This window comes from Acomys russatus, chromosome 15, assembly GCF_903995435.1.
Source record: "Acomys russatus chromosome 15, mAcoRus1.1, whole genome shotgun sequence".
In the NCBI taxonomy this organism is placed as follows: Eukaryota; Metazoa; Chordata; class Mammalia; order Rodentia; family Muridae; genus Acomys; species Acomys russatus.
In genome coordinates, this window is record NC_067151.1 from 4,744,279 (window position 1) to 4,888,457 (window position 144,179).

The window sequence follows — 144,179 nt, forward strand, 5'->3', positions numbered from 1 at the left end:
AGAAGAGTCACAAATCAAATCTTTGTTTATTGTATTTGAAATTATTAAACAGTTTCTCAAGAAACCATTATGACTAACTCACATTGTCAAATTAATTTGAAGGTTACACTTAGAATCAATAACTCACATAAACTAGTTAATAATGAATTTCCACCTAAAGGTAAGACTGGAACAAACATTCATCACTACCTGTAATAAGTAGTGTTTATCCTGAAACAGTCTATGCCTGTGAATGGAGAGAATTGTAAAACAACCTCACGTAGAATGTAGAGTATTGGTCCCAGATTTGTGCATTGCAAGAAGTAAATATATAGACTACAAAGGATACCTAGTTTGGTAAATTGTTTTCAATTTTTGGATAAGAAAGGCTGACATGGAGGAAGACCATTGACTAAATCATGATTTCAATCCAGAAAATGTCGTACATTGGAAGCTCATTTATTAGATCAAAAAAAGAAAGAAGGAAAGAAACTGGACAGAAAAACATCAGATTTAGGAATACCCCTACAATTTCTGGAGATGAGAAAACCAAGCATTGTCATTACTGAATATTCCATATTTAGAGATACAAGATGGAATTTGTTTTGGAATGAAAATTCAAGTTCTACCAGCTATTACCTGGATGAACATGGAACGAAGAGAATTTTTATGTAAAATTTGATATCATTTTTCTCTAATGGCCTTTTCAAAATGTAGCTTTTGCTAATCTGTTGTCAGGTATTTTATTGACTATATCAATCAGGGTGGAAGTGAAAAGGCATATGTTGTACATGTGAGGGGGTTATGATGACATCTCTGGAAGAAGACTTTCACCCATAGCTGCTGTATCCAGAGTCCTAGCTGGAGGAAATTCAAGAAACAGAGCTCTGAGTATGGCAAAGGAACACATCTCATGAATTAAGGTCACTCTATGCTGAGATTTTCCAGTGATCTTTCTGGTTAACGTTTTTACCATTGCTGGTGCCTTAGTTTGAGCCAACAGTCAGAACATTCTCCACAGTTGAGTGGAGAGTGGGATATGACTTTCTCATGTACTCTGGTGCCTTACATTTGACCATGTCCACTGGAGGGGGAGACCTGGTGGCACTCAGAGGAAGGTTACCAAGAAGAGACTTGATACCCTATGAGCATATACAGGGGGAGGTAATCCCCCTCAGGAACAGTCATAGGGGAGGGAAATAATGGGAAAATGGGAGGGAGGGAAGAATGGGAGGATACAAGGGATGGGATAAACATTGAGATGTAACAAGAATAAATTAATAAAAAAAATTAAAAAAACCATTTCTACCATTGCCTAAAATCCTGCCACAAATATTTCTTGTAAATATCACATGTTCATTATCTCTGTTCTATGATTAAAAAAATAAAGGCTTCAGATGCAGGTTACAATGAACTTGAAATTAAAGGGGGATGAGTTATTTCCTCGTGGAGAAGGCACTAGTGATAAATCTCATTTCCTCAATGCAAAACTGACACTTATTGAAATTCTTTGTGCCTCAAAGTTTTAAATTTCTCATACACAAACAGCCAAGGGCATATCTTTATGGTCACTGTTCAATATGACCAATTCAGGACCAAGCAAATAATCTTCCAACCTTAAGGTCAACTGACTTGAGATTTCAGTTAACTCTGCAGAATACCTTTTCAACAGTTCTGTGGTGTATTTTATCAGTTCACTGAGAGAAGGTATGTGGCATGGACTCCAAGTTATAAATCAATTATCTAAGTATTCTGCCTACTAGCTAAGTCAGTAAATGTACTTTAATATTTAGTCATTTATAAGTGAATATTTTATGAAAATTTTTACTCTGAATAAAGGAGATGCTTTTTAAAGGGGAAACATACTCAGATAGACTATCAGTGCAGTATATTATGGAACAGATATAATGTTAGAGCCTTTATCCTAGTAACTCTAAATTTTCATGTCCCTTTGGAGATGGCTACAGAAAATTTCCAAGAGACAAATACCATTGTCAATACCTAAATTTCTTATCAAACAATAACACTAAGTTTTCCACAATGTCCACACATCAAGGCATTGGGAGCATATCTGGTACAAAAAGATAAACCTAATATTATGAACAATGACTTACAACCTAAACTACAGTTACACTGGTTTATATTTTATCTCTTAACCTTGTACCATGGCACAGTACCACGAAATTAAACATGGATTATATTGCCTTTAGAGACCCCCGGTGATCTTTTGAGGATGTGTTACAATGTCAGTCCTTTTCAAATAGAAGAAACATATTGCAGAAATTTCTCATCATAACCTTTGCCAGTGTCTCTATAATATTCCTTATGTAAAGTGTTCTTAAAGGATTATAACCAGAAAGTTTATAAATTGTAACAATGAATTTTAATGGCATGAGCAGACACCTATCACATTTTGACTGCAAGAAAATTTAGAGTCAAATTGGTGTAAATTATATGAGAAGAGTAAATTTGTATGGTCATTTTAATCTCTGGATCAATTATTATTGCACTTTATTTTTCCTCATACCAGAAGGAAAACATTTCATGTATTGTGACATATTAAGTTATATTTAAAGAATGAAGAAATAGATTTTGTACATAAAATAGCAGAGTCTTATAGTGGGAATTCCTATTGCTTAGAAAATACAATTCATTAAATTATATTGAGAAGTAGTCATGAAAATTGTTCTTACCACTTATACTGATATCCTACTAAAAGGAAATGCTTCACTAAAAGTATAAAATTATTCTTACGCAAAAAGAAAACATAATATTACTGAAAGTTCGAACTCAAAAATTAGTTTTCTACTTGAGTTATTTCTTGTTTTTTTTATTTATTTACATTGTTATTACTGTTTTCCATGCACATGTTTCTGCTTGTTAATATAAGTATGCCATGATGCATGTGTGGAGACAGAGATTAATTTGGTGTGTATTGGCTCTTTCATCAGGTGGGACCCTGGAATTGAACTCAGGGGTCCTCAGACTTGCGAGCATGAGCTCAGCTCCCTGAGCCACCTTGTACATGAGCTTTCTATCATGTCTCCCCTAAAGTTTTCATGATAAATCCTTTAAATCTATCAGTCCCTCAGGAACAGTCATAGGGGAGGGGAATAATGGGAAAATGGGGGGGGGAGGGAGGAATGGGAGGATACAAGGGATGGGATAAACATTGAGATGTAACAAGAATAAATTAATAAAAAGAAAAAAATCATTAATGAAAAAAAATCTATCAGTCCCTGCTCATAAAAATGATACAAACTGCTATGAATTTTAACAAATTTAAGAAAGCCATTTAAGAAAATTATTCTTATATAAGGTAAGCCAAACAAATTCATTAAGCAAGATAGAGATATTTGAAAAGCAAATCTGAAAACAAAGTATTTTCAGCATATGACCCCCACTATTTAGAGATTTGAGTTCCATGATTTACAGTTTAAAATTCACTTATAATTATGTGCCAACCTCTAAGGGACTGTGGCTTAGATCAGGAAATAAGGCACTTAGGACAAAAGAATTTTCTCAGGTCAGATTTACCAACTGAACCTTTGCTTATGTGAATTATCTGGATTTCAAGATGGAAGAAATGATGTGTTATCCACTATCTAATTCTCAATTTTAATGATCACATTAGAAGATAATAAAGTGTGGGGGAAGTTTTATCTTCTATACTATAATTCTATAATTATATCCTGCTTGGTTTGTGGGCAGTTTCCTGGGAGAATGTGGATTTATTTAGTGGAAATGAGCTATTTTTACTTATATATATATATATATATATATATATATATATATATATATATATATATATATATATTATATCTATAATGTTTCATAGTCAAACAAAAGGAGGTAAAAGGAGGATCAAAAGACTCTATTAAACTGTTGAAAACCTCTGCCTTAATGGTAATTTCCCAAAAGACGCCTGAAATTGAGGTCCTGTGGGAACACAGAGGGAGAGGATGCAGGCTATCCAGATGAGAACTAATTGAATGTGGTCAGAAGGTGGGGGAGGAGGACCCAACAGGTCAGAGGCCTAGGGGAGGGAAACAGGATAGAGGAAGGAAGGAGGGTGGGAACAGGAAGATAAGAGCAAGGCGATTACAATCAAGATGTAATGTAAATATTTTATAATAAAATTCTTAAAAGAAGAGAAAAATATGTGTAGTTGGTCATACTATGGAAAAAAATTTTAAAATAATGCGTTAAGCTAGAGAAGTTTTGTAATAAAAGAAAAATAATAAAATGGAATACAGATAATGCTCCATAGTGAGTATGAACTTTACAAGTTTACTTTTAAACACTTCACAATCCCTTCTCAACACATTTTTCATAAAAACTTTCCCCTACTAAGTGGGCTGGCTGCATTTTCACTTTTATGATTGTGTCCTGCACAGAATTTTAAAATTCTAATCTACTGTATTTTATGTGTTCTTTTTGTTATGATTTCTCTTTTTCATTACTTATTTATGTATACTATTGTTTCTCTGTGTAGCCTTGGCTCTCTTGGACTCACTTTATATGCCAGGCTGGCCTGGAACTCAAAGAGATCTTCCTAACTCTGCTGTGGAGTTACAGGCTGTGTGCCATTGCACCCAGCTCTACTTTGTCATTTTCATGACATATCATGCCCACTGAAATCAAAATCTCTTTTTTTCTCTAGTTTTAGACCTTCCATAGGATTTTAGTCCAATTGAGTTCATGTTAACAAACCATATTTTTTAATCCTCAGTTATTTAATACAAAATTAAAAGAATATAAATGTGAGGTCTCTACAATATTTTATAGATTTTTAACATTTGTTCACATTAACTGGCTTTGTATTAGGACACATTATACTGACACAAAAGGAACCTATTTTTTCTAAATTATTCACATACAGTAAATATATTTGTTGAGCCAACAGAAGTTACAAAAATATAAGTGACAGCTGGATAGAAGTCAGTACAATGAGAATTGTTAAGTGAACAACATAAAATAATGAATGAGCTGCTGATGACCCACTCCTTACATGCACATATCAACTCACTACCCTATATACAGTACAGAAAGAACGGACTTCAAAGTTCTTTTACAGGTACTTGGGCAATATAATCAATACAGAAGTGGGTTTTTAAAGAAACCTTTCTTTCATAGTAAGTAGGCTATGAAATACGGTAGAATGTTGTACTAATCAGCTATATGGAAAGACATGATATGAACCAAGAGATACTGTGCTCTTCAGAATAATAATTATGAAGTAATGGAATGTGGTACTGTAAGTCAGTCTACAATTATGAGTTGAAAGTTGGACCCTTATATCATTACCTTTATTTGATCTTCCTATATAGTTATTTTGATTTTATAAATATAATTAATTTTAATTCATAATTAAAATTGAAGTACACAAATATGAATTTAAATTTCTGAATATATAACAAACAAATCACACTTAAAAATATCCTTCCTTTGTTTTTCATGAATATTCTCTGTTCCACTATAACAAACACCCTAATGTGAGTACGCACTAGCAGAATATAGTTTAATTATAACATTTTCTAAATTAATATTTGAAACTACAAGAACAGAATGATGAAAGCAATTATTTCTTTCAATAGTTTGTTCTTGCAAGGTGATATTTTTATAGTAATATATTCATGTTGGAAACTTTTTTCACCACACTTGAAGAAAAAGTGGAAAAGTTAAAAAATAACTCTGTTTCAACAGGATAAACTTGAACAAGAAACACTCTTGACTCATAGTCTATTCCATTCCATTAGAATGTATAGCTCCAGCATCTCAAAGTTCTCATTCCTTCCTTTTCGGAAGAGCTATGTAAGCAATCTCTTTTTTTAGTGAGCTTCTGACTCAAAGTCCATGGTGGTCACTTCAGCACACTGAAGTTCAGATGTGAATTCTTATTGGAACAGGCCAGAGGTCACTCTCCCAGGTTTAGCATGTTGTTTTAGCTGCCTCAGGATGAAGTGGATGTGACAGAAGACTATAGCAGAGCATAGTGTGTGTTAAAAATAACTAAACTCTCCAAAAGGGTGCTCAGCCCTTTGTCCTCTGGCTATACTGAGTGCTGGGGCAGAATTGGGTAAGTCTATGTAACTAGAAATCGCATTAAACTTCTAAAAAATTTCAAAACTATTCATGATGATGGTTTTTAAAACTACAATTTCTAAATTCTAACTTCTTTTATTTCAAAATGAACATGTATAAGAAGAGTAAGTTCCTTCGATAATATGCTTTATCTACAATCATGCACAGGCATGTAAAACCTGAAGTGACACAAAGATTTCCTGTGACATTTGTACGGAATGCTCACAGTTTCTCAAAATTATTCAGGCCCTTGTCATGGTTAATCTTGATTAACAACTCAGTGGGAATTACAGTAACCTGGGAGACAAATCCTTGGATGGATCTATGTACCTATGCAGGCATTTCCAGAGATGATTACCTGCTGGGTCCTTGCTTCGCAGAACAATCCTCTCAGAAGCCCAGATCAAAGAGGTCAGAGAGAACAGTTATCTTTCGGAGTTTGAAGTCCCCTTCTCCAGTTGTTCTGATATCAGACTTCAGCTTCTTAGACCTTTAATATGAACTCAATACGAGTTACTCTCATGAGAACCTAGACCAGACTGAAATCTGTAGGTTATCCAGATTTTCAGATTAAGCAGTTACTAGGTTCTTAGCCTCTCCTCCATATATAGACAACCATTGTGGAATTACATATATCACACATAACCTAATATTTCTATTCTGCCAGAGAACCTGCCTAATACAGTGCTTCTTTCCAGTATTAGAGAAGTGTCCCTCACTTCATAAGCACCATCTCCCTATAGTATATGCTTACTGAAGCCTTATCAAGTAATATCAGTTTGTTGAGAGGATCCCCCTTTCTGACACAGGTTGGACTTCACTTCACTATGTAGCCCATGCTGGGCCAGTACCTACACATGGACCAGTACCTACACTTCTGCTTCAACCTCCCAGACTCTAGATCCTAAGAATGTATCTATGGAAACGCTAAATTCTGGAATCTGAATGTCACATTCCCTTCAGTTAAACCTGACTATTGCCATGGATGTATATGACCCATTTTTTATTAGAAAGTTCTTCAAGCTGTCTACTCTGCCAGGAGTAATGCAGGAAATGTCAAAGGAGGGCAGAGCTTAATGCAATAATGTTACATAATCATTAAGAACACATCACACAAGGGATCCAACATGGTGGCAAGCGGGCTGGACCTTGTTTAGAAACCAGAGTAATCAAGACAGAGATTTGGACTATTTTCTCATCCAGGAACACCACGCTTCCCACTCCACCACAGCAGGAGTATTCCACTGTTCAAGAGAAATAAACTACAGAAATCCTGCACATCCCAAATGCACGGAGAACATGGACCAACAGGAGAGCAGCCACTGCAGCGATGGAAGTTGTTCAAGCAGGTAGCCGGGAATATAGGCAAGATCCTGCCTGCTGAGGTGTTTGGCACAGTGTCTGGAAGATCTGGACAGGTATAGGGGGATCAGAGAGTGTGCTTCTGGGAGTTCACAGTGAGACCCAGAACCCGCCCCCTGGAGAGCAGCTGCTGTGGCTGTAGACACTCAAACAGGTAGCCAGGAACACTGACAAGGCCCCACCTACTAAAGAGATTGCCTCGTAGTCTGGAAGATCTGGACAGTAATAGATCCAGATGGAACAGAGAGCATGCTTCTGGGGATCCACAGAGAGATCCAGAACCCGAGCACAGAGCATAGACCCTCTGGAGAGCAGTTTCTGTACTGCAGACCCTCAAATGGGTAGCTGAATGCAGACAAGGCCCTGTATACTGAGGTGATTGGCATAGTACCCAGAAGATCTTGACAATATCAGGTCCAAGAGGAACAGAGAGTGTATCTCTGAGGGTCTGCAGAGAGACCCAGAGCCCACACAGAGAGCAAGGTCCCCCCTGGAGAGAAACTGCCCCAGCTGCAGACTCTCAAAGGGGTAGTCCAGAATTCAGACAAGGTCACGCGTGCAGAGGTGACTGGTATGGTGCCCGGAAAATCTGGACAATACTAGGTCCAGTGGGAACAGAGAGTGTATTTCTAGGAGCCCACAGAGAGTCTCATAGGCCATGCAGGGGCATGGACTGACTTGGAGAGCAGCCCCCAGGGCTGCAGCCACTCAAGTGGGTAACCAGGAACAGAGGGAAGGCCCTGCCTACTGAGGTAATTAGTGTGGTGACCTGTCGGCAGGTGTGATTGGCATGGTGTCCAGAAGATATGGACCATACTAAGTCCAGGGGGAACAGAGAGCTTGTTTCTGAGCTCACCGGTCTGCAAAGGGTCCCAGAACTCAGCAGGAGACTAGGCAGTTGGGGATACACCAACCAGCTGCAGTGCCTAAGCTGCACTCACAGCTTGTCTGGTCTGTTCTAAGAATTTAGAGGAGGAGTGCACTCTTCCCAGCAGTAGGACAGCTGCCCGCCATTGTTAACCTGGAACTTTGTATCTGAGACTGAACTGTGGGCGAGTATCTCCAGGCTGCACCTACTTGCCCAGGAAAAACACAGGACAATGGGTGGCTTTGATGCCAGACCAGCCCGCTAGTCCCAGGAAAGCCCCAGGGGCCAGAGGCCAGGTGAGCGTGAGGGCAAAACCTAAAACCAGAGCTGAGGGTGTTGGCCTCACCTGTACCCCCTGTCTTCCTCCCAGACCATTCATGGGCCCTTTGCCCCAGGAGGAACAGAGAATGTGGATCTGAGCCTACCAGTCAACAGAGAGATCCAGGGCACTCACAGGGGACCAAGCAGCTGCAGACATATCCCCCAGACACAGCGCTAAAGTGGCACACCCAGGTGGTCTAATCTAAGACCCTGGAGGAAGGGTGCACGCAGTACAACAGCTGGACAGGTTCCTGCCTTGATAACCAGGAACTTGGTATCTGAGACTGAGGCAGTGTAACTTCAGACTGGGGAAAACACAGGAAAACAAGTGGTTCTGATCTCAAAACAATATGCAAGTCCTGAGAAAGCCTCAGGGTATGGAGACCACTGCAACATGAGCATGAAACCAGAACTCTGAGCCAAGGGTGTTTGCATCAACTGTGCCCCCTGTCTTCCTCTCTGACCACGTGTGCGCATCTGGCCCAGGGGGAACAGGGAGTGTAGATCAGGCCCACCAGCCCTTGGAGAGACCCAGGGCCCACACAAGGTCTCAGGCAGCTGCAGTCACACTTCCAGCCACAGCTTTAAGGCTTCCCACTGCTTAGCAGGCATGCCTGTGGGTGTGTCACACCTGCGCACCCTCTGTCTCCCACTCTGGATGCTCTGTGGGCCTGTTAGCCCAAGCAAAACAGAAAGCATGAATCAGGGCCACAAATTCAGAGACAGCAAGATGACTATAGGTCAATGCAAAACCATAAACAACAACAACAACAAAAAAATGGCATCTCCAGATCCCAATTATCCCAATGAAATCAACCCTAAGAACTTAAACACTATTGAAATACAAGAAAATGACCTCCAATCCATAGTAATGAAGATGATAATGGAGGAAACTAATAAGATCCGAAAGCAAATGCAGGAAGATGCAGCCAAACAAATTGAAGACATTAAAGAAGCCTATACAGAGGCACTGGAAAAAATCCAGGAAAAAAAAAAAAAAACAAACAAACAGATGAAGGAAATTAATAAAACAATTCAAGATCTGAAGGCTCATAGAAAGTCACTGGAAAAAACTAAAGAAAGCACAAACAGCCAGATGAAGGAACTCAATAAAACGGTTCAAGATCTGAAGAAGAAAATGGAAAAAATGATAAAAACACAGACAGAAGAATGACAGGAACAAGCGAACTCAGAGAAGCATGCAAGTAATACAGACCTAAGCTTCTCTAAAAGAATTCAAGAGATGGAAGAAGGAATCTCAGCAGTAGAAGATTCTGTGGTAGAAGTTGAAACAAACATTAAAGAAAATGCTAAATCTGAAAATGCCTGACACAAAGCATCCAAGAAATAAAGGACACCATGAAAAGATGAAATCTGAGGATAGTAGGTGTTCATTCCAGGCATGCAGAGATGGTTTAATGTGCAGAAATCTATCAATGTAATCCACCATATAAACAAACTGAAAGAAAAAAACCACATCATCATCTCCTTAGACGTAGAAAAAGCATTTGACAAAATCCAACAGCCTTTCATATTTAAAGTTTTGGAGAGATGGGGAATACAGGATACACACCTAAACATAATAAAGTCTATATACAGCAAGCCAATAGCCAACATCAAATTAAATGGAGAGATACTCAAGGAAATTCCTCTAAAATCGGGGACCAGACAAGGCTGTTTACTTTATCCATATCTCTTCAATATAGTTCTTCAAGTTCTAACCAGATTAATAAGAAAACAAAAGGAGATCAAGGGGATCAAAATGGGAAAGGAGGAAGTCAAATTATCCCTATTTGCTAATGATATGAAAGTGTACATAATTGACCCCTAAAATTCCACCAGAGAATTCCTACAGTTGATAAACACCTTCAGCAAAGTGGCTGGATACAAAATTAACTTTAAAAAGTCAGAAGTCTTCCTATATACAAATGACAAACATGCAGAGGAAGAAATTAAGAAAGCTACACCCTTCACGATAGCCACAAGCAATATAAAATATCTAGGAGTAACTCTAACCAAGCAAGTGAAGGACTTGTTTAAAAAAATCTTTAAATCTCTGAATAAAGAGATTGAAAATGACACCAGAAGATGGAAGAACGTCCCTTGTTCATGTATCGGGAAAATTAACATAGTAAAAATGGCCATCTTACCAAAAGCAATTTACAGATTCAATGCAATCCCTATCAAAATACCTACACAATATTTTAAAGACATTGAAAGATCAATTCTCAACTTCTTATGGAAAAAAAACCCAGAATACCAAAAACAATCCTATATAATAAAAGATTCTCTGGAGGAATCTCCATTCCTGATCTCAAGCTGTATGACACAGCAACAGTTGTCAAAACGGCATGGTACTGGCATAGCAATAGGCTGGTGGATCAATGGAATTGAATCGGCGACCTAGAAATGGATCCACACACATATGGTCACTTGATTTTTGACAAAGAAGCCAAATCTATTCAATGGAAAAACGATAGCATTTTCAACAAATGGTGCTGGTCTAACTGGATGTCTACATATAGAAAAGTACAATTGAACCCATATTTGTCACTATGAACAAAACTCAAGTCCAAGTGCATTAAAGTCCTCAACATAAAACCAGAGACATTAAATCGGTTAGAAGAAAAAGTGGGGAAGAACTTGGAACACATTGACACAGGAAACAACTTCCTGAACAGAACACCAACAGCCCAGGCCTTAAGGTCAACAGTTAATAAATAGGACCTCATGAGGCTGAGAAGCTTCTGTAAGGCAGGAGACACTGTCAATAGAACAAAGGGACAGCCTACAGACTGGGAAAAGATCTTCACTAATCCTGCATCTGACAAAGGTCTAATTTCCAAAATATATAAAGAACTCAAGAAATTAAACACCACTAAACTAAATAATTCAATTGAGAAATGGTGCTCAGAAGAGGGAATTTTTAACAGAGGAATATCGAATGACTGAGAAACACTTAAAGAAATGTCCAACGTCTTTAGTCATCAGAGAAATGCAAATGAAAACAACTCTGAGATTCCATGTTACACCCATCAGAATGGTTAAGATCAAGAATTCAAGCAATATCACATGCTGGCAAGGATGTGGAGAGAGAGGAACACTCCTTCATTGCTGGTGGGAATGCAGACTAGTGCAGCCATTTTGGAAATCTATCTGGCACTATCTTAGAAAACAGGGAATAGAGCTTCCTCAAGACCCAGATCTTCCACCCTTGGAATATACCCAGAAGATCCTCTAAAATACAACAGGGACATAAGCTCAACAATGTTCATAGTGGCCTTATTCATAATAGTCAGAACATGGAAATAGCCTACATGTCCCTCAGTAGAAGAATGGATAAAGACACTGTGGTACAATTACACTATGGAATACTACTCAGCTATTAAAAACAAGGAATTTCTGAAATGGATGGACAAACGGATTGAACTAGAAATGATCATAATGAGTGAGCTAACCCAGAAACAGAGAGATTCAAATAGAATATACTCACTTATAAATGAGCACTAGCCCAAGGGGCATGTCTCATGAAAGTCTTCACTTACCAGGAAAGTGGAATAGAGGTGAAGACATCCTAAGGTGAGAGAAATATAGGAGATAGGGAAATAAATGGATCCAGAGGGTCCTAGAGACCTACAAGAAGAACACTATGATGGGCAGATCTGGGCCCAGGGGTTCTGCCTGATCTATGGCACCAACCAAGGACAATACATGCAGTCATCATCAAACCCCTACCTAGATCTGGCCAAGGGACAGGACATTCTCCACAGTTAAGTGGAGACTGGGGACTGACTTTCACATAAACTGTGGTGCCCCATGTTTGGCCATGTCCCCTTGATGGGGAGGCCCGATGGCACTAGGAGGAAGGATAGCTGACTACCAAAAAAAAAAAAAAAAAAAAAAAAACTTGAAACTCTAGCATTATATTTAAGGTGAGGAGGTCCCCTTAGTCACAGTCATAGGGAAGGGGAATGAAGTGAAAGTGGTAGGGAGGAAGCAATGGGAGGATACACAGGATGAGACGGCAATTGAGATGTAATATGAATGATTTTATTTCTCAATAAAAAAAGAATGCCTGACATACACACACAAAAAGAACAGACCACACTGTGAAATATAATATATTCTACTTGAGTTGAATTTTAGTCAACAGTTGTTGTATATGTTTATTGAAATCAGTAATAGATCTCACCCTTCACTGAACACCTCCACACCACACTATGGAATTTAATAGATTCTCATTCAACTCCAGTAGAAGAAACAGAAAAAGAACAATAGGATGAGAAATATGCAAATGAATTTATATAAATACAATGAACTGGAACAATTGCATCCAGGACACATATAGACACCATGGAAATTATTTGAGTAAATAGTAAAGCAGAAAAATGCTGGAAACAAATCAGAGCATGGAAGCAAGACTAAAGTCGAAGGGGACTTAAAGAGACACAAGATTGATACCTCACCCCTCAAATTGAACAGAACTAAAGTACTGCCTATATGGTGGGTACAGAGTAATTAGTATACAACATATGGCTTATGGGAAGGAAAATAGTGTGGGTACTTTGTAAACAGTCTGAGAGTTTCTTAAAACATGGCCTAATTCCTTTATTCCCAAGGATTTACCTAACAGAAGTGTGGTCACAAACGCATCTATAAAATGGTAGATTGACTAATAAATGTAGTTTTATTTATAGTAACAAAAAACTCAATGTCATCCAAACCTACATCAAGTGAGTGCATAAACATATGCACAATCATACAGTAGGTACTACCTAGTAACAAAAAGTCATGGCATAGTGATAGTCTTTGCTACAAAGATGAATCTGAAATAATTCCAGGGAATGTCACAAACCAAATACCTACAGTACGCAGTAAGAGGTTCTGTTTATGGAGATTCTATTTCTAAGTAACAATAAGAACATGATTGTTTTTCTTGAGTTGGAAGGGATATAAGAAACTGGGTTGAATAGAACTTGAACTCTTTAGAAAGGCATACCTTATTGTGTTAATTGTAAAACAGACTCACAGGTGTGGATCTTATGTTAACAGTTCTCAAAGAAAATATAGCAAATATATCATTCATGGCATATGTTTTCCTCTAGTAAGCTATTCTAAGGGAGTGGTTGATAAATTCCTGGAAACAATACATCTTTACATTATAGGTGATAAAGAAAACCATAAAGAGATTCAATTTTGGGTTTCAAACCAGCTCAAAAAAAACAAAAACAAAAACAAAAAACCCTTTGTTTCCTTTTCTAATATCTGCTAAGCAATTCACATGAGCAGGTATATGCAAGTGTGAAACATTTTACTATAGCATTCATATTAGATTATTAATGTGATGCTTATTTTTTACAATTTAAAAATTTTAAAATAACAATGTATTAAATTTTACTACAACAAAATTATCAATTATAACATAAATATACTAATACAAATACATAAAAATCAGTAATATTGTTGTCTTTTTTATACCCTTATAATTTCACAAATCACCTTTTCTATGTTCTGATATCATAAACTCCACTAGCAAATCACTCTATAGTAGTCACTCTGACATTCTTTTTCTTCTGACACCCAAACAAAAATAGTTTATTACTAGTATTGTTTTAAATGAAATAAAGGAACTGACTCAAGACTATACATTTAAATTAAATTTGATGTTAGCAATACATTGTCAGGAATATAACATTATACTGTACATAATTAACTCAAATTGTATTGATATTTTTTTATTGGCATTTCTGTTTGTTCTGTGGTTACACAATACTCATTTTTGTAAGTAGATTGGATGTGAGATTTACTACTGAACATGATTTGATAGGTTACAGGAGACCTATAAAATGAGAAAATATATCTGTAGTTTCAAGGTTAAAATATTATAGCAAGTCTTATCAAACAATACAAATAAAACTTAAGGTATATTAATTTTATTCAAATGACCCGCTGAAACTATGTTGGCACATGTGGCAAACAATGAGAGGCATAATTCCCAATGTCTCCTTTAGCTCCAAAACGGCCTGATTTCCTGTATTAGAAATATTGAATATCAGTGCCTACTCAACTCAGTGTTCACCTTTACTTCTTTTTTTTTTTAATCTATTCACCAGATGTGGAGTCAAACAAGCCTCACTTGGCTTTGTAGAATCTAAGCTACTATTACCTAGAGAAGCTTTCAAATTTATCTCTTAAATATTCTGATGGTTTTATAGCTACATGAAAATAAATTTAACTTATAGACAAATTTTAGGCACAGGAAACATGAAAAATTAAGTAAATTATAATTGGAATTTTAAACAAATTTACTAATGTTTTCTCATTAAGGATCCCCTATATGCAAAAACACCTTTTCTCTGATGACATAAGTTGTAAGAAAAAAGACAGCACATTCCATATAATTGGATGTTGTTTTATACTTTTTGTGACAGGTATGGTATCTATAATGCCAGCACTTTAGTGGCAGAAGGAGTCTCTGAGTTTTAGGCTAAAATACATTATGAGTACTAGTCTAGGCTGGGCTACAGGATTAAGACCCTGTATAAAACAAAAGGCAAAGCAAAATATATAATTTAGATGTCAGTGTTAGTAACTCAAATTTAACAATAAAGACAGATGATATTTGTTCTAGATACAACACAAAAGATCAGTCACTCTGCTGTGACTGATAGCCCAGTTAGGAGGTAATACAAAATTTAAATGTAAAAAAATTCATTAGACAAAATAATCCAATGTTCTTTGTAGCCAAACCCTAAACGCAATATATCTACTCTTGATAATGAGGGAAAAAATGATACTAAAGAATAGTGATGGAAAGTCAAAGTCAGTTATCCATCCTAAGGCGAGTGATGAGAATTTTCAGATTCCCAGAACTCTCAGATAATAATTAGCAATTGTTTCTTGTGGCTTTCATAAACCATTTGTGTGGGCATATGCATGCACACTCCCACACTCATGTGCACGCATGCACACACAAACACACACACACACACACACACACACACACACACACACACACACACACACACCCTAATGTAGAAAATCTTCTGTTGCCTAAATGTGTAATTTTTAAAAATTCTGTTAAGTAAAATTTAAGACTTGCATTAAAACTTTTACTTCAAAAATTTATCCATGCTTAAAATTATAGATGATATTTTTACCCCCTTCTTTTATTAGCAAGTTTGAGATAAAATTAAAAAAAAATATTCAATAAAAGGCTCACAAGAATCTTTCAAATTCTTCTCTCTTGCATTTCATAATTGTTATTTCCACAAGAAAGACATCACATAATATAGGGATATTGCTGGGTGTTTTTTTTTTTTTTTTCAGCAGATTAGCTGTCCTAATTACATTTTGCTAGGCTAATGTTAAAATTAGTTTCAATTCCCTAAGCACTCATCAGTTGATAGCTGAGAGCAATCTTGCAACTTTCTAGGTACTAGAAAGAATCCACACATACAATTACAGATATGGATACTTTAATCCGTAAAACAGTGTATACAGACACGGTGAATTAGGTACTCATCAATCTTTTATATTTTTAAAGATTATGTATACAAAATTATCATAAAGTATAGAAGGAAAACATCAGAACAGATTTTAAATCACATATGTTGAAAGAGAAAGTATTTGGTAATCTGTGATCATCTTATTTTAGTTATAAATTAGAAACAATGACTTGTGCCTTTTGCTTATCACTTTCAAGAAAATCAAGACAAATTTTTTCAACTCGTTGAAATGATTTAATGAAATCACATATTGATATTTTCCAGTCAATTTTGGTGCACAATGCTTCAAACTTCTGTATGACTTCTAAGAGCGTATATTAAATATTTACAAGAATTATAAAAGTACCACATTTTGATCCAGTTTTGGAAAAGAGTTATTTAAAGGTGAAGGTTAGACTCAAAATCTACTTTTTAACAAGATCAATGATTTTGACTAATAATTTATGCATGAAAAAGTACAGGAGTAGTCAATGACTAAAAAATATTGATTAGTCAATGTGAGCAATATCAAAAGTGGATAACTTGCTTCTCATTCTGAATATAAAACATTTTCTCCCAACAGTATAGTTGTCATGAGCCACAATTTACTGGCTTCTACCTATTATATTAGAAGCTAAAGCCAATTCAATACATTATGACTAACTGAACATCGGTGATATGCAAAACATTTTAAGAGTCAGAGTTCATTAAATATGCTAAGATTGAATGGAACATCTATCCCTTCAGTACATCACTACCAGCATGGAGCTGGTGACTTACCGGATTAGAGTTCCATTCTGCATAATGGCTGAAAGTCACTTGGATATTTGAAGAACAACTGAGATGTTGAACATTCATCAATACTTTTGGTATTGAGCTTACTGCTGAGTCAAACAGCTGGAGAGGCAAGGGATTCATTTTGTAAGTGGGATACTAAAAGAAAGAAAGAAAGAAAGAAAGAAAGAAAGAAAGAAAGAAAGAAAGAAAGAAAGAAAGAGAAGGATGAAATCATTGAAAATGGAAATGACTAACAAAGTGGAAATGAAACTCAACAGCTCCAGATAGAATAACAAAAGAAACAAGACCATGCATAACCAGCAAATCTTGACAGATACAAGAAAATCAAAATAATTCCTTGCATCTTATCAGACCACCATGGATTAAAGATAGAATTCAACAAAAAAAGAAACAACTGAAAGCTTACAAAATCATGGAAACTGAACAACCCTCTATTCAATGACATCTGGGTAAGGGACAAAATAAAAAGAGAAAATAAAAACTTCTTGACATCAATGAAACTGAATGCACAACATATCCATACTTATGGGACACAATGAAAGCAGTGCTAAGAGGACAGCTCATAGCACTAAGTGCCTTTATTTAAAAACAAAAAAATCAAAATAAAACAAAACAAAACTGGAGAGATCCCATAGTAGCAACTTAACAGAACATTTGAAAGTTCTAGAACAAAAGGAAGCAGACACACACAAAAGGAGTAGACAACTGGAAATCATCAATCTCAATGCTGAAATCAATCAATTGAATACAAAGAAAACAATTCAAAGAATCAATGAAACCAAGAGCTGGTTCTTTGAGAAAATCAACAAGATTGACAAATCTTTAGGCAAACTAACTAAATGGCAGAGGGAGAGTATTCAAATCAAGAAAATAAGAAATTAAAAGGGAGACATAATGACAGACACTAGGGAAATCCAAAGAATCATCAGATCTTACTTCAAAATGCCACAAAATTTAAAAACATAACTGAAATGGACAATTTTCTGGATAGCTACTAATAACCAAAATTGAATCAAGATCAGGCAAACAAATTGAATACGCCTATTACACCTAAGGAAATAGAGACAGTCATCAAAAGTGTCGGGGGGAAAAAAAACAGCACCAGATGGATTCAGCACAGATTTCTACCAAACTTTCCAAGAAGAGCTAATACCAATTCTCTTAAAACTATTCCATAAAATAGAGACAGAAGAAACATTAGCAAATGCATTCTATGAGGCCACAGTCACCTTGATACCAAAACCACAAAAATACTCAACAAAGAAAGAGAATTTCAGACCAATTTCTCTTACAGACATTGATGCAAACATACTCAATAAAACACCTGTAAACCAAGTTCAAGAACACATCAAAATATCATTAACCATGACCAAGTCTCCATTGCAGACATGCAGGCATGGGTCAACATATGGAAATCCATCAATATAATTCATCATATCAACAAACTGAAAGAAAAAAACCCACATGATCATCTTCTTAGATGCTGAAAAAGCATTTGACAAAAATCCAACACCTATTCATGTTAAAAGTCCTTGCAAGAGCAGGGATACAAGCCACATGCCTAAACATAGTAAAGGTAACATACAGCAAGCCTATAGACAACATCAAATGAAGAGAAACTTAAATCATTTCCACTGAAACCAGGGACAAGACAAGACTATCCACTCTCTCCATATCTCTTCAATATAGTACTCAACATCTCAGTTAGAGCAATAAGACAATTAAAGGAAATCAAGGCCATACAAATCAGAAAAGAAGAAATAAAACTATCACTATTCACAGATGGTATATTAGTATACATAAGTGACCCCAGAAATTCTATCAAGGAACTCCTACAGCAAATAAACACCTTCAGCAATGTGGCTGGATACAAAATCAACTCAAAACAATGAGTAGCCCTCCTGTGTACAAGTGACAAACAGGCAGAGAAAGAAATTAAGGAAACTATACCCTTCATTATAGCCACAAATAATATAAAGTATCTTGGTGTAACTCTAAAAAAGAAAGTGAAAGATTCGTATGAAGAAAAATTTCAAATCTCTGAAGAAAGAATTTGAAGAAGATTTCAGAAGATGGAAAGATCTCCCATGCTCATGGATTGGGAGAAACAACATAGTAAAAATGGTCACCTTACCAAAACCAATCAACAGATTCAATGAAATTCCCATCAAAATTTCTACACAATTCTTTACTGACCTTGAAAGATCAATTTTCAACTTTATAAAGAGAAATAAAAATAACCAGAATAGTTAAAATAATCCTATATAGTAAAAGGTCTTTTGGAGGAATCACCATCCTGGATCTCAAGCTATACTATAGAACAACAGTAATAAAACCAGCATGGTATTAGCATACATATAGTCTAATTGATCAATGTAATCTAATTGAAGATCCAGAAATAAACACACACACCTATGGACACTTGAGTTTTGATGAAGAAGCTAAATCAACACAATGGAAAAAAAAATAGCATCTTCAACTAATGGTGCTCGTCTAAACGGATGGCTACATGTAGAAAAATGAAAATAGATGCATATCTATCACCCTGAACGAAACTGAAGTCCAAATGGATTAAAGACCTCAACATAAACCTAGCCAGACAAAATCAGTTAAAAGAAAAAGTGGGGAAGAGGCTTGAGATCATTGGCACAGGAGACAACTTCCTGAACAGCTCAGACCCTGAGATCATTCATTAATAAATGGGACTATATGAAACTGAAAAGATTCTGTAAAGCAAAGGACACTGTCAATCGAACAAACCAATAGCCTACAGACTGGGGAAAAAATCTTTATCAACCCTACATTTGACAAAGGGCTAATATCCAAAATATATAAAGAACTAGAGAAATCAAACACCACTAAACCAGAACTAAACAGAATTCTCAACAGAGGAATATCAAATGGCTGAGAAACACTTAAAGAAATGCTCAGTATCCCTTGTTATAAGGGAAATACAAATCAAAACTGCTCTGAGATTCCATCTTACACCTATCTGCTTGGGTAAGATCAAAAACTCAGGTGACAGCACATGATGGTGAGGATATAGAGAAAGAGGAAAACGCCTCTGTTGCTGGTGGGAGTGCAAACTTGTACAACCACTTTTGAAATCAATCTGATACTTTCCCAGGAAATTTGAAATAACTCTACCTCAGGACTCTGCCATACCACTCCTGGGAATATACCCAAAAGGTGCTCCACCATACAACAAGGACACTTGCTCAACTATGTTCATATAAACTTTATTTGTAATAACCAGAAACTAGAAACAACCTAGATGTCATTCAACCAAAGAATGGATAAAAAAAACTGTGGTACATTTACACAATGGAATACTATTAAGCTATTAAAACTAGGAAATCTGAAATTTGCAGGCAAATGAATGGAACATGAAGTATCATCCTGATTGAGGTAACCCAGATCCAGAAAGATGTGCATGGTATATACTCATTTATAAGTGGATATTGAACACATAATACAGGATAACTACAGTACAACACAGAGACTGAAACATCAACCAATGGCCATGTGTTATTTGGATCTAGACCTTCTGCCCAGATGTAGCAGCACAATCTCCTTGTGGATCTCAAAATGTGGAGAATAGAGACTACTTTGGACATGCACTCTGGCCACCAAACTGAGATCATTTCTCCCTGACAGGCCTGCATTGCCAGGCTACAGAGGAAGAGGTTACAGATGAGAGGTTATAGGCTGAGGTCAGATGTTGGGCGAGGAAGGCTCTCCTTTCTGAGTAAATTAGACACTACTGATGTTTTTATTTCTTGTATTAAGAAAGTGGACCTATGGCTCTTTGTCTGTTAAAGACTTTTGACATATTTTGTCAGGGAGTACTTATAAGAATTCTGTGACACAGATCTTTGATATATTGGATGCTGTAATCTGATCCCAAATTAAGGATTCTGAGGATAACATGCTAAATGTCTAATTAAGGTCAAACATGTAGTCAGTAGCAGACTTAAAAAAATTCTGTCTGTAAAACACACTCTTTTCCCTGGTCACTTACCAAGTAAAAAGATTCTCTGGTCTACAGATTAAGTGAAGAATACTATATTCATAGCAATGTTATTCTAGTTTCTATGAGAAAACAATGCAATTACTACTATAACTCCATTAGATTCATATTTTAAACCCTTATGTCCCCATCATAACAATACACGGCCCTTGCACAAACATAATGTGTATTTTTCTCTATTCAAATATGTGATGCAATTCCTCAATGAAGTCAGCACTACATGGTGGTGATGATATAATAGTGAAAGTCAGTAGAAAGATGCTTTGGTTTGTTTTGTGGTTGGGGGAGTTCAGAATCCTGTATTCTGCACAAGTACTTTATACTTGAACTATACCCTCTACCCTAAGATAATGATATCTGTGTGAAGGTATTTCATATAAGATGATATATAATAATTCAATTAATGTATTAAGAGGTAGTTCAAATCACTTTCTTTTTCTTTTTTAAAATTTTATTGATTTATTCAGATTACAACTCAATTGCCATCCCATCACTTGTATCCTCCCATTCCTCCCTCCCTCCTACTTCTACCCTATTCTCCTCCCTAGGTCTATGACCGAGGGAGACCTCCTCCCCAACTATATGTTCATAGGCTATCAAGTCTCATCTTAGCAGCCTGCTTATTCTTTCTTTGAGTGCCACCATGCCTCCCCTAGAATCACTTTCTTATTGTGTTTTATATCTGCTTTGGCTCCCTTGAAAGATAATATATTTTTTATGTTCTAAGTATGTAATAATATATATAAGTCATAATAACTAGAATTTCTTGTTGTAGTAAAGCCTTAAAACACTTCCCAGTCAATTGTCCACATTTAACAGGACATGACTGCTTTAATACTATATAACATATTGTACATATATTTAGTAGATCCGCTGGTATTTAAAAGTGTATCACCTGAAAATACAATGGAATAAAACATACTACAAAAACTAAGTAGACATCAGATATGTGAACTTGTTAATTATATGGGGAGAAAACTGACTGAGGTAAGGGGTGGAAGGTGTGCTGACTAAGCTTGTAAGCTTGCTTTCCTTCAACAGAAGGAGCGAAAGGTAGACGAGATTCTTAGGCTTAGAACACTGTCCATTAAACTATAAAGGACCATGCTTTGCAGACAGAGCCAGCATTTCAAAAAAAAAAACAAAAACAAAAACCTGGCAAAGATAGTCTAGAATAACTGACAATACACAAGCAAGATGCCAGAAATTGAGAGAGGGTGTTGCCAAAAATGGAAAGGGAAGGTCAGAAGACAGAGATGCCCTGTCACCCAGAGGCATCATGCAGGAAACTGTTGGAAATTTGCCTTTACTGTGAAAGATCAGCAACAAATGAATAGATTTAAGAATAATTATTTTCTAAAAATAATTCATTTTTCTGGTAAGCATAAATAAAATGAGAATGGGCATGGGCAGAAAACAAAATAGTCTTTTGTAATATGTTGTGGATTAGAAGCAAAACATTGTGACATAAGTAGAGACATTTTTGGGCTGGAGAGATGGCTCAGAGGTTGGGAGCACTGACTGTTCATCCAGAGGTCCAGCGTTTAAATCCCAGCAACCACATGGTGATTCACAACCATCTATAATGAGATCTGATGCCCTCCTCTGGCATGCAGGTGTACATGCAGGCAGAGCACTGTATTCATAATAAGAAACAAATAAAATATTTTTTAAAAAATAGGGTGAAAGTGGGAGGAAGGGAAGAAGGGGAGGATATAAGGGATGGGATAACAATTCAGTTGTTATCTGATTAAATTAATTAAATAAAAATGTAAAATAATAAACAAACATTTTTTATTTAAAAAAATAAAGAAAAACATAAAAAAAAAGAGAGACAATTCCCTGCAGTATTCATTTAGTACTATTTGGAATAATGTGTCTGAAAAGTGTGACCCTTAGTGAGGAGACAAAATAAAGGTCTGTAAATTAAACCTTGAGTCACTTGAGGGTAGAGGAGACTGAGGGGATGAGCAAAGAAAAACAACATCTACCCAGGAACTAACAGTGTAAGGGAAGCAGAGGGAAAATTTAGTAACAAGGACCCTTGTTCCTTTGAGGTACAGTATCCATTGGCAACTGGCAAAAAAACCTTGTACCTATTCACTGGTTATAATGAGAGTTTTCTCAAAGCCTCATCGTTTACTTGAGTGAAGCTTCTTACTGTGAAAATCTTCTATTCATGCTTTCCTGAATGTTTGGAAGAGAAATGTGCATTGAATTGTAAAGGTCATGCATTTAACCAAGTGCTTGTCACATGACAGCTACCATTTTAGGTGATAGATCACAACCATGAGAGGCAGTTTATCTTCAATAGGAAATCATATTAGTACCTCAAACAAAGTTAAGAAGGAAACACAGCTCAAAATACAGTGTGTTAAATCAGGCACAAATAGTCCTCACTTATCAAAGTGCTTTATTTAGAATAACCAAAAAGAGTGAATATATTTTAGACATTCAATTGAGTTCATTATGACTGCATACAACCATTCAAAGAAGCCTATAAAATAAAGTTCATGGAAGTTCCAAAATGGGGGTGACCTGTATGCACTGTATCTGATCTACTGCATGGAGACCAGGCACTTGAATGGAGGCAAAGACTGCTAGGCCTAGAGAACTGTAGGTGAGTGGGGTCCCACACACCTCAGGCCACTGGTGGGCCTGGCCCTGGGTCAAGCAACAGCCCGGAGGTCCTGAACCCACTCTACAGATGCTCAAACAGAACCCACCTGTGGGCTGCAGCTGCCTTATAAAGCACAAATTCACTGTGTGGGGCGGTCTTACTCCAGAGCCCCTGGCCTGAGGAGCCTCAGGGAAATGGGTGAAACTGCCCTTGGATCCCTCCACCCACCCCAGGACAAATTGCGGAGATCTCCAGGGCTGAGTAGAAACACAGGTGGCGGGGTCCACCAAAAACAGCTAGAGCATGCATGCAGCCCAAGGGCCAACCTGGGCCCAAACTAGAGCCAGACACAATAGACTGAGCCTGGAGATATGGGTAATTAGAACCCAGCCTCGACTGTTCTCACAAGCCTGGCAGTATTTCCCACTTTCTTGAGAGAGGCTGGATGGTGTCCAGATGCTGAGCTAAAAGGTGACTACAGCTCCTAGCATCTCTCTGAAGCGGGGTCCTGACTACTGTGGGGCAGGAAGTGCAGGCAGCTTGGAATTTGCTGCGGTCTGAAATGTTCCTGTCTCTGGGCTGGCTCATACTGATCCAGTACTCTGCAACAGACAGAACCTAACTGGATCAGCTCCCACAGGCCCAGCAGGATCTCCCACACTCTCAGGAGAGGCTGGACACCTCTGCAGTGTTTAGACACTGAGCTAAAAGTCAGCTACCGCTCAGAGGATCTGACCCTGCTGGGGTGTTGGCTACAAGGTGGCAGGCAGGACAGGCATCTGGGACTAACCTACCCAAGCAGAGCACTGGCATGTGGACCTTGTTCTAGGTCCCAAAACAGCTGATCTGAGTTACAGCAGTAAAGTGAAAGGTTCTAGACAGAAATCTACTTCTGCTGACTCGGTCTGGAGCCTAAGGTGTAGAGCAAAATCTCTAGGAGTGGAAACCAGATCACCTTCCTGTTCCAGGGAAAAACTCCCTGATCCCCACAGGCAAGGGCATTTTACCTATAATCATTCACCAACTATCCACTCTCAATGATCAGTGAAGGACACCAGAAGCTACCTCCCAACATCAGAGACACCAAATTGACAAAATGACAGCATAAGAATGCAAACAGAAACCAAAACAATTAGGCATCTCCAGATCCCAGCTATCCCAATGAAACCAAACACAATCAAAATACAAGAAAACGACCTCAAGTCCTTAGTAAGGAATATGATAATGGACAAAATGAATAAAACCTCTAAACAACTGCAGGAGGATGCCACTTAGTGGGTTGAAGACATAAAAGAGTCATATATAGAGGCACTGGAAGAATTTCAGAAAAATACAAACAACCAGATGAGGGAAATCAATAAAACAGTTCAAGATCTGAAGATAAAAATGGAATCTATGATAAAGGAACACACATAAGAAAAATGTGATTGATAGGCCTCAGAGAAGAAAGCAAGCATCACAGAGGTGATGTTCTCTAACAGAATCCAAGAAATGAAGGAACAAATATTGGGACTTGAAGATACAATCATAGAACTCGAAACACCATCAAAGAAAATGCTAAATCTGAAAAGTTCCTGACACAGAACACCCAAGAAATCAAGGACAGGATGAAAAGATGAAACTTTAGAATAATAGGTATCGAGGAAAGAGAGGAAGCCTGAGTTCACAGCCCCAAAAATATCTTCAACAAAATCATAGAAGAAAATTTCCCCAATCTGAAGAAGGAGAGGCATATGAGCACACAAGAGGCCTACAGAACCCCAAATAGAATAGACCAGAAAAGAAAATTTTCCTGCTACATAATAATAAAAACACAAAATATACAGAACAAGGAAAAAATATTAAAAGTGGCAAGAGAAAAAGGCCGAGTAACATACAATGACAAATCTATCAGAATTACACCAGACTTCACAGCAGAGACCATGAAAGCCAGAAGGGCCTGGACAGAGGTCCTGCAAACCCAAAGAGCACACAAATGCCAAGCCAGACTACTATACCCAGCAAAACTATTAATAACCATTGATGGAGAAAACAAAATATACCATGACAGAAACAAATTCAAACAGTACCTATCTACAAATCCAACTTTACAGAAGTTACTAGAAGGAAAACTCCACCCAAATGGTCAAGTTGCAACCAAAACTACATATGAAATAGATAACTACATCATCGCAAAATCTAGCCTGCTTTATCTTGAGGTGATCCTGAGGACCAGCAGGTCTCTTTACAAACCCTAGAGCCCTCCTCTCCTGAGGGAATACCTGGAGTCAGCAGTCTGGCACTTGTTCACTTGCTCCATGATCTCTGAGCTCAAGTTGCTCAGACACCCTTTGGCTTGGTGCTGCAATTTTAGAGTGAGACTCTATATGTTCCTGAGATAAAGCCATAGAACCTAGCCTACAACAGTTTTCCTAAATCCTAGGAGACAGGTAGCCAGAGGCTAGAACTGTGTAGCCCTGGAACATAAGCTCCTACCTCAGGATGGTTGGAATACCCAGGTAGCTAGAGGCTGGACCATTCATTCCCAGTACCTGTGGACTCTTCCCTCACCTGGGAGACACAGACCCTCATATTTTGGAGTCCAAAGGACAGCCTCTTGCTTTCTCTTTAGTCACTGAGGTGCTGCTGCTCAGAAAACCTGCATAATGGACACTGCTATCTTGGGTTTCTCAGTCAATATTTTGAATGCAAAAGTTACTACTTCTAATTCTTTGAGTTTACTATCATGAAATTGCTCAGGGTGTCTTAAGTTGTTTAAAATAAATACATATAATTGTGATCATGTATATCAGGATATTTACTCTTCTATTTCTCAGTGATTTTAAATGTAATTATATTATCATACAGAAGTAAACATTTATGTACTTGTTACAATTCTTCAATTAGTTTTATTACCTTCCTATATCCTGATACTGTCATAATTATGTGTAGTTTCAAATTAAAGCACAACAAAACAAGAGAAAGCAATGTAGTAACAACAGTTTGCATTTGGACATTTTTACTTCTGATATAATTTTCATTTCTTTTAGATTTCAGATAACATTTTTCATATATTTAACTCTAAGAAGTTGTATAATAAACAATCAAGTGAATAATTTAAACTTAATGTTTTAGCATTAAAAGTTATACATGTGCAGTGATAATGGCTTTCATGATCTTTAATTTGTTAAATTACTAAATGACAATGTGAACTACACTAATATCTAATTTGTACAATATTTTCTGGTCATGGGGGGAAAAGCAGGACATAAAAGCATAGCATAATATTGATTGTGCTACCTGTGTTTTCTTATAAATAAAAATTTTCACAGGTAAATAAAATGTACTTATTTTGAGACCCGGTGAAAACCTGTCATTTGTTGTTATTTCCTATTGTTATTCTGCTCATTTCAACACAAGTGTTTTATCACAATACCTATCTATCTATCTATCTATCTATCTATCTATCTATCTATCTATCATCTTCCTGTCTGTCTACCTACCTATCATCATTTATGTCATTAATGAATATAAGATTATGAATACATTTTCACATTTATTTTATGAACATATTTATTTGCAATATTTGGCTGTGTCTGCTTATTTTAAAAATAGATGATAAAATAAACAATTTTTTGTATCTTCTTTGACTGACAAGGGGTACAATAAAAACATTCATTTCTTTAATTATGTTTATAACTCCTATTTTTGACTGGGTTTGATTTTATGGGATATTATATTACTAATTCATGCACAAATATGCAATCATTTTGCTTCTAAACTTCTGCTATTAAAACATTGCCACAGATAGATATGATTCTATAGAAGGATAAGGCAAAATAGGTATTCAAAATCCTCAGAGACATACAGAATATGACATATAAATTTTTTTATTATTTTTAAGATTCACTGACAATGAGACAGGTTTACTCCTGGAAAAGCCCAGCCTACCTCAAAGAAGATGATGAGCATCAAAGAACCTCCTTAAGGGGATGGCTTCAAATGTGGCAAACAAGTCACTGGGAAAAATATCTTTATTTCTACCACAGACAGAATTCTGCCTTAAAAGGGGCAAGTTTGGGTGCAGGCAGAGTCGATGGCCAAACTCTGCCAAGACAGGGTAAGCACATCTCCAATAGTTCTTGCCTCACAGATATGTCTGTCAGATATATTGGGTCAGAAGGCTGAAGAGGGTGCTCCAATGTTATAGAGACTTTTGGGTTATGGTTCAGAAAGCAAACTGTATCTGTAATCTTCTCATTTGGAAAGCTACTAACCTGTAATACCAGCATAGTCAGGTAATCAAGTTTATTCCTTATCAAGTCTCAGATGGGGTTCAAGACCAGGTAGTTTAATTTTACAATTAACCTTAGCTGTTTAGGGGTTAAGATATTTTTAGGTTTCAATAGATGTTTTAAGTTGATGATGAGATACGGCAGATATTGATTTACATTCAGAATTTCAGACACACCAAGATAGGAAAGATGTTTTCTTCAAGGCTGTAAAATATAAATAGCCGAAACACTAAGAATGTAACATTTATATAATTTCTGATTGTGTCATGGTTCTTGCTATAGGTAGTTTATTTTATATATGTCATAATATAAATGTATATTTAAAAATAATAAAATATTTAATAAAAGACTTTAAAAAGCATTGCCACATTGCTTTTATTGGTGATGTAAACTTTTACTCATGTATTAGTATACATGGTCTGTTTTTCCCATGTAATAAAGCCCTTGATGTGAGATTTTGGGGGCAATAGTTTACCTATTTTAATTGTTGCTGCCAAAATGCTTTATGACGCTGTTGTTATTCCTGATTGTACCAATGTTTATGCATACCTTTTTGACTATCTCTTCACAGAACACCCTCCTCCACATAGTTAATTTATTTATATTTGAAGTAAAATTGTTCATCACCAGGGAAACCTACTTTGCAATTTACCACACACAGCATTCATTCCTTGTACTATTCGCTGTCAGCTTGCTTTATAATTTTTCTCATCCCTGGCCAATGAGTCCATAGAACATTAACTATTAGATGTGTCCAGTTTATATTCTTTTGGCATCTATTTCAAAGAAATTCTGTTGCAAATAAAAGAAATCCCAGGTAGCCCAATCAAATAGTCTTCCTGGTCACAAGTTTTCAGAATCCTTCAACACTGAACTTTACTTCCTGGTGTAAGAAATTTCTTGTACAAACACAAAGTAAACCACAAATGTCCAGCCCATGGTAATACAATAAAACATCAGAATATCCAAAACCAGAATTAACGTATATTTAATATATGTATAGACATTATATATGTAATAATTAATTTCTATTATGAATCAAATTATTTTATAAAGGATTTATGTCTCATACATTTCAGAAGCTGTTTAGAAGAAGTTGAAGGGAAAACTACTTAACTGACAACATTATAGCGAAGTAGCACAAAGTCACAAGGAGATGCAAGCTGCATCTGAGAAGTCACTGCACTGAAGATTAATATGGAAAGTGAAAGTTCAAAGGGAGGGAGACAAATAACATGGTAGAACAATAATGTCAGAGCACACAGAGGAGGAGATATGCTCGCTCTGAGCTTAATAAGTGCTAAAAGGTTTCAAAGCTAGGTGTATTTTAATCTAGACACTGACTACCAAGCACATAATGGAAAGAAAGGCATAGCTAAAAATGTCTGGGAGCAAAAGTACTTCGGATTCCACTCACAGCCAAATTTTGGCATATGTGTATATTTAAATGTGGTTTCTTTCAAGAAGATAGGACCAAACTCTGAACATGACGTTCATTTATGTTTTTCACATTTGGTGTATATAGAGTATTTCTATGTATTATACTTTAGGATTCTATGTATGACATAAGGCCAAGTGTGGATTGTATATTTTGATGTCTTGGTACCATTTTTTTAAAGGGTCAGTATTAAACATTTTGTATTTTGGGTTGCTAGACATGGGAGACCCTCTCTGTATCATACAGACAGATAACTTGATGAAAGATTAATAGAAGCATAGGAATGTCTGTGATGTTTTAATGGAAAGTAACCATCAAGTAACAGTATACTGACTGAACAAGCTATTTTCAGGAATATATTATATGTGTATATAGAAATATATACATATATATGTATATATATACACATATGCATGCAAGAACATTTAGTGGAAACAGAGACCATAAGTTTGAAGAAGAGTTGGGAGGAGTGTATGGAAGGCCTAAGGGAGGATTAGGAAGGAAACATTCTATAATTATAGTATAATCTTAAAAAAAGATGGTATGCAAAAATTACTAAAGATTGTCAATATTAAAAGAAAGAGCCCTCAATAAGATACAACAGTGTGTGTTCTTATAACATAAATTATCATGTTAATAATGACCTACCAAGAAACAGGTAAAGGTTTGTTTGCACTGACATACTGCACAAATTGAAAGTGGAAGGGCAACAAACATCTTGAACAACAACTACAAAAAAGAACTAAACCTTTTCATAAATTTACATCAAATACTTGTAGTAAACTAGAGCAGTTACTATACTGAAGTGGAATACAAATACTTTGAAAAAGCATGTGACATCTAATGTACAGTGAAAGAAAGAACAAACTGCACACTATGAGCTGAAAAAGGAGCACAAACTTGGACTTATGATTTCAAGAACTACACATGCCTGAAGAATTGATACAGCTCTTTAAGAATGAATAATTCAACAATGTGTGTACATAAACTGTCATTGCCAGAACTCTGGTACCACTAATACCTGTTCTAAATAAGTTTCTTAAGGCTAGGACTCAACTGTAATTTAAAACAAGGTTTCTATGTCACTCTAAATAAGTTAATCTTAGAAAAACACTAAGAGACAGGAAAATTGTTCTTCATTATTCATTACTGATTTAGGAATTCCCAAATTCACCATATATTATAAGACATAGGCATGTGTTGCACACATGGCATTGTTTACAGATTTGAAACATACAGACTGACAATTATACAATACTGCATCTAAGGACACAGTTGAAGAGGCTGTTTTTGACTTGATGGTAAAAACAGTCACCCCTGTTTACCCATCTAACTTCAAATAAATGTCTTTTTGTAGTTTGATGAGTGTGTGTGTGTGTGTGTATGTATGTATGTACGTATGTATGTATGTATATATGAGGGTATATGCGTGAGTATGTGTGTTCTATTCTATGCAATTCACAAGCTACCAAATTGCTGTCTATTTCTAATTCCTATCAGTGAAAGACTATAATATGGCAGGTACAGAAAACATGCATATAGATAAACCAAAATCAAGGAAGAGTTGAAAATGTAATTGGTCATGAACTAAGTACCAATGAATCAACATTGTAGAGTACATAAGATGCTTTTGAACAGAAATACACATAAAACATTGTTCATGAAAACTCATGACTACAGGTTTAGATTAATGTAAACCCATATTTATCTAGGGATCTTGTCTTAATATTGACAAGTTTAATAGTCTCATTTGACTTTTTACAATATAGTAATAATGTAAAAGCTGTGTTTACATGAGAAAAACAATATAAGGCAAAACAAATATCAATGAAAAGGAATAAAAATCCATAGGAAATATTCACAGGAAGAAATAAATGCAATTGTGAAAATTTACCTTATGAATATGCAGTGACTTTAAAAACATGATGAGTATTGAGTGAGTAATCAGTTTTATATCATTATATATTCCAAGATCATATAAAAGTAAGCATAGTAGTGTTTAAAGACAAGTACTTGTAACACTAAGATGTTTATAAGCAAAGATATGATGAAAGTAGAATTCAGAACTAGTCACTTATAGTACTAGAGTAAGACTGAAAGAAGACAGAGATGCACATGCAGAAGAATATGCTAATGAGATGTTACAAAAATATAAGAACAAAAGAAAGAGTGGCTATGGTGCTTTCATGAAAGGAGCTACTCATCATAAACATGGATAGCATTAGAAATTAAGAACTTTGAGTAGTAAGTATTTATTTCTGAGGATATATATATGTGTGTGTGTAAAATTATATTATTCCCTTCCCTTTCATTCTTCCAGTTCTACCTATGCTGCATGTACATATATGTGTGTATATAAATATAAAAATACTACATGGTGAGCTTATTCAGTGTTTACTTGCATGCACATCATTTCAGAATTGAACAGTTATTGGATCATCCTTAGGAGAAAAAATTTTTGCCACTCTGTACTCAGAATCCTTTAGTTGAAGTCCATGATATTTCCCTTCCATATTAATTAGTATATTATTGGTGTTGTCTTTCTTCAGTTTTTTTAAGCAACCATATTACTGAGATAGCACAGGTGAGGTTTTCCTTTAATTTCTAGGAGACACAATCTCATTGGATATTTCTTATCCTCTGTCTCGTAGAATCTTTATTCTCATAGACCCCTCTTGTTATGTTTTTCTTGAGCCTTAGGTATAGGAGCTATGTTGTGGCTATATCCATTGGGACAAGAGACCACATTTTCCCTTGAATTTTGATATTATGATTTTAGGTAATTGGTCTCCTATCTGTTACAGGATTGGAAGCTATGCTTTATCTGTGAATATAAGGGAAACTGTTTAGAATAAAGTTGGGAAATATGTGGCTTAGTAAACTGGCAGAAATTGTTCTCATCTATGATATACTTCTTCGTTAACCATAGAGTATGTGGCTAGATTTCTAGACCCAGCATGATTTTCTTCCTGTTGACCATGCCTTACATCCAAGTATACATCTGTTGTTGACTGCCAAGACATGCGTGACATGATTATGATTCCTAGGCTTTACAACTGGGCTGGACTATTGGTTGTCCACTTTCATTGGCACTTAGATAGCCATTTCCAACTATAAATTTAGACCATGGAAAGGAATCTTTCATGTCAGATTCAGGTTGGATCTTTCCAGTCCCGTGTCTGAAGTGCATGGTGTCTCTAGCAATGGGAATTTACTTCATCTTCTAGAAGGCAATTAAGGCTTCAGCAATAGTCTGTATTATTTGGGAGTATCTTGGACTCTCCTGATCAACAATTCAAAATAGGGTAACTCCTACCTGGTAATGGGGTTTTTTAACATACTTTATGAAATGGCCAATATTAAAACTACTGATATGTTACTTAAATTAAGTTAATTTGATCTTTTATAAATATTTCTCACATTAGTTTTTGAAAAAATAAAAATTTGGACTTAGAAACAAACTTTCTTTTTTTCCTCAGATTTTTAAAATTAATTTATTCATATTACATCTCAATTATTAGCCCTTCCCCTGTTTCCTCCCATTCTTCCCTCCCTCCCATTTCTTCCCTTCTCCTCTCCCCTGTGTCTGTGACTGAGGGAGACCTCCTCCCCCTATATATGCTCTCAGAATATCAAGTCTCTTCTTGGTAATTAGCTATCCTTCCTCTGAGTGCCATCAGATCTCCCCATCTGGGGGACATGGTCAGAAAAGGGGCACCAGAGTTCGTGTGAGAGTCAGATCTCAGTCTCCACTCAACGATGGAGAATATCATGTTTGTCAGCTAGGTCCTGGTAGGGGTTCGAAGCTTACTGCCTATATTCTCCTTGGCTGGTGCCTTAGTTTGAGGAGGACCCCAGGATCCAGATCTGCCTGTCATAAAGTTCTTCTTGTAGGCTTCCAGGACCCTGTGGGTACTACTATTTCCTCTTTCTTCCATGCTACTCTTGCCTAAAGTCTCAATCGGATATCCTGTCCTCTGACCCACTTTCTTGGTAAGTAAAGATTTTCACCATGCACAATACTCAAGTCCAAGTGGATTAAAGACCTCAACTTAAAACCAGAGACATTAATTCAGTTAGAGGAAAAAGTGGGGAAGAGCCTGGGACACATAGGCAGAGGAAACAACTTCCTGAACAGTACACCAACAGCCCAAGCCTTAATGTCAACAATTAATAAATGGGACCTCATGAGGCTGAGAAGCTTTTGTAAGGCAGGAGACACTGTCAAGAGAACAAAACGACAGCCTACAGAATGGGAAAAGATCTTCACCAACCCTTCATCTGACAAAGGTTTAATATCCAAAATATATAAAGAACTCAAGAAATTAAACACCACAAAACCAAACAACCCAATGGGGCTTGGAACTTAACAGAGAATTCTCAACAGAGGAATACCAAATGGCCAAGAAACACTTAAAGAAATGCTCGTCCTCGTTAGTCATCAGAGAAATGCAAATCAAAATGACACTGAGATTCCATCTTACACCCATCAGAATGGCTAAGATCAAAAGCTCAAATGACACCACATGTTGGCGAGGATGTGGAGAGAGAGGAACACTCCTTCATTGATGGTGGGAATGCAAACTAGTACAACCACTTTGGAAAGCTATCTGGCGCTTTCTCAGAAAAATGGGAATAGGGCTTCCTCAAGACCCAGCCATCCCACTCCTTGGAATATACCCAGAAAATGCCCTACCACATAACAGGGACATATGCTCAACCATATTCATAGCTGCTCTATACATAATAGCCAGAACATGGAAACAGCCTAAATGTCCCTCAGTAGAAGAATGGACTAAGAAACTGTGGTATATTTACACGATGGAATACTACTCAGCTATTAAAAACGAGGAATTCCCGAAATTTGTGGACAAATGGATTGATCTAGATATTATCATAATGAGTGAGTTCACGCAGAAGCAAAAAGAGACAAACGGTATAAACTCACTTATATCAAAACACTAGTCCAAGGGATACGTACCATGAAACAAACTTTCATAACATGTGTGTTGGATCCATTATTAGCATTCAAAACTTGACTCAGAAGTCAGCTTACAAATATTTGATAAAAGACAAGAAACATAAAACTGGATGAATCTCACTAAATAATACTTTTAATTTTCAAATACTTCTATATATATTATCACTCAAGCCAATTTCATAAGTTTATTCTTGAGTATTGTTCTTTAAAGATGAGAGAAAGATTATTACTGAAATTAAAGTACAAAAGAACTGTAGATTCAAATTTTGGTGTGTTTTCAACTAAGCAGTTATAGATGTTGTGTTTGTGAGTAATGTGTGTATATGATAAATTTAAGACACATTTGAATGTCCCTCCACACATAGTAATGAATATATGACCAAATTATAAAACTTTAACAGTCATAAGATAATGCTTTAAGGCTGTTCATAGAAAGAGTCTGAATTAATTTTCATTCTCTATTTAATTAAAGCTATACCATAGTGAAGCTATTGTTGTCCTTACCCCTAAATGTTTTATTTAAATTGTTTAAAATTCATTGAAGATTTTATTAGAATGTAGTTTCAATCTACTGAAAAGCACTTGGAATTATACTCACAAATTGTCAATTACTAAGAATGAACCTTCAATTGTAAGTATTTTATCTGCTTCAAAAACAAAACAACAACAACAACAACAACAACAAAAAAAAAATCCAAAGTGACGATCAAGTTGATCAAATAATTAGACCATAAGTCTTTAGACTATTGCCAATCAAAATGCAAATACTTTGCTTTGAACACATTCAACATAATCAAACCACACTATTTGCGTAAAATGTAAGGGCTATCTTATTTCTTTATGAAATAAAACAAACATAATATGAACTAGTCACCCAGCATTTCCAATCTCTTCCTTCTCAGAGACAATGAAGTTCACTAAGCTAAATAGTATTTTTCTAGATAAAAGCCCCAATAAATTTCTGAAAACGCTGTAACATACAATGAAAATCAGAAGATTGACTGAAAATATTTTTCTTCTTTTTTAAATATGGTTATACAATGTGTCAATTATCTAGTCACTTAGAAATCTCAGGAAGAAAAAATCAACTTTTTCTGTAGAGAATTGGTTGGCTTTCATAATCCTCAGGATATTTGCATAATAACACCATTGCAGCTGCAAGGTTAAATCCATTAATTTATTGGGAACAGAGCAGGCTGTTCTAGTTGGCTGTTGCAAAAAATTGCTTTTTGCACTTGTCTTTTCCACTATCAACCATTTGCACCAAGCACAGAATTACTGCAGCAGACCCTATGTTACCAAGCAAAAAGCTTCGTTTAACATGGAAAGTAGTGAACACTTCACTTTCTCAAAATGAAACAAAATAACCTTGAAAACCTTCATAATTAACATTTTGTCCTTTACCATTTAAGTTTCCTAGGTTAAAGTCGAAGACAGCAATTTGGAAAATATTGAAAGAAGGTTAACTGCGTGAACCCATTTGTACATCATCTCTTGAGCACAAATAACATGTCTAAACAGTCTCTTTAAACTTAAAATAAGCTCATAGTTTCCATAGATTGAGTGTCCATACGTTGCTTAAGGAGCTATTCTTTCTAAAAGATGTTAACTAAATAATCCGTCTCTTGACTTTCAAACCATGTGTATTTAAACATATATATTCATGGAAGAACTGCCTCATAATAAAAAATCAGGCAAATGTATAGATTTTTATGAGTCCATACCAGAAAGCATTAAAAAAGGAAAAATTAAACTAAAAATGAAATTTTGATAACCAAGTGTATTCATCTGAGAATTAGCAATGTACATGATCTATAAAACAACCAAAGTGAGAAACATCATGGCTTAGGATCACAGGAAGCAAAATTAATGATGAGACTCCCAATTTCTTCTCTGTGTGTGTTGCATATACAAGAGTTTGTAAGGGTATACGTGCGCTTCAGTGAGGGTAGAGAGGTTAGAGGAAGACAGTGGCTGCTTTCCTCTATTACTTTTTTACACTAAGTTTAGGACAGTTCTGGTTGTTGTTTTTTTGTTTTGTTTTGATTTGATTTTTTCTGAAACCAAAACTCGGTTTCACATAGGCTGGCTGGCCAGTGCTGGGCCTGAATAAATGGCTGTGCCTAGGTATTTCTTATGTATGTCCTAGAGATTTTAACTCAGGTACTCCTGGTTTCAAAGCAAACATTCATAATCACTAAACAACTTCCTTAGGGAATAATTTTTTAAATTAGAAAAATATATATTTATTTTGTTAAAAAAGGATACAGATAAAGTCAGTTATTTCTTCAGGTCATGTAGTATGTTCTGGAATGAACACAGCCATAATCATAATCATACAAAATGACAGAACAAAAATTGAAAGGGGCAAAAATTATAAAGTGGGAGACGAAAAATGAGCATCTGTGGTTTCCTACATCTGCTCAACTGATAAAAGACAATACTGAAAGGGAACTGATCGAATTTTAGGCAAGCAAACTAATTTTCAACTCATGTTTCAGCATTATGTGAGTGTTTCTAAACACACAAAGTGTACAAAACTGTGGATGAACAAAAGATGTTAATAAAAATGAGAAAAGAATAATTTTTGATTGTGTAGTATTTTTGTGTTTTTCATATCTATAATAATAAGACATAATATTGAATAGATACTGTTGAATGCCGATCTCTGATTTTTTGACCTAAACTTTTCTGGTACTCAAGCAAGTCTAATAGCAGCCATGTTCCCATTCAAAAAGGCACATGCTGTGCTGGTTGGTTTTTTTCAACTTGACACAAGGTTTTACATATCTGAAAAGAGGAATATCATGGCTTAGAAAATGCCTTAATAAACTTGGTTTTATGCAAGTCTGTAGGCATTTTCTTAAGTAACAATTGATATGGGAGGGCTCATCTCACCTTTGGTGGTGCCATACCTGGGACAGTGGTTCTGATTGTTTAGGAAAGCTGGCTGAGCAAGCCTTGGGAATCAAAGCACTGAGCAGTTCTTCTCTATTGTTTTACGTCATTTCCTACACTGACATCTCCTAGTGAGGGAGTGCACCCTGAAAGCTGAAATAAACTCTCTTTACACATTGCTTTTGGTCATCATATTTTATTATGACAATAGAAACCCAACTGAGAAACACAAACTAAAATGACTTTATTATTCTGATATCCCTAAGATGATTTAATTCTGAAATAAAATATGTTTCATTGCTCAATGACAAGCTCTTTGAGGAATTATAGTGTACTAATTACTCATTTTTCTCTTCCTCCCTCAGGGCTGGGATTGGAGGACAACCGAATCTACACAGAGGAACCCCATCTTGAAAAATCAACCCATCTAAAAAATCTAGAACAGAACACCGATATAAGTGGGAGCAAACGTGTATTCATTTACAAGCATGCACTTTGCCAAAATAAATGAGAAAAATTTTAATAATCAGCATTTGTTCCATTGTATAATTCATGTCAACTGACAGTAAGCATACCAGACAAAAATACTATCTTTTTGAAGTTTATGTTATGATGACATGAAGAAGTGCTTTGTAGACCAGGCTGGTCTAGAAATCATAGAATTCCTCCTGCCTTTTCATCTATGAGTGCTGGGATTAAAGGTGTGTGCCACCATTCATTGCCTGCTCTATTTCTTTTACAGACATTGCTATGTCCCAAGTGTGGGACTCTGCTGGATCAGACTGAAGTCTGACTTCTCTGGATAGCCATTTCATGCATGGTCTATAAAGAAGAACTCTTTCTTAACAGGGTTCACGCTTCACCTGATCTGGTAACCCCAGATTTTGTAAGAGGTGTCATATAGTCCTAGATGTCATCCCCTAACACATAGGATAATTGAGTACTGTTTTCTCCTTCATGTGATAAAGCCTATATTACTGCAAATAAATGACACACTGTACCACTGTATGTAAATTAAGTGTCCTGGCACCCTTAGCCTTAGGAAATCAGACACATCCACCCTGCAAACCCCTGCCCACTGCCCAAGGCTTATAGATAGTCTGGCTGGTGTACTTGAGGGGTCTCTCTTGATTGCTATGCCTCCATAGTAACTAAGATTCCATTTATTCTGTGGATTGGGGGGAGAAGTGCCCCAGAACACGTGATGGTCAGGCAGCAATAGTGAAACTGCTTTTACAGGCACTGGGGCCTGCTCAACCACTGCCAATAGCAAGTGCTGAGCCCCATTAAAGCAATGTCAGGCCTATGTCCTCTCCCTGTCTATCAGTAGGGTTTTGGGCACTTGACTGCGTCTGTTGTTGTGTTTGACACAGTGGCTCAAACAAGGTGTTATAAAACTTGTGGAGCTCCTGAGTCTTCATTGCATCTTAAGACTTGCTGTCTCATTCTCAAAAGAGACATCTGTAACACATGGTATGGAAACTCATTTTCAACCACTCCCAGAGAGGCTGAGAACCTTGCTCACACCTGAGCACTCTAGCCCCTGAGGATGAAATAGGACCTTGAGACCTTTGATGTCGAGGTTTGTCTATTCTTGTCCAGAGGCAAGCAGCACCTGGACTGATGAACTGTACATGGAGCTCAGGTTCACTGCCACTGGACACAGAATGACACCCAAGAATGAAGGGTATAGTAAAAACTTTATCTGTGATCCCAAGAAGGGGAACATTTGAATCAGGGATATCTCTTGGATTTTCTTAGTGTTTGTTTATAACACATTTAGATTAGAATCTGTAAAATGTAAAGGCGCCATGAAGATTGCTTAGTCAGAGTGACATGAACTGTGGAACATCTTGAAGCAAAATCTATTAACATCACGTGCAGTATTACATCCTGGTTAGCATTTTGTCAACTTGACACAGACATGGCATAGGCTAGATTTATCTGATTAACAGGATCCTCAATTAAGAAAATACTTATATAACGTTGATCTGTAGGAGGGTCTGTGGGATGTTTTATTGAGTAACGGTAGATGTGGAAGCACCCAGACCACTGTGGGCACATGATCCTGGGATATATACAAAGGTAATTGAGCAAGCTAATGAGAAGTAGTCCTCTATAGCCCTTTATATCAGTTACTGTCTCCAGCCCTGACTTCTCAGTATGATGTATTGTAAGTTATAAACTGAAATATACCTCTTTTTCCCATATTGTTTTTGGTTATGGTGTTTTATAAAGGCAATAGCAAACCCCAACTACAACAGGAAGAAGACAGTGAATGTGAAGGATTCCCTCATATATGTCATACAACTGTTGATGATCCAGGCAGAGGAATTGCGAACAACAAAAGAACTCTGCAATCCAACATTTCTTTTCCTTATAGTGGTCTCTCTCTCCCTCTCTCTCTCTCCCTCTTCCCCCCCCCCCCCGCCGTCTCTCTCTCCTGTGTGTGTATATCTCTGTTATGTTATTTTCTTATTTTCTTTCCTTTTTTCAGTGCTACAAATTAAACAAGCTACTCATGCATGCTACCTTACCTATGTCTCCAGGTCATGAATACAAATTGTATGAAGTGAACAGTAAATGATCCTAAACCTAGTGATAAGAACTTATTCACAGAAAAAATAATCCCAAAGTATAATTAAGAGAAAAGCTTTTATCTTCTCCAACATCTACTTTTGTACATAAATATGCAATATTTGCATTTGAAATTTAAGGAAAAATATGTAATGACTTGGACCAACCTTATAATAAAGTCGGTTGAGGTCCAGATTGTCTGCACTTCTTCCTCAAACACAAAGTCAGACCTAAATGTAGCCTAAAACTGCAGAAATCTATAGGTATAAGATAAGGCATAGGAAGAATGTTTTCTCAGCAAAACAAGGTAACCAGGGAGGAAATGCCAAGGCAAGAACTCAAAGAAGGGATCAAAGATGCTGTTTTTTTAAGCTCTGCTTACAGTGCAATCTCTAATAGCTAGTTCAACAATATAGATATGACAGTGGAAAAAATAAAAATAGTTCACTCTTGAAGCTCAGAATCTTGTGTCTGTGTCTACTAGTACCCTCTTTTCCATGTCACTCTGATGCTCATGATTCTGCTGGCTATGGCATAAGTCCAACATCAGAAAAAAAAGTAGTGAATCTTAACAAGATAGTCAAGATAAATACAGTACAGTCAAAAACATCAATTTTTTATAATTGCACATTTCCCTTATGTGAAGCTAAGCATAATAATTTTCTTAGTTTATCAAAGAAAATACTATAAAATATTCAAGTTATAATGACATATATTCCAGGCATGTTTAAGACTGCCAATTGTCTCATATGAAATGGATATTGTCTTGTACCAGGGCACCCCCCCAAAGATAACAATGCCTGTGGGTCCCTAAAGTGTATGGATATAAACCATTCTAGAGTTGGTTACACGGAACACATATATTTTATTGCACATGAGCAACCACCTATATGTTGGAAGCTTACCAAAACTTTAATTGGTTAGCACATTACCTTATATTGAACAGAGAGCACTCAGACTACCAGGGTTTCCATGTAGAAGAAGCACACTAATATATATATATATAGAGAGAGAGAAATTAGACACCACCAAACCAAATAACCCAATTAAGAAATGGGGCTCAGAATTAAACAGAGAATTCTCACCAGAGGAATATATAATGGCTGACAGAACACGTAAAGAAATGCTCAACGTCCTTAGTCATTAGAGAAATGCAAATCAAAACAACTCTGAGATTCTATATTACACACGTCAGAATGGCCAAGATCAAAAACTCAAGTGACAGCACATACTGGCAAGGATGTGGAGAATGGGTAACACTCCTTCATTGCTGGTGGGAATGCAAACTTGTACAACCACTTTGAAAATAATCTGATTCTTCCTCAGAAAATTGGGAATAGGGATTCCTCCAGACCACTCTATGCCAATTCTTGGAATATACCCAGATGATTCTCCACCACACACCAAGGACATATGCTCAACCATGTTCATAGTAGCCTTATTCATAATAGGCAGAACCTAGGAACAGCCTAAATGTCCCTCAGTTGAAGAATGAATAAAGAAGCTGTGGTATATTTACACTATAGAATACTACTCAGCTATTTAAAAAAAAGGAAATCCTGAAATTTGTGGGCAAATGGATGGAACAAGAAATGATCATATTGTTTGCGTTAACCAAGACTCAGAAAGACTCACATGGTATATACTCACTTATAATTGGACACAAGCACAATAGGGATGTCCCCTGAAAGTATTCACTTACCAGTAGATTGCGATAGATGCGGGAACCTCCTACTGGGACTCTAGGTGAGAGAAGTATGGGAAAATGGGGAAATAAATGGACCCAGAGGGTCCTAGAAACTTACAAGAAGAACACCATGACAGGCAGATCTGGACCCAGGCATGTCTGTTCAAACTACTGCACCAACTAAGGACAATACATGCAGTAAATATTGAACCCCTACTCAGATCTAGACAAGGGGCATGACATTATCCACAATTTTGTGGAGAGCAGGGACTGACTTTGACATGGACACTGGTGCCCCATATTTGACCACTTCCCCTTGCTGGGAGGCCCAGTGGCACTCAGAGAAAGGATAAGCAGGCTACCAAGATGAAACTTGATAGGTTGCGACTATATGGTAGAGGAGGATGTCCCCTTCTGTCACATACATAGTGGATGGTAATAGGGTGTAAGAGTGAGTGAGGGATGAATGGGAGGAGACAAGCAAGGGGATAACAATTGAGACAAAATCTGAATAAATAAATTAGAAAAAAGAAAAAAGGAAATTACAACCCAGAACAAATTAGATGAAAATTTAAAATAAATAAATCTTCTGAGAGAGAGAGAGAGAGAGAGAGAGAGAGAGAGAGAGAGGACATTGCAGGCCAGCTACTGGCTACGCGGGCTATTTCAGAATTCTGTGGTCTGACTTCAGGAACATGGTATGCCATGCCATGCTACTTAATTAGAAATTCAGTGTGACAGCTAGGCTGGCTGCCAGGTCATATGTGCACTTTTTCCTACTGGATATGATGGAAAGCACATAAAACAAACAACAGACAAAATATTTATGGGGATGGAGAAATAGGTCAGCTCTTATGAGCAGTGGCTGCTCTTCCAGATGACCAAGGTTTAATTCCCTGAATCAACATGGCAGCTCACAATTGTCCATAATTCCAGTTCCAGAAGAGTCAACATCATAACAAAGACATACACCAGTTAACATGAAATAGATTAATAATTCTCAGAAAACAAACAGGTTACATATGACCAAACTTATTCATTACTTATTTGTATGCTTTATATTTATTACAAACCTGATCTTAGCAATTAGATTCTTTGAATTAATACTTATAGTTCTTCATAGGTTTTGTTCTCAACCCTCACTTTATAAGTGGTGCAAGTGATCAAAGATATAGAGTTTGGAGACTGGTGTGTTAGCCCAACAGAGATATGCTCTGATAGACTTGACCCAGCAGGAAAATTGGGACAGATGTTAGGACTCCGTGATGACTGTGCGTGGAACGATGAGAGTCATTTGGAAGAACTGAAGGATGGAAGGAACCAGAGGGTTCAGGAGCCTCACAGGAAGACCATGAATGTCAACAGACCTGGACCCAGGAGGGGCTTCACAAACTCTGCACCAACCAAGGACAATGCATGCAGTAAACCTAGACCCTCTGCTCAGAACTAGCCAATGGACAGACCATTCTCCATGGTTGTGGGGGCAGTGGAGGCAGCCTCTGACATAAACTCTGGTGCCCCAAATTTGATCATTTCCCCTTGATGGGGAGGCCTAGGGAGTCCACAGAAGAAGGGGAAGCAGGTAATCTAAATGAGACTCATAGGCTGTTGCTACATTATGGTAGAGGAGTTCCCTTCTGTCAGAGGTCTAGGAGAGGGTAATAAGGTAGAAGAGGGAGGGAGGGTAGAAATGGGAAGATATAAGCTGGGGGGAAACCATTTAAATATAATCTGAATAAATTATAATAAATTAACATTTAAAAAACATTCCTGGTAAATATGCTGTTTCCTAGTTAGGGGTACATGGCAACTGTATTTTCCCACATTTATACTCAATTAACCTGCTTCCCTTCCTGAATTACTACACAGCATGACACAATTCTAAAACCCAAAACATAACATATTTTTAGAGACTATTTTCCTTGTAAGAGCACAGCTGCTTCCCATTAATTACAGTACTTAATTACACCTTAAATTAATAATAGAAGTTTCAATTTAGCGCTTTAGGAAGACATGTATTAAAGTACAACTTTACACATGACAGATTTATAAAATCAATGATAAATACAAGAATGTGCAGAGAACGATATGCTGCTTGGCAAATAGATATGCAAGGATTCAGAAAAAAAAAGTGTGACTACTCAGTCAAAGCTTCTAAGGAGTACCAGATTTCAGCTGGCTTCAAACACAAAAACTGTAGTCGATAGGAAAGTTTCCATTTACCATGTGTAGTTTAAATAACAATATTTATGCTAAAAGCCCAGAATAAATATGGCAACTATTAAATTGATGTAACAAGCAAAATAGAAATTTGAGCTCTACAAAAATGACATAAATGTTACAGAAACCACAGATAACATTAATCATGGTGAATCATCTTCCAAAGACCTTGTGTAGCTTTTGAATCCCCTAATTTTATGTTTCTTGATGGTCACACTTCTTCTCACTTTGTCGATGTACCTTTCCTATTACTTTGATACAATACCCTGATAAAAACTAAGTAATGGAAAATGAGCTTATTGTAGGTCACAGTTCAATATCACAGTCCACCACTGCAGGTCAGTCATGACACTTTGCAGCTGTTTTTATAACAGGACTCCTGCTCAGCTAGTTGCTTCCTTATGCAGTCCAGGATCTTAACCTAGGGAATTCTCTAACCCAGTGTTAGGGTGAGTGTTCCTAACTCAATTAATGTATCAAGATTCTTTCTCACAAAGATGTATAGAGGCTAACCTAATCTAAGCAATCTTTCACAGATGTGCCTGCATGCTTATCTCCTGACTAATTCCAGATTCCATCAAGTTGACAATCAATACTATCAACAACAGCTAACTTAGCAGTACACATCAATAAATAAAATGCTGCCCTCCTTACTTGATTTAATCTCTACATATTTATAATAGATATCTGAAAAGCTGAATAAGAAAAATTAATCATGATTATGTTCACATCATGATTAAAATTAAAAATTCTGACAGTACACACTAGCACTGGGCTCCATATTCTGGCCCACCACTTAAGCAGAAGACTTCTGCTTTCCCAGAATCAAAGCAGTACTAAGAACCCTAGACGTCACAAAAGTACTGGAAGCATAAAGGCAGCATTGGCACCCAAAACCTTGGAGGTCATGCCAGCCACAAAAACCCCAGCAGAGATACCATACTGGACTTAAAGGCTAGCTGGTTACTAGAAGCCTTGTCCACTCGGGCCAGATCAGAAAAGAAACAGAAACCCAGGGGTGGGGGCATCTATCCAGCAAAGATAAACTCAGAAATCAGCATCTAAAGCTACAATAATGCCAAACCAAGATGGATAGAGTCCAGCATAAAAATGCAATCAACAGCATCCAGGACAAATGGCACCACCAGAGCATAGCTATGCTGCTATAGCAAGCCCTGTGTATCTTAACGCAGGCAAAGCACAAGACTTGAAGCCGAAATTCAGTCTTATGATGATAGAGACCCTAAAAGATGAAATTAATAAATTCTTTGAATAAATCCATGAAAATAACAGTGTTTTAGACCTGAAAATGAAAATATCAACAATAACAAAAACACAAATTAAGGAAATCCTGGAGATTTGAAAATCTAAATAAGTGAACTGGAACTATAGACAGATGCATCACCAACAGAACATAAAAGATGGAAGAGAGAATCTCAGGAATTAAAGATACACTAGAAATAATTGTTATATCAGTCAAAGAAAATGTTAAAGCTAAAATATTCCTGACACCAAACATCCAGGAAATCCAGGACATTATGCGAAGACTAAATCTAAACAATAAGAATAGAAGACAGAGAACACTCCCAGTTCAAAGGCTTTAAAAATGTTTTCAATAAAATCATAGAATAAAATTCACCTGACCTAAAGAAAGAACTGTCTATAAAACAGGCTTATTGAACACCAAATAGATTGGACCAGAAAAGAAACCACCTGCCACATAAAAATCAAAAGAATAAATATGAAAAGCTGGAAGGAGAAAATGCAAAGTAACATATAAAGGCAGACCTATTGGAATTATCCCCTACTTGTCAACAAAAACTTTAAAAGCTAGAAGGGCCAGGACATATCTCTGACAAACTCTAAGGGTCCACAGATGCCAGCCTAGACTACTATACTCAGCAAAACTTTCAGTCACCAGAGATGAAATAAGCAATATGTCACATAACAAAACTAAATTTGCTGATAGCATGGTGGCCCATGCCTTTAATTCCAGCACTTCTGAGGCAGAGGCAGGTGGAACATTGTGAGTACGATGCCAGCCTGGTTTACAAAAGGAGTCCAGGACAGCCAGGGCTATACAGAAAAACCCTGTCTCAAAAACAAAACCAAACAAACAAACAAGCAAACAAAAAACCAAACTAAACAAAACAAAAGACTTGATAAAAAATACCTATCCACAAATCAAAACCTACAGAAGATACTAGGAAAAAACCCTTCAACCCAAGAAGGTGAGCCACACCCAAGGAAGCACAAGAAATAAGAAATTACACACAAGCACACCAAAGTGAGTGAAAGGAATCACACACACACACACACACACACACACACACACACACACACACACACAGACAAACACACACAGACTACCACCACCAACATGAAAATAACAAGAATTAACAATCACTGGTGATTAATATGTCTCAACATGAATAGACTCAATTCCCCCCTAAAAAGAGTCAGGCTAACAGAGTGGATGTGAAAACAGCATTCATCAATTTACTTCACAAAAGAAATGCATCTCAGTATCAAAGATAAGGAGTACCTCATAGTAAAGATCTGGAAAAAATTTTTTCTAAGCAAATGGACTCAAGGAAAAAGCTGGAATAGCCATTCTAGTATGTAACAAAATAGACTTTCAGCCAAAATTAATCAAAAGATATGGGGAAGGACATTTTATGCTCATCAAAGAAAAGACAACAGAAAAAAGAAATTTGAAATAACTCCTTGTATCATATTATACTACCATTGATTAAAGCTGGATTCTAACAACAACAGGTACAAGAGAAAGCCTACCATCTCATGGAAATTGAATAACCACTGGGTCAAGGAATAAATATGGAAATAAAGTAAAGACTTCCTAGAATTCAATAAAAATGATTGCAAAACATTCCAAAATATATGAGATACAATGAAAGCAGTGCGAAGAGAAAAGCTCATAGCACTAAGTACCTTCATAAAGAAGTTGGAAATATATCATAATAAAAGAATACCTGAAAGTTTAGAATGAAAAGAAATAAACACCCCTAAGAGGAGTAGATGGCAGAAAATAATCAAACTCAGGGCTGAAACCAATAAATTAGAAACACAAAAAACAGTACAGAGAATCATCAAAACCAAGAGCTAGAACTTTGAGAAAATTAACAAGAGAGAAAAATTCTTAGGCAAACTAATGAAAAGTCAGAAAGATAATATCCAAATTTTAAAAACTACAAATAAAAAGGGAGCCATAAGAACAAACACAGGAAAAATTCAAGGAATCATTAGGACTTATTTCAAAAACTTATACTCACCAAATTGGAAAAGTCAAAAGGGAACAAACAATTTTCTCAATAGATATGGCTTACCAAAATTGAGCCAAGATCAGAAAACTATATCAACAGACCAATAATACCTAAAGAAATACATGTAATCATTAAAAATCTTCCAGCCAAAAAAGGCCAGAGCCAAATGGTTTTAGCACAGAATTCTACCAGACTTTGAAAAAAGGCTAACACCAATACTCTTCAAATTATTCCAGAAAACAGAAACAGAAGAAACATTGCTAAATTCATTATGAGACTATACTCAAGCTGATACTCAAACCACATAAATACTTAACAAAAAAGAGAATTTTAAACCAATTTCTCTCATGAACATCGATGCAAATATACTCAATAAAACACCCACAAACTGAATGTAAGAACACATTAAAAAATCATCCACCATGATTAAGCATGTTTTATTCCAGAGATTCAGGGATGGTTCAACACAAGAAAGTCTGCCCCCAATGTATTCCCTCTTTTAATACATGTCCAATGTGGGGTGAGTGGGTGGACTGGACAGTAGGACAGAGGGCTTACAGAGAGAAGAGAAACCAAGGCCTTGGGCATCTGTGAAACAGGATGGAGACCTACAACAGAGTAGGCTTCTGGGAGGACATGGAGCTGACTCTAGCTGAGAACTCTTCTAGCAGCAGACTGAAGAGGCTGCCCTCTAACCAGACAGGCCTCCTAGTATAGATAGGGGAACACCAAACCACTCGAAAAACTTCAGCCTAAAATTATCCTGCCTGCAAGAGGTGCAGTAATAAAAAAAAAAGAAGAGATTGAGGGAATGTCTGAAAAATGCCTGGTCATACCATGCAGGAGAGCCAGCCCATGAGACTACTAATGACACACTGTGTCTTAACCCCCTTCCTCCTCTTCACTGCTCCAACACTTCTTCCTTACTCCCATATCCCCCCTTCTTACCCTGCAGAAAAGGTGAGCCCATTTCTAACCATCCCAGCATATCCTTTACCACAGTGGCCTGTCAAGGCAGGAGGAAGTAATAAAAAAAAGGCAACAGAATCTATGACTGACACCTAGCATAGCTGTCATCTGAGAGTCCCTCCCAGCATCAATGAATTGAAGCAGATGCTGAGATTCACAACCAAACATTGGGCAGAGCATAAAGAACGATGTGGAAGAGTTGGAGGAATGACAGAAGGACCCAGAGGGACTAGGAGTTCCACAACAAGACTGAAAAAGCCAACCAACCTGGGCCCAGAAGGATTTGCAGAGAATTAAACACCAACCAAGGGCTATGTATAGACTGAATCAAGGCCACCTACACATATGTACCCAATTGGCAGCTCAATCTTCATGTGGGTCTCTTAGTAAGCAGAGCTGGGCTGTTTCTGACATATATCTGAAATATATATGAATTCAAGAAGCAAGGCATCAACAAATGAAATAACACAATTAAAAAATGTTGCATAGACCTAAACGAAGAATTTCCAATAGAGGAATCTCCGATTGCCCGGAAGCTCTAAAAGAACATTCAACATCCTTAGCCACAGGAAACTCAATGGAAACAAGAAAACCTTCTTAATAGTGGGAATGGGAGCTGTTTCTGGTTCTGTTGCTTGCCTTTGGAACCCTTTTCTCCTACTGGGTTGCCTCCTGTATTCCTAATAGGATGGGAGGTGCCCTGTCTTACTGACACTTGATATGCCACGGCTGGTTGATAGCCATTGGAAACATGTTCTTTTCAAAACTGGAAGAGAAGAGTGGATGTGAGTTGGATGTGGGGTTGTGGAGGGAGGAAAGGTAGGCAGAAGGACTAGGAGAAGAGAAGAGAGATGAATCTGCTATTGGAATGAAAAAATGAATAAATATATGAGTGAGTAAATGAATAAGTAAATAAATAAAATCTGACAGTAGTATTTTTGGCAAGAAAGTGTTGCAAGTTGAGATATCATAGGCTATTTTCAGATGTGGAAAAGTGGATATATATTTGTAATACTTCCTGCTATCTACAAAAAAGAAACACAAACATATGTACATCACATAATTCATCAATACTATGCAATATGTGCACTAAAAGGCATAAAACTGTTCACTGAAAAACATGAACATATACTGAGCAAAAGTACCCATAAGAGCAATCAAATGACTCTTTACAAAGTAAGCTTGTGCTTTCTTTCAACGTGACAAGACATAACTATATAATGAGCTACTGGTCTAGCTAAAATATTGAATGAATCTCAAAACCACAATTTTGAATATTAGGAGCCAGTTCTGTGGCTAGGAAGTTACCCAAGTTGGCAAAGTGCTAACCACACAAGGATGAAGGTCTGAGTGAATTTCAGAATCACATGAAAAGGTAGATGTGGTGGTAAGTTAGTATTATTACAGTGCTAAGTGAGTGAAAGCAGGATGGTCTCTGACCCTCAGTAGCCAGCTGTAGTAATCTAATTGGTGCTCTCCAAGTCAATGAGTGGCTCTGTCTCTGGGCAGTCAATGGCATTCCTGAGGATGTCTCATGATGCGTCCACATGCATATGTACATATATGAGTAAACACAAGAAAGTTCATACACACAGACACACACACACACAAACACAAACAAACGCACACACACACACCAAATTTAAAAGGTCAAATAAAAGAAAAGATATTGCATGGTTCTATGTTTATAAAGTTCATTAACAAGCCAATCTAATCCACAGAAGTCAGGATAATGCTGCTGGAGGGAAGGATGGATTTACAGACTATATTCTCCATTTTTTTAATGGATGAAGAATAGGTGAAAGCAATCTTTTACTTTTAAACTAAACACTGAACTGATAAGTACATGTGATTGACAAAATGTTTTAATTGTTCTATTAAGCTCATAGTTTATGTGAACATTGACAACTATGAACAAAGTACAGAAAATTACTTTACACACCCTTCACAAAATCTGTGAAACTGCTTAGTAAAGGCAGGTATAAGCAAGGTGGTGCTTACCAAGTACGAATCACTAGATTTTGAAAGACCCCCAAAAATAATCTTGCCCACCTCAAAGGATGGGGTGTAGGGAAAAAGAAATGAAAGGAAAGAAATTGAGGTTCAGAGCAGCTCTCGATCCTACCTCTCTTCAGGAACACGGTAGTGAAGGCAGTTCATGGATGCCTGCTGGCACCTCTACAGCCTGCCTTCTCACTTGAAAATTCTGAGTCCTTTGTTGCGATAAAATGTCTTCTTCTCCATTTTCCTACTAATGTTTTAAAATCTATATACAATACCACTAATAATTCTCATGAAAAACCCTTATTTTATTAACTTGTGGGTTAGCCATTTTCTTTAAACATCTGCTGAGAGGTATGACATCAAAATTTAATAAATGGACACAATCTTCATGAGACTGAGAATACAAACAACCTTGAAAAGAAAAATTGTGTCCATATTTGGAAATGAAAAATAGTGAGATAGTATTGTGACCAAGTGAACACACACTCTACTATGGCACAGATGCTCTATAAGTCTTACTCTTAAGGTGTGAGACAATAATGAAGACCTGAGGGACTTTGTATCATTCTTTTGATCTATCACATAACTTTATGAAAGCTGAAAGAATATGCATCAATGTAAAATTCCAGACACATTCAAAGCACTCAGATTGGAAATCATTGTTACCCTTAAATTATGAGACAAAGCAGCAAACTGGATACATTGAACCTGCCAGAGACAAGAATTCTAAACAGAATTCTCATTCAAGCAAAATTCCAAAACCAAATGTTCAAAACATCAAGCTGCCCTGAAACATGGGATTCACAACCTCTAAACATTCATAGTCAACTACCTTTTAAAACACAGTATTTTACCACAGATACCAAAGGAACTATATTTTTATATAGTGTTTAATAATGAAAAATTTATGACTGGGTCAGCCTATACTATTACTTGAAATTAATAATTTAGAGGTAGATATTAGTATTAGACTCATTTATTCTAAACCACCTATAAAAGGTACTTCATGGTTTATATATTGATGGAAAGCTTGTGCTAGTAAATGTTAGATTATTTGTTTAGCCACCTCCTGGCTATCCAGTGGGTATTATGTTAGGTGAGTATATTTTAATTAATGAAGCTGCGAAGGTTATTCAGAGTTATCAATGCATACAGCTCTTGCAGAAGTCCACATTTCAGTTGCTAATAGCCACATGCGTTTCTCACAATTGCCGTTAATTCCACCTCTGGAGGACCTAACTTTTCAGACTTCTGCAGGCATTTGCAAACATGTGTGTACACACACAGACACAGACACACACGCACAGAAACACACACACACACACACACACATGTTATTTTTTAAAAGAGTCATCCTCAAATATGATTATAAAGTTGTTGGTTACTCATATAAATCTGCCACTATTGAACCAGTGGACAGGTCTCATCAGGCCAGTTATTTTACCTCACTTGGTTCACAGGTGTTAAGAATGATTACTACTTCATATTCTCTGGATTTAGACATAGCACATTCCAGCACTATCAAAGCCAGTAAGAATGAAGCTTCCGGAGGAGTATCAGCTTGATTTCTTGTTGTGGTGGATGTAAACATGTTTTTGTTTTGATCCCGAGTGTGGGAAATAAAGCAGACTTGTATGAAAGTGTGCAGTGTGTGTCCATTGGAAACAGACTTTTGAGAAAACACGAGGTGTTTGTCCACTAGAAGAGAAAGCACCTCTTGTCGGGGCATTGTCTTTGTCAAAACAAAGGCTTGGCTTTTTTGGTGTTGGTGTGCTTCCATCGTTTGGTTGCTCATGACTGATTCTAGACAATTCTACAGAGGAACACTGCAGAGAATGCTTGAACATTCCAGGTTCTGGTTGCTGCTCTGGATTCCAGCTGCTGCAATTGCAGTCACCTTTGCTGAATTGCTGGTTTGCTGTTTAATAGGTCTGCTGAAATTATGACTATGAAGAATGGATTCGCTCCGAGGAACTGAGTCTAAAAATGTTTACTTTTCCTGTTCCCATTAACCTATTTTCTTTCCTATCTAGGGTAGGTGGGTTTGAATGAGATATAAGCATTGAAGAACCCCAATGAAAGTAGGGTTGAAAATTTCAGAGCCTATAGATGGTAAGTTCAGCAATAGGATTAAGTTACAGAGAATAGCCAAGAACTTTGGGGAAAAGCCTGTAATGTTTATCAGTCAATGGTACATCACTTACTAATAACTTAAGAAGAAATAACCATTATCTACACTGGGTGTTTATTCTTTAGACTGTGTCGTCTAAATGGGCATTGTTGCCCTGTTGACTTAAATTAAACTTTATTTATTAATGGTGCCTGTCCTATTGGATGCCTATATGTGGAAGAATATAGATCTATACTTATGACCTGCATAAAGCAAGTCAAAATGCATCAAAGACCGCAGCATAAAACTAGATACACAAAACCTTATAGAATATAACAATGCCATGAGTGGCCATTGAACTCATTAACACAGAAAAATAATCTTTCTGAACAAACACCACTAGCACAGTAACTATGATAGACAATTAATAAATGAGACATCATAAAATTAAAAATCCCACAGCATTTCAATGGACATAATTATTTGGACAAAGCAACAGACTACAGATTTTTTAAAAAATTTCTTACCATAGTTTGAGCGGGACCCCTGGGCCCAAATCTGCCTATCATGTTCTTCTTGTAGGTTTATAGGATCCTCTGGATCCTGATACTTTGCTATTCTCCCATGCTTCTCTCATCTAGAGTCCCAATAGGATGTCTTCCCCTCTGTCCCAGTTTCCTCGTTAGTGAAGACTTCATGGAGCATGCCCCTTGGGCTAGTATGCAGATATAAGTTAGTATATACCATTTGACTCTTTCTGCTTCTGAGTTAACTCACTCATTATGATCATTTCTAGAGGACAATGCAGGCCATAAACTTCAAACCCCTACTCAGATCTAGCTAATGGACAGGACATTCTCCACAGTTGAGTGAAGAGTGGGGTATGACTTTCACACGTACTCTGGTGCCTCATATTTGACCTTGTCCCCTGGAGGGGGAGACCTGGTGGCACTCAGAGGAAGGATAACAGGCTACCAAGAAGAGACATGATACTTGATACCCTCTGAGCATATAAAGGGGGAGGAAGTCCCCCTCAGTCATAGTCACAGGGGAGGGGAGTAAGGGGAAAATGTGAGGGAGGGAAAAATCGGAGGATACAAGGGATAGGATAATCATTGAGATGTAACAAGAATAAATAGTAAAAAAATACAAAAAAAAATTTCTTACCAACTGTACATCTGCTAGAAAGGTAATCTTCAAAATGTACAAAGATATTAAAATAAAATCTAGATATAAAGAACACAAATAAGCCAATTAAAAATGATGTACAGGGTTGGAGAGATGGCTCAGAGGTTAAGAGCACTGACTGCTCTTCCAGAGGTCCTGCGTTCAAGTCCCAGCAACCACATGGTGGCTCACAACCATCTATAATGTGATCTGATGCCCTCTTCTGGCCTGCAAGTGTACACACAGACACAACACTGTATACATAATAATACATAAATAAATTTTAAAAAATGGTGTACAGATGTAAATAGAGACTTCTCAATAGAGAAAACACAAATGTCTGAGAAACACTTAAGAGAAAATTTTAATATCCTTAGCATCTGGAAAATGAATATCAAATCTGCTTTGAGATTCCATATGACACCTATGAAAATTGTTAAAACAAAAACACAAATGACACCTCAAACTGGCAAAGACGTGTAATAAGATGATTTGTAATAAGATGAACACTCATCTATTGTTGGTGGGAGTGAACACATGTACAACCACGTTGGAAATCAGTGTGACAGCTCCTCATTAAGATGGGCCTGTATCTAGCTTAAAATCCAACTATACCACCCTTGGATAGCTACCCAAAGTAAGCTCTATCCCCCCACAAAGACAGTAGCTCAATCTTCATTGTTACTCTAGTCATAATAGCCAGAAATTGGAAACAACCTAGGTGTCCATCAGCCAAATAATGGATGAAGGAAAGATGCTACATTTACACAATAGAGTATTACTGAACTATTAAAAAAAACATGACACTGAGATATTTGCAGGCGAATAAATGGAACTAGAAAAAAATGTCTTAGGTGAGTTATCCCATGCCAATCATTCTGCATTAAAAAAGACAAATAATATTAATACATACTTACTTTAAATATTCTCTGTTAAATAAGTACCCTCTCTTTGAAAATCATAGATATCAGAATACAGTAAATACACGGGTACTTAGAGGGTCCTGATAGTTTTGTGTTTATAAGGTCCTAAATCTGCATAGTTACAAAGGGTTTATTTCATGAACTTTAGTAGTACAGAGCCTATACAACATAAATTATTCAAATTAACGGGTCTCAGTAAGCATGTTAGCAAATAATTAAAGCTCTTTAACAAAATATAGTCAGGCTCTTTCATGATAAGAATATTTCATACATAAGAAAATTAGAATTTGTTTCATTTTCTTTCAGATCACCTCAAAATATTAATATTCATTTGTCTATTGTAAAAAGGTTTTAATCCAGCATCATGGATACTCTGGCAAGGGATGATATCCAGCGACCTTCTAAGACTATATGATCTACCTGAAATGCAGATACAATCTGGATTTTAGTATGATCTTAGTGGAATACAGGCACTTACTTAGTACATAGTGTTAATCCCAAACAATGAAGGTAAGGTTAGCTTATAGAAGGAAGCAGCCAAGATTAAAAGTTATATCTAATGAAGAGACAAACAAAGTGAAAATTCAGAGAAAGAATTGACAGAATGAGTCAGATATAAGATACACCTAACTCACAAAGAGAGAACAGGGAAGAAAGGCTACTTGAAACCAATACAGGAAAAAAAAAGATTTAGCAAGATTTTTTTTTTTTTAAGCCAGGACAGTTTTACCAGAGACAGGTTTCAGAGAAAACAAGCCTCACACAGATGAAGTCAGAATGAGCCAGTGAATTAGAGGGAGACAAGGGAGACATATTAAAGTATATTACCAGAATTAGTTTGAGGCCTGGCAGAGCAATTCAGTCAAAAGTCAAGAGAAGACATTTTGTGTCAGTCAGTTTGGAGAGAAGTTTGGACTAGAACACCTGAGTTGAACCAGGAGTGAGAGTTCAGAAAAGCCTAGAAAGGCTTTGGGAATGGCTCTCATCTCTGATCACCTCATCTCATGAAATAAATACAGCACTTACAGATCTGCAAGACATATTTGAGGTAAGCCTTTATTAATGTGAAAGTCCCTTCAAGATCATCCTCTCTAAATAAGACCAATACTAACTTATAACCAACTATCCATGAAAATAAACATCTTTTGCCCAATAAATCAACAAAAGCCTACCCAACCCCCTTAAGGAAATGGAATGTCTTTCTTTTAAGGTTTCTTCTGAGTGATTTGGGATGATTATACATTTGTAAGGGCCCAGATAAAATCGGGGGAAATTTTTAAACAAGCTTTGATTTACATTTGTGGCCCAGTTTCTAAATGCTGAGAAATTCCAGACTTAATTAGAGTCCTGTGTAGGATAGTCTGAAATGCTGGACTTTCTTCAAAGCTGTCCTGTGAGCTGTCTTGTTCTGAGGAGCAATAGCAACTGAAGCATTGTTACTGGAAATCAGTGTTCAGCATGCTGAGAGGAATGAATCCTGTCAGGTCTGATCCCTTAAATATAGAAAACTTCCTGTAGGATTTTGCTCATACCCTGGCAACAAACAGCATAAGACATGTATTTCCTGTCAGTAATAAACAGAGTAACTAGAGAAAACAAAACTAGGTATTGGAGATCTAACCCATGTTATGGAAGACAGCACTGCTCTGGCCTTAGCCACGAGCAACCCATCAATCAAGGGAAAGGTGCTGTGTTAGAAAGAACAAGAAATTCTAGAGGAATCATGAAAACAACACCCTTATCTTTAAATTGGTTAACTGACAAGCCTGTATGGGTAGAACAATGGTCTTAAATGAAGAAAAATTACAGGCACTTGAACAGCTCGTACAAGAGCAGTTGGAAACTCAACATTTAGAACAGTTTACAAATTCTTGGAATTCAACTTTGTCTTTAAAAAGAAATATGGAAATTGGAAGATATTGTCTGAATGACCTAAGGGTTCTAAATAAACTGATCCAACCTATGGGTCCATTACAGACTTGAACTCTTTACTTTCTCTATTACTAAAAAGATGGACTATAAAAATAATCAATTTAAAAGACTGCTTCCTTATTATTTCCATATAAGAACATGACAGAAAAAATTTGATTTTACAGCACCTACTTATAACAATGCTCAACCTATGAAAAGATACCAATGGAAATTTCTTTCTCAAAGAAGATAAAGTAGTTCAACTCTATGGCAATTATTTTGTACAACAGCTTCTAGAAATAATTCAAAACAATTTCCTCAATCCATAATTTACAATTATATGAATGATGTCTTATTAGCCAAATTTTATTCAAAATCATTAGATAGAATGTTTAATGAAGCAAAAAAAAAAAATACTAGCTGGGGTTTGCAGATTGCTCTTGAAAAAATGCAGAGAAGATTCTATCAACTATGTAGAATTCAAATTGTGAACAAAAGATTCAGCCACAAAAAGTAGAGGTCAGAAGAGATCAGTTACAAACTCTTAATGACCTTCAAAAAAATATTGGAAGATATTAACTGGTTATGGCCTACTATTAGATTAACTACCCAAGAGTTGAGTAATTTGTTTATTTTCCAAGGTGATTTGAACTTAAACAACCTTAGAAAATAGCTAAAGCAGAGAGAGTGCTTACTCAGAACAAAATTGCAGGGCTCACATGTGAACTGCCTAGATTACAATATTGCTTATATTCTAGTTATCCTGCCTTCTACTCGTTTCCCCACTGAACTCATTATACAGAGAGAAGACAGTATTTTATAATGGCTCTTTTTAGAACATGAAGAAAGTAAAAAACTCTAACAACTTATGTTGAAAACACATCTGATCTGGCTGTAAAAGGAAAATAAGACTTTGTCAATTTTTTGGAGCAGACACAGCAGAAATTATAGTACTTATGCTAATGCTATAATTACTTCAATATTTGTAATTAATGAAGATTGGCAAAGATCTTCAGGCAATTATTTGTGAGAAATTAATAACAAATATCCCCAAAGCAAGCAATTCTAGTTCATAAAAACAACTAATTGATTTCCCCCCACATAGTTAAAGAGACACCAATTTCTGAAGCTCTGGCATTTTATAAAGATGCAAATGAATCATGAATTGCAGGTTATGGGTTACAAAATATAAATAAATTAATTCAACCCCCATATTCTTTGGTTGAAAACATCAGATTTAAATGTAATTATTATGGCGTTATTAGATTTTTCTGAACCTACCAAAATAATTACTGTTTCACAATAAGTAGAAAAGGTTACATGTAGAACCTTATGAATGTATTACTGATAATTCAGAATTAAAAGCATTATTCATACAATTTTCACAGACAATTTGAAGCAGAAATGATCCATTACATATTACACATACTCAATCTCATGTTCCTTTGGCACAGGGAAAAGAAAAAAATGACCAATTATTAATAGATAATGTGCTAGAAGCATCAGAATTTCACTAAAATTTTTTCTTAACAACAAAGGGTTAGAGAAAAAATCTCCACTACTTAGCAACAAGCCAAGGAAATTGTAAAAAAATAAAATAAAAGCCCTACTTGCTCTGTCTAGAATCACATCTCATTACCTGTTGGAAATAGCCTCAGTGGTTTCTGAAGAAATGAAATTTGGCAGATGAGTGCGTTTCACTTTGCAAAATGTAGGAAACTAAGATTTATATACCATACCACTGATATATATATATTCAGGATTACAATGAGCTTTTGCTTTCATTTCAGAAAAAGCTGATTCTGCAACTGTACATTTATTGGATGTTATGGCTATTATTAGGACAACATCACAAAATAAGACTGATAATATCTCTGCATATGTTTCCATTAAAATGAAACTTTTGCATAATATATCATAAAACATATACAGGCATACCTCACAATTCAATAGCTCAAGCACTTACAGTCAGATCTAATCATACCTTGAAGGAGATGCTTAATAAACAGAAAAGAGAATAAGAACTCCTAGGAATCGACTGAATAATGCTTCATTAACTTTACTTTTTTTTTTTTTTTTTTTTTTTTTTTTTTTTTTTTTTTTTTGAATGCTGATAAGGCAGGGACAACAACTGCTGAAATATACCGGGTTGTAGAAAAGCTACTGAATTATAGCAGCCTGTATACTTTATAGATGTTTTAACATCAGAATGAAAACAGGGAATGTATTTCATTGGGGAAGAGGTGTTGTCTATATTTCCACAGCTCAGGAAAGAAGTTGGGTTCCATCAAAATTTATTAAGATCCTATCTGAATAAGAGAAGCGTCCATATGATAGTGACAATTTAAGGAGGAACTAAACAGGATTCATCCAATTCTCATGAGAACAGGACAGGAAAGAGATGCTATTGAAGAGCAGTGCAAGGATACAAAAGAAAGTTTATTACCAAGAGTTTTGTTTTTTACCAGGACAGTTTTACAGAGACAGTTGCAGAGAGAATAAGCTAAATACATGTGAAGTCAATGAGCAAGAGAATGAGAAGGAACCATAAAATTAAAACATACTTCCAGGACTAGTTTGAGGACAGGCAGAGCAATTCAGTCAGAATCCGAGAGGAAACAGTTTGAATCAGTCAGCTTGCAGAAAACTTTGGGGCAGAGACGGCTGAGTTGATCTAGCCACAGAGAGTTTAGAAAGAGCTAGAGAGGCTTAGGGACAGCTGTCACGTCATCCCTTCCTTTAAGGAAATAAGAACAGCAATTATAGTTTTCTAATCTGGAAATTTCATCATTATTATTATGCAAACTCTTGTGATTCACAAAGTTCCTGTAAAGGTAAACTATCTTTTTACTCATCAACAGATTTCCAAACACACCGTTTATATAAAATAAGTAAAAGAACATTGTTAGTAATGTGTGATAGTTTGACTAACAAATGTCCTTCATAGGCTAACATAGTGGAAGACTGAGCCTCCAGTTGAAGACAGCTTTTAGAGAATATGGAACCTTTAGTAGGTGAAGACTTGCAAAAAAGAAGTGTATTAATTCTTGTTGGCTTTGACAGTTTATATCCACACCTCAGGTTTGTTTGATATCTTAGGTACCTGTTGTAGATAAAGATGTGCACCATTAGACTCCTGCTGTGGCTTCCAGGTGTCATGCCTCTCTTGCCATGATGGATTCTCTCTCTCTGAAACCATAGGCCCAAACAGACTACTCTTCCTTGAGATACCTCTCTCTGCTCATGGTTATTTTAGCACAGCAATAGAAACATGGTGATACATTATACAAATGTATAATGTTGTAAGATTTCTGAATAATTAGGACAAAAGGGTTTGGTTTTGTTTTGTTTGTTTTTCAATTTCCTAACTGAGGGACATATTTTCTCTTAAATTTTAGTGAATTATCTGTTTTATATGCATTGGTGCTTTGTCGCAAAATATTTCTGTGTCAGGAGGTGTTAAATCCCCTAGAACTGGAGTAACCGAGAGTTGTGACTTGCCATGTGTGTGCTGGGAATTGAATGTAGGTTTTCTAAGAGAACACCCAGTGCTCCTAACCATGGAGGCATCTATCCAGGCTCAGGTCATAATTTTTTAATTAACTTCTTCAAAGTTTCTCTTATGTATCCTCATAAAGTAAAAATACAATATTTATATTGATCTCAATTATTTTAAGTAACATAGAAATAAGTCTAACTCTGTTTATATTTTTTATATTATGATGAATAAAAGTGTTTCAACAAAAAATAGATTTAAATTTAAAATAACTTTATTTTAAACATTAGCAATTTTAAATGAAAAGAATTAATATCAATAATTTGAAAATGAATAACAATAATTTTAATGAAATATATAATGTTGAGCCAAATTTAGGGGAAATAACTTTGTTAATACTTTAAAAATCCTGTAATTGTTTAAAAAAAAACTCACTACACTATGTAACTAGGCAAACTGTGGCTTTTGTTGAAGTTGAGCTAAAGCCTGAGTGAGACCTGATAGTTGTTATGTCTTCATCTACTCTGCTCTTTAGGAGAATTACAAGAAATCCCAATAGAAATTCATAGGTTGCATGGTTTTCATCCAACACGCGCATCTATCATGTCTATTTGGGGTTCCTCCCAGTTCCATTTTATTCTACTAAAAAGTAACTAATTGGAAAATGCTCCATTTACCAAACATACAAAGCAAGAAAACCATTTGATTTATTATTAAGAACACAGAATAAACACATAATATTTCTTTTAGCAATTATTCTTTAATACTAATCATAAAGTATAACTCACAAAGTTGTACATCTTTGAGCTGGGTAATAGTATTTTCTTAGAATGGAATGTGATACTCAATGATATTCATGAGAGCTAAGTAGACAGAACCTAGTGCTGACATTACAGCCTTTTTTATCAACAGTCATCCTCAAGGCATGTCACCTTGCATGGAACTGAGCACATGGCAAAGATTTTTCTTAGAAAATAATTACAGGTTTGTTGTAATCACAGATGAACACTTTTAGTAACAAATATAATAGAAAGAAGACATCTATACATTTAGTGAGTATTTTTCCTATTGAACAATCAACAGTATTGTTATACTATTATTACATAGTTTTAAAGTATTTCATTATTGATATTCTTGACAGCAATAAATAATCTTTTTGTTTTAATAACCTTCAAGGAAATTATAGACTCAATCTTAATATTTCCTTGTATGACAAACTAATTATATTCATAAAAAAGCTACTAGGTCAATCATTCTTATTTAACCCAGAATATAATTACCCTTGTTCCAAAAATGAATGCCTATTTTAGGCATTTCAATGGAAACATTATGTTTCTATTTTTATTTAAAAGGTGCAATGGATTTTCTTTTAAATAGAAATATAAAGAAGAAATTGTTATTCATTTTATATGGATCTATCTTATTTATTAATTTATTCAGATTACATCTCAATTGTTATCCCCTCACTTTTGTCTTTCTGTTCCTCCCTCCCTCCCTCTTTCATCCTTTCCCCCTCCTCTAGGTCTGTGACAGAAGGGGACCTCCTCCCAAACTATATGGTCATAGGGTATCAACTCTCATCGTGGTAGCCTGCTTATCCTTCCTCTGAGTGACACCAGTCCTCCCCATCTAGGGGAAGTGGTCAAATATGGGGCACCAGAGCTCATGTCAGAGTCAGTCCCCACTCTCACACAACTATGTAGAATGTTCTGTTCATTGGTTACATATGAATAGGGGTTCAATGTTTACTGCATGTATTGTTCTTGGTTGGTGTAAATGGATTTATCTTGATAAGACAGGATGAGTAAGAAATGTCTAATAATTAGCTTTTATATATATATATATATATGTATATATAATAATTTTAATGAATCAGCCTTTCACATTCTCAAAGATGCAGCACATGAGAATTGGGACTTTTCAAAGCAGATATTCAAAGGCAAATTGCAAGATGTTAATAAATATTATGATCTTGAGCAAATCATGCTATGCTTTAGTGACTTTCCCAATAAGGAAGACTTCTTAAAGTAAATATAGTATCTGAAAACTATGTAGGAAAAAGTAAATGTTTTAACACTGAATATATTGTTTTCTCATTGAAAATTGAATTTTGTCTGCCAATATAGGTTAAAAATACTATTGAACACTAAATTAATGAAATCCACAGATTTAATGCAATCCCTATCAAAATACCTACACAATTTTTTAAAGACATTGAAAGTTCAATTCTGAACTTCATATGGAAAAACAAAAAACCCAGAATAGCTAAAACAATCTTGTACAATAAAAGGTGCTCCGGAGGAATCTCCATACCTGATCTCAAACTGTACTATAAAGCAATAGTAATTAAAACAGCATGGTACTGGCACAGCAACAGGCTGGTTGATCAGTGGAATCAAATCGAAGGCCCAGATATGAATTCACACACATATGGTCACTTAATTTTTGACAAAGAAGCCAAATCCATTCAATGGAAAAAGGATAGCATCTTCAACAAATGGTGCTGGTCTAACTGGAGGTCTATGTGTAAAAAAATGAAACTGGACCCATATTTGTCACCTTGCACAAAACTCAAATCCAAGTGGATTAAAGACCTCAACATAAAACCAGAGACACTAAGCCACTTAGAGGAAAAAGTGGGGAAGAGCCTGGAACATATTGCCACAGGAGACAACTTCCTGAACAGAACACCAACGGCCCAGGCCTTAATGTCAACCATTAATAAATGGGACCTCATGAGGCTGAGAAGCTTCTGTAAGGCAGGAGACACTGTCAAGAGAACAAAGCGACAGCCTACAGACTGGGAAAAAATCTTCACCAACCCTACATCTGACAAAGGTCTAATATCCAAAATATAGAGAGAACTCAAGAAATTAAACACCACCAAACCGAATAACCCAATTGAGAAATGGGGCTTGGAACTAAAGAGAGAACTCTCAACAGAGGAGTATCAAATGGCTGAGAAACACTTAAAGAAATGCTCAACCTCCTTAGTCATCAGGGAAATGCAAATCAAAACAACTCTGAGATTCCATCTTACACCCATCAGAATGGCTAAGATCAAAAACTCAAGCGACACCACATGTTGGCGAGGATGTGGGGAGAGAGGAACACTCCTTCATTGCTGGTGGGAATGCAAACTAGTACAGCCACTTTGGAAATCTATCTGGTGCTATCTCAGAAAAATGGGAATAGGGCTTCCTCAAGACCCAGCTATTCCACTCCTTGGAATATACCCAGAAGATGGTCCAGCACACAACAAGAAAATTTGCTCAACCATGTTCATAGCAGCCTTATTCATAATAGCCAGAACATGGAAACAGCCTAAGTGTCCCTCAGTAAAAGAGTGGATAAAGAAACTGTGGTACATATACACTATGGAATACTACTCAGCTATTAAAAACAAGGAATTCCCGAAATTTGTGGGTAAATGGATTGAGCTAGAAATGATCATAATGAGTGAGTTAACCCAGAAGCAGAAAGACTTAAATGGTATATACTCACTTATATCTGCATACTAGCCCAAGGGGCATGTCCCACAAAAGCCTTCACTTACCAGGAAACTGGGACAGAGGGGAAGGCATCCTATTGGGACTCTAAATGAGAGACGCATGGGAGAATAGCAAAATAAAAGGATACAGAGGGTCCTAGAAACCTACAAGTAGAACAATATGATAGGCAGATTTGGGCCCAGGGGTCCCGCTCAAACTAAGGCACCAGCCAAGGACAATACAGGAGGTAAACTTTAAACCCCTTCCCAGATCTAGCCAATGGTCAGAATATTCTCCACAGTTGAGTGGAGAGTGTGATATGACCTTCTCACGTACTATGGTGCCTCACATTTGACCATGTCCCCTGGAGGGGGAGACCTGGTGGCACTCAGAGGAAGGACAGCAGGTAGCCAAGAAGAGACTTGATACCCTATGAGAATGTATAGGGGAGGTAATCCCCCTCAGGAACAGTCATAAGGGAGGGGAATAATGGGAAAATGGGGGGGGGAGGAATGGGAGGATACAAGGGATGGGATAAACATTGAGATGTAACAAGAATAAATTAATAAAAAAAATTATATACTTTTATTATTTAACTGAAAATTCTTTAAATTATTTTAAAGGACACTTAATAATGATAAAACCATCATTGATACTTATTTAAGTACATTTTCATTAACTTTATGTACAGAATCGTTACTGTCATGTGAATAACCCCATTAAAAAAAAAAAAAACACTTCTGAAACACTCCCTAAAGTACCATAATAAAAGTCTTTGTGCTTTCTTTTTTCCAATTTTCATATAACTTATATGATAGTGCAAGTTATTTCATAAGATTCTTCACAGCACTTATGGAAAAGGATTGTGTTGAGTGATGTGATATCCCATTCAAGATAAAATACAAGATAACACATGATTAATTTGAGAAATACCAAGAAATTCACTAATATAGTCTCTGTTTAATCTTGATTTATTTGTTATTTCTGTTATTATTATTATTGTGTGTATAAGCATGCACTTGCCACAGCTTGCTCATGGAGGTCAGAGAGCAACTCTGTGAAGTCAGTTCTTTTCTTCCATCTTTAAGTGAATTCTCAGGTCACCATCCTTACTTAGAAAGCTAAGCCATCTTACTGGCCCTTTATTATATGTTTAAAACTAAGATATAACAAAAAGCATTAAAAAATAAAATTTTATACATTTTCATGATTTAAAATTTTGTAAATTTTAATATATTTTAAAATTTAATATATTTATAATATATTCAGTAAATGAACTCATATTTTGGTTACATCCACTATGTACTTGAATGTTTTGGTTACTTAAAGAGATGGTAGAGCTAAGTAGATCTCAGTGAGTTAGAGGCAAGTCTGATCTAAGAGAGTGGGTTCAGGACAGCCAAGAAACCCTGTATTAAAAAAACCTGAAACTAAAAAGAGAATGGGAGAAGGATAGGGGAGACGAGGAAGGAGAGGGAAAAAGGGAGAGGAGGAGGGAGAAAGGTGGAACAGCCATGTATTGGGAATGAGCTCTAAGATAGCAGTACAGGACTCAAGTGAAAAGTACTGGCCACTTTCTCTTTTCAGTATGCCAAGAGAAATTTAGCTAAATATATACATGTTGCAATCACCACTTATAACAGGCAAAAAATAAAATAAAATAAAATAAAATAAAAGCACCCAATTACTAAATGTTCTGATAGAAAGAGAAGTCTAAGGAAAAAATCCTAAAATAAAATTACAGCTGGAAATAACCAAGTGAGAATCTCGGTATGCAACACATTTCTTATACCACAAAGGCTCAAAACAAAGCATTCATGAGATTGGGTAGAGAAATGGGAAGAATAAAGCATGTTTTTCTTCACAGAACCTAACTTTATTAATCAATACTTTGCCAATATTATTACCTCACATCATATTTTATTGAATTTCAGGTACTGACATATAATGTCTTCAAATTTCAGTTTGTGATATCCTTATAAAGTCTGTTAGAAGTGCTCCTATGAATGCTAGCAACTCATATTGTTGAGACATAGAAATGCTATCATTAATTCAACAACTGGATCTTCCATTACTCCCCCATGAAACACTGCCTAGTGTCATCACAATGTTTCTTCTGTGCATGGATTACACATACAATTTGTTTTCATCTCATTTACTCAATAATGCAGTTACTAATACAATTTTTTTGTGCTAAGTTATAAATTCTCTCATCTTGGTCACCTTCTTCTTCTTTCTTTGAGTGCCATAGCCTATGACCACACAGTGGGGGAGGAAATCCCCCTGGGTTTTAGACCTAGGGGAGGGCATAGGGTGAAAACAGAAAGGAGGAAGGAATGGGAGGATACAAGTGATGGGATAACAATTGAGTTGTAATCTGAATAAATTAGTAAAATTAACATTTAAAAAATGAAAAAACCTATAAATTCTCAATGAAGTAAAGAATTTGCATTTATTGTATTTTAATGTCTGCTTTACTGTAAAAAACAAACCAGATGAACTCAAGCCAATGGACAAACACAAAATTTGAAATATTACAGATTTAACAAGTGCTAAGAGAAGGTAAGGTAGTGAGTGTGGTTATAGTCACAGGATCTACTAGATGAGCTACTGTTATCTATTGACCACTTCTACTATATAAGATTCTGAGATATTTTCAGCTCAGGTCCACTATAAACATTGCCATTGTAACATCTTTTGTCTGATTTGACGGAAGAAAATGTATGTAAGAACTTAAGACCTGTTCCTCTATAACGTATGTCATTAGTTCTTCATAAACAGTTTCATTAATTTACATTTCTACTTGCACAGGGTATGAGTTCTGCAACAATCTCAGCAGTACTTGTGCCTGCTCTTTTTGTCCTGTGGTACTGAGAGTGAGTATGGATTCCCATGTGTCTTTACTTATATTCTCTTGAAAATTGTTGCACCTCTCATACAGTTATGAGGCACTTCGGTACTCTATTCCATAGCCTACTTAAACTTTCTCTGTTCTTCATTTGTGTTGTTTCTCTTTTTAACTTTGTATAATAGTTTATTTTTTATGCTTTCATTGACAATTGTATGTGTTTTGATCATTTTACTCTACGTGCAAATCTCCCCAACTTATTACCTTCCATAACCACCCAATTTTGAGTTATTTGGCGGGATTCGTTAAACAACAGTTTGTGCAATCCAAATATTCTTAGATGTTTGGTCTTCTAGTACAATGTGGTGGACCTTCAGGGCCTGTATTCTTAGAGAAAACTCACTCCTTCTTTCAGAAGTTGTAAATTGCCTATAAATTTCCTAATGTGGATCATGGAGAGGGATTGTGCCCCCAGGCCCTCTCTCCTTGCAGGGATTTAGTCTCTTTCACAGATTTTGCCCACAATGTAAAGGCCACTGTTAATGATTCAATATTACCAGAAGATAATGGCTTCTTCTAGCCATCCACTGAATCAGACTCTTACACTCTTTCTTCACCCTCTGCATGATCCTAGAGCATTGCTAGGGAAACTGTGGTATATATGTTTCCATAAGTGTTAAGCATTCTGCAATATCTTATTATTTGCATTTTGGCCATGATTGCGTTACTGTATGAGTTTCTATCTTAGCCACTAGAAGCTTTGCAGATAAAGAATGAGAGAGAAAGAGAGATCAAGTGATCTTTATGATTATGCCCAATGGAGCACACATATCTGAAGATAAGGCTACTAACCACAGATGAAAGAAAATGTTTGTGAATTCCTCTTATGAGTCTGGGTTTCCAACACAGAATGATTGCTTCCAGCATTATTCATCTACCTACAAATTTAGTTTTTCTTATTAATGGCTTGATAATATTCCACTGTGTAAAGATATCCCATTTTCATAGCCAATTCACTGGTTGATGGACACCTAAGCTGTTACTATTTCTTGGCCTATGATGATTAAAGCAGCAATGAACATGGACAAGGGAGAATGTCTAGAGTCATTTGGGTGTACATCAAAGAATGATAGACATAAAAGGATCATATAGTAGAACTATTTTTAGTTTTTTGTGGAGAATCCATACTGAGTTCTATAATGACTGCACCAGGCATTATAGACTAAAGTAAGATTAAAAAAACTTTATAGATGTCAGGTCTGTTGTCACAGCCCTTAATCCTAGTATCATAGAGGCACAGGCAGGTGGATCTCTGTGAGATTGAGGCCATCTTGGTCTACAAAGTGAGTCAAGGACAGCCAGGGCTAACACAGAGAAATGCTATCTGAAAAAAAAAAAACACTTTATAGATTGTGTGAACATGTGTGTTTATTTTATTTTTTAATATTTGTGTAATATGTGATTACATATATATTTTTGTGTAAATTTTATTGTAAATACATTATCACATACAAGGTTTTACTTCATTCTTAATACTAACTATTTATTTGTAGAACCTTTTAATTGTCTGCAGCATAAATGTTTTCAGGTTGGTGTTCTCTGTGTAACACTAAAGCCATATTTGTCAATCACAAACACATGATGATATTAAAAAATGGCATATTCAAAGCTACACTCTAATTCCAAGCCCCAAAATGCTTATTGTTAGGTCCCAAAATGATTAGCTATTCAGAGGCACCGGTTTTTCCAACACGAGTGAATATGGTTGGGAATCAAAGATAGTCTCCTAGGGCAGGGAAACTGTTCTTGGTTGCTATGTCTGGACATATGTCTACAGTGATAAACTCTCCCAATGTGTTTTCTTCCCAACTTCTTCACAGTTTCTGCCTAGAATAGATATAACACTGACTCCCGGCATACCTGTGAAATATTTTCTAGTTATAATGGATGACGGTACATTCTTTTGGGAAATTCAATTTAGTTGTAAACACACTTTAATTTTAAAAAATATTTAATATTATTATGTACATACAATTGGATATCACCTCCCCCCAATTATTATTCAAATTCTCTCACAGTGGGAGAATTTGAGAACTTTTCCATCTCAACTTCATGTGATCTCTATCTTTTAATTTAATGACCTGTTGGTCGGTTTTGTGTAGTTTGTATGGGCAAGGGTGTGGAATCATATACTGGAGCATGGGTAGCCTTTCAGTAGCTGCATTTCTTTAAAAATGAAATCTTCCTGTCCCAATAGACACCCACGGCAAATAGTTTCCCAGATATGGTGGTATTTCATGGAAATTCCACCATCTATACTGGAATTCTGGCTGTCTTTGTCTTGCATAAATTTTATGCAAGAAATTCCAGCCATTGTGGCCTCATGTGTGTACCTCTTCTCTCCTGTCTGACAAGTACTATTTTGCTACAGACAGTCATACCCTCTGGATTTGACAGTGTTTCCGTGCCATATTCTATCATAACTTCTCAGCCTTCACAGAGAGGACATGTGAAACAGAAGTCCTAATTTTAGCTGAACACTTTGTAGTCTCATAATTTTTTCATGTTGCCTGGTTGGTGGTCTTTATGTTAACTACCATCTCCTGTTTTCTGATAAGACTGAGGGAGGTACTAACTCCTAGACCTCAACTTTGCTATTACTAAGCAGAATCCTAGAACTGGTTCTTTTATTGGGCCTATTGCATAGCCAGACATGGGATGTGGGGCCTTTTCATATGTGTGTTATAGTTCAATAAATAAGTTTAGTTTAAATGTTTGTTTAAAGATAAAGAAGCCAAGAAGATGGCTTACATTTGTAACCCCAACATTCATGAGGCTGAGAAAAGAGGAACACGAATTCAAGGCCAAACTTGGCTACATGGCAAGATCGTATCTCAAGGAGGTTGAACTAATTAGATAGTTAAAGTAAATGGTGGCAGAAGAAGGCAATAATCCAAATGTGGGGGAGGAAGGTAAAATAAAACATGTTCTTTACATATGACTTGAAAGTCATGAGATCATTTTAGAAAAACCCAAAGTGAATGTAAAAAAATCATATTTTGGTTTAAGTTCTGTACTTTTTATTAGCCAAAAAACCTGATAAACAACTTAAAATTACGAGCATCCGAGTTCCTTCAAGCAATGAGGAAAAAAGGCCCAATTAAATGTTTTAATTTAATACAGCATTTATGCAACCAGCTTTACCATGTGCTCCTTGAATGGAAACAGCTGAGGAGATGCTCATCATAATGACTTCTCAACTTCCATCATGGCCTGTTACTACCACTGTCCATGCACATGCAGAGTCAGTTTAACAGTAAGATGTATCTGTGGCGCAGCTTAGATTATTTCTCAGATGAGCAGTTTTGTTCTAGTTGTTAATGTTCTGAAATCTTATTGCAACAAATATAGGCACTCAGCAACAGCGTACCTGCTCTTAGGGAAAATTATTAATAACTTTAAGTACAGATTATGATGGAAATTTTTTTTATTTTGTTAATTTATTCTTTGTTACATCTCAATGTTTATCCCATCCCTTGTATCCTCTCATTCTTCGCCCCCCCATTTTCCCATTATTCCCCTCCCCTATGACTGTTTCTGAGGGGAGTACCTCTCCCTGTATATGCTCATAGGGTATCAAGGCTCTTCTTGGCAACCTGCTGTCCTTCCTCTGAGTGCCACCAGGTCTCCCCCTACAGGGGACATGGTCAAATGTGAGGCACCAGAGTACATGAGAAAGTCATATCCCACTCTCCACTCAACTGTGGAGAATGTTCTGACCATTGGCTAGACCTGTATTGTCCTTGGCTGGTGCCTTAGTTTGAGCGGGACCCCTGGGCCCAATAATGGGAAAATGGGGGGGGGGGGAGGAATGGGAGGATACAAGGGATGGGATAAACATTGAGATGTAACAAGAATAAATTAATAAAAAAAAAATCTACCTATCATAATGTTCTACTTGTAGGTTTCTAGGACCCTCTGGATCCTTCTACTTTGCTATTCTCCCATGCTTCTCTCATTTAGAGTCCCAATAGGATGTCCTCCCCTGTGTCCCAGTTTCCTGGTAAGTGAAGGCTTTCGTGTGACATGCCCCTTGGGCTAGTATGCAGATATAAGTGAGTATATACCATTTGATTCTTTCTGCTTCTGGAAAATATTTTTGATTCAGTAAGAGTGCAAAGGATATCAACAAATTTAATGAAAAAATTTTTTATTTTCTAAATATGAACACATTCCAAAGTAATAAAAAAAATTTTTAAGAAGACCTATGAGTAAGGAGTAATTTGAAAATTTAACATTGCTGTGGTTTGTTTCAGGAGAAGGCTAAAGCACATAAAGATTTTATTAATGAACTGACTAATTTGTCTCCTGATAGAGATGAAATAAGTTAACAGGCCAAATGTGGAATGAGAAAAGGAATTAAGGTAAGAACAATGAAGTGTTTTCATGTGGAGTTCTTTCACAGGATGTCATAAATTTCCAGTCAATGTGGATATGTACAGAGGAAATCTTCATTATGGCCTGGAGAGCCAAGCACTTTTTTTTTCAGTTACCTTATAGTCATCATTTTTATATTTTTAATTTCCTCTACAAGGATTGCAGGGGCCCTCTATTCACATTTTTGTAATAGGAACTCACTTATAAAAAAAAGAAAGGCAATTGTGACTCTGGCAACTCGTTTACTACCACAGCTGATTACTAAAAAGTAAAACAAAAGTTTCTTTACAGTAATACAAGACCTGAAAAAAGTGATACTTAGCAACTTTACATGAGAGAAATGAGATTGACAGCCAAATACTGTGTGGAACTTATTGGCTCAATTCAATTACTTTTTCAAATATTGGTCCCACTTTGCAAAGCTTTTATTACTCCATTTGTTATGAATTTCTAAGAAAACACATGGATCTGTATCATGTGGCACACTTACTTGATCATCTTACTCATGGAAGGTCTTGAAGAAACTCAGAATTTGTCAAAAATAATTTCAAAGACTAGACATACAAATAGATCTTTCCCAGCAGAAGAAGCCTTAGGTTCAACGTTTAAATGTACACTCACTCCATGAACCCCATCCTACCACCTTAAGAATACTCACTTTATTGTATAAGGCAATTTAAATGTTGGTATCATATCAATTCTTACTGCATATTATTTCTGGATTGCAGTTTCTAGGCAAATAATTCTGTAACAGTGGCTTTTATGAATACCCTTCATGTATGTTCTCTTTTTGTATATAATACACTAGGTAAATATGGGCAATGTTGTGCAGAAAAAATAGACAAGTGAAAATGAACTTTGGTTACATTAGCAATTCCCCATAGTCTGCTTCCACCCCACTCCTCTCCGACTGAAACCATTCTCCCAACAAATTCTTTTGTTCCAGGAAAGGTGAACAAGAGAACAGTGGTATCTTTCTTTATATAATTAATACAGCATTCAATTTGACTTCTATATGTGTCTTACGCAGGTGCTTTCAAATAAATTAATATCCACTTTAAAAAATAGATAAGTGTTGGATAGTCTTAAATATTATAGTACTTGTGATCAAAATAGATTCGGTTAGGTATCAGTTTTGCTCATACATAAAGTCTCCCCGACTTTGAGATCAATAGGATTATTTTGCACACCACTCAGCAAGGAAGTATGTGGGGTGGTGTATTTATCTCTTAATATTCTTTCTTTCTTTAGCCTATGAGTACTAATAATATCACAGTTTTCATAAGAAAGACACACCTGATTATTGGAGTGATAAAAATAAAATTCAAATATTCAAACCCATCTGTTAAGAGTTGCTGCACATTTGTTATGTAGAAAAGTGTAACATACTGGTATATTATAGAAATATAAATTTAGATAAACATAATTTTAAAAAAACAAGAAAAAATGAAATTAAGTCAATGTAATTGGTGAGACTGTATTAAACTAGAATTTGACATGGGTAATAGAAAGGGATGACAGAAATACAACACTATTACCAGGTTTCTACTAATTTACCAAGTGCAAGTGATCAAATAATATAAAATAATGTCTGTCTACATGCACACACTTAAACACGCCCATACAAATACACACACAGATACATAAACACACAATGAAAATATATATGTATATAGATGTATATATATACATATATATGCACACAGGAATGCAAACAAATATATGCATACAAATACACATAAAGATATGCACAAAGGCAGGCATGCCACATATACACACATGAAGAAGCATACACAAGCAGAAACAGACATACACACAATCTCTATAAATACAAATATGAGAGTCAAATAAAATTTATATTTATAAACAATTATACATTTCATACATACTTATATTTTCAAACAACAGTGGATATGGATGAAGGTCTGAAAACCCTCTCTGTCTCAGAATGTTAAATGTATTGTCGTAAGTTCCCATCACAGATCCGTAGATACAATAAACCCTGACTGAGTACTAAACAGTCCACATGGTATGATTGTAAACATCCAGGAAAGCAGTACTGTATGCTGGAAACAGAGTTTATCAAGGTAATATGCTTTCTTTTTGTGAATGTCTATATGACAAAGAGTTGTAATGCACCATGAAATAGATGTTTCAAACAGAGTTGTGATGACCAGAGTATATAGTTAAATATATCCACCCTACCCAACTTGTGTTTACAGAAATGAGGGTTGATATAAGCAACAGTGGCTTCAATGTTGCTTTATCTATCAGACTTCCCATTTTGTTTCCAATTCTTTTTTTAAGTTTATAATTTTTAGATTTTAATTTATTATAATTTATTCAGATTCCATCCTGATTGGTATCCCCTCACTTGTATCTTCCAGTCCCCACCGTCCTTCTCATTTTCACCCTATTCCCCTTGCCTAGACCTCTGACAGAAGGGGACCTCCTCCCTCACCATGTAACCACAGACTATCAGGTCTCATCTGGATAGCCTGCATCTCTTTCCTCTGTCTGCCTTCTCAGCCTCCCTACCAAAGGAAAGTGCCAAATCAGGGACCAGAGTTCTTGTCAGAGGTAGTCCCTGCTTCCCCCATAACCATGGAGAATGAGCTGTCAATTGTCTCTATCTGAACATGTGGTCTAGGATTACAGCATGCATTGTCCTTGGTTGGTGCTACAGTTTGTGCAGGCCTCCCTGGGTCCAGATCAGCCAACTGATCACCTACTTGTGGGCTTCCTGAAGCCTCTGTGTTCTTCCATGCCCCCATTCTTCCATACCACTCTTAGCACTCTGTCCAGAGTCCAGCAGTGAGTCCCAGTATCTGCTCTGATCCGCCACTGGGTGGAGTCTCTCAGAAGACAAATATATTGGGCTAATATCCACTTATAAGTCAGTATATACCATTTCTAGTTCAGGGTTTGGGTTACCTCAAACAGGTTAATCATTTGTATTTCCATCCATTTACCTGCAAATTTCAAGATTTCCTTGTTTTTAATAATAGCGCTACTCCGTTGTGTAAATGTATGACAGTTTATACATCCATTCTTCAATTGATGGGAATCTTACACCTACCAGAATGGCTAAGATAAAAGATTCAAGAGACAGCACATGCTGGCAAGGATGTAGAAAAAGGGGGACACTCCTCCACTGCTCGTGGGAGGGCAAACTTGTACAACCACTTCAGAAATCAATCCAGCTCTTTCTCAGAAGACTGGGAACAGTCCTACATCAAGACTTAGCTGTACCACTCCTGAGCATATGCTCAAAAGATGCTCCACCATACAAGGACATTTGCTCAGTTATGTTCATAGCAACACTATTCGTAATAGCCAGAATCTGTTTTCAATTCTTTTAAACTTTACTGAGTATTAAAAAGCTTCTGCAATGACTCTTAATTGTAAACAAATATGAAATTTTACTTCCATTTTAATGGCGATGTTGGCAGAGACTTTATGAAGCACAAATGAAGATAAAAGCAGCTTTATTCTCAACAAGTCAAGGGAAACAAGACCATTACTAAGACACACCAAGGAAGCAGCATCCAAAAGAGGGAATGTGGCTTTAACACAGGCCAGTTCATTGCAGCTATGCATTTCCCATATATTCCACAAAGAGTGTAGCACATCAAAAGCTTAAAATGATTATAGTGTCATCCCTCCAATGTTTCTTGTTTAGATCAATTAAAAACAATCCCCATTTAAAACAAAGATGTACCCCACAAAAATTGGAGTCAGATCTTTTTTAGAAATCTAAACTTGGGAGTCCTATGTGGAAATGTGTTCAAGGCAATACGGAGTCACAGCAGTCTGTTGTTCCCTGCAGATGAGGCATGGCAGCCCATCGTCCTCCATGCCCTGTACTTGTCTTCACACACCGTGTTCATTCAGGTCACTGCACGCATTCATACTTCTCTTACACACCAACCGTTTCTAACACTGACACCAAAATCTCAGTTCTGATCCTTTCCAGCACCATAGCCCTGAATAAGTTATTCATAGTCAAGGAGTCTAATTACCATATATAAAATGGGAAGAAATCGTCTGTGAGGTAACATAGTAACTAAAAGAAGAAAATGAGATTTGTGTGAAAGTTTTGGAAATTCTGAAGGTGATATACTAATAAAACATCATTCATTTGTTATTGAATTTCCAATAAGTGAAACAATAACTCTTTGTAATCTATTCCTAAATTTATTTCAGCTCCCAAGATTAGTAAGAAGTAAATCAATGATAACTGTTAAAGTACCTTAGATATACCGTGAAAATTGATGATGGAGGGTATCTTAGATGATCAGTGGTAAAGGCACTCCCCACCAAGACTGACAGCTTGAGTTGAGGCCCAGAAGTCAACTGTGGAAGGACAAAGCTGACCTTCACAAGATGCACTCTGGTTTGCACAGTTGCACACAACCACCCCGCGTACAAACATATCAATGTAACAAAATATATTTGTAAATAGTTAATGGCTGTTATAATATAGGAAGAGAACATGTCACCAGATTTCAGGTTATTTTGTTTAATCCGCTTATGCTGCCATTGATTCAATATAATATTATTTAATCAAAAGTCATGTCATACTACTTTATTAAGATCAGAGACACAGAAAAGATGTATATATAAACGTTTTCACTAATTAACTATTCACATTTTGTCTTTGAAATGCACTTATTTGCTTTCAGAATACACAACATCAACAATCATCATGAACACGTGAAATATTAACTTGTCATAAGAAAGTCAAAGATGCTCTAAAAATGCTATAATAAATTCAGACAACCTTCAAGATGCGAGACTGTTTATCATTATGTAAATCTTGTTGTAGATCATAGACATGTTTAAGCTCTTCATTTAATTTTATATGTCACATAGAGTTAAAATCCATCCATTCAATCATTTTCTTAGTATTTCAGGTTTGTAGAGAACAAATTTTTAAAGCATGACCTCATGATTTTCTGAATTTCATTTGTGTCTCTGCTAATATCTCCTTTTCATATCTAATTATAATAGCCTGAAACAAGTGATTCATTTTAATGTTCAAAGACTTTAAATGGTCATATTATAGCAATAGCAGTTTCTTGTAATAGAAATTTAAAAATTAACAAGATATATTAAAATAGAATAATATTATTGTCATAAATAAATGCTAACAAAAACTATGAGAGATGTTATCTCACAATAGTTAGAATTCTAATGTTTTCAAAAAAGCTGGTCAGTATGTGGAGAAAAAGGATTTTCATATACTATTGGTAGAATTGTATATTAATATAGGCATAACAGAAATCCTCAAAACCAAAAGTAGATTAGATACATATATATATGTATATATATATATATGTGTGCATGGGCTTATATGTGTATATGTACCTATATATGTATACATGTATATTCTAAGACTAGAAATATATACATAAAAGGAGATATACATCATATATTACACATATATCTATCTATGTGTGTGTGTGTGTGTGTGTGTGTGTGTGTGTGTGTACGTATGTATGTATGTCTCCAAAAGAAATGAAATCAAGACCTCAGAGAGATACATGTGTGCTGTCTGCTGTTTTGTCATATGCAATGCTACAGTATGGATTAAGCTTTGCTGCTCATCATCAAATGAATAGATAAAAATTATGGTATGTATATAAAATGAAATATTATTCAGCCACAAAGGTCTGAATCTTTCCATTTGTAGCAAATGCATAAAAATAGACGTCTTTGCATTAAAGAAGACTAGTCTGATTCAGAAAGAAAGTTGTATATATCTTCTGTTATTATGGAAGTCAAAACAGCACACTGGAATGCAGAAGAGGAAGCCTGAAAGACTGGAGTGGGTATGGGACAGGGTGTGGGAAGGACGGATGAATTCCAGAAAAGGAAGGTTGCTTTGACTCCATGTAATATATACATCTAGCTACCCTACTAACAAAATTTCTTTAATTACAGGATTAGAATATAAAATATAAATACTACTTGTATTTTTATATTTATAAATATCAAATTTTGACTTTTTTCCTCTTTCTTCTATACTCAAACAGATTTTTTTCCTGAACTAATTCATACATACATGCATAAACATACATTTTGAAAACATATATTTGTTTTTCCAAATGTATTTTTCAAAAATAAATAGTACAAAGGATATGAGTTGTAATTTTTGTTTTCTACTTTTTACTTATATCCTGCTCCCTGCCTTTCTAGCTTCTCAGTAATGGTGATAGGTTGAAAGCCTGAATATCTGCAACTACCATTGTTTGCTATTCTGGTGGTGTCGTCCATACACATGAATAAATGGCATATATACATGTTTTCCATTACAAATGAACATTATCCACTTGATCAGAATCTACTGTCAATGAACCTTCAGGTTCATACAATGATACACCTCTTAAATCAGTATCCTCACCAAGCCCTGGCAACATAGCACATCACTGAGCTTTGTCAGGGCCCTGCGACCACCTCATTGTACCATCTCTTTCCAAGTACAGAGAGTGCAGCCCAAGAAACGATAAGAGACTTGCCCTCCAAATCATCATCTCTGTGCACTTGGCAAAGCAATTTCTAATTTATCCAGATCTCAGAACCTCCAGCCCTTGCTAGTCAGTCATTGCCTACCACGCCATGCTTTCCCAGGAACTGCTTTCTAAAGAGCGTACACACACTAACACTTAAAAAAAAGAAGCTTCAAGTGCTGGGCAGGGATTGAGCTGTTCTAACTTGTAGAAAGAACTTTTATTTGCCTGCTTTAATTGTTGTCTTGGAGGCTAACTGCCTCTGTCTCCTAACCTAGGCCTAGTCCTGGAAGCTTCTAGGCTTCATACAATCTAATCAAGACCTAGAATGTTTTCAGCCTATGAGACTTACTGCTTAATATGCTCCCTGTTTCTTGTTCTTATTGAGTTCTGGGCTGGCTAATTCAATTCAGCTGTTCTGCCTCAAACTCCTTTCCCAACTGACTTATTCAAAACTGCTTATGTCTTGTCACCTGAATTGCTTTGCTTAGCCTCAAACAACCTTCAGCAATCTTTTCTAAACTTCTGGATCCTTTTTATTCTGTCTTCCCCTGTGTCAGGCTTGTTCTCTCATTCAACCTCTCTGTAAAATTCTTTAGGTAAAACTGCCTGCTCCATCATTTAGAATTGCCCCTTAAGGAGCAACTCTTTCTGATTGTGAGAGTTGGGCATATCCTATTTTGTCCAATATTTCTCCGACTCATCACTATCTGACTGAAATAAACATACACCTTTAATCCAGGAGACAGAGATGCCCTAACACTTTTAATGGACAGAGATTCTTATGAAAATATGGAATGCTGGAAAACAATGCATGAATAGTTACTTATCTTAAAAGTTAGTATGCTATATTTTTCATGAGTACAAACCTAAATATGGAGATATTCAGTGATTCATATGTGTGTTACACAGAAAACTCATTATAAGTGAATTTGTTAATATTTCTTGATTCCTTAATGAATTAAAAATGGGAAGGAATATTTTTATAAAAGATAATTATTTGTATACTGTATTCACTTTCCCATCCTTATACAAGTTTACATTGAATTTTATTCAAAAACAAAACTCTGATATAATATGACAATTATACAGCTTTATAACACTATGATAAGTAAAATATGCACAACAGAAATAAATATTTGAGAGGCAGAGAATAGAACAGTGATAGCTATGCTGGGGAGTAAGAAGCCCTGCCTGTCATTAGGTCTACACAGGCAAGGTGTGAAATTGGAGGCGTTCTGGGGGTGCCAATATTTTTCAGGTTTCACAGTAGTGTTAATGGATATGTGTGGTGCCAACTAGACAGAATTTCTAAAACTGTGTAAAGTGAGAAAGATTTGTGTCCATGTACATTTTACCAGTCTTTTAAAAAATAAAATAAAAACTTATATCACACCTGTCATTCATCTTTTCCTCTTGCACATATTAATCAGATTTATTCCTTGCCATCTCAGGAAGCACTGTTCCCTACTTCCCTGTGTTCCTTCCTTCAAAAAAAGGAAGCTAACTGAAAGTGACCCTGGAGTCCTGTCTTCTACCTCCTACTATATTATTTTGATTTGTACTATACATTACTATGTGGTTGAGAGGAAAATGAGTATTTCAAATAATTAGTTAATTTTTAATGTAAGGCTCAAAGCAATATGAGAACTACAAAATTTGGATTTTTGAATGAACCTGCTTAGGAGTATTATGTTAAACTGCCGAGTGATTCTTGTTGTAAATCCCACTGGCAAGCACATTAGTGTTTTTTTCCTGGTCTCAGCAGAATGCTGATAGATAAACTGATATGTCAGAGCTGTTGAAATACCACAGTGTAATTGCCTTGTTAAAATATAAACACTTAGGAATAAGGGAAGCATCTTCTTTTCCTTTCTGAACTGAGCAATACAACATGAAAGTTCGTGCCGTCTGTCATTCACCATCTATGCTCTTGTGATTATGAGAGAAAGATAACACCCGTTTTATACCCAAGGGCTTCATAAAAACAGCATGGCTCCTGAAAGCCTAATAATGCCCATTGATCCATAAAATTTGATGCAATATCATTATGAATCTGTCCTAAACTATTATTCCCTTTAATATATGCATGAAAACATATTCTACACAGTGTATTCCAGATCGAAGTTATCTTAGACTGATACTGGCAAATACAGCTATTTAGAAAGGACTAACAACAAAGATGTTTATATTCTTCTAGTACCGTGTGTGTGTGTGTGTGTGTGTGTGTGTGTGTGTGTGTGTGTGTAATCAAGAGGTTACTTTTTAAAATGTCTATAGGAAATTTAAAAAGTACATTTCCATGGAGAAAAGAGTCAACCTTTGTAAGAGAAAGTAAGACTAATTACATAGATATTAGCTCTGACATTTCTTCTTCTTCTAATGTATTTTTCTCATAAATATAAAATTAGCCATCTAGATCTTTAAGAAAGCTATTATTATACAGACACATCGAAATTCATAAAAATTGACAATTGCTCAAACTAATCTGCTGAAAGAAAGAACTAACTCAGTCTGGCTGTAAACCTGAGAGAAAACACATCCACACATGTACACACACACACACACACACACACACACACACACACACACACACACACACACACAAAGCCTGACCTCAGCCACATGAGGAACTGGTGGACACATTGAGTCAATTCAATTTATACCATGAAATTGAGATTATAAAAGCCACTGAGAGTCTGAGGTGCATCTTATCCTACGGGCAATCCCTAATGCTCCAGGGATGCCCAGATTTCCCCAAACTTCCTACCTCTTTGGAAGCAAACTCTAAAGATGAAACACTGTCAGTAGGAATCAGGACTCAGCCCAGAGATCCACTTGTTTGTATCATAACCTCTGGATCTGGCAGACTGAGAGAGAAGGCATCCTCTCCTGTCATGGCTTTCCAGATAAGATGAGAAAGAGGCTGCCTCATAGCATTGGGTCACAACTCAGTCAGAGCTTCCAATGAGCTTTAGAAAATATAGAAGCTTCTCGCTGCAGTAGATGGAAATAAATACAGATCTTCACCATCTGGAGAGGAGCAAAGGTTGAGAGACCTTAGAACACTCAGTCCTGAATGCACAGTCTCCACTATTTGTTCTGGGAACCGTGCTGAAGAGGAAGTGGACAAATTTTGAATGACAGAGAGGATTGAGAACATCAAGGAAACATGCCTTGCACACACAATAGGACCAACACAAGAGTTCACGGTAGTGTGGCAGCATTCACAGGGCTGAAGGGTTCTGCTCCAGAAGGGGTCCTGATCCTAAGAGAAGAGGAGGATACTCTTCCACATCCTTAACCAAGAAGCTATCTCCAATTAATAACATCTCACAAGTGAAAAATTAGTTTTCAACAAAGGAGTCTTACTAGATACACAAAGCACTCTTCAAACCAGCCCCATGTAAACGATGGATGGCCAACACAAAATGAACTCAGTGGTGATCTTGAAGGATATATTTTGTGTCATAACGTTTTCTCTGGGCATAATTTTCCTTTTATTTTATTGTCTTCACCTCTCTACATGTCTTTTGATCATACATTATGAATTCTAATTTTGTGTTTCTAGGAGATTTCTGTGCATGTCAATGTGTTTGTCGCCACACCTGTATGTGTTTCTTGTGTGATTTCTTTGTCTCTTTGTTCTTCTGTTCTTCTTGTTATTGTTTTGAGTTTTTCGGTTTTGTAAAAAATAGATTTATTTTATTTTAACCCTATTTATGATGATAATGATTATTATTATTATTAATTATTTACATGATTGTTTATTTACTAGTGAAAAAGAACAAGCTCAGATGAGCATTTGCACTAGTGGAGATTTTAGGAGAATATAGAAGGGCTAGGGAAAGAACACGTACACTCAGATACATCATATGAGAAAAATTTTTTCCATATAATTATATATTGTAAATGAAATTCTGAGTTATTAGAAATTTAATAATTCACTTTCTGGCCTCTTCCATCTTTAAAATTTAAATTTAAATTATGCCTTATATATTTTATATATTATTATTTTAGTCATTCAGCTTCATGCATGTCTATAAAAGATGCTTCAAAATATGTCCCTTTCTATTTTGTTTGTTGGTAACAGTCCGAATTAAGTCCGTTTTCAAGTATTCAAACAACCATGTAACCGATGGTGTTCTCTAACTCAACCTGTTATGTTCCATGTAAAAGTTAGAGCACACATTATTCATCTTTTTAAAAAATGGATTGTTTTATGATATTATATACTCCAGGCTTGTCTATATTTGTGATCTAAGTTTACATATTGCAACAAATACAAGTGTGCGTCACTATCTCCAAGGCACAGATTACTTTGGCAGTCTCCCCAGTAACAGATAAAGCTTTGTGATTATTCCACTATAGAGTTCCAGGTAATGTGTATGTTGTTTCCCATAATAACTTTATAAATTAACATTCATAACAAGAGAATATAAATTTTCCCTTTTTGTATTCTGTTTAGATATTGCTTATATTGATATTATATACTCTTTTTCCATAGTGCCATAGTTGGACATGCATGTAAAAGACTTAGACTTATAAAAACTGCACATTTTTAAATATTTTGTTTATTCCTTGAGAATTTAATATACTATATTGACCACTTTCATGTGTCCTCTGAAATCCACCCCTCTTCTATATCAAATTAACTCTGTGTGTCTGCAAATTTTTAAAAATGTTGAGTCCAGTTTGTAGTACCCATATACTTGTTGGTGTATGACCAACCACTGGAGTGTGGTACACCTACCAGGGCCACAACCATGAAGAATACTTTCTCTTTGGCCCCAAGAAGCTATCCATTACTAATAGCTTTCAGCTATTGGTGTGTACATTAACCATTCAGCAGACACAGTTTTCAAAGAAGAGTTTTAAATGGGGAATGTACAGACGATACTTGTTCTTTTGTGAAGGCATGAGGCTTCTTTTGTGAAAAGACATGAATTAGCTTGATAAACTTATCTTGAAAATAGTACTTCATAGCCCTATCCTAGAAGTCTCTTGCATCTATAAGAAGACAAAACTCCTTACGGGGGAGGTCGAGTGTTTCATGAGTCTTTCTTGGCATTATGCATTCTTTACTTATCTCCTTCATATTATTCTCCTCTCTTACAAGTTATGTGCCCAGCACATACTTCTAAACAGTGTCACTCTTTCCCTAGCTCCATGCATGGACTTACTTCTCCTGGACATTATGTATATCTCCCTCAGTTGCTCTCACGCAAAAGATTATATTAATACTCAAATGGAGCTTTCTAGCATGAGAATTCATATGGCATTTATTACTTTTAACCTCCTTTGAGCATACAAATAAACATTCTTAGATGCAACAAAGCAGTTTAAATACACATCCCAGTGTCATTTGCCAGATGACAATTGCAGGAGAAAAATCTTGTGTTTCTAATTTTGCCTAATCCACACTAATCTATCTTTCAAAACTTCAATGAGTACGTTACGAATATTAAAAAATAGTTATTTACAGATCAATTTACAGATCTTATTTTTAATCAGTGTTAGTAGGTTATTTAGTTAAAAATAAAAAATAATCATATCAGAAGCTGTTATGACAGCCACACTTTCAAAATGAAGGCACAGCTCAGCTTTTCTACAGCACAACAAAAAATTTCAGGCCATCTTCAGTTACTGATTTCTCTTCTTCCATGATGCTATTATCTATCCTCTTTACTTTATCTTTATATCATTAAACCGTCTGGCATATCATTGCCTTTTCTAAATACCAGTGTGAACCCTCCATCTTGAAGCACAAATAACATGGAAGCACACAGGCAGTGAGTAATATTCCAAAGCACAAATGCTTTAATAGATATAACATTATATGTAGTATGTGCTGTTGTGCATTATTAAATATTACCATATAATAATATAAACTAATGGGAATATTTAAATTTTCCAAAGTCAAGAGACTGTGATCAAGATACTGTGGTCATTCTCTGCACCTTCTTCCTTGTTCAAAGAACTTCAGTATCTATTATTATGGAAGTCACTCATTTGTCACTTTTGGACAACGTTGTCCTCCAACAGATTGCCCGTAGGTGAGTTTCTGTGGATTATCTCCTTGATATAGAGGGTCATTACCTGTGCCATGTCAACCATGAGCAGGATACCTTGGTTTATGCGAGAAAGCCAGTTGACCAAGCCACAAGACTTAGGCAAGAAAGCACCACTCCTCCTTGGTCTCTGTTTCATTTCCTGCCATGCGTGCCCTTCCTTATGGATGGTATTCTGTAAAATGAAAGTAAATCTTTCCACTGACTTCCTGTAGGTCATAGTGTTCATCTTACAGAAGAGGGAAAAATGCAGAGAACATAAGGTAATAGATAAAACTTAAGAAATGGCTCTGGTGGTAAAATCCCATAATTCCAACAGGCAGAATGCTGTGATGAGAGTTTCCTAATCTAGAGTATATAACACAGTGTCAAAAAGACTGAAAAGAAATTACAAAGGTTTTTAATTATCAATAATCATAAAAATTCAAAAGTTGGTTAATAAGAGAGATACTCTTCCTATGTTATGTTATGAAAGCTGCTAAAACAATTGTAAATCTTGTTAAAAGAATGACATGACAAAATGTGTTCTGAATCATAAAAAAAAATTTAAAAAAGTAAAAAGAAAGAAAGAAAGAAAGAAAGAAAAATGGAGAAATCCAGGGCCATTAAAAGACAACACAAACAGCGCTGATGAGATGACTGAGTGGGTCAAAGTTCTTGCCACCAAGCTTGAATTTAATAATTGAGAATAGCTTGAGAGAAGGATATAACTGACTCCAACAAGCTTTCTGCTGACACCCCCCACAATAAGCAAACCTTAAATAAAACAATAAACAGGTGAGCAAAGCGCCCTAAGGGTCTAAGTTGCCCTAGCATGATTCTCATGCTGAGGGCAGGAGAAGGCATTTTTACATTTCTACAAACTCCAAACTCAAAAATAAATTTACAACTATGAGGGAAGGTGGAAATATGTTCTTACACTTTGACTAATGAAGCAAGGAAAAAGTGAAACACATTTTTATCAAGAATGAATAAATTAAAGTATATTTTATTTAGCCTTTATTAGAAAATCCATTCATGTGGAAAAATAACTTCACCAGTATTTTTAGTATTCCATTAATATGTAATAGCTAAAAGCATATTCTTATCTAGTTGCTCCCTTCTACCCACAAGAAATGTGTCCCAAAGCCCTGGGAGATGCCCCATGCAGCTTGTCTCACCCCTATGCTTCTTCTTCTGTTCTATATGTACATATACTAATGTAAAGTTTCAATTTATAAGGGGTGACATAAGCAATTTTGTGTAATAACTGGCAGAAAAGTTATCTGAGTGTGGTTTATGTCTCTTCACATTGATATTTCTAGGCCGCCAACTGGCTACTAGTGACTTAATCTGGAAAGTAGAATTGCAGAGAAGATTCTTATTTTGTCTGTAGCTGATATTCTTATATGTTCTCTGTGAACTTAACAGGTAGTGTTTGCACAAGAGTGTTGTTTTCCTTAGGAAGCCTGGTGTGCCTCCTGTAACACTACCAGTGGCTACTGTTACACCTCTACAAGTGACATGCTCTGCATGAAAAACGTCCTTCACCTGATGCATAACCTTGATACCTTTCTTGGTAACCCTGGCCAGATTAAAGATATTCTCCCCACTGTTTCCTACGTTTACTTCTACCAAATTAACAAAGAATTGCTACTTTATAAAATTTGGTGCTTACTAAATTCTGTTTCTTCACAAAAGAGGAACATCTCCTACTCCTTTTCTTTTTTATTATCTGCAAGGCCTACCCAACAGCTTCATATAAACTAGACACTTCATAATTATGCGCACTGAATGGAGACCATGTATAAAAGCATGAAAGCCATGTCATTGTGATAAAAAAATCCAATAACCTCATATTGTGCACTTCAATAGGCAAAACACAGAAAATGTTATTTAAATTTCATCTACAGAGAGTAAAAGACAGTCTATTTATAGGTGTGAAAATCAATCATCACTCAGTTACTATGACTTTAACTTGAAAATGGTACCATTAATGAATTTTACTAAGTACATAAGGGCATTTTGAATATTTAGTAGTTGAGGGATAGACTGCCTATTTACATTATTTCTGGGTATATTCCAAGGAGTGGAATAGCTGGGTCTTGAGGAAGCCCTATTCCCATTTTTCTGAGATAGCACCAGATAGATTTCCAAAGTGGCTGTGCTAGTTTGTATTCCCACCAGCAACGAAGGAGTGTTCCTCTCTCCCCACATCCTCGCCAGCATGTGGTGTCCCTTGAATTTTTGATCTTAGCCATTCTGATGGGTGTAAGATGGAATCTCAGAGTTGTTTTGATTTGCATTTCCCTGATGACTAAGGAGGTTGAGCATTTCTTTAAGTGTTTCTCAGCCATTTGATATTCCTCTGTTGAGAAATCTCTGTTTAGTTCCAAGCCCCATTTCTCAATTGGGTTATTTGGTTTGGTGGTGTTTAATTTCTTGAGTTCTCTATATATTTTGGATATTAGACCTTTGTCAGATGTAGGGTTGGTGAAGATCTTTTCCCAGTCTGTAGGCTGTCGCTTTGTTCTCTTGACAGTGTCTCCTGCCTTACAGAAGCTTCTCAGCCTCATGAGGTCCTGTCCTATTCCAAAGAATTAGCAGGGTATTCCAACAAAGAAATTCTGCTTGTAATCATGGTGAAAATAGAAAGAGAAAGCCAAGTAAAATTTAGCTTCATGAAATACTAACAAACATATGAATTAAAGTACGTACACTTCTAAATAGTGGCACTAAAAGGTATAAGACCTCCACCAAATGAATCACGTGGTCCCCAGATGTGGTAGTCTACAATTCTTCTCAATTGCTTCAAAATCAAATAGTTTTTACAATTCAATGGACACCTGGAAACCAAGATTTGTGTAGGTAGAATGCTATTCTACTGTCTTTAAGAGTAAAAACCACATGTGATAAAAAGAAAACATAGGGAAGTGAGGAAACAGGCAAGAGTGTGGGTCCTTCATGTCCACCCACCTGCAAAATCTGGCAAAGAACTTGAAGGCCATGCTTGACACTGGACAGCTACAGTCTGCAAATTCTTTTTGTAACCTGAGACCTTTAACTCATCTGTCAAGTAGTAAACATTTGCTTATTGACCTCCCACAATAAGGTCCAGAACTTTACTCACTTTAATCTTCTGAGCTGCTCGACTCAGTCAGTGTTAAGTCTTCTATTTTATACATAACTAAGTGGAATCCCAGGGTATTTGATTGCTCTGCATTATATACCTAATAAGCAGTAAAGTGAAGCCGAGATCACTCTAGTCTCATATGTGCTATGTGTAGTGCACACCACTCTCTCCCATATCGAGCGCCCCACACTTGAGAAGATTCTTCACATAATGAGGATTGATGGGTAGTAGCTTCAAAAGAAACAGAGAGATTCAGCAGCCAATCACACCACACCACATCACATAACACCTTACAACTCCAGTCTTTGAGGAAGCAGTGGCATCTGAGAGTCAGGCAGCAGTCACCAAAGTAATTTGCCTGTTAAAGGAAGTAGTCTATTACCTCACCTTAAATAATGCAGTGTGTGGTTATTACTTCCTGCCAGAGTGACAGTTTAAGCACAAGGCATTAAAAAACTGTTTTCTCCTGTTCTCGCTGTCTGTTATTTATCGCCTCATACACTGCTTGTCTAGGAATGATGGATAAATATTTGAAGGGACAGATGCATCACTCTGGATGCTCCATGAAGTTCAAGATGGATAAAAGTCAATGTTTCATGTTCATCTATTTTTAGCTTTCTCCCTATAATAAGGTAAAAACAGACTTTACATATTTTTGTAATCTTCTCTAGTATATTTCTATATTAACGTGTAAAGGATTGTTTATTTTTCCAATATTTTAAGACTTACTTTTGTCCCTGAACAAAAGCAAATGTATCTCAAGTAATCATGAAAGCTTTCTGAACAGAAGATTTTGAGATTGCATTCTTGGATTTGGATTATGTTTTCCCATGACAAATGACAAACAATCCACCATGTGCAAAATGCATCAATTCAGCCAGAGCCTTATCTGTGCTTACAGAGTACAATTCTTTAAAAAGCTCAATTTTTAACACTAACTACTCAATGAAAGTATATTACTTAACAGTTATGTACAAATCAGTACGTTTAATACTGTAGCTCTTCTTTTGGAACCCTGGTCTTCCATTCACCCCATTTGAGTGTTGGCTCAAAATTATGGTCTAAAGGAAGCTTCCTCTCCCCATCAGGACAGCTCCTGTGCACTTGTCTGCACTGCAGCCATTCCTCCCTTTATGTTTTGTGTGTTGGTAGCATTTACCAAATTTAAAAATAGTATATATTTATAGATATATTTTAATTACAATTGCCCCATATTTGCATGTAATCACCATAGAAACTGGCACAATTGGATGATTAATTACAAATAAATAGTGAAAGATCACATATGAATTACTCACACCTCAGAAAACAGATATTTAATTATATAACATATTCATTTACCACATATACTTAAGACATTTTGTTTTATATTTCTACCTTCTCTAGTGCATTTTAAGAAATAAGATTAAGTGATTGTATTTCTCATTATATGAAATACATTTTCTGTTCCTCCACCTTCTGTATATTATTTTTGTTGTCATTGTTATTTACTTAAAATAGCAGAGTCATGCATATAGATCAGTCTCATTTAAGGACTCTATTGAGAAAGGATGTATTTTGTCAAAATGAAAGAAAAAGTTGACTCTTTCAATGATAGTACCTTAGCCACAAGTACATGTAAAAATAACAGGTTTCTGAGGTAAGGGATTGATGTGTGTAGCCACTGTGAATTACTCAGCTGCTCCTGCCTTTTCTATAGTCATTTCCAGCAACTGTCATGATAGAGGGACATGGCAATGGTGGAAATTTTAGGACTGGAATTTTACCTTTAATAAGGTTTAATATTCTTAAAGAATTATGTTGCCTGAACAAATTTGTATATTCTTTTTTAATTAAAAATACCTTTTTTATGATTCACAGATAGTATCCCCAATGAGTTTACCAAACACACAAGTAAAATACTGCCACAAGATGCTAAGGACACTGCCAGTGGTTATACAATGTGACAGCCACAGCTGTCTGCTGTGGCAGCATCCTCCTAAGAACTCAGTAAAGGTGTCATGGGGACTGAAGAGGACCCATCCTAGCCTCATAGGACTTCTGGTGGAGGGAAAGGAACACCAGCCCACCCATAAAACCTTCTACCCAAAATTTACTCTGCCTACAAGATGTGGAGGGATAAAGATAAAGCAGAAATTGGGGGAAATGTCCTATCAATGCCTAGCTCAACTGAGACCCACTCCATGGGTGGGAGTCAACCCAAGACACTATTAACTATACTCTGCTGTGCTTGCATTGCCTAGCATAGCTATCCTCTGAGGCTGCACCCAGCAGTCGATCAACACAGATGCTGAGACTCATAGTCAAACATTAGGGATGCACAGAGCATGGTAGAAGAGTGGAGGTTATGGATAGAAGGATGAGGAGGAGATAGGAATTCCACAAGAAGACCAACAGAGTCACCTTACCTGGGCCCAAGGAGGATTTCTGAGACTCAACTAAGGACCATGCATACACTGAACCTAGGACCCCTACACATATGTAAACAAGGGGCATCTTAGTCTTCATGTGGGTCCCCTAGTAAGTGGAGCAGGAGCTGTCTCTGAAAGAACTCAGTGGAAGAGGGTGCACTCAAACGAGAGGCTAGTTCATGTGCTGGGGTTGGTGGGGTGGTGTGGTAGAGGGCTGGGGGCCGTCCTTTTCTTAGGAGAAGTGGTTGTATGGGGAAGAGGGTGGGCCAGGAGGAGAGGAAGGAAGGGGCTATGATTGGGAATAAAGTGAATATATAAATTTATATGAGAGAGAGAGAGAGACAGACAGACAGACAGACAGACAGATAGACAGACAGAGAAATAGAAAGTGAGAGAGAGAGAGACAGATAGACAGAGAAAGAGGAGACAGAGAGAGAGAGAGACAGAGAGAACAGACAGACAGAGAAGAGAGAGAGAGAGACAGACAGACAGAGATAGAGAGAAAGACAGACAGAAAAAGAGAAGAGAGAGAAAGACATATATATATATATATATATATATATATATATATATATATATATATATATATATATAGAGAGAGAGAGAGAGAGAGAGAGAGAGAGAGAGAGAGAGAACTAAGTAATACCTCAGAATGGTCAAAGAAGAAAGGAGATTGATTGACTTGTCGGCATGGGGAAAGAAGAAACTGTGTAGCCTACCTGCACAGAATTTGTAATGGGAAGCTCCTCACCTAGCTGTAGGAAGAAGAGGTTTGCTCCAAAGCCAGGCACTGTCTGAAGGCATCAGGCTATGTTATAAATATTTATATATGATATAATTTACTTCCATTTTATTTTAGAAATTAGATTATAAACACAGAGTTACTAACATGATAAGGATCATATTCATGATCCTCCCTTATGAGCCCCTGAATTGTTTTGGTGACACTAGGTAAAAATAACAAGCAATGGCAGTATCACAAAATATCAAAGGAAGAGACCCTGACGCTGCATGCAGAGCCTTGGTGTAATTGCTTGACTATTCGTCTCCCATTCTTGTGCTCTTAAACATGACAAATATCAGAGAAAGTAAAAATGAATTTTTGAAACATGATGATATCATGAATTTATAAGGGGTCCTATTAGGTTTTAAAAACTCTTCTAAAATTTACTTTTCACACCATGATTTGAAAGATAGTAAAAACGAAGAGCCTAGTTTCATAGAAGAATAAATGAGCAGCAAACTTTGCCCATCTTAGAAAAGCAATTACATCTTAACTTTCAAAGCATGTCTCCTCAGTAGAACCTCAAATTTTTTAATGTACAAAAAGAAAGCACACAATAATATTTTTATTCTAAAAGATAAGTAATATAAGCACAATAATTTTCATCTTCACTATAAGAAAAGCACATTAAAAGCAAGCACCTCAGCATGACATGCTTAAGGAGCTGTTTCTCTTGTGCAGTGTGCTGAGCGTGCTGTGTGACTTCCATTGTGTTCCTTATGACAAGCACCACACTAAGAACTACCCTTCAACTGTGGGTTACCACAGACCATCAGTCACTTTGGGTCCATGGTGAAATTCTTCATTTTCTTCCCCACTTATCCTGAAACACATGCTTGGCTGGGCAGTGCTTGTACATGCATGAGATTCATATAGTCTCTGAAACATGCATAAATAAATAGGTAATAAATAATTATGAAAGTGTATGCAAAGCTCTTCAGCAAACATTCATAAGAGATGGAAGGACTGGCACTAAAGAAGGGAAATAATTACCTATGGATTTTGGACAGGCATAGTGTCAGATTCAGGATCTGAGAAGACATGCTTTCCTAAGAGATGGCCAGTTTAAACAATTATCCATTACTAAGATTTTATTATAAATATATGCCAGTATAAGATACAAGCTGAAAAGTCTTCTGATTTCCTGTTTGTGTTTTTGTTGTTTTATTGAATGCAATTAAATGTTCTCCATGTTCCTAAGGGATTGCAAAGAAGTAAACAGAATAAAATTCAAAGTCAAAGGAAAGGCTTAGGCCAATGATCAAGCTATTTATTTTCCCCTAACTGAAATGTTGCTGCTGTCTTTTGAGGATAAACTGCTTTTAACACTTGTTCAGCCCTCATCTTAAGGGCATGGTAACGAAAGGTCTCACCCCTCTAATTAATCAACGACAGACCCATTTAGCAATTCTTTCATGTTTCTAGTCATTCTTTTCACAGCAAAGAAACCCGACTTTTAACTGTATGTGCTTCTAAGAAGTATCAATGCCACCCCGGCACACTCATTTATCCTCTGGCAGTAAGAATAATGGCGTGAAGTGCAATGGTGAGCCTACTAATTCATTAGGGAAGACTTCCTTTCAGGATTGTTTTCCTTAGAAGAATTAAGCATGAGTTTGACAGTAATTGAATTTGCAACTCTGTGTCTCCTGGTCTCTGTACTTCACCGTCAACCACATAGATAATGTATGGCCAAATAAGAGAAAAGGGATACTGATACATAATCATGTTAACCTTCCATGGACACACAAGTCACCTGAGGCAGAGAAATCAATGTGACAATACAGAGAACAGCTATACTTAAACAGAAAACCACTACATTTGAAGCAAGAAGAAAGGATGCTAGAGGTTCAATGTAGTGGACAAAATGCATTGTTACCCTTTGGAAATCTACAGTAGGTTTACAGAATGCTACTGCATCTCAGCCCCAATGCCCTTACTACAGAAATACCTCAGTAAACCAAAATGCTGGTTGTAATACAACCTCTGCAATCAACTCAAAATATGACTTCTGTAGACCATGCCACATCTTTATTCAGGAATTTCTTATGTGAAAAGGGAGAAGGGCATAGAAATAGATCGTCCAGAAGAAGATGATTACCAACAAGATGATCTACAAATGCAAATACTTGAGAGATGATGGGCTTTTTATCTTTAATTGGAATTTTCTATTATAAACATCTTTTCTCTGGATAAACTACCATGAAATAATTTCTGCATCACTTAATTATCCCATTACAAAATTATCACTGTGCAGATTGCTACCTAATACATCCATTCTTACTTATTTCAAAGTAAACAAGAAGAGCCTTGACTCTAGAAGGCTTGAATTAAAAGGCCAAGAATTTTAGTATCTGCACTACACAGGAAGCTTCATAAATTGGTATAGCGCAGCTCACCAAGCAATAATAAAATGCAATGACCATATAGTGTGTAATGATTCAGTCAACTTTATAAACTACTCACAATTTGATAATCTAGGCTGCTTCTCAAGTAACCATAGACACAATAATAATTTTTCCGTATGTATTGTTAAAGAGATCTTCAGTGTCATTTATTCCTCTCCACCCTACCCTCTATTTCTACATGACACTTTTATTCTTGTCCTGATAGTCCTTTTTTACCCCTAATTCTAATGCATGCTATCATCTCTTGAACATTCCTCCTCATGGTCTGTTAGTAATTTCCTGAACTCTCTGGGTATTCAACACAAAACTTACAAAATATTAAATGCTAACATGCACAAGTGAGGCAAAACATACTATATCTGCCTTTATGTGTTTGGCTTTACCTCATGCACAATGACACACACACATACACACACACACACACACACACACACACACACTTCTTTAATTGGAATTAATGAACAACACCCCTTTTGGACACTAGAAAATAACAATGAAAAAGTTCAGATCTAGGAACATGTGATTTCTTTGTGAGTTGTGGAACAAAAGGAATACAAATATTACAAGTTATTTCCATTGTTCTTGGTTATTATAAAACTTGCAAGCAAGACCCTGCTGCTGAATATACCACATACTTGAGTCATAAAACAGAGGAATCAATCTTGTGTTGAACTAGAACTTTATTACTACTAGCTAGATTCTGTAGTTCTGGAAGGTCATTGGCAATCTACCAGGGTAGGAAAAAAATTCAATTTTCTCAACTCTGAACATTATGAGTTTTAATAATGACTGCCCATGTCCAGAAGTGACACAAACATCATGGAAGTAACCAATCACTTTTTGACCAGAGTCAAATCCTACACAACAAGGTAAAACCTATACCTAGCATAATTGTCAATGTTAGGACCTATAGGTAGAGAAATAATAAGCTCTAGAAAAAAGTCTACTACTATTGTGTTCCTGTGTTGACACAGTATCAAACTGACTTCTAATGACTTACAATAATACCTATAGATACTGGGTCTCACAACCTTTATCTGTGAAACTTCTATTTGCAGAGGATGGTGATTAGCACAGAGACTCACAACTTATCAATGTACAAAGAATACGAGACTACAGAATGTTGAGCTCCAGAGTGAATATGTGTGCCAAAGTTTCCCACCCATGATTCAGGATATTGAGTAAGAGAGAGTAAAAAGAGACAAAGGAGGTTGATGATTATACAGAAACATTTTCAGGACACAGTAGGACAGCTGCACATGTGAATTCACAATGGCTGAAAGTCTGCACAAAACATGGCTTAGTCCAAACAGACTAAATACTAGCATGGAAAGAGGAGCTGGGCATGTAATTTGACCACTAACCATAAAATATATGTAACTGCTAGCTGTTTAGAAAGGAAAAGCCAATTTTTTAAAAGAATATAGCCTCAGGGAATTGGATTGTGGTATAAGTCCACATATACAAGAATATTTTGGGGCACAACAGATAGGTTTTGAAGTTTTGGTTGTTCTTTTAAGTACACAAAGTTAGGTATTTAAGGAAGGGAATAGATATGAGAAGCATTGTATGAGTGTGACTATGATTAAAAAAAAACAATACGAAACTCAAAATTCTTAAAAACTAATAAAAATAGAAAATTATGTACGATAAATTTGTGTTACTGTAAGGTGAATCAAGGTCATTGTTCAAAACTTCCCGAGAGTCCTGAATACCCACTGGATGTTTCCTAAATCTTGCTTCAATTATTTGAAGTACATAAATTCCAGAGAAAGCACAAGTTTTATTTGTCAAAATAGCACCTTAAAATGCTGGGGTAGATTAGTAAATATTTTTTTGTACTTTGGTGACAAATGCTTCTTAAAACCTCTTCCACATCTGCAATAAAATGACACCTAACTATTTAAAAGTGTGTGGTGTCTGCATAAAATATTATCATAAACAATACTTCTAAAATGTAAACCAGAAAAATGACTTCACTCCAACAAAAGTTTTATTTCTAAAAAAAAAAAAAAAGGTGATATAAACCAAGAGATCAAAACTTAACATCTTCATAGAAAACTAGGCTAGCATATAAATAGTTATGCTGTAAAACTGTGTTCAATTTGTTAAATGTAGTTCAAACTCATTATACTCAATACATGGGAATCAAAGTGAAATGAATTGTTCCATTATCAGGTAGGTAAGATGGGTAAGATTACAATAGTCAGTTTTTTTATGTGTTAGAATAAAATTTCACGTGACATGTTCAGATTTGAAATGACTTAAGCATTCGAAGCTTCCTTCCATTTTCACATTCAATTCCTTACTAGGCTGTTGCCCAACAAGAAAGCAACACCCATGGGCCGGCATAGGGAGGAGAGATAAAGCTCTCTGGAGATGGTTTCAGGGAGCAGTATTTTCAGGGAACAATGTCTACTTTAATACGTGGAAACCTATTGACTGTGATTGTTTAGCACAAACTAATCCACAGGCCAGCTACTAGCGACTCATGCTACTTCAGAATTCAGTGTCCTGTCTTCAGGAGCATGTTGTGCCATGCTTCTTTCTTAGCAGTGCAGTGTGCCAAGCAGGCTGCCCACCAGGCCATTTCTCCTACAGTTCCCCCTTTATCTTATGTTGCTTTTCTGAGAGAAGAACTTCTGCTCAACCAGCAGGATATGCCAATCAATAGATTACAGTTAGAAAGACAATACTGAAAGTAAATAGATTAAAGGGTTATGCAAGCAAAGAGGGCATCTGGGCATGAAAATAGTGTCATTCCAAAATTTTAGAATTTTCTCTTACAGGGCACATACCAGCCAAGAGGTTGAAGTCATTAGCTGAGGGCAATGTCCTCTGATTTACACCCTGATAACAAGGAAGAGTTAGCTATCAATGACAAATACTTTTCTGCACTGTCATTATTTAGAGTAGTGTAATAAGCAAACACATGGGCAGGATAGGTGCTTGATGCCATCTCTTGCAGCTGCTCAATTTCATCAGCTTCATTGCTGATCTCAAGCTGTCCAGGGTCTGATAAGCCTAGCTGGGATTCACATGGTTGGCAGTCCATTTGCTGGAAAGACACAAGTGAAACCTCTTCCAGTGGTCAGGAATATGGCTGGTGTTTGCCATTTTCCTGCTATTACATCTTTCTAGCATATCTGAGGTAGCCTCATAGGCACTGGTAAAGGTGCCCAATGCTTATGAGCTGCAGTTTTTCCTTTGACTTCTGCTTTCAAAATTTTAAAATAAATAATTTCTGTACTAAAAAGATGTTGAGGGTGAGTTTTGACCCAATTTCCACCTTCTGTGCTTACCAATTACTTGAATTGTTTGTATACTTCTCCACTACAGCTTGATTTGGGAAATTATGAGGAATCTCAGTAATATATTAAATTTACCTTGGAGACAAATTATGTAAAGTTAGTTCATGAAGTTCCATAGAGAAATGCTTTTGAACACTTGAATATTCCTTGGTGCTCCTCCTTTTTAATTTTTTAATAATGGTTTCAAAGTTCTATGTAAGAGGATATTAGATTTTAAGGCGGTTACAAGACCCTTTGCAAATTCATTGGTAGTGTATGTCTCCATTTCATGATAAACCAGTACCCAACCATCCAAAGGAGCATTCTTTATCTGACCCAGGAACCTCTGTATTTCTGTTGTGTCCCCATCATAGGCAGGTTGGCTCACCAGTATGCTAGCCACTTTGGCATGCTGCTCTTTCTGTTCCACGCAACTTTGCACTCTAGGCAGAAAGTTAGTAAAAAAAAAAATGCTCAGTCTTAAATCTTTGAAATTTGCTATGTCCCCTGAAAAGGGCACAAGCCTTCCAAAGTCTTAGGGCACAAATACAAACTTAGTCAAAAGAATGAGGAGGTCCAGGAGCCTGCTCAGTAGGAGATGAGAACACGCCATTGTAGGCTACAACTGAGTTTCGATTTTTTTCAGGCTGAAGTTCACATTGATCATAATAATGCGTATTCCAAATTTAAAAATCCCAAGAACTCATATCCTCTGAAGCCAGCTGTTTGTAATCCCCTGGCAAATTTAAATCCATGCTTATGGAGTCTAATAATTGCATTACATGTGGAAACCTACATCAGTCATCTCAACAAACAGTGAACAACTGCCTGATGGTTTGAAGGTAATGCAGACATCACCCTAAAGGTTTCTGTGGGGTAAGATTTAATTTCACTGGAAAGGCAAAGCTTTTGGCTTGCTCCTATGGCCAACAATCATCACAACTAGCACAAAGCTGTGTAAAAAGATCTAAATCTGGTGGTGGCTGAGATTCTTTACAATCTAAATTATAGTGTTCAAGCACTACATTCAAAGAAGGATAGGGAGAAAGAAGCTAGCAGCAGAGGCCTTCCCTTCTGGTGCCTTTCTATGACTTTCTCCTTGATGCTGGGGGCTGCCCCTTTTGTGATGTAGCAATACTTACTTATAGCACCATCTTTATTTGCCCACAACTCTTTTCCTTTTTCCTTCTTTTTTTAATTTTTGAAAAGTTTTTAAATTTAATAATTTATTCATGTTCCTACTCAATTGTTATCCCATCACTTGTATTCTACAGTTCCTTCCTCCCTCCTGCTTTCACCCTATTCCCCTCCCACAGGTCTATGATCGAGGGGGACCTTCTTCGCAACTATATGGTCATAGGCTATCAAGTCTCATCTTGGTAGCCTGCTTATTCTTTCTCTAAGTGTTACCAGGCCTCCCTACCAGGGGGAGGAGGTCAAATATGGGGCACTAGAGTTCATGTCTGAGTCAGTCACTCCTCTCCACACAACTGTGGAGAATGTCCTGTCCATTGGTTAGATCTGAGTAGGAGTTCAATGTTCATTGCTTTTATTGTTCTTGGTTGGTGCAGTAGTTTGAGCAGACACCCCTGAACCCTGATCTACCTATCATGATATTCTTCTTGTAGGTTTCTAAGACCCTCTGAATCCTTCTATTTCCTAATCCTCCTACATTTCTCTCACCTAGAATCCCAATAGGATGTCCTCAGTCTATCTCAATCTCCTGGTGAGTGAACTGACTGAGCTAACTCTTTTCCTTCTTCACTGTCCTTATCTGTGTCTGTTACTAGAAAAGCCTGCAGTGTTTCAACTATTAATCCTCTGACCCAGTTTGCTACAATAGTAATAATAATAGGAAAGAAAGATTCAGACAAGAAATCTCCAGTCCTAAATTTCTCTCAAATTCAGATAAAATAAATAAATACATATAAAAACCCTTTATAGAAAAACCACAGATTTATTAGTAGGAACTCATACCAAAACTTGTATAACTCAAGCGTTTGTACATTAATTCCTTTCTCTTTTAGCACGCATTTACCACATTCATTTAATCCACTCTGTGATCTAGAGATAAATTGCCCATTCTGCCCCCCCATTATGTTTTACCAGGGAGTCCTTTCATCTTATGTAATAGTCATTCACTGCCTCTCCCATTCAGATGTCACATTGCTGTAGCACATTACCGTATCCCCCCAAATCTACTTTCCTACCCCCACATGCCCAATCTTGCTTCCAAGACAGCAATGCCCTGGATTGGTAAAGGGAATGGAGATAAACCTCCTCAGAGATCAGGGAACAGCATCTTTTATTGCATGAACCACTCATATGGAGGAAGCCTAAAGACTGATTGGTAAGCACACTGCCTCCACTGGTGAACACTCAGGCCACCAGGGTCTCCATGTGGAAGAACCACATTTAAGGAGCTATGGAGGGTCTAGACTCATCCACTACTCCTACTATGTTAGATTTCAGTGTTCTGACTTCAGAAGCACGGTGTGCCATACTTCTTACTTAGAGACATAGTATGTCAGGTAAGCTGGCTGTCAGGTCATGCCTACAATTTTTTTTCAAAACAAGTTCTCTATGTGTAGCCTTGATTCGCTTTTGCAGACCAGTCTGGCCTCAGACTCAGTGATTTGCCTGCCTCTGCCTCCCAAGTGCTTGGATTATAGGCATAGACCACCATGCCTGGCTACTAAAACTTTTCTTAAGAGTGTAATTTGGCAGTAATTATGTTACAATCCTGTCTACAAACATAACAGAGTAACAGTAATAGTGTCAGAGATTGGTGCTTTCCCATCAGATGGGTCTCAAGCAGGGTCAGTGTTTAGTTGACCATTCCTTCAATATTTGTCACATCTTTGTCCCTGCATTTTCTACGCAGGACCAACTTTAAGTTGAAGATTTTGTGAGTGGTTTGGTATCATAGTCCACTGGAAGTCTTACCTGGCTACGGTAAGATAGGTAGCCACTTCAGGGTTTATATCCCCCAATACTCCTGATGCTGAAAGTCTCACCTAGGATGAACCCCCATAGATTTCCTGGGGCACCTCCTATCCCAGGTCTCTGGCAAGTCTCCGAGATGACCTCTCACTTCTGTTCTCTCACCTGGCCCTGTCACCCTAGCTCTCCCGACTCCTAATTTCTACCTCTGTTCCCCTCGTCATCCCCTTGCCCCACATCTATTCACATCCAATACCTACTTTATTTCCTCTTCTAAATAAGATTCAAGCATCCCCCCTTGGACTCTCCTTTTCACTTAGCATGTTTGGGTCTGTGGACTGTAGCATGTATATCTTCTGTTTTATAGCTAATATCCACTTATATGTGAGTACATAAAATGTAAGTCTTTTGGGGGTTGGGTTTCTTCACTCAGGATGATCCTTTCTACTTCCATCTATTTTCCTGCAAATTTCAAGATGTCCTTGTTTTTAATAGCTGATTAGTAGCCAATTGTGAGCCAAACATACACCTCTAAGAGGCTTTACCCAGCAGCTGATGGAAACAGACACAGAGACCCACTGCCAAATATTAGACTGAGCTTGGGGTGTTCTATGGAAGAGTTGGGGAAATGATTGTCAGAGGTGGAAGGGTCAAGGATGCCACAAGAAGACCTACAAAGTCAACTAACCTGAGCCAATGGGGGTACACGGAGACTAAACGACTAGCCAAAGACCTTTCAAGGACTATTCCAAGCCTTCAGCACATTCATCACATATGTAACAGATGCACAGCTTGGTCTTCATGCAAATCCCCCAATAACTGCAGCAGGGGCTTCTCTGACTCTGATGCTTCTCTTTGAATTCTCTTACCCTAACTAGGCTACCTTGCTGGGTGACAGTAGGAGAGGATGTGCTTATTCCTGAAATGATTTAATGAACCAGAGTGGGTTGGCGCCCAGGGAGACCTCCCTTTTTTGAAGAGGATAAAGTAGAATGTGGTAGTAGTGGATTGCAAGGAGGTGGGGGCTGCAGAAAGAGAGATGGTGATCAAGCCACTTTTGTTCCATGTTTTTGCTTTGTTGTTTTTGGTTTTTTGTTTGTTTGTTTTTTTTGTTTTTTGTTTTGCTTACTTAGTCAGATATATAGTCTTCTTTCACAACACTCCCATGGCGGGGCCATAATCAGATCTCAGGGCATGAAAAACAGCATATGAAAACACAGTGCACAAGACCCTCCTCCAACATATTGTGTTTTGATTAAAAGATGTTTTGAGAACTTCAAGACATATAAAAATAAAACAATTTCAAAACATCTACTTCATTTGCATACCTCATTCTTTCCCCTCCAACTCCTCATATATCACCATAACTTGCACTTACATTCATGATCATTTCTTAGTTTTATGGATATGTAATAAATTATATATATGTGTGTGTGTGTGTGTGTGTGTGTGTGTGTGTATGTGAAGAATAATCTTACATTTGAATTCTATACCACTGTATCTAGAATTGAACTTATTTTTGCATCTATATACAAAATTCTATACCAGCAAATGAAAAATAACCTTGTGAGTGACAATTGAGTCATTAAGTTGAGGGATAGATTCACTAATCTACTTTTTGTTCTATCTTCCCTATATATTTTTGTATGCCCCCTTCTTTCTTCTCAACCCCTATATTCAAATCTAAGAATGTAAGATAAAGGAAAAGAGATACATTGCTGTGTCTAACCTTGTTTTCTCTCTACATAAGACGAATACTAACTTGAAACCAACTCCCATTGAAAATAACCCTCTATAGCCCAAGAAAGCAACCTAAAACCTACCTGACCCACCTAAAAGGAAATGAGGCATTGTTCCCTTAAGGTTTCATCTCGCTGATTTGGATGAATAATACCTTTGTAGGGGCTCAAATAAAAATGTAGAAATGGTAAACAAGCTAGGAATAACATTTGTGGTCCAATCTAAAGGTTGAGGCATTCCATGTTTAATTAGAGCCCTATGAGGGACAGTCTGAAATGCTTTCAAGCTTGCTCACTTTTAGGCAGAATTCTGTCTGTGGCAGAAATGACTACATTTTGCCCAGTGGCTATCTCTGTAAGGAACTTCTTTGATGCTCATCATCTTCTCTGAGGTAGGCTGGGTGTTGCCAGAAGCCAACCTGTATTACTGTCAAAGGATCCTTAAGATCATAAAAACATCTTTAAATGCCATATTCTCTAGGTTTCTGAGGTTTTTGAAGACCTTATCTAACTATTGTTTTTAGATCTAGAAGGATATTTTTAGGTTGATATAGATGTGATATGATAGACATTGATTTACATTCAGAATTATAAACTCACAAAGATAGGAAAGAAGTTTTCTCCAAGCCAAACACAAATAGGCAAAACACTATGTATGTAACATTTATATAATTCCTAATAGTTTCCTGGTCCTTCTTGCTATATTTAATTTATTGTTTATATGTGTAATAATATACATGTAAAAGTAAAAAAAATAATTAAAAAAGAAAAAAGGAACATTAATGGACTTTATAATATATTTTTAAGTACATATAAAATTAACTAAAATAACTAAATTAATAATATATATACACTCTAATATGAGTTATTATACCCACATAACTCAATTATAATACAAGGTTTACTTCCAATACTTTTGAAGTGCTATTGCAGGATGTTTAGTATAAATAAGTTATACAGGTTAATTGTTAGTGGACCAAATCATGGTCATGTCAATTATTAGTCTATTTTTATCACAAGAATATACATCTTAGGCAGAGCAGATAGATATGATTCTATGGAAAATTAATGTGGGATAGTTAGATAAGGTCTTCAAAAACCCCTGAAACATGCAGAATATGGCATTTAATTTTTTTTATTATTTTAAAGTTTCACTGACAATGAGACAGGTTAACTCATGGCAACACCTGAGCCTACCTCAAAGAGGATGATGAACATCAAAGAACATCCTTATGGAGAAGGCTTCAAATATGGCAAAGAAGCCACTGGGCAAAAGGTCCTCGTTTCTACCACAGACAGAATTCCGCCGAAAAAAAGTGCAAGCTTGGATGGAGGCAAAGTGGACAGCCACACTCTGCCAAGACAGGGTAAGCAAGTCCTCAATAATTCCTGCTTCACAAATATGTCTGCCAGATATAATGGGACAGAAGGCTGAAGATGATGATCCAACGTTATAAAGAATTTTGAGTGACTGTCTAGGTAGCGAACTGTCCTTGTCATTTTTTATCTGGAAACTCCTAATTTGCACTTCCTGTTTACTCAGACAATTAATTTTATTTCTTCTAAAGTCTCTGATAGGTGGAAGACCAGATAGTTTAGTTTTACAATTAAATGTTCCTCTTATGTATATGGTTTTGTGCTGACCACTTGAAGATTAAATAACCTTATCATGGGCTCCTCCCCATAGAAGACAGAATCTCCCCCTCTCAGAAGTCAGTAGCCTTTAGGTTTTCATTCAGGAAGGGTGCCTTATGAGATTTCCTCTATCAACACTAGCAAGACAACGGGCATTGTATTATTTAGATACTCATGCTGTTGAGATATGCCTGGCATCGGAAACCTTTCTTGGGTTTGTTGGTCTGGGGTTCAAAGAGATTATTAAAATAATACAGGAGATTGCCATTGCCACTTTTTGCCCCCATAACTTTAAGTGCTGAAAATGCCACAAACTTTAGACACAATATTTTGATTATCTAGCTGGAACTGGCCTGGTAGAATACTTCTTGAGGACTAGCTCCTATAGTATCAAAAAGTGCCTGTGAATCACAAGGACTGGTCAGGCAAAATTTCCAGAAAGGCACAACAGTAGTACTTTCATATTGGCAGTAACAACAGCTGTCAACAGAAAAATTATTTTCACTCCTGGAAGGTGTTTCCAAGCATTATGCCTCTCCCTCTTCCTCTTGAAACCACTTGAGCTTTCAGAATTGCAGCTTGACCTCATCCAGCCCTTGAACCTTGCTTTTTATTTTTCATGCCCTTCAATATGGGTACATATTTCTGCATGCCAGGCAAAATTAGAGATTAGGAACTTACTACATCTTCTGCACACCTGCTCTAGATATTCCACTCAGTAATCTCTGTACCCGGCTGTGGTGTTGGACATCTTGAAGTTCAAAGTGTCCTCTGCTTCAGTGAACTTCCCTCTATGTACCTCACTAGTTTTGGTCTTACATGTTCCTCCTGCAAGACTTTCATTGGCACACCAACAGACATTTTGTCAGGAACCTTCATGGTCAACTGCAGAATCCTTTTCAATTCTCTACTGTCAATTTCTTAAGCCAGCATAATTTCTAACTACATTTATTACACGGACAGATAACTGCACCTTTCATCAGTGAAGCTTTTTTTATGCCACAAAAAAATCCATAAGGTGTCAAATAGATGAAACCACATTAAAGTTGGGACTATACCGTCAATTGATCCATCCATATCACAATCTCTACACCTAAGACAAAGGGAACACCAGGTGTTTGTGTGACATCGTGACATTTAAACATTTTTAAATGAGATGACCAAGTGTTTTCTGAACAGTTTATAAAATGAATTTTATTATAATTTCATTATAATATTTAACTAATTGTAATAGTGACAAAATTACATAAATCAAAGGACAATTCTGTTTTCAAAGTAAATCTCAATGGGTTGCATTTATAATGTTTTATATTTAATAATTTATTCTTTACATGAAGGAAGACTGACTCTTTTAACTAATAAGTGTTCACTCAATTCACTAATACATTCTTACTGAATTAGGTAATCCATATAACTTATTTAAATGAGTGTATTATTTTCTGATACCAAACCCATTAAAAACACAAAAATATTACTACAGTTTGAGAAATTAGAGTAGTTTTAAAAGGACATTTGGATTTGAGAAAATGCCTTACTCTACCTTCCTTGTCCCAAAGCTTCTGAATCTATCCTTTTCAAATTATAAAAGCAGAAATTAAGTGTGGTCAAAGAATATTAGGGTCATAATTCTAATCAAATCACAGAAAAGCAACTCTGTCCCATGTGCAGGGAGAGCAGTTGCCATGCCACCATGACGTTAACATGTGAATATGCAAACCCGAGCATCCGTGCTGATTCTAGACATCCTGGATTCTCTTTCAAATGCAGAGATTGATCTTTCATCTCCCACTTTCTATTCTGAAGATGCTTGCTGATATGAGAGGATAGTTAACTTTTCACCTTGACATAGCAAAGGAGCAAGTTTCAATCGAACTTGCCCGGTGACCTTTCAGAAACAATTTTTTGTTGCACTGATTCTTCACACTTAAAAGAACAAGTTTGTCCAATAAAAATGTTCCCTCTTGTCAACAAAGCATCTTACCATCACATGATCACGCCTTCTTGACAAGGAAGCTAGAGTAAGATGGTTCATTATCTCAACCTGTTTCAGGTCTCAAAGTATTAGGGAAGCCTGAACAACTATGAGTGAGGAGAAACCAAAATGTGTAAGAAAGTGGTTGTCAATTACATCTCGCTCACAGGTTGTGTTTACTTTATGAAATGCCTGCCACTGAAATGTTGTCAGCATCCATTTGTACGGAGACAGCATGGGATCCAATTTACCAAGGATTAAAGACAGGAAAATAAAACATTAAGAACCATCTTGAAATTTAATTTTAATTTAATTTAAGTGTTATAAAAATCACACAATCATTCCCATAACAGGAAATATTTTTACTATTTCCCAAATCTGTTCATTTCAATTTAAGTCAGTGATTATGCTGAACCTACTCTCATCCATAAAAAAATTAAAATATCTCAGTTAGTTAAGCTTAAACACTTTTGTACTTAATTGTTTTTTTTCTCCTTTTTTTAAATTAATTTATTCTTGTTACATCTCAATGTTTATCCCATCCCTTGTATCCTCCCATTCCTCCCTCCCCTATGACTGTTCCTGAGGGGGATAACCTCCCCCTGTATTTTCTCACAGGGTATCAAGTCTCTTCTTGGCAACCTGCTGTCCTTCCTCTGAGTGCCACCAGGTCTCCCCCTCCAGGGGACATGGCCAAATGTGAGGCACCAGAGTACGTGAGAAAGTCATATCACACTCTCCACTCAACTGTGGAGATTATTCTGACCATTGGCTATTCATCATTTTAATGGCACATTGTTTTTGTGATCACATACTGAGTGCCCCACTCAACTTTACTTAAGGTCCTTTAAATAGGATAAATATAAGGCTATAACTTCCATTGCTGGCCAGAAAATCTCACACATTATATGCTTGTAGTGTTCTTAGTAATTTTTTATAGAATCCAAAAATATTATACAAAATGTTATTTATTAAGATCTAGCTAACATGATAGGTATTTGTATCTTTTAATAAGTTAGTGATTTCAAGCACACACATATAAAATTATAGTTCATGCAAGGCATTGTTTCCTATACACATTATTTTAAGACTTTGCAAAGCCTTTGCACTTTGGCTATGGTACCTAGGGTGACTTAGTGTGTAGTTTTGCATCTATAATATTGAATGCATAGCATTCCATTCATCAGGGCAAAGAATAGATCCACTGCTGTTTTTGGAGCCTTTCACAATGCCCTGTACACCACTTGTATGAATGTTGCTCAAATGCTTAACAGTAGAATGAACAGCTATGCATGGTACCAGGACTGACCTAAGTAAACTGTCTGCAGATGGACATTCTGCAACATGAAGCAGCATTCTACATTTGTCTAGAAGTGTGTCTCTCACATTCCTATATAATGAGAACAGTATCTGCTTCATAAGCTTGATAGGGGAGTTAACTACAAACACCTAGGGTAAAGCACTGCTCATTAGGTGTTGGAAAATATCACCATTACTTTGCTTTATATTGTATAGGAAAAGGTTTTTGAACTCTATCTTAGGTAGAAATAACATATAACCTGAAATTATTAATGACACTTTTTACAAATGGGCTGTAGCTTTAAACAAGGTAAAATACTCAGAAAACACTAGGCTTCAGGAAAATATAACCAGACAACAGAATTTTTGAAGCTTTTGAAGCCAATCTCAGGAATCTAGTGTTCAAAACTTTGTCATCTGCCAAGCATAAGACAAAGTCAAATCCCTGCATTTCATGCCTGGAAATTGAAAACCAAAAGCACCACTTATTTCTAATCACATTCCTAATTACAGCAACTCGGGCTAACACCCTGTTGTACAGGAGGCTGCCAGGATTTGCATTACTAGTTCTGCCTTTCAGGGCTGATTACTAAAGCGCACACTCCAGGGACACAGCTGGCATCAAGCATCCCAGCATGGGAGAGAACATGTTTTACAAAATTTGACATTAACTTCTCAACTGTGAATACAAATGCAACAATAAAAGTAAAAGAAGGCCCAGAGTGTGAGGATGAGAAAGGTTACCCATGCTAATTTGAAATATAATGGGTAAATGAAAACCCCACTAAGAGTGACGACAGAGACAAATACATATTTGAATTTTCACATTTTTACCAAATATCTGTAGCAGGACAGTAAAGGGAGTATGAGTTACCTATCTGTCTCCTATTACTAAGACAATATAATTTACGTAACTAAATGAGATTTCTCCTTCAACTCAGGCCAGAGTAACTTATGAAAAAGGCAACCTTTGTTATTTTGATTAAAAAACTATACTCAAATACCATCAAACTGTATTCTTACAATGGGCTGCTTGTTTTGACATGGTGATCTAGAAAACAATTTGTTTTAATATTATATTCATAAATGCATACAATACATTGAGCATGTGGGCCATTACTCTGACCTCATCTATCTTCATTCCCTTTCACACCAGTCTCATTTTCTCCTTCCCAAGCTCTACCACTCTCCTGTTGCCATGACTGTTATTTATGTATTTATTTTCTTATTTCATATTCCATGTATGAGAAGGCATGATGCTTGATGGCATATCTGTGCTAATTTATTTTACCAGATTGATTTCTGGTTTCATCTACTTTCCTTTAAATGCTGTAATTCTTCACAGATCAAATCCTCCCATCAATATTATATATGTATATATATATGCATATATATGTGTGTGTGTGTGTGTGTGTGTACTTTTTTGTCTACCATTTATGGCATTATGGAGAGGTAGGCTGATCTCTTAGAATATTGTTCAAGTAAACAGGGCTTTTTAGTTATCTTTCAGGCATATACCCAGGTGAAGAAAAAACAGCTAATAAAGTATTATTTTTCAGGTTCTTTTTAGAAACCTAAATATTGCTTTCCATATTAGCTGCAATGGTTAACACACTAACAGTTAGTGTATATACCCCCCACACTCCCAAGCATAGATTGCATCCTGTCCAATTCTGTTAGCTTGGTTTTCCTCATGTTGATCATCTGACATAGTGTGTGTGTGTGTGTGTGTGTGTGTGTGTGTGTGTGTGTGTGTGACAGAAATCATCAATGGAGAATTGCCATTTTATAATGGCAGAAGTTTTTCCTATATTTACTGGCCATTATCATTTCTTTTAAAAAAGTATTCATGCCACTTATTGCCCTATTTATTAATTGGATCTGTTGTTCTTAGAATATGTAATCGTTTGAGACATTTATATATCCTGAATATCAGTTCTCTAACAGGTGGATATAAAGATTTACTTTGATCTCATCGGCCAAGTTGTCATTTGGGTAATTTTTCCCCTTGCATATAGAAGCATTTGGTTTCTTACAATCTCATTTGATATTTCTACCATTACTTCCTGTGCTATTCGCACCCTATTTACAAGCCTGTTCTCAATGCTAATATTTTAAGGCATTCCACCTTTACTTTGTCTTCCATATTTCAAGCTTCACATCTGATAATAAGGTTTGTAAAAATATTCTGAGTTCATTCTTGAACAATTAGAGTGATCTGCTTCCCACATTGTACAAGTGGATGTTCAGTTTCCGACCAGCACTTGACAAACCTGATGTCTTTTCTCCAATAAAGAACACAGAGGCAAATCCACATAGCTACAGCCACTTCACTTTGGAACATTATTTATTTTAAGTTTTATATCACTTTCACTAAGTGTTTAATGGACCTACTTAAGCTCTTTAAATCAGTGGTTTTGATTTGGGCTTTACTAAAATGGTTATTAACTTGTAAAACTCTTAATAATATAAGAAGTTGTTACAATTACTTAAGCCATTGTGTATTCCTAACAGTTGTTACAATCAAAATAACCCTCAAGAAAATGGAACTGTAATGTAAAAGGGAGAAGGGAGATTTTGTTGAGAATTACACTAAGTTACCCAAGGTACTTTGAACTTTAACTTAGTTATTATCACAAATTCTACAGAAGCTATGGAGAAGACTGCGCCATCAAACAGAATATAGTTTCTGAGCCTTTAATACTACACAAGTTTTAAATCCATCTCTATACAGCTCAGTGAACTAATCCAAAGATAAGTAATGAATTTACTGATTCATATTGACCATGAATCAGGAAGTATCTAACTACCCTAGCTAAAATGATTTTTCTTCTCAATGCCGATGTGCTATGGTAAGTGGAATCTTATTTATACCTTCAATACCTTATTAAGGATAGTGATTGAAGAGTAAACTTACAAAGACCTAGTAGGTGGAGATTATGGAAATAGGACAGACTTTTAAAACTCCAGTACTCTACTGATAGTTCTTGCCGCAATATAGCTAACTGAATTATGAGAATCCTTATTCAACTCTCTCTGTGAAATACAGCAATTTGCTAAAAGTGGCAAAGCAATTGATGGAACAAACTTTGAAATAGGTCATGAAAGCACAGAATTGTGGGGCAGTGCTAACCTTTGGAACTCATTTTGCCTGTACCCTTTGGAAAATGGCTATGCTTAAGCCATTATTGTGGAGTTACTGCCTATTACATTCTTAAATGATATCTAGGGGAAAAAATTCATATACTCCGGTCTGGTTTTGATATGGTTAAGAATGTCTTCTACACGTCTACACTACTGTATTCCTTAAACAAACTAAGGCTACTCCAATTTTTTGTACTTCAGTGATTTTGCAGAATACCAGTTACAATCTGTTTTAGACATATTTCATAATTCACAGTTTAATATTGTGTTTTAAAAGTAGATAACATTTCCTATTCAAATTATAAACTATTTTGGGTAAATGCATCTTTAATACACACAAAAAATTAATGACAAAAATCTATGCAACACTAAGGGGATTGTTTATTCTCTTTAACCCTTCAGTGAATGACAGGCCTAATTGTTGTCATCTGTGGAAAGAAAAGCACCCTGTGTGCATCATTATAATAGCATAAAGATGGCAAACAGCAAGGAATACAATTAAAATGCATTTTCAAAAGCACAAGAAATAATCTTAAGAGTGAAGAAGGGAAATATACAATGAATACTTCATAAAGACTCAGCATCATTACCCATCGTGGAAATCCAAATTAAAAGTGTTAGGAGATTCTATTTTACCTCCATTAGAAAACAAACACCAGTGAGGAAGTGAGAAAATGGAAATGCTGTACACTGCTGCACAAGAGGCATGCAAGTCAAGGTAGAGAGTAATAAAACAGACAAAGAGACCCTAAAACATATAACTGTCATATCATCCAAATAGAATTTGGAACACATATTGTCAGTAACATTTATCCAACAAGCTAATATAAATCACCATTTCTCTTTTTTGTCCTTTTCCCTATATTAGTAGAATATTTGAAACCAAATGATGAGTTAGTGAAGTAACTGAAAGTTCAAACTGTCATTGTCGTCACTTGCTATTTCTTGACATCATTATCAGCGTGCAAATTTCATGATGTCATTTTTTCTTTAAATCAGAGTAATACTGCATTGTGTAAATGTATCACATTTTCTTTAACTTTTTTTTTTTTTTTTGGTAGAAGGACATCTATGTTGTTTCCAGTTTCTGGCTATTAGTATAGAGCTGCTATGTACATAGCAAATGGAAGGAACTAGAAAAATGTCATCCTGAGTTAAGTAACCCAATCCTGAAAAAGACAAATATGATATATATCCACTTATAAGTGGATATTAGCTGCTAAGGCACAATCCACAGACTTGATACCCTATGAGCATATACAGGGGGAGGTAATCCCTCTCAGGAACCGTCATAGGGGAGGGGAATAATGTAAAAATGGGGGGAGGGAAGAATGGGAGGATACAAGAGAAGGGATAAACATTGAGATGTAACAAGAATAAATTAATAAAAATTTTTTTAAAAAAGACAAGGCTGAGAGGGCACATGGATCTCCTTGGGAAGCAAAAGTAGAATAGATTTTGGAGGTGGACTGGGACAGGTGGGGTTAGGTGTGAGAGGCATCAGGTTGGCAGAAGGATGGGATGGAAGGAGAATGTAAAGGAAGAGATGGCTGGAATATGGGTGCATTTGGAGGTGGTGTGGAAACTTAGTGCAGGTAAATTCCTGGAATGTATGAGGGTAATCTTAGTGAGTACTCCTAGTATTGGGTGATACATAATTTTAACTGTCCATTTCTTGTATCTAGGCAAGGCACTCAGTGGCAAGACTGGGTTGCATTTGACTGAGTTGTTGGCTAATGAGGTCTGATAGAATTCCCCGAAACAACCTAGGCTGATGATTAGACAGAATTGTTCTCAACAAATACAAGCATTGGTTATTGTGTAGTTTAAATGTTGTACCCTCATGTCTGTTGCAAGCTTTGTTATGAGAATTTACTGTCTAAATGTTGTGTAAACTCTGCTCCCCAATTGTCTTCCTGACATGTCAATAAAGCAGCGTACAGTCAATCAATGAGCAAGGCAAAGAATAGGAATAGACTTCTTGCCAGCCAAGGGAGAAGGAGTTAGGAGAAGAAGCAGGGGATTCAGCCATCAGTACAGGTCCAAGAAAGATCAGGAGGAAAGAACTGGAGCCAAGGAAAGCTACAGCCTGTAAGTATCACTAGCATGTTTGCTAGGAGTAAGACAAAACAGCATAGAGTGTTAAGAACAAACAAACTGCTCAGATTGGATTGTGAACACTTTTCCAGTTATGATCAGAGAGGCTTCCTCTGGCATTAGATAGGAACAGATGCAAAGATCCCCAGGCAGAAATTATGGTGAAAGAGTCTCTGAAGAGGTCTCCATCAGGTCCTTTCACTTAGAACTACAAAAATTCCCCCAGAGGAGGGCATGAAAGGCTTGTAAGAATCAGAGGGAATGGAAAAGCACCAGAGGAACAGAGCCCACTCGATCAACTAAGCAGGACACATAATGGTTCACAGTGCCTGCATGGGTCTGCATCAGGTCCTCTGTGTAAATGTGTCTGTTAGCTTGGTGTTGTGGGATTCCAAACTGTGGGACTGGGTGTATCTCTGAGCCTTTGACATAACTTGGGATTCCCTCCCTTCTGTTGGGTTGTCTAGTCTAGCTTCAGCATGAGGGCGTTTTCATGGTACTGGCATTAAAACAGAAACAACATTCAATGGGATATAATTGGGGGAACATATACAAAGCCATATTTTTGAGTTACCTAATTCTTGACAAAAGGCCACAAATACATATCAAAGAAAAGACAGTGTCCCTATTCAACAAATGTTGTTGAACAAAATGTGGTTCTGAGGAGAAAAAATGTAAAGGTTATCTCTCACCATGCATAAAACTCAACTCTACGAAGATCAAGACCCTCAACATAAGACCTGATATCCTGAACTGATAGAGCCTAAAGGAGGGAATACACTTGAATTGCAGTCATAGAACAGACTTTTCGAACAAGCCTCTGGAAGCACAACCATTAATACCAACTACTGATAAATAGTACTGTGGAAAAATCACCAACACACAAACAAAATAAGCAAAAACCAAAAAAAAAAAAAAAAAAAAAAAAAAAAAATCAAGTGAAGAGGTAGTTTGCAGAATGGAACAAAAGTCTTTATCAGCTATATATATGACAGAGGGCTAGTATCTTGAGTATACATGTAATTTAAAAACTAAACATGAAGAAAAGAAAGTACTCAATTAAAAATTGGTATATAAAGATTAGATAAAAACAGCTAAGAAACATTTCTTTTAAATGTTTAACATATATCGCCATTGGAAAATGAAAATGAAAACTTCTTTGATATTTCATCTTACTGAAATCACAATGGTTAATATTAAAAAAGAAAAATAGACAAGAGTGCCAGAATGTCAGTATGGATATGGGGGGAAAGGACCACTTATTCATTGTTGGTGGGAGTGCAAAGTAGTATAGCCACTGTGAAAATCACTGTGGAAGTTTCTCAAAAACACTAGAAATAGATCTATCACATGATCCAGATATATAACTCTGACACTTATTTCCAAAGGATTCTACGTCTGACTACAGAAATACTTGTTTATCTTTATGTTCATCGTCTTTTTGCACACAATCCAGGAAATGGAAACAGCATATATTCCCAACATCTGATAAATGAAAAACTAAGTCATGGAGTATTTAACTATGGAATATTTAATTCAGCTGTTAAACATAAAATTACAAAATGTACAGGCAATTGAATATAGCTGAAAACAATTATTGTGAGAGAGAACACAGACCAAGAAAGACAAATGTGGTGTGTTTTCTCTAATTTAGATGATCTATTTGAATCTTTGGCTATGGGTGCTTTGTTGGTAATACCCATAAATGTCAGAAATAAGAAGCCATGGTGTGTGATGTTCAAAAGAAGGCATATAAAAAGCCCTAATGTAAGTGAGTAAAAGAGAATAATGGAATAAAAAAGGCTAATGGGTGGGGGATGGAAAAGCAACCCAGACAATATTATAGAACAGGAGGGAATAGGATAAGGTTATTTTTATAAAATTGTGTCTGTTTCTCAGTTTCTCTCTTAACCCAGGTATCACACAAATGATTGAGAGTCTGTTATATTTATTATTTTAATAATCTCCACAACATAATCAATGAGCAATTATTACTCTAGTCTTAATTCTATGAGCTAATTTGGCTTCCTCCCAACTTACTACCCAGAGATACTTGAATTTTGTAGCTTTTCCTGTTCCAAATCTCTCTCCAGGTCTCTCTTGTACATCTTTCATGATCAATCCCCTGGCTAAATCCTCTTCTTTCTCTTTAAACTCTTCCTCCCCTGGCTGACAGGAAGTCCAATCCTAGTCTCTCCACTGTGTAGTGATTGGCTGTAAACTGCTTTATTGGCATATTGAGGGACAATTGGAGAGCAGTGTTTACACAGTGAGAGGGGAGATCCTCAAAATAAGGATTGCAACTAGATGTCGTAAGGAAATGAGCATTAAATTACACAATAACTTTTTGTCTACATCTCCTCCTGTTACACTAATTAAAGTCTCTTTCTGTTAAAATAAAAAATTATATGAAATAATAATAACTATGAAAATTATCAGGTAAGATTTACATTTGTATATTTCGTAGTCTTGGATAAAGCATTCTACTCTCTATAAATTTCTATAATCCTAAACAATTTAAGTTTTACTGTGAGAGTATAGTTATCTAATCTTCAACGCCATCAGAGCCTTAAGAAGTAAGAAATATTGCCTAAATATGTAGGAAGTACAGGCAAGCAGCTTCTAAAATTTGTATCCCTCCAAATTCTCCCATAACATTTGAGCATCATATTCAGCCTTTTGGCACAGAATACTTGACAGATGTTTTTGTGAACCAAGAATTATAAATGGCCTGTCCTTGCAAAGCTTGACAGTTGATTCTCTTGTACCTAGTTTGTCTAGTTTTGAGCAGTTTTCTGTCTGTAATTGACTCAAGTCATTTTCTCACTCACTGGCTAGTTTGCCACTTATGAAGCATTAGATGGTCTTTGAAGTAGAAGGGGCTGCTGCCAGGAACAGATCTGTCTCATTGTTAAAAATTCCTTGAGTTAAAAAATTTTTAAATGTCATATTCTGTAGATTTCTTAATGCTTTGAAGACTATCTATCTTATCTGAATTGTTTGTTTTTAGATATTTTTATTTGTCAATCTAGAAAACATATTTTTGTAAATAACTAAGCAAGTATCTAACATGAACATGAGTTTGATTATCTAATTGCTAATAAGTACTTCTTAATTATCATAAACAGTTGGTAATAGCTGCTTCCAAAAGGATTAAAAGTTAAAATTGCATTTTTAAGAATCATATAGATACAATACCTTAGCATGTTATAACAATATATAATCTTAAATCTATGTCAATATACAAAGATTTATATAAGATTATTTGGCTTATAATACTCTTTGATCTTAGAGTAGATTGAACAATCTACCCATTTCCTTAACATTCCTGTAATAAAGTCCTGCAAAACAACAACAAACACCTATTACACATAGAATGACCAAAAATCATTTATCTCCTCATGGAAATGGGCATAGTTTTCTTAAATTGTTTTCTATCGATTTGGGACACAGTTTTTTCTTTGGGGGACCAAAGAAAATTGGCATATTGTTCAGTCTTAAGAAATCCAGGTGTGACTGATGCTGGAATAGTCTATGCACGTTGAGAAAGATCGGACCTTAACTGAAATATTGACTGGAACAGTCTGTTATCCTGGATGATATAACTAGCCTTTTTGAAATAGTCCCTCATGCAGATTTTTGAGGAAACAGTTATTGGGGCTGTCTATGAGGTAAGGTCATCTGGGCTACTTGTCTTGTCATTAATTGTATCTGGTCCTCTTCCTCTGCGAAATATTAATTTTTAAAGGTATTATACACTTGTGTCTAATACAAAATATAGTTCAGTTAAATATGATTTTCTGTTTAAGCAGGTAAGGCATGTTGTTTTTATATGTGTTAGATTGAACTGTATAGCCAAACTTTAAAATAAATTTTAATCTATTCAATTTAAAAGAATGCCATGATAAGTCCTGAAGATTTGTTGCTGAAGATGCATTGGTCATGTGTAGATGAATTTCTGGCTAGAGAGATCATCATGTTTCAGTCAGTCTTAGAGATATTCCTATGTGGAGGTATCTAGTAAACTATGTTACATGTCCCATTTGTTATTTCCTTTTTGTCAGCAGTTATAATCTTCAGGAGGTGCCTCACTGTCAAATATGATTTCCATCAGTTTGGGTGGAATACATTGCCTTTAGTTTCCTGTTTATACAAGAACATACTCTCCTCCCCAGCACAACATATTTTCTATCTTCCACTTTGGAATTAGGACCTTTATATGCTGATCTAATTCATAAATCTGTTCTAAATTCCAGTGTATCTTAGCAGGTGTGCTATTTGTCTCCTTTAGCATTTTTAAAATCAAGAAGTCATTATTTAATCTATTTGATATATTCCTCTTCTGCTTATGACCACCTTTTAAAATTATTGTTAGATCTTATAATAATTGTTTGACCTATAGGATTATAATTTATATTTGAGACAGGTTTCATGTCATGTATAAAAATTTGTTGTATTCCAAGGGGTATATGTTCTGAAGTACCATCAGTCCCAATTTACAAAGGCATATCCAAGACAGTCACCATCTCTAACAAATGTTTAACCTTAGAATCACGCTATACAGAATTTAAGGGAAAAGGTCATTGAAATTCTGAATATGAACCTATGACATGGTACATCTCTTTCAGTTCTCCAAACTTTGCCAAATGGAGCCCAAAAGCCATTCTATGAACATGTTCTAAGGCAACTCCAAAGAGGATTTGTATTTCTATTTTAGCATATATAGATTCATCCAGTGTTTGAAATTTGACAATACACATATAATATCCAGTCTGGTCATAGTCAAAGTCTTTCTATCTAGCATTTCGGTAGACTGACATTTTGCAATTTCTTCAAGCCTTTGTGGATTTTTCTCATCTGGAAACACCTCTTTGGTGTTATTGAAAGTTCCCTATTTTTATTCAAAGATTCCTCCAACCTCTCTTCTATTGCCTTTAGTTTAGTATCTAGTTTCTCATTCTCTTCTTTCTCCACGTCTGTCTTATTCTGATATCTCCCAAAATGGATATGCAAAACTGTAATTGTCAATGAAAATCTTATCTGTATGCTAAGGGAAACAAACTCAATGGAATGCAGACACACTGTATCATTGTATCTTCTCCCATTTTCAGCATAGAAAGCAATCTTTTTTGTTTGTTTGTTTGTTTTTGTTTTGTTTTGTTTTAACAGTCTTCTTTTTAAATCTCAAAACCTCTCTCTAAGGCCTTTACTTTCTTATACCAAGCTCCCCTTCTAGACTTTACCAGTTCATGTGCTTGAGTCTCCTCAGTCTTTCCTTGGCTCCTGTTTCTAGAGAAAAGTTTTTCTTTTGCCTCCTTCCCTGGATGCTGACCCCTCCCCAAATCTGGGAAGTTATTGAGTCAAAAAATGTTTGCTCCTCTGGCCAGAAAATTTCAGGTCTGCAAGGGATTCTTCTCAAAATGATTTAGCTTCTTGCCTTGGCTAGGAAGTTCTGGCTTTGAGAAGCTTCCTTGTGTTAAAGAGCCATGTTTTTTGTTTGTTTGTTTGTTCGTTTGGTTTTTTCCTTATTAAGGGTTTCCTAAAAGAACTGCTTCTCTGTGTTCGTATCAGTTTTTGTTTCTCTGCAGGGAGCTGGAGATCTTACTGCTCTGTGTGTGTGGAGTGGGGTGGGGTGAGGGCACTTGTCTAATCAGGAAGCTGTTAGCTGCTGTCTTAGAAATTTTGGTTGCTTTCTTAGTGAACAGAACTAATACACTGCTCTGTAGTTTTACTTTCTATGTAAATCTAGCCCCATCTTGGGGAGCAAAATGTTAGTTATTTTTATAATATTGTGTTCATTTCTCAGTTCTCTCTTAACCACACTATTGCACAAATAAATGAAACTCTACAATATTATTCTAATAAGCTTCACAACACAGTAATTGAGCTTCTAAACTAATCTGGCTTCCTCCCAGCTTACACCCAAGAGATACTTGCACTTTGTAGCTTTTCCCGTTCTAGCTCCCTCTCTTGGTCTCTCTTGGATATCTCACATGCTCAATCCCCTGGCTGAATCCCCTACATCCTCCTCTAACTTCCCATCCCCTGCCTGTTAGGAAGTCAGACTTAATCTCTCCCCTGCTCAGCAACTAACTGTAAGCTGCTTTATTGTCATATCAGGGGACAAGTGGGTGGCAGTGTATATATAACATTGAGACAGAAGAGTCTCAGAACAAGGATTGCAACCAGATATAGGGGTTCAGAAATCAGCATTTGAGTTACACAATAACCTTATGCCTACAGGAAGATTTGGAAGACTAAGTAAGAATAGAGAGCTTTGAAAAAGTCACATGGAAATCTCCTGTAGAAGCTTCCTAAAATATATACAGCAACACATATCAGAAGAGAGAAAACTGAATTGCCATGCATAGCGTACAGTAGAAAACATATGTTAACAAATAAAGAGCCCAACTTCAAGAATAGGTCACCTTTTTGTTGTTTTTGAACAGTGAAATTTTATAGATTCCTATGTATCACAAGCTACTACTAAAACTTTTGGATAGCCTTCAGAACTGGACAGTAAGATTGTATTTCTGAATATAACACATGTTTGGGTCTAAAAACATGCCAAAATCAAGGTAGAACTGACCTTAAATTAATCCCTACTGGCCAGCTTTCTAGTTCTGGAAGGTACAAAGTAAAGGGAATTTTAATACAGCAAAATGGATGATCTGATCACATCCAAAGACCTGCTAGGTCTGTGTGATATAGCTAGCATACACACATGCACACACACACACACACACACACACACACACACACACACACACACACACATACACCCTTAGTACATACCTTTAATCCAAAACAATGACATCAAATTGAAGGAGAGACAAAAATGACAAATTAGAGAAGTATTTGACAGAATAAGGATAAGCCAAACTTTTACTAGAACAGCACAGAAGAGAAAGGCTATATGAGAGAGCACAGGGAGAAGCAGCTCAGTTAGGCTGAAATCAGTCAGAGAAGAGGCAGTGCAGTGGCAATTACCATTCAGATCAGTTCAGTCAGATCAGTTTAATGGAGTTGAGTTCAGTGTAGTTAAGTTGAGTGAGTTCAGTGCAGTGGAGTTCAGTTCACTGATGAGTTCTTGCATAGGTAGTTGAAACCAGAGAATTAATAAGGAACCAGAAAACTAGAACAAATTTCCAGAGTTGGTGTGAGGCCAAACAGAGCAATTCAGTGTGGAGTTCAGAAAAGACAGATTGAATCAATCAGTTTGCAGAAGAGTTTGACCCAAAATAGCTGAGTTCACAAAGAAGTGGAAAGGGTGAGCTCATTCAGAAGTAAGCCTCTGAGATGACAATTACATATGGAGAATAAAATTATTTTAACAGCAAAGCATATTACTGGAAAAAAGAATCAATAATTAGTCTTGCTCACCTTAAAATATTGTGAGCTACAATAACAAGCAACATAGCAACATAGGCCCACCAACACAATAGTGCGAAGATATCTTATTGGATTTAAGGACTACTCCACAAGATGGAATCTGTACCTAATACCACTGTTGGGGCCCAAACCTATAGCTAGACACAATATTGCCCCTAGGTGAAAACTCGTTACTACTTTGGTAAATTATTAAACCAACACAGCACAAAGCCAACTCCTAATGATTATATCCATAAATAAGTGCTTTTTCACCCATATCAGAGCAGCATTCCTTGTAGTAGATGGTGAATAACACAGAAGCCACAACAAGTCAATTTGCACAGCCTAAGAGACTGTAGAATGCTCATCACTAGTGGAATATATGTATCACCTATTCCAGGATCATTGTGGGAGAAAGAACAAAAGATTGTAAGAGCAAGGGATGATAAATGAGCTAAGTGAAATATGATATATGAACTTACAACTGCTGCGATAGCCTGATATGCAAGGCACGCACACTCTAGACAGAAAAAATTCCATGATTAGGGAGGTACAAAGTCTTATATTGAGTACAGGAGGTATATTCAATTGATTGATATGGGGAAAGTGAGAGTTCATTTTAATTGTATGGTACTCGGTAGGTTAGCCATAGCTCCATAACCAATCAGACAGAGCAGTACAACCTAACTCAATGAGTTTTTCTTTAAAAGAAAAATAAATAAAACAGAGAACATAAAGTTGTATGGGTAAAGGAAAAGTGGCTGATCTGGCTAGAGGTGGAGAAAGGGTATGTGAATATGTTCAAAACATATTCTATAAAATTATCAAATAATCAAAATATTATAAACTAAAATAAAATATTCTTTATTAATGTACATGTTCTTTGGTGTAAGAATTTGGATTAATTGTTTAGTAAGACGCTCACTTTCTAGTTCTCATTTGACCTCTTAGGCTTTTAACAAACAATATCCTCTCCTTTATTCGTAGTATCAAGGCCTGGGTTATATAAGCTGTCTCCATTTTGTAAATATTCTGAAAGTAACATCCAAGGACAGGCAGGGAGGTCAGGTACTCTTTCTACAGAAAACAATTACTTTCCAAATGCATGGATCTCGTACTATTATACAATTATTTAATGTGCATGATAAGTTAGAGGATATCATTGCTTTCAGGTTAAAGTTCTACAGACGATTTTCAGTTTACCTGATCAGACTTTTCAAGTATCATCTGCTCTAGATTCATGTGGTACAGATCCACACACTAATTTTAAAGAATAAAAGTCATGAATTCTTTCACTAAATTATTTAGAAAAAAATTGTTTCTTTTCATATTACATAATAGGTATATCGTGACTTTAAAATGCACATTTAAATTTCTATAGTACTCATTAAAAGGAGATACACAGATGGCCAATGGGTACATGAGAAGATACTCAACAGTACTAATCACATAGGAAATGCAAATCAAAGCCACAATGAGACATTATCTGTTTCTATTGAGACAGTCTATCATCAAATAAGAATTAAGGTAGACAAGTCTGGTCAGAATACAGAGGAGAGGGAAGTCTTACATACTGTTGATAGGAATGCTAATCAGTACTGGTACTGTGGAAACATAATGAGGGTTCCTCAGAAAATTAAAAATAGAACTTCTGTATGACCCAGCAATCTCTCCCTTGGGTATATAACTAAAGGAAATTAAATTAGCATGTTGAACAGACAGCTGCCCTACTTGATTACTGCATTCTTGTTCTAAATACCCAAAAACCAGTGGAGGAACCAATAAAGATAATGTAGAATGGACACAGTATGGAATGCAATTCAGCCATGAAAAATGAGGCTTGCCATTAGCTTGATACAACCTGGATGGCACTGGAGATCTCAGCATGAAGTCAAGTGTGCCAAAGAACTCCATTCTCTGTGGGAGCTAAGGAAGATGCTCTCATGAGTTTTGAATGGAATAGAAGTAAGATAGAAGATGTTACAAGGAGAGGAAAAACTGGCTGGTAACTACCAGCTTAGATAGAAGTAGGACATCCCATTACACTGTCCATGGTGTGGTGACTATAGACGGAACAGTGCATTACAAAAACTACAAGAAGTACTTGAAATGATTTTACATCAAAGAAACAATACAGATTATATCTTATGGTATCTCTATTCTGATTTTACAATTACAGAGATTTGAATGTGTGTGGCATCACATATAGCATGCCTAATTAATATGGAGGGGGAGAGAGAGAGAGAGAGAGAGAGAGAGAGAGAGAGAGAGAGAGAGAGAGAGAGAGAGAGAGAGAGAGAGAGAGGAGAGAGAGAGGGAGAGAGAGAGAGAGAGAGAGAGAGAGAGAGAGAGAGAGAGAGAGAGAGAGAGAGAGAGAGAGAGAGATGGAGAAAAAGCTAAAAGCAGAGGCAGAAGCAGGACCATTACAAATGCAGGCATACAGAAGGAGCAAGAACCACAGTGGCACAGCCATATTTAATGGGAAAAGCAAAAGTCATAAAGCCAGTACAGCTGTTTGACGATGCTCCAGCAAAGCTGAGATGAATGACACAATCTCTGTAGTAGGTACACTACTTTCTGGCCTTGATCTCTACATGTCACATGCTTGGGGGGCTTTTATTTATTTGGAGAACTTGGGGATAATGGATTTATGGATATTTTTTCTTATGAATCATTTATGCTATTTCCCTGGAGTACTGCTTCTAAGCTTCTCCAGAAATGCCCTGACCATAGTACCATTCCTGTTTTAGGAAGATATCCTTATCTGGTGCTACATGAAGTGCTCCCTTTGCCCTGGAGGTTGTTGAGTCAAATAATTAGGCCACAGACCTCCTTATGAGGCTCTGACTCAAAGATATTCTTGGCACATCTGTCCCTGGATATCCCTTATTCAGGACCAAGATAACCAAAACAAAGTTAACTTAAAAAGGTACACAAGATAGGATGAGCTAGAAAAGTTGGTGGCAGATCAAATTATACTGATGGACAAAGAGTGTGTGGATAAAAGAATAAAATATTTAGATTTCCCTTTCTTAGAAAAAGTGAACTCATACAGTGCCACTATGATATTGTATGAACAAGAAACAAAAAAATATCATGATTAGATATATTAATAAAGTCTGCAAATATATAACATATAAACATTGTATTATGCAAGAAATTGAAAAATAACTACAGCAGTTTTGGGCCCCAAAATTTTTAGGCCTAATGCCAATTAGTACTCTGACTATTAAAAGTTGATAATACACTCTTTGAGACAGCCCAGGCTGTCTTGGAGATTTTCTTTCTGTCTAGTGCCCTCAAAACAGCAAGAACTACCACCCTGAGAACAGGCTGTCATGCTTTGCCAAATACGGCCTTGAAATGTCAATATTGTTAAAAGTTTTGTTGTGGGGTTAATGAAGTAAAATGACTGTAAAAAATAATTCTGTCATGGTTTATCAATGACGTGACTAAGCAGAAATTAAAACATCTGTCTAGGCACAAAAATGATATGATCTATGTTTTGGAATGACGGGCATCTATCCCTGCCTACTGAGATCTGTATGAATAAAGAAGCACTATGAATGTCACTCAGGTGGCAAAACCCTGAGCCTGACTCATTCCTCACTTTCTTCTTCTGCTGCTCTGGCATCTACCCTGCTTTCCAGGCCTGAGCTCACCCTGGGGCTGGACTCCAGCACCATAGACAGTGAGGAGGGAAGGGAAGGGAAGTGATTTTCAGTGTGTTGTATATTTACCATAACAAGTGTGGCTATTTCCTTACTCTAGGCCAGTTCTAGGCAATGTTTCTGTAGGAGAATAAAATTTATTTATCTTATTGTATATGCTGTTTTGAAATCTTTATTACATTACACACACACACATTAGCATTCTCCTTCAGTCCACCTACCTGTGATGTCACTGCTTACCTGCCATGGGGGCATGGTCCCAGGGCCATATAAAAAACAGACCCTCCTCCTGGTCTCTCTCTCTCTCCATCTCTCTCCCTCTCTTTCTCTTCTCTTCCCTTTCTGTGGTACACCTCCCCTTTTTCCTTCCCCCATTCTCATTTAATAACCTCCTCTACAACATAATATCTGCTGCCTGATACTTTCTTATACCTTATCACCTCATACCCTCCTGTGTTATTCTTTAAAAATAACAATATGTCTGTGTGTGCATATGTGTGTGTGTTTGTATGTCTATGTGTATGAGGGCACAAGTACGTGTGTGTGTGTGTGTATGTGTATTATATGTGTGGAGAAATTTGTCACAATGTATGAATAGAGATTAGGAGACAAATTGTTCTAGCTGGTCACTGGCATCAAACTCGGGTCATTATGCTTGTCAATAAGCACCTTTACTTATGGAATCAACCTACCAGTATGAAAAAAAGATTTTCTGATATATGAGGGAGTGTACAAATGGTTCAGAAAATAGCTTAGTCAGTCAAGTGCTTTCCTTTTGTAAGGATGAGGGTTTGAACTTGCTTCTCAGAAGCCATGCCGCCCCCCAAAAAAAGTCCAGGTGTGGTGCTTATAATGTAAGAATACCTGAGGCTCACTGGCCATTCAGCCTACATTCAGCCTAAAACTTACAGAGTAACCTTGAGGATAGTAAGAGACTCTGCTTTATAAATAAATAAAGAAATAGTGAAAAGCTCTTATTGCTCTTTTGGAGAACATGAGTTTGATACAGAGGACCCACATGGCAGTTCACAACCTAACTCCAGCTCCAGGGCATCTGAAATCTCCCATAACCTCTGAAGGCTCTGTTCACACGTGCAGATCCAAACACACACATACACACACACACACAGAGAGAGAGAGAGAGAGAGAGAGAGAGAGAGAGAGAGAGAGAGAGAGAGAGACAGAGAGACAGAGAGACAGAGAGAGACAGAGAGACAGAGAGAGAGAGATAGAAAGAGAGAGAAGTGAATACAGAAAAGACTGCTCAAAGCCCATCCTATGCTAGCTGCCTGTAGCAGATGACACTAGTTTATGAGGTGTATAGCCCCCTTTTAAGAGAGCCATAAGTCAGATGCTCTACTCTGTTCTCGTTGCAAAGCTGTTTTCTAGACAATTCTGCACAAAGCTTTATTTTGAGAGGATAGATCGTGCAGCCTTGAATGGTGATGATTTGTTCCCTCAATACCTGCTGTTTGTTTATAAAAAAAGGATTATATAAGTGACAAATTAAAAAAAGAAGATAAATAGCACGAGAATATCTATAAGAGTATCTTTGGAGAATTAAGGACTTAAAAACCTGTTGATTATAAAGCTAAGGAAAATATTATTTGCTCTTCTATAGTCTCTGCTGTTAAGAATTGATTATATTCTTCCATCACTTACAACAGATTTAAAGGGGCAAAAAATCAGGTGCATTTTCTCCTTATTTCTGAAAACAATTCTATGTCAGAATTTCCAGTGCTCTGGCTTTCTTTAAAATATTTTTAAATACTCATTTCCCATGGTAAAGAGCAGAGATTTCCTGATATCCTAGCATGCAGAGATATTTAAACAGATCCACATGTCTTGTGTTTATGCCTTTGTTCCAAAAGCCTATGAATAATTGTGCTTTTGGAAAATATCAGATACTTCATCATCTAAAAAGTCATCTTTGCTACTTCAGCAGATATTTGCATCCTAATTTATAGTAAACAGCTACTTCAAACACATCTGTTCCGGAATGAATTGCACGTGCTTCTCATGGCTGTCAGCCTTGGAGCCCCTCTACTAGCAGCCTGAGATCCACTACCTGTCGGAGAGTGAAGGCACTCAGTCAAGCAATCCACAACTGGAGAGGATTAACTTACTGCTGCCACTATCAGCAAAACAGCACGAAGCAGACAGTTCATTTTACAGAAACTTAATGGAGTGTATGGCACTGGCTGTTTAATACAAGCACTGTCAAGGCATCTAAGCAAAAAGTCTCAGCTGTCATCACTGACAAGCTGAGTGGAATTATTTGTCACAGGAGAGCAGATAAGCACCACGAGGATGGGGCACGGGGCTGCCACTATATATCTCCATACAGTAACTAGAGATGGCATGCTTAGAGTTGTCACAGCCAGATGACAATGGTACATTCCCCAAAGACTTCTCATCATGCAAGAGGGATGTGACTCCAATAGTCCATGCTTAACATTCAAAAGGTCAACACCATTTAAAGGCGTTTTTCTTTTGTCATTTCTGAGCATGTTCAGAAAAGACACAAAAAATCTATTTATTTTTAGTTGAGATAAATTAAAAGCACACCTATACACTCATGTATACTCATATGAATGGCATACAAATGTCTGATTTGTTTTCCCTGATTAACTTTTGTATTCCAAATAGAAAAGTCACTTTCATTTCACTGGATTAAGAATGTGATGATGACAGGGGTTGGGGGTGGGAGGGTGGGGCTGGGAGTGTGGAGGGATAGGGCTATGACCAGGATGTAAACTGAGTAAACAAATTAATTAATAAGAAAAGTATAAACAAACAAGAATGTGATGATGGATGGTGGTGGCCTTTAAGAAAATTCCTGTTTCAAAAACCAATAAAAACCAAAACCAGACCCTACAGTAAGTTTCTAAAAGATGAGTTGTGTTTTCAAGGTCTCAGTGGGCAGCCATATGAAGGTGGAACTGAAGAATGTATGTGTCATTTAAAAAAATCTTACTAAAAGCTATATAAGAAAGCAGATGCAGGTGCAGACTTCTTCCCTTACAAAGTTTTGCAGGCAAGGATATAGCCTACCCCTCACTAGAATGCAAAACAGAGTTCAAGACAACTTCCGGGATTTCCTAAGAAGAATCCTTCATTGTGTCTCAATGGTGGAACCAATAGCATGTACACTAAAGTTTTGGAGAAACAGGCTTCATTGTATCTAAGGGAAATGCTGCCTATGTGTCCACCTTCCAGCAAACATTCTGGGCACCATGTCTGCACTGGGCTTCATTGCCCCGGTGTAGATCATTGCCTCAAGAACGTTTTCCCAGGGTAAGTCCAGTGCACATTGCTCATTTTTTATCTGTATGTTGTCACTCGAAATAGCCATTTGCATATAACTGTCAGCTGCATCCTGAAATTCCTAAATATACGAGTCAGACCTATGTACACTCTCAGCAGTACAAGACACAGAAGATTTTTCATCCTCCTAGAAATTAAGTCAAAATAAGAGGCATGCTAAAAAGGAAGAGTGGGTGATTACAGGGAAAGGCTACAAACAGAGGCATTTAAAACACACACCCAGGATTCAAATTTCAAATCCACTGTATATGATTCATTTGCAAGGCTTTTTGAGGGGCTAGAACATCATTGGTTTTTTTTTTTCATCTAAAGCTGGTCATGGGGACCTCAGAGCAATTTTAGTGTTAGCAAGGAAAATTCTTCTGAACCATGTTAAAAAAGTATGAAATCACCTAGAGAGAACATGCTTAGTGAAGTGTGTAAATCTAAAGCTAAAGTACAGATAAGATGAAAAAAACTAGAAACCCCAAACCTATTAAGGCAATAACTATTAATGTGTGTGTCATCAACCATAAAGAGCTCCTAGAAATTTGAAAGTCAGTGATGATACACAATAAGTGGAAGAGAACCAGACCCATCACACACAAAGGTATGCTGGGTCAAGACAATCATGAACTTGGGGTAGAGACGTCCTGTAATATATTATCATGTGCATGCTTATTGTATTTGACATGTTGACTTTATCAAAAAACACATTAAATTAGTATAAACAGGAGTCAACTTGTAGAGAGAAAAGATAAAATAGTAGAAAATGAAAAAGTGAAATGCATAGAGCCAACTACTCTGATGGATTTAAAATATGTCATTTTAAATGTAAAGAAATATACTGCAATAGAAATATGCCAGTTGTTATTATTCTGCTTATATTCTAAGAAGGGATATCTCACTATGTATTAGGTCAAGGCAGAAGAACAGAAGATGACACTGTATGTATAAAGAAAAGAGGACTCTATAGTAAGGTAAGTAATGTAAGACCAAATGTTAACCAATAAGCCTCACCCAATTAAGGCCTGGATGCTGGGAATTGTAGTTCTTTGAAAATAGAAGTCTCATGGAAAGTGCAAAGATCATATAGGTTTGTCCCGATAAGTCCCTGCAAAAAATGGGTATCTGGGCAACTCAGCTGGGAATTCGAGGGGGTGGTCCTGTCCAAAGTATTCAGTATTTAATTAAAAGCTTGCTTCAAAATTGGGTCAAGTGGTGGAACTGGTTTTTTTTTCTTTTCACAAGACTCTCAGGATTAACTGTGATAGTAACATTTAAGATTTCTGTTGATAAAAAGTCAAAGTAGATAACTTTGTTGTCATAAAATAACTTCTTCATGTCACACTTTACAATAGTCTCTCTATAGCATGTACCTGCTTATGATAGCTGATATATCACCTTAAAATGTAAATAGACATAAGGGGACATTTCAGGCTATCAAATAGAATTTGTGCAGGCAAGTCCACACCTTGCTCAATAGCTAGTCTGATTCTATTTTCAGGTATTACTTTTTCAATATGGCCCCAAAACAAAGCTCTCTTTCTACTTCTTCCAAAACAAAGCAGTCCCTGACAAAAGTAAAGTTCCACCAGTCAGTAGGATGGCCAATACTAGGCTATCTTTCCTCATAACATATTCCTCAGTAGCATGACCCAAACAGGTAATTTAAACAGTGAAGATTTGAGGAGGACTCATTATCAAATGAAATGTGTAGTGAAATCTCACATTAAAGAAAACTCACTAAGTTCCTGAAAAGTATCATTAAATTAAGAGCAATTTTTAAAAAATTTCTTAACGACATGTTCATAAATCTTGCCATAGTAGTTGATGACCAAGTAAAGCTTCGAAAAAAGACTAGACAAAGTTTAAACTCTGGGATTTATAAACCAACTGATCAGCTAAACAAACAAATCAAACAGAAGTCCCCTGTGAAATACCTGTGCTGAGTTTGCTGACATTCATTCTGCCACAGGACTGGAATGGGTTGAATATCTAAAGATTGATGCTTGTGAAAGTCGGAGACAGGGGCCAAGCAGAGCAACCCTTCTGATAACAGCTGTAGCTCCTGCAAGAGCTTTAAGTGGGCCTGGTGAACTCTGCCCTCCTGTCTCGGCCCATTTGCTGCATCCTAAGGCCAGGCATCAAGGTGGGAGAGATGAGGGCAAGTTTTATTTCCATGTTCCATCTGTCAGGAGTTCTACCAACTTCAAATGATATGTCTTCCTTTGCTTGAGTCAACAGACATGCCCTCTGACTTCACTACATTTGTGCTAGACAATTACTTTGAAAGCTCATTCGAACATGTTCCTAGAGAGTCATACAATGGGAAATCATTTTACACTCTGTTGTGATTTATTTGTCATGGGCTGTCCTTTTCTATTTGTCCATTCAACACAAGCAGTATTCCCTCTATGACTACCATCCTCACCTCACAGATCTAAGAAATACACACAGAGGGATAATTTGAAAACAAATATCCCTGCCAGAAAATCAGTAGAAGACTAATGAAAACTTGTTCATCTCAGAATTAAGGCACAGAATTACTGTTGAGTAGCCTTCAGTTTGTCTATCTCCCAAGCATCAACCAATGTCCTTAGTCTGTTTATCTCCTTCATGGGCTTCAGATAATGCATAGAGCCTGCTGCATCAGGGAGAGCACACTTGAAGAGATGTTATTCTGCCTTCTCCTCAGTCATAGCTGTTGTTTCTGTGGAGGTACTATTGGGAGGGGGGATCTGTTCACCTCTCTGGATTCCGTAGCAGTTGGAACTGTGGAGAAAGGAAACACATGATACTAATGGAAAGCTGACTTTTTTTTTCCTTTTCCTTCTTTTATTGACTATCTCCTGTCTAAATAGTGCTATCCACAAGCATTATCCCAACCCTCATGTTAACAAAAGAGAGCAAAAGTAAGTGACTAAAAGTATCATTAACATGACTATTTTATTGATGAGGACAATGGTCACTTTTAACTGCCCAGGAAAGAGTGAAGCCAGCATGAGCTCTAGCAGCTAGTAGAGCAGCATACACACTTACCACAAGTGATTCACTTCAGTCATGATTATTTTAATATTTTAATTTACTTTTTGAAGTTTTTTAATGTCAACTTTTCATTTGTTTGAAATGATTGAACTCATTCTCAGAGTCTTCACCCAGCCTTATACTTATGCAACAGTTTTGTCTTCTGACTTCATTCACTGCTGATGCAACTAAATGTCAGGAGCCATAGGACCTTGCCTGACCTGCCCCAGTGGCTGAGAGGCCCTGCTGGCTGAAAGCCACAGCTGTCCGCATACTTGAGATAATTATTCTGCCTGGCTACCACAAAGATCCAGCCTGACCTTGAGAAAGAGAACATTCGGTGTATCGAGACTTCTGTATAATCGCCCCACTCCACACCTGCTGTCCTTGGGCCTGGCCCAGAAGATTTTGTAACTTTCCACTGCATTCCTTCCCACCCCCGCCCTTTCAGAAGCTCACTTTAAATTTGGATACCCCCTTACAATAAACGGCCTTCGATAAGCAAAGTTTTTCCTGGGCTCGTGTCTCTCTTTCGCCCAATTCTTTATTTACAGGTCGCGACCCTCCTCGCCACTCCACGAATAACTGAACCCGCGGGTCGGGAACAACTAAAAGTAATAAGATTTCCTTGAATGGTATTAGTCAGAGTGTCATGAAATCCTTTAGAATCTGCATATTTTTCAACAGGAAATTTTTAGAAATCTGCTATGGAGGTATACACATACATAGGGACAAGGCAGAGAGGTGAAGTCTTAATTATGACATTATAATAACAAACAAGATTTACTATCTTTGATCACTAAGCAGTCAAATCAAATGAAGTACTGTGTAGACTGGTAGCTACCCTCCCATCACCTGAAAATTAAAATAGAATATAGTGTTTGGCCAACCAACCAGTAATAAATAAATAATAGGACAATCTATAGACGAATAAATATTAACTGAATTTTACAGTGGTATTTTAAGTTACTTAAGGTAGCTTTATCCAACAATTGTTTGGCATGAATCTGTTTGTTTGTAAGATGCTATGGTATAGAATGAAAGAAAATACATGTACAAGTGACTATTTTAAAAGCTTTCTGTATATTAAAACATCTGATCCTCTTTCCAGTCCCACAGAGAGTATTTGGAACCTCCATTTCAACATCTGCAAAACTTATCTTTTAATCTCATTTTCTAGAATGAAAAATTAAGCAAATATAAAAGATGATAAATGAAAATAATATCATTTGAATGAACAGTGACTGGGTAGAAGACACCTATGTAGTTTTTGACAGAGAAATGGTAACAGAGAATATGAGAAGAGTTTCCGACATATGAAACTGGGCACTTTTCCACATACCAACTTGACTACAAATTCAAGCAATGACTTTTGGACCTTGACACCTTTCAGGGTAAAAGAACAATAGTGTTCTTAGCCATAAGCATTTTTCTTTGCTTTCACCATTTGAAGTCATGTTATTGATGTGTATTTTGTCCTGTAAGGTTAGCACAACATTTTTATACTTCTGGCATGCCTTTTCTTGGAAGATTAGAATTGATATTTGGGGGGATTTCTATGATATAGTGAGCCCAAATGCTGCTCCTACAAATAGCCTAATGCAGTAACTCTCACACCTAGTGACTGGATTGCCATATAGTCTTGGTTGAAAGTTTCACAGCATCATATTATAACTTGAAACACTGCTGTAATACTTCACTGGTCAGAATCATAGCAGAGAATGAAATGATTTAACAGCCAATTTCAGCACTGTACTATGCATTTTGTGATGTACCTGACTAAAACTAGCTTTGTGATTTCTATCAAAGTGAGAATACAAACATGAATATTGAGAAGACATTACTTAATGTGTTAGTATTTCACAATGAAATATGAGATTTGTGAAAGATCACAAAGGTAAACGTGTGTAAACCTAAAGAATTGAAAGAAGCAAGTTCTTGAAGTAAATCATAATAACTTCATTTATCAAACTTAATCTGTGTCTGATGTAACTCCTGTTGGCTTTTAACCGAGTCAGATTTAATGAATATCCATGAAAAACAAAAAGAAGTAAGCAGCAAGAACTGAAGTGACACAAAATGAAGTAATGATATATATTTTTCCAGTGACGATTAGATTACTTGGCAACTTGACAAATTCTAAAATCATATGGGAAAGAAACTTCAATGAAGGGTTACTTACAAACAACTCTGTGAGGGGATTGCCCCAATTACCTACATTATGGTGATAAGAGCCACACACTGGCTGTTGCCACTGGACTTGGTTATATCTTTGAACCTGAGTCCTAGGCTGTATAAAAGAGGGCTGGATGCACTGACACAAGCATGCATACATGCAATCTCTGTTCCAGACTATGGATGGCAGTTTGAAGTTCCTGCTGCCTTCATGTTCTAGGACAGTTGACATCCTGGAGCTGGGAGCCAATTTACCCTTCTTCCCTTCAGTTGTTTTTATTTTTTCCATAGGAAAGAAACAAATAAGCAGGACTCTTTTCCAGGACAAATCAAACACCACCAACACTCCACCACCAACAACAACACAGAATCCCATGCAGCACACATATCTACACTTAAAACACATAAGACTACAAACTACTACTTGTGAATTTTCCAGAGATCAAAATGAAAACAAATTTTAGGAACTTTAGTGAGAGAAAGTAACAAGAAATCAAATTTAAAAATGAATAGGTCATATTCACTGCTTTATGCATACATGATATTATACAAAATAAGAAAAGATGCCTAAACACTGAACATAGAAAATTAATAAATTAATAAATTTAGTGATGGGGGGAATCAATATCCACAGCAAATTTAGTGCTTTGTCATAGTAATAACAGATTACCCAAAGAAGAAACACCCTTTTCTGTGACTCCGAGATGCCTAATTCTCCAGACCTGGTATGATCTGTTCTTTCTTCCTTGCTCCTCTTGGGGCCTTGTATGCATCCTTATGACAAAGAGTATGGCTGTAAACTTACCTGACTTTAGAACATACTCCTGTAAAATAGTGATCAATCATAGGACATATGCTCTGATAGAGTAACTGAGTGCACATTCTCTTGGGAATTACAGCATACTTATCTGCTGATTAACTTGTACTCAAAATTCAGAAGTAAATGTGGCCCTTCAGAAGAGTCTTTTGTATACAAAAATCTGAACCACTTGAGGAATTATTCCTTTTTTCGTTATGGCCTATGTTCATTGCAAACTTTGAGAATAAGTTCCAAATGTTGAACTAAGAAAGAACATATATCTTTCTTTTCCAAAAAATGTGTGGATTATAGACAAGCCTATAGAAACAAGGAAAGGGAACAACCTGACAACATCAAACCCCTGTGTACATGCCAGAGGTGCAGCATTGCGGCAAAGTCTCTGTTACAGCAATTGCTGAAATTAACTGCCTATAAGCAGTAGATTCCAGAGTTTCTACTGTAATAGCCTAACTTGGAATATGTTATACATTAAAAAAAATTACTTAATTATGTTGGCAACTGCCAGAATACAGTTAACATATAAGCACTACTGATGTACCCTGTGCTCTGGTATGGGAACCTTGTTCATTCCTTTAAGAGTGTGTTGCCCTTCTCAGTCTTTACCAGAACATCACATATACAAACAAACAAATGAGCAAAAAGCAAACAAAAAACAAAAATCAAAAAAACACCAACAATGGTGCATGTTACTTTGATGATTACTAAAGAATAAAACCATAACTGGAAGATTATTTATGGACAACATGTTTAAAACGGCACAGGTATCGGGTATATATGACTGAGAATGAAAAATAAAGTCTAACTGGTAGCAACAACTATGGATTTACATTGAGCCAGCCATCATTTTGTGTTTGTACTGTCTTGGGAACTTCCTGTTTACTTTATATTAGGCACTATATTTCATTTATAGTTAGCAATAAAAAAGATACAAATACATCTTTCTTGCTTTCATTGTTCAATCACAATGGGCAATGCTGTCGTAGTTTCTTTTCCTGTTTCTTTGATAAAATACCTCACCAAAGCAACTCAGCAAAGAAAAGCTCCTTTTCAGCTCATAGCTCAAGAGTAGTTCTTATCATTGTAGGCATGGTAGCAGGAGTTCAAGGATGCTGCCTAGACACGTGTGTCCCAAGTGTTAACACAGCTCAACAAATTGGTATCTGATATTAGCCATCACACTTACAGATTGAAATATGTTTGCATTTTATCCAGTAGAATTTTATATATTTCCTGTTTTATCTCTTAATATATGAAGTCTGAAAAAGTAAATGTTTTGAAAATAGTAAAAACTAAAAATACATGATGAGTTTTTGTCATATGAATTAAAATCATTATTTTAAAAGTACCAGAAATGGCAAAAGTACATCCTGTCCAATGAGGTGCACTAATTTTCTTTCTTTCTTTTTTTATAAATAATTTATTTACTTATTCACTTTACTTCCCAGTCTCAGGCCCCTCCCTTTTATTCTCCTGGCCCCATCCTCCTACCCTCTTTCCTTTATTTTCCCCTTCTCCTCAGAAAAGGGGAGCCCCACCCCCAACCCAACCAGACTCAACTTAATTGTGAAACACTGCTTTTTTGTTCTTGAAGTGATATGCATTTTATTTTTTGTTTTCATTTTTATAACAAAATTTACTTATTCACTTTACATCTCTAATGCACACTGCCTCCTCTCCTCCCCAAACCACTATATTACCCTCATCTCCCTTACACCCTCCTTCTCCTAAGAGAAGGGCGTACCCCCCTCACCAATACACCCTGGCACATCCATTTGCAACTGGACTAAGCACATTGCCTTACACTGAGACCAAACAAGGTAGCCTAGTTAAGGGAAAGTGATCCAAAATCAAGCAACAGAGACTATGTCAGAGCCCCACTCCAATTGCAAAGAGACCCTCATGAAGAGCAAGTTGCCCATCATCTACATAAGTGTAGGGGACTTAGGTCTTGTGCATGTTTGCTCTTTTGTTGTTCGTTCAGTCTCTGTGAGCCTCCCCCTGAATCTATGTTAGTTGACTCTGTTGGTCTTCTTCTCTGTTTCCCTCTATTCATCCTCTAACTCTTCCATGGGACTCTCCGAGCTTCCCCTGATGTTTGACTTCAGGTCTCATAATCTGGTTTGATCTGCTGCTTGGTGCAGCAGCTGTTCTAGGATGCTGTCTGCAAGCATAACAGAGTGTCCTTAATAGTGTCAGAGGTTGGCTCTCTTATGTAGTGCATCTCAGGTTGGGCCAGTCATTTGTTGTCCATTCCCTCAACCTGTGCTCCATCTTTAATCATGCACATTGTGTAGGCAGGGTAAATTTGGGGTAAAATGTTTTGTGGGTGGATCTGTGTCCCCCTCCCTCCACTGGAAGTCCTGTGTGGCTAGAAGGTCACCACTTCAGTCTCCATATGTCCCAGTTAAGATGCCTTAATTTTCAAACATTGTATCTACTAATAGACGCATCAACACATTTGTCATTTCCTTATTTGATGCACTACAATTCTGGGGATGTACTATGCAGTTTTGAGATAGAGACAACTTTTTCCTCATGTTGCAGTGTGAGACACTCCACAACCACCAGGAACCTTAGTTCATTCTCCTGATTTCAGGACCACTGGACTTCATTTCTTAACTCCATTTATTCTATATATGGACTTTCCTGTTTATTCTAAGAGAACCTCTAAGAGAGGTTCCCTTAGATGTTACCAAGGGAAATCTAACTACTACGCTCAATGAACAGTCTCTTATACAGCTCATTATCCTGAATTCATCTTTCTCATTCTTACTTAGTACTATTAAGAGAACCAAAAATTGACTTACCCTTTTGCTTTACTGCAAATTACTCTGCCTCAGCCATCACACCTTTATGCTAGAGAACCAAGCCGCTTCTAAATACATGGTATAACACAGTGAGGTCGATAAAAGTCATTCAAGGAACTAAATGGGGGTATCAACCATGCTAAGCATTGCCCTCTACAGTATCAGAAGGAAAAAACTGAAAAATTTTGTATAAGCATTAAAGACAGAAATGAATACGATCAGTCTATGTAAGTCAGTGGTTAAATTTAGTCTCCACTGAACCTCATAATCACGAAATGGAATCGCATCATTCACCTGCCTCATGTCCAGTAGGAGGGTGGTCAGAATTGCATGAAGAACTACTCTAACACAATATCCTTCCCCCACAGATCCCCCTGCTCTTCTATTTCTTTCCTTTCCTTCTACCACTTAAAATATCTGCTCCTAATACGTAATGACTTGTAGTCATTTTAGAAACTGATATCCTTTAGTATGCATCCAATACTCTGTTTTATTTCCCCAAACAAAAATATTATTCAGAATATTGTTTAGACAATATGCTGGTAAAGATATAAAATATTTTTTCTTCCTTGATTTTATTGTTTACTGTACAATTTTTAAAATTCACTTTATATCTGTATCACATCTCCCTCTGTCCTCTCCTCTTTGTCCCACACTCCCACTCACTTTCACCCTTCTCCCAACCCCTTCACATCAAAAAAGGGGAATGCTCTTACACTCACATGCCCCACTACATCAAGTCACATCAAGCTAGGGGAAAGTGATCCAAAAGCAGGCAACAGTGTCCATGTCAGAACCGGCCCCAACTCTAACTGCTAGGGTACACTCATGAAGAACAAATTGTATATATATATATATAACTTTTAAAGTAAGTAATATGGTCATATGTTTACCAAATCAGACAATACAAAGAGATACACAGTAGTGTCAGATTCAGTCCATTTTATACTTACTTGATATCCCACAATGTTTTACTTATACTATGAATTTCAAAGCATCTCTGTTGATCTTTTTCTCTGTTAGCTTTCTTATTTGCTCTGTTTGCCTACTTGTTCAGGAATCAATCAATCAGAAGCAAGAGGGTGATATGAGATACGGGAACACCTACACCATCCTCACCATCCATACTCTTAGGTTTTTTTTTGTTTTTTTTGTTTTTTTTTTTCTCACAGCCCTCATTTACACCAATGCTTATTATCTTCATGGTACTACCTCAAAGCCTTTAAAGTGAACATAATTTCTGAGAATTTTCTGAGACAGTTATTGTACTTCCTGGGCACTGTATTCACACCTTTGAGAAATTATTTTTCCTACACATTACACATTAAAAACTAATCTTATGCATTACAAATTAAGCAATTGACCTTAAAGGTGATACAATGTTGAGAAAATTTACCCAGGCTTTATAAACAAGTTACAAAAAAATGATATTTTGATGAAGATAAAGTGGAGTCTTCGAGGAGTGGTAATAAACAGCCATGTCCATGTACCCTGTCACCACCCATCCTGACCGCATATGGTTATCTTTCTTTGTAAGGATAACAGGTTAATTACTGTTAAGCTGAATACAATGGAAGTATTGGTATATTTTAAAATACTGAACTATTTGTAATGTACAAGAATATACTGTGAACTCAAGTAGAAAGGGTTCTTACAATAGAGAGGACCTTTATGGATAGAAAAAATACATGTAAACTTAGGAATATCTGGCTCCTTTAAAGCTGTTTTTTGTTCTTACCTCTATAACCTTTATCCTTTTTCTTAGCCTTTTTGAGAACATCTAACCTGAAATTTCAGTAATTTAATATTCAGTAAAATACTATCGTACATCAGTAGATTACTATCATTCTCCCATTATTCTTCATTTAGAACTAATCACAGACTGTATCTTCCCATTTTTGTAGGGAATGTTAACAACAACGACAACAACAACAACAGCAAAAAGATATTCCCCATAACAGAGTACTCATAAAATTGTAACTCGTCTTCAATAAATGGTAATTGCAACTTGTAGGTCTCATCATTATATATCTGATTTATACAGTAAAAATTTCAATTTAGAACAAATCAAACCTTAACTATTGTAAAACTTTAAATAATCTTATTGATACATTATCAATATTTAAATCAAAATATTCTAGAATTATAAAGTCAAATTTGGTTTGTAAGATAAAGTGATGCTTTTCAGTTGGTAAACAATTGCTTTATATTATTGAATGTTGCAAACTATTATATCCATACAAAAAAAAAAAAAAACCCAAAGCAAATGGAAAGAAGTTTTCAGGGATTTCATTTCAGCTTCTGGCTGAATTCCACCAGCATCCCGTGACATGGTTTATAAGCAGAAACATTTGATCCCCACAATGGAACCTTTATCCACTGATATTAACCTTGGTAAAGAAACTGTTGCTATATTTCTTTCTTCCCTCTATAAGCCTTGTCCATGAAGAAAATGCTGCTTCTGAACATATAACTCAAATAAAAATAATTTGACTATGGAAAATTAATGTGAGCTCTAGTAAACATTTCGTTTTTACAAAGAAAGCTCTGCTTTTACTTTCTCTGTCATGTTTTGTTTTTTATCTACTCTGACCTTAGTGTTTTAATAATTGCCTCATTCACCTACCCAATGGAGAAACTCAGAATCATTTCTTTATCTTTGTCCTTCTTCTCACACCTCACCATGAAGGTGGACTGTGCAAGTGGCTAGGTTTTTAAAATCTTGAACTCTGGTAATATATCTCCAGGGAATTTGAAAAAAATACCAGAGCAAAAATATCTATTCTTGAGGAAAGCCGAAATAAACCTTACTTAGGCTTTTGGGATTCTAATAAAATTATTATAATTTACAAGTTAATGGGATTAAAAACAGTGAAAGTTTAATGTTTCTAGTTGGAAAAGAATACGATGTAAAGTTCAATATCTCAAAGTATGAAAAGGATCTTTTCTTATAAACTCACTATAACCTTACAATATTAATCATTTAGTGTATTTTTCCTAGTGATTCTGGAGCACAAAGAATCTGGCCTAAGTCAAGTGTGGAAGCACATACGTGTTATCTCATGCCTTGGAAGCCTGAAGCAGAACAACGGTTGAATCAAAGCAAATCTGTCTTAAAATCCTCCCCTGGATAAACAGTCAAGCAAAGAAGTTGTGTTACATTATCTTCTTTAAGGATGACAGGATATTGCTCTGTTGCTGAGGCTGGTCTTGAACTTCTGGTCATGCATAAACCCTCTGCCTCAGTTTATTTAGTTTCTGGGAACACATGCCTTGATTACAATATCTCGCATAATTTATCTTGGCTGTTGCCATCACCGTCATAGGTATGTAGTCAAGAATGACCTTGAGCTTCTAATCCTCCTGCCTCCACAGCCCAAGTGCTGGAATTGTAGGTGTGTAGTGCCACAGTTGCTTTAGGCAGTTCTGGAGATTCATCCTCCAGCTTTATGCGTACTAGACAAACAGTATACCAAATGAACTATATCCTCAGGTTGTAACTCTATGGCATTTTAAATTACAACCCAGTAGAAGGGCCCTTGCTCTCACTCATCTACCTACCAATGCTTTTCCCCCACTTACATCAAATGATTAAGATGTGATAACCATTTTATGATGATTATAGTTCCCATAAAACATGAAGATTTCCTAGAAAAAAATCATCAATCATCACAAAAGTATTCACATTAAGCTAATGAACTAAAGCAGTATTCTTGAAAATAGCAAAACGGAATAATTTCTGATCATTTGAAGTTCTAGGGAAATATGGTTTTATGTATATCATCTTTCATATCTGTGCCTTTTCTCTTCTGCTGACATAATCACTTCATTAGCTCACAAGCTTCCTCGCAGTGATAAATGGAATAAGTATGCTGGTGAAGCTGGGCACATGGTGGTGCACTGTTGGGAGATTACAGTAAGTTCTTGCTTTATACCTTTGGGGCATTCTTACAAAGGTACCACACATAGAGCTGTTGATAACAACAGGAACTATTTTTAACAGTTGTGGAGGATGACAGTTTTAGAGAATGGGAAGTCTAAGACTATAGCATCACAATCTAAGACTGCTAACTTCTTGCATTCATTTCATAAAATGGGACTTTCTAGCTGTGTGGTCACCTGGTACTGGCACTGGCAAGTTCCCTTTGATATTTTTAACAACATGCTATAACCCACTTGTGAGTGCAGGGGCCTCAAATTATGTCACCTGTCAATATCTCCTATCCCTAAGGCTCTCCAAGTTTAGGCAGTTTAGGTTTCAATATAAAAGGCTGGGAAACAAGAAAAACATTCATATTGAATCCAAATTCCCTCCTACTGTGATCAGTTCATAATGATAGTTTCAAAAATAAGAAAAAATAGTTAGCAAACATACAAGCAAAATATAGAAATAAGAAAAAATGCTATATTTTTTTTCTACTGGTTTACATGTAGCTCTTAGTTAGAAAAGAAGGGGAAATAGTTCATAGCTGTATTGATATCAAACATAATTTATGGTTTACTTATTAGTGTTTTCACTTAAATATTTGCATGCAACAAAATCAGTTCCTTTGACCTTTACAAAAGCCTTTTGTAGTATTCTCGTAAGAACAAAACTTATACTGCAGTATGAAAATCACTACAGTAAAAGAATACCTATTTTATTTCAGAATTATATTGTTCAGTTTCAAAAATCAACACAAATAATATAAATGATATATGTAATAATAACTAAAGTATAATAATACTTTCTCAAATGAACTTTAAAAAAATTAAAGCATAATCAATGAGAAAGAACAACTCTTTGTAGAAAAATATTAGAAGAAATTTTGCTAATGTTTAAAATGCTGGAATAATTTTACGACCAGAAAAAAATTGAATTACATTTCTATTTACATATATAACACTAAAATGCAAACAGTAAATGACCTATTTTCTTAATCTATGGAAAAACAACATGATAAGAAATATATAGTATAATTATAATTATTCATATAAGAACTTATTTAACTTAGGGGTATGCCCAATCCCTAGTGGGTAAAATTAAAATTTTATTTTATATGTAAATGTAATGTTTAACAGTAAATAAATTCGCATATAATATTTTTAAATGCTTGATAAGAAAAGAAATGTTGGGTTGTAATTTTGTTAATTTTTATATCTTGCTATAAATGAAACATTAAGAAGATAAATTGTTAGGGTGAAAGTGAATAAAGCACTCAGTGTAAACTCAGAACAATTTTTCAATCTGGGGACCTATGAAAAACAATTTAAAAATGCCAGGGACTAAGAAGATAGCGAGAAACACACACACATACACACCATAAAATGCATACATACCCCCACACTCTCAAAGATAAAAAGAAAAAGAAATTAAGACATACTTTTAGAGATGAAAACTGTAATTTGTGAGTTGAAAACAACAGTGGATAAAATATTTTATTTTGCCAAAAAAAGATTTGTCAAGTAAATGCCACAGCAATAGAACTTCAAATTATATTTATAAACAGAAAGGAGTATTTTCCACATACACAAAAATTACAATGTTGAAAAAGAATGTAATTTTTTTGTTACAATGACTATACATTATGGATTGTGTTGAATGAGTTTTTTAATCTCATGTATTTCAGCAAGATTAAGGGAGGAAAGAAAACATAAGGGAGGGAAGAGAAGTGGAAGGGAGGGAAGGAAATGAAGAAAAGAAGGAAGGGAGATGGAGCAGGAGGAATAAGGAGAGAAAAGGGAGAAAGAGTGGGAAATGAGGGAGAGAGAGAGGCAAAAGAAACAGAGAACAATGAGGTATCATTTACATTAAGGACATTGACTAGGGTGTAGCTCATGGTGGAACACTTGCACAGCACATATGAGTTAAAGGGTATGATGTGCAGAATCAACATCCACTCCCACAGAACAGGATAAAACAAAAGCTATTAAACATCTGTGTTTGATAAAAGAAGACCAGTGGAGTCTCAGAGACCCAAAGGTAGGTTAGAGGATGTCAATGAAGGGAGGCTGAAGAGGACGGTAACCGTCAGAGCAGTAATGGTTTCTAGGGTTCATTTTTAGAACTATGCAAAATGTATGTTTTCCTTTTTTTTTAATTTTTTTTATTAATTTATTCTTGTTATATCTCAATGGTTATCCCATCCCTTGTGTCCTCCCATTCTTCCCTCCCTCCTCTTTTCCCCTTATTCCCCTCCCCTATGACTGTTCCTGAGAGGGATTACCTCCCCCTGTATATGTTCATAGGGTATCAAGTCTCTTCTCGGTAACCTGCGGTCCTTCCTCTGAGTGCCAACAGGTCTCCCCCTCCAGGGGACATGGTCAAATGTGAGAAAGTCATATCCCACTCTCCACTCAACTGTGGAGAATGTTCTGACCGTTGGCTAGATCTGGGTAGGGGTTTAAAGTCTACCGCCTGTATTGTCCTTGGCTGGTGCCTTGGTTTGAGCGGGACCCTTCGGCCCAAATCATAATGTTTTACTAGTAGGTTTCTAGGACCATCTGGATCCTTCTACTTTGCTATTCTCCCATGCTTCTCTCATCTAGAGTCCCAATAGGATGTCCTCTCCTCTGTCCCAGTTTCCTGGTAAGTGAAGGCTTTCGTGGGACATGCCCTCAGTAGAAGAATGGATGAAGAAACTGTGGTACATATACACTGTGGAATACTACTCAGCTATTAAAAACAAGAAATTCCCGAAATTTGTGGATAAATGGATTGAGCTAGAAATTATCATAATGAGTGAGTTAACCCAGAAGCAGAAAGACTTAAATGGTATACACTCACTTATATCTGCATACTAGCAAAATGTATGTTTTAAGATGTGCTATTTATAATATGGAAATTAGCTTTTAAAGTTAAAAGAATCTCCAATTTAAAACATGAAAATGAGTTAGATATCTGTTTTTCCTCATAGACTAATTTTAACATCATTTTTGAAAGGAAAATGACATTGTTTTCTTAAAGAAGAAATATGTATGTTTCTCAGAATAACCCCAAAGATGAAGTACCACATTGCGACTAAGAGTGTATTGCTAGTCAATTTATATTAACTTTGTAAGTTGAGTTAGAATAGGAAATTGGGATTATTCCCACGATGTAAGCACACTGAACTTGGAATGGAGTGGCGTATACACATGTGAGACTTAACATGCACTTATGAATGCATTTATTGGGCACAGTAGCATGTACCTGTAATCTTTGAGACTGTGGAGGTTTGAGGCCAGTCTGACCTACATAATAATAGTTTTTGACATAGAAACAAAACATTAGCCCTTATGTTAAGTTTAAGACATTACACTAGCAACTGTAAATCCCAAATTAAAGAAATATAATTGGCTGTTATAAATAATTTTCCTATTTTTATTCATGTTTGGATCTAGGCTCAAAGTAGAACAATAGTAAGCCAGAAAATAAATGTAGGTCATCACTGTGAGGCAGACTGACTTCATAGGATTAATTCAGTTTGATATTTGGCTGCTATGAAGGTTATCTCCATGCACAACCTCAGTTTTCCCCAGTGGGATCAGATAAAAATTCTGACGATGCTCAGTCCTCTCATCCTTCTTGGGCATTGTTGTCATTGGGAGGCAATAACAGCCTTGCTGCTGCCCTCCTTTCAGTTAGGTGCTCAGAGAAAACTCACTTATCACAAGGTAGGAGTGTGTTTTCATATGAATTAGCTTTACCATATCTGGGAATATTTATATAACCATAGTGAGGAAAAACTAACTTTACACTCAGACATATTCTTGAAAAAAAATAGGGACTGTGTAGCTTCAAGACAAAGTATTGTGTCTAGTTAAAAATAATCACTACAGTCACCTAATGACCTGAGCTGACACCACTGAGTGGATAAAATACACACACGTCAGTCATTATTAACCTTCTCACAGCAACTAGAGTCCCACAGTAATGTACCGAGAAGTTGCCATTCTTATTACTGTCCCTCCTTTTCAAAGAACTATAAGCAACATAATCGAATGATTAAACAAGTACAGACAGAAAGAGGTATCTGGTAACAAACATGCCCACCAAGGCAGAAACACATCTATGACCCAGGAACTCCCCCTTACCCACCTTTTACGTTCTGTAGCACATTCCTCTTTGCAAATATGGGTTTGTAGGGATTGATTTTCAAAACTTTATGTAACTGAACAAATATTCCTGAATGTCCAATTTCTTTTCTTTAGCCTCATGTTTCTGATATCCATCTACAAACTGTTGGTTTTATTAAGAGCAGTTGTTAATTCCAGTTTAGAAAAATTATTAGTTAAGATGCTATAAAAATTCATCTGACAGTATCTTAGTAGACATGCCTACCTACCTAGGAATTAATGTTAATTAGGGCATCTTTAAAGAAAAAACATTAATTTTATGAATCATAATAATTTCATTATGTTATCTCTCCATGTACAACCAATTGTCATGCTGTTCTCAACTTGTGTCTTTCCAATTTGTGTACTATGGTCCTTGAATATTTTTAATTATTATTTTCTTGATAATTAATTGTATTAACTTATACATGAACATTTTTTATGAAGCATGCATTCAAATATTCTGTCTATTCTTTTCTTTTTTAGATGATAAGCCCTTCATGAAATATATATTTCATAAATATTTTGGTCCTGGTTGTGGTTTATTCCTTTTCCAATAATGCAGTTTACTACTGAGCTAGATCTAAAAGTCTATTTACTAACAGGATACAAGGTCTGGCTATGTTTTTTAAACTGGCCTCCAAATTCCATTCTTCCTTCCTTGGACTCCCACATTGATAAATCCACAAGCAAATTCAAACAAACCCTTAATGTGTTCATTGCTTAAATGTGTTCCTTGTTTTAAGTCAGATCAAATCCAGTTCTGTTTATATGCATGGCATTTGGTACTAAAATCAACAACAGGGCCTTTGATGTCTTTACATGACTGCTGAAAGCTCAAGATGACATTTTAATATTCAACTTACTATTACATCTATTATTCTTTATTGTTCTGTATACATCAAACTTTGCATTCATTATAAATTCTTTCACCTTGAAAATTTTCTTTAAAATTTCTGGGGTACAGACCTTCTCTTCAAAATCCCAGTAGTTTTTAAAGTTAAAATATCTTCCTTTCATCTTCAAAATGAAGAATATTTCTTACTAGAATAAGAACTGAAGTTAATAAATTTATTCTTTAATATATTTTATTAATTTATTCAATTACATCTCAATTGTTGTCCCATCCCTTGTATCCTCCCATTCCCCCCTCCCTCCCATTTTCTCCTTATTCCCCTCCCCTAGACTGTTTCTGAGGGGGATTTCCTTCCCCTGTATATGCTCATAGGGTACCAAGTCTCTTCTTGGTAGCCTGCTATCCTTCCTATGAGTGCCACCAGGTCTCCCCCTCCAGGGGACATGGTCAAATACAGGGCACCAGAGTTCCTGTGAAAGTCAGACCGCACTCTCCACTCAATTATGGAGAATGTCCTTTCCATTGGCTAGATCTGTGTAAGGGTTCGAAGTCTACTGCACGTATTGTCCTTAACTGGTGCCATAGTTAGAGCAGGACCCTTGGGCCCAGATCTGCCCATCATAATGTTCTTCTTATAAATTTCTTGGAGTGAGTACACTGTCTTCTTGCCCCTTTTGCTCAGAACACTGTTCCTTTAAATAACACTTTATTTTCTAGCCATATTGGTTATTGTCTCTTTGTATTTAACTTTCATGGATTCTTTCTGGTTTCACTAGTATTATTTGTATTTACCTTCATTACATATAAAAATAAATTATTTTTATAAAACTTGAAATTTGAGGACAATATTTCCCAAAATAGTTTTATACATCATGGAACTCTTTCATCTCTAGCAAAGTTATTCCACTGACAACTGAAAATATGTCCCTATTTTTAACATATTTAATCCAACATTTTCAGACTGAATAAGTCCTATCAACCTATACACAACTCTATTAAGCATTCTTTCTTCCATTTGTTTTTAAATTTAATTAATTTATTTGTTTTAAATATTTTATTTATTATAGTTTATTCGCATTACATCCCAATTGTTACACCTCACTTTTATATTCCCACACTCCCTCTCTCTTCTGCCCTATTCCCCTCCCCTAGAACTCTGAAAAGGGGTGTGGTGTTTCTCACCCACTGTCTGGCCACAGCCTAACAGGTCTCATTAGTATAGCTTGTATCCCATTCCTCTGTGTGCCACCAGGGCCAACCTGCCAAGGGGCTGTGATCAAATCCTGGGTACCAGAGTGCATGTCAGAGGTTCAGTGGCAGTTTCCCCCAAACACCAATCTGGAGAATCAGCTGTCTATAAGCTACATCTGAACAGGGTTCTAGGTTCTCTGTATGTGTTGTCCTTGGTTGGTACAACAGTTTGTTTAGGACACCCTGTGTCCAGAATCCCCCAGCCTTGATGGACTCCCTGTGGAGCTCCTGATACCTCCAGGTCCTTCCATACCCCCTCTCTTCTGTAGAACTTTCAATGTTCCTTCCAGAGTCCAGCAGCCAGTCCTAGTATCAGTCCTCATGCCATATTGCATAAAATCTCCAGATAACATCTATGTTGGGCTAATACCCACTTATAAATCAGACTATACCATGCTAGTCTTTCTGGGTCTGAGTTAGATAACTCAAGATTATCCATTCTAGTTCCAACGATTTTCATGCAAATTTCAAGATTTCCTTGTTTTTAATAGCTGAATAGTGTTCATTGTGTAAATGTACCAAGTTTCTTTATCCATTCTTTGGTTGAGCAAATGTTCTTGTTGAATGGTGGAGCATCTTTTGGTTATATGCTCAAGAGTGATATAGAAGATATTGGAGTAAAGCTATTCTCAGCTTTCTGAGAAAGTTCCAGATTGACCTCCAAAGTGGTTGCACAAGTTTGCACTCCCATCAGCAATGAACAAGTTTTCCCTTTTCTCCACATCCTTGCCAGCATGGGATGTCACTTGAGTTTTTTTATCTTAGCCATTCTGGTGGAATCTCAGAGTCATTTTGATTTGCATTTCCCTGATAACTAAGGATGTTAACATTTCTTTAAGCATTTCTTGGCCCATCGATATTCCTATCTTGAGAATTCCCTGTTTAGCTCTGTACCCCATTTTAATTAGATTATTTGGTTCGTTGATGTTTAATGTTTTAAGTTTTTATGTATTTTGGACATTAGCCATTTGCTGGATGTAGGGAAGGTGAAGCTCTTTTCCCAGTCAGTAGGCTGTCTTTTTGTTCTGTTGACAGTATCCTTTGCCTTACAGAAGCTTTTCAGTTTCATGAGGTCTCATTTATTAATTGTTGATCTTAAAGCCTGAGCTACTGATGTCCTGTTCAGGAAGTTGTCACC

At 36.4% G+C, this 144,179-nt stretch overlaps 1 pseudogene; it reads right to left on the bottom strand.

Annotated features, from left to right (window-relative positions):
• Positions 1-101,670: 101,670 nt before the first annotated feature.
• LOC127199115 (small nuclear ribonucleoprotein Sm D3-like) lies at positions 101,671-102,129 on the bottom strand (annotated as a pseudogene).
• Between the last annotated feature and the right edge of the window lie 42,050 nt (positions 102,130-144,179).